The sequence below is a fragment of the Trichosurus vulpecula genome, chromosome 1 (assembly GCF_011100635.1).
Source record: "Trichosurus vulpecula isolate mTriVul1 chromosome 1, mTriVul1.pri, whole genome shotgun sequence".
NCBI lineage: Eukaryota > Metazoa > Chordata > Mammalia > Diprotodontia > Phalangeridae > Trichosurus > Trichosurus vulpecula.
The window spans coordinates 49,882,235-50,003,064 of record NC_050573.1 but is presented as its reverse complement, the minus strand read 5'-3'; the positions used below and the strand labels follow the sequence as shown (position 1 = coordinate 50,003,064).

Below are 120,830 nucleotides of genomic sequence, written 5' to 3'. Positions count from 1 at the left end.
GGTGTGTGTGTGTGTGTGTGTGTGTCTGTGGTTTCTGAAATCTGTTTTTCAGTAGTGTGTTACAGGAAGCTGGCTGGGAGGGTAACAGCCCCAGGGGCCTGGTTCCCCTAGAGCCCCCTAGGCCTGCTCCACCTTTAAGCCCCACCTTTACCACCTGCCCCAAACCTGGCCGCAGGGGAGAGAAGCAAATTTCGGCCTTTACTATGTCCAAAGAGATAGAAAGCGGAGGCCACAGGATCTGAGTTGGCCAGGCTGCAGACTAAGAGCCCCACGTGGCTACAGGAAGAGAGAACTTGAAGGTCCCAGCAGAGAGAAAACAGGCCTGTGGAGCCCAGAGCTGCAGGGTGCAAGGCTGGGGAGGAGGGGGGCAGAGGGGGAGAAGGGAAGTGGGGGAGGGCAGTGCTTTTGAGGAAGGGGAGGGGAGATAGTGCCTTTGTCATTTGGAAAAGAGGAAGTTTGGCAGGGGTGGGTCAGCCCTGTGGTTAGGTACCTTTCTCCGAACCCAGACCAGAGATGAAACCCTGCATCCCTGCTCTGCAGAGTGTAGGAGGGCAGGACTCACTCCATGGACCCCTTGCGATTTTTGTCAGTAGCAGAAAGACCTCTCAATGCAAGGTAAGTTGACTCCGGGGATACCAAATCTAGAGAATTAACAGCTAGAGGGAGCAGTTATCTGGGCGAGACAGACAGGGTGGGGGATGTCTTGGTGTAGGACAGATACGTGGGGACTGAAGGCTGTGCTCTCCAAGGCGGTGCAGAAAGAGAGTGGATATTGTGGGGTCTCTGGGGAGAAGAGAGACATAGGAAGGATCTTTATAGGTCGTCTCTCCCATTTGATTGGGAGCTTCTTGAGGGCTGGGGTTGTCTTTTGCCTTTCTTTGTATCCCCCGTAGTTAGGCCAGTGCCTGGCACATAGTAGGTGCTTAATAAATGTTTATTGACTGACTCTGTGGTCTTTAGAGAGGGCAGACCTGGAGGCATCTCTGGGGAAGGATAGACATGGGAACTGAGACTCTGGGGAAGGAGTGGCATGTGGGCACTGGCTTTTGTCTATGGCATGTGTGCTAAGAGGTCTAACTTGTCCCTAGGATTTTGGGAGGTAAATGATCCAAGCCCGACCCTGAGGTTGATCCTTTGAGGCCCATCAAGGAGAGAAGTTGTGGTTCCCAACTACTATTTGTGACCAAGGGGACTGCAGGGATGAGAAAAGGAAAGGGGGTAGGTTGGGGATGGGTCATGCTGGCTGGGGCCAGCTGGGGCCCAGGGACCAGAGGGAGGAAGTAGATTGTGGGTTCATTTCTGACATCCACCAGTACCACTGGTGGGGGACATGATACAGCTTCTGGGTCTCAGTAGAAACCTTCCATTCTGCACCATGATCGTCTATCCCAGGCTGATGTGCCTGCCTGTCCTTTTCGGCAGCCCAAGCTTGCAGAGGGCCTCCTGACTCAATTTTGACACAACTCTGAGCAAAGGTAGCTGAATACAGGCTCAGGAGAAAGAACAGCTGTGTGTGTAGGGGGTGGGGATGGGGTAGAATCTCTGGAGCACCCAGCCTCAGGAAGCCTCCCCTGCTCCCAAAAGAGCAATGTATTTTGTTCAAAACTGCCATTCCTTTGCTACCTGTGTGTCCTCCAGCTAGTCAATTAATCCCTTTGGTCTTCGGTTCTTTCTTGAGTTCTTCCTCTGCTTATTGGATCTTTGGTTTCTTCCTCTATGTCACTTAGGTGGCTCAGAGGATAGGCAAATGGTGGGCCTGGATAGTTAAGAAGATTTGAGTTCAAATCCAGCTCAGACACTTACTAGCTGTGGATCCTTGGACAAGTCACTTAACCTCTATTTACCTCAGTTTCCTCCAAGCTAAAATGGGGATGATAATAATAGCACCCACCTCCCAGGATTGTTGTGAGGATCCAATGAGGTGTTATTTGTAAAGCACTTAATACGATGTCTGGCACATAGTAAGTCCCCTATAACTATTGTATCATTATTATTATTATTAGCACAGTGTCTGGCACATTGTTGCTGTTGTTCAGTCCTCTTCCAGTTGTGTCCAACTGTTTGTGACTCCATTTGGAGTTTTAAGCTTTTAATAAATATTTACTTCTCTTTTTCCCTCCCTTCCTCCTTTTTTTCTCTCCCTCTTCTGCCCCTCCCTCTCCTTCCTTCCTTTTTTCCTTCCTCCTTCCCCTCAAAAGTAAGCAGCACTCTGAAAGCTACCAGAGGTTCAAGGAACTCTGTGAGTCAGCATCTATTCAAAACCACAACTCATGTATGTGTATACATATGAACCCCCATCTATGTTTCTCTTTTACCAGACAAACCAGAGAACACACATCCAGAGCAAAAGGCATGTAGCTTAACAGCATAGCAAGATAAATGACAAAGAAAATCCCCCCATACACAGAGGGGCACATTATCCCACCACTAGAGAAGGAACATACATGGCCAGAGAACCCATATGGAAGAGGACACCCTCAAAGCCAAGGCAACTCATGCTCTTTGGGTTTCTTTCCTGGTGGAACCCCTCACCACTTCCAAAACTGCTACTTTCTTTGCTGTGCTGAAAGCTGCAGGTGTCTTCTGCCATGCAGTTTCTGTCCTGCACTGCCATTTGTTTATTCTTTGCCGAGATGCCATCTGCTGGATCTCCACTGACCTGTTCATGCAACGGCATAGAGCACCCAACTTCTTGCAGTAAGAAAGACCCAAGTTCAAATCTGGCCTCGGCCACTTACTAGCTGTATGGTTTAGGACAAGTCCCTTGACCTCTACCTGCTTCAGTTTCCTTATTTGTAAAATGAGCTAGAGAAGGAAATGGCAAACCACCCCAGTATCTTTGCCAAGAAAACCCCAACTGGAATCATGAAGAGTTGGGCACAATTGAAACGACTGAACTTTCTTCTTCCCTCTCCCCACCCCTTCTCTCAACCCCTTTCCCTCCTACTTTCCTATCAGCTAAGATAGATTTCTGTAGCCAACTGCATATGTATATAGATTTTTACCTCTTTGAACCCATTCAAATGAAAATGAGGTTCAAGTATTACATTACATACTCCCCACCACTGTCCCCTCCATTATTTTCTTCCTTGTTTGCCCCATTGATGTTACATCATTTTCCCTGTTCTTCCTCTTCCTTCACTCCTCTCAGTGCATTTTACTTCCCCACCTTTCCATTCTTCTTTCAAGATCATCCAAATATGACAGAATCACCAGATTCTCTATATAATTCAACTACCTCTAAGACCCCTAGAACACTAGAGGTTTTATCACCCATAGTGGTGATAAAATTCTGAGAGGTTGCACGTATTATTTCCCCATATAAAAATGGAATTTAACCTTTTTATTGTTAATTTTAACACTTATGATTTCTCACTCATGTTTACCTTTTTATGCTTCTTTTGAGTCCTGTGTTTAAATGTCAAATTTTCTATTCAACTTTGGTCTTTTCTTTTTTTATTTTAATTTTTATTATTTAATATTTTTAGTTTTCAACATTGATTTCCACAAGATTTTGAGTTAGAAATTTTCTACCCATTTCTTCCCCGCCCCAAGATGGCATATATTCTGATTGCCCCTTTCCCCAGTCTGCCCTCCCTTCTGTTACCCCACTCCCCCCCCATTATCCCCTTTCCCCTTATTTTCTTGTAGGGCAAGATAAATTTCTATACCCCGTTGTCTATATATCTTTCTTCCCAGTTGCATGTAAAAACAATTTGTTTTGAGCATTTATTTTTAGAACTTTGAGTTCCAAATTCGCTCCCTTCTTCCCTCCTCACCCAGCCTCCTTGAAAAGGCAAGCAATTCAACATAGGCCACACATGTATCATTATGCAAAACAATTCCATAGTAGTCATCTTGTGAAAGACTGACCATATTTCCCTCCATCCTATCCTGTCCCCCTTTATTCAATATTCTCCCTTGACCCGATCCCTTTTCAAAAATGTTTGCTTTTCACTACCTCCTCCCCAAATCTGCCCTCCCTTCTATCATCCCCCCTCTTATCCCCTTCCCCCTACTTTCCTGTAGGGTAAGATACCCAATTGAGTGTATATGTTATTTCCTCCTTAAGTCAAATCCAATGAGAGCAAGATTCACTCATTCCCTTTCACATGCCCCCTCTTCCCTTCCAATAGAACTGCTTTTCTTGCCACTTTTATGTGAGATAATTTACCCCATTCTGTCTCTCCCTTTCTCCTCCCAATATATTCTTCTCTCATCCCTTAATTTTATTTTATTTTTTAGATATCATCCCTTCATATTCAACTCACCCTGTGCCCTCTGTATATTCCCTTCAACTACCCTAATACTGAGAAAGGTTTCATGAGTTACAAATATCATCTTTCCATGTAGGAATGTAAACAAAACAGTTCTACTTTAGTGAGTCCCTTATGATTTCTCTTTCCTGTTTACCTTTTCATGCTTCTCTTGATTCTTGTATCTGAAAGTCAAATTTTCAATTCAGCTCTGGTCTTTTCATCGAGAAAGCTTGAAGTCCTCTATTTTATTGAAAATCCATATTTTGCCCTGGAGGATTATACTCAGTTTTGCTGGGCAGGTGAGTCTTGGTTTTAATCCTAGTTCCTTCAACCTCTGGAATATCATATTCCAAGCCCTTCGATCCCTTAATGTAGAAACTGCTAGATCTTGTGTTATCTTGATTGTGTTTCCACAGTACTCTAATTGTTCCTTTCTGGCTGCTAGCAGTATTTTCTCCTTGATCTGGGAGCTCTGGAATTTGGCAACAATATTCCTAGGAGTTTTCTTTTGGGGATCTTTTTCAGGAGGCGATCAGTGGATTCTTTCAATTTCTATTTTACCCTCTGGTTCTAGAATATCAGGGCAGTTCTCCTTGATAATTTCTTGAAAGATGATATCTAGGCTCTTTTTTTGATCATGGCTTTCAGGTAGTCCAATAATTTTTAAAGTATCTCTCCTGGATCTCTTCTCCAGGTCAGTGGTTTTTCCAATGAGATAGTTCACATTATCTTCCATTTTTTCATTCTTTTGGTTCTGTTTTATAATTTCTTGATTTCTCATAAAGTCACTAGCATCCACTTGCTCCATTCTAATTTTTAAGGTAGTATTTTCTTCAGTGGTCTTTTGGACCTCCTTTTCCATTTGGCTAATTCTGCCGTTTAAGATAATTCTCATTGGCTTTTTGGATCTCTTTTGCCATTTGGGTTAGTCTATTTTTTAAGGTGTTATTTTCTTCAGTATTTTTTGGGTCTCCTTTAGCAAGTCATTGACTTGTTTTTCATGATTTTTTTTTGCATCACTCTCATTTCTCATCCCAATTTTTTCTCTACTTCTCTTACTTGCTTTTCTAAATCCTTTTTGAGCTCTTCCATAGCCTGAGACCAATTCATATTTTTATTGGAGGCTTTTGATGTAGGATCTTTGGCTTTGTTGACTTCTGGCTGCATGTTTTGGTCTTCTTTGTCACCAAAGTAAGATTCTGTAGTCTGAGTCTGAGTCCTTTTATGCTGCTTGCTCATGTTCCCAGTCAACTACTTGACCCTTGAGCTTTTGGTCTTGGTATGACGGCATTCAGAGTGGAGAGTGCTTTGTCCCAAGCTTCAGGGGCCTTGCGCTGTGGTTTTCAGAGCTACTTCTATTCTGAGGTGGTATGATACTTCTCTCCTGGCCTGTGCTCTGGTCTGTGAGTGCAAGCACTCCTTTCTGCCATGTAGCTACCAGGAAAACTCCCTCTCCATAATCACCACAAGTGCTGCCACACCAGCACTCCTCCTCCCCCAAGAACCACTAACCAGGACCATGACCCAGATCCAAGCAGGGCAAAGCAAGAGAACCCTGCCTCTGCACCAGCAAAGCATTCCCTGTACTCCCACTCTGATCCACTGCTTGATTCCTCCCACCTTGTGGGCCAAGGACTCCAGAAGCAGCTGATGCTGGAGCTCTAGAAGCAGCCACAGGAGCTTCCTGCTGCTGCTATTGTGCCACCCCTGGGACTGGGGCTGGACCGTGCACTTCTCTCACCCAGATTCAGTGGCTTTCCCACTGATCTTCTCCATGGTCCTTGGTGTTTGTGGGTTGAGAAGTCTGATAACTGCTACAGCTCAGTGATTCAGGGCCATAAGGCCTGCTCTGCCTGATCTCCTCCACCCTGGTCTATCCTGGCATGGCCCATGCTGGGCTGCTCTCTGCTCCCAGTACATTGCAATAGACCCTTCCCAGCAACCATCCAGGCCATCCTCAGCTAGAGACCTGCTTCCCTCTGTTATTTTGTGGGTTCTGCAGCTCTAGAATTTGTTCAGAGCCATTTTTACAGGTTTTTGGAGATATTTGGGGGAGAGCTTAAGTGAGTCCCATCTTGGCTCTGCCCCGAAACTCTGGTATTTCATAAGGAATTCTCAAAAATCCTTTATTTCATTAACTATCCATTCCCCTTCCCCGTAAGATTATACTTTGTTTTGTTGGACAGGTTATTCTTAGTTGTAATGCTAGATCAGGGGTGGTTTGTTCTGTGAAGTTTGGATTCAGTCAAAGGGCTGCACTTGAGGACCTAGAGGGCTACATGTGGCCTCAAGGCTGCAGGTTACCCACCCCTGTCCTAGATCCTTTGCCTTCTGGAATATCATATTCTAAGTCAGGGCTGTCCAACCTTAGGTTATCTTAGGGCCACATTAAAATAAAATAATTATTTGAGGGCCGCACCCAGAATAAAAAATACAGTACACTAATAGAAAGTGGGGTAACACGCATCATCAATACGACAGGCAAAAGCAAAAGCAAACACAAAACCACAAAGCAACAACACAACAGTATAAAGGTAGGTGCACACTGACTAGTCGGCATCATACAGGTGGAATGCATCGCACAGATGGATTGTAAATTTCATGGGATATATTCCATCCATGGTACTGCTTAAGAACACCAAAGAATATAAACATCAAAGAGATTGTTTATTAGTGATGGAATTAAAAAATCTACTATGCATTCCATGCAAATTATTATTTTATTTTTTCAATCATGAAAATTAAAACCTACAGGCAGGCCGCATAAAATTTCACTGCAGGTGCATGCAGCCCACCAGCCATACTTTGGACAGTCCTGTTCTAAGTCCTCTGTTGCATTAGAATAAATCTTATTTGATTGTGGCTATGGTTCCATGGTACTTGAAGTCTTTCTGTCTGGCTACTTGCAGTATTTTCTCCTTAACTTGAGAGTTCTGGATTTTGGCTACAATATTTCTGGGAGTTTTCATTTTGAAGTTTCTTTTAGGAGGTGACTGGTGAATTCTTTCAGTTTCCAATTTATCCTCATATTCTGAGAAATCTGGGTAGTTTTCCTTTATAATTTCTTGAAATATATAATGTTTAGGCTCTTTTTTTAATTCATGCCTTTCATGTAGTTCAATGATTCTTAAAATTGTCTTTCTTCATTCAGATAATTTTCCTATCAGATATTTCTATATCAGATATTTCTGATATCCTATCAGATATTTCATATTTTCTTCTATTTTTTTCAGACTTTTGACTTTGTTTTATTATTTCTTGATGTCCCATGGAATCATTAACTTCCATTTAGCCCATTCTAATTTTCAAGGAATTCTTTTTTTTTTTTTACTTTAAGCCTAATTTTCTTCTTTTCTTTTTTTAAATTTATTTTTAGTTTTCAACATTCATTTCCACAAGATTTTGAGTTAGAAATTTTCTCCCCATCTCTACCCTCCCCCCACCCCAAGATGGCATGTATTGTGATTGCCCCTTTCCCCAGTCTGCCCTCCCTTCTGTTAACCCACTTCCCCCATCCCCTTACCCCTTACTTTCTTGTGGGGCAAGATAGATTTCTATACCCCATTGTCTATATATCTTATTTTCCAGTTGCATGTAAAAACTATGTTTTTTTTAACATTTGTTTTAAGAACTTTGAGTTCCAAATTCTCTCCCTTCTTCTCTCCCCACTCACCCTCCTTGAGAAGGCAAGCAATTCTATATAGGTAATACATGTATCATTATACAAAATACTTCCATAATAGTCATGTTATGAAGGACTAACTATATTTCCCTCCATCCTATCCTGTCCCCCTTTATTCAGTTTTGGGAGTTATTTTCTTCAGTAAGATTTTGTACCTCTTTTACCAAGCTATTAATACTCTTTTCGTAAATTTCTGGCATAACTTTTATTTCTTTTCCCACTTTTCCTCTATTGCTCTAATTTGTTTTTTAAAATCTTTTTTGCTTGTTTTTTAACCTCTTTCTTTAGCTGTTCTAGGAATTCTTGTTAAGCTTATGTCTAATCTGCATTGTTCTTTGAGGCTTTGCTTGTAGATGTTTTCAAGTCATCATTTTCTTCTATCTGTATGTCCTGAGCTTCTCTCTCACCACAGTATTTTTTTATGGTCAGATGCTTTTCTTTTGTTTGTTTGCTTATTCTTCTAGCCTACTTCTTGACTTTGGACTTTATGTTAGTGCTAGGCTCTGCTCACTTCTGGGGGTGGGGTAGGGGATGTCTGGCCTGATATGTCCTTCTGCTGCTTTCACAGCTCAGTCTGGAGGCCTGTTAAGTTTTTATGCTTCCAACGTTATATGATCTGAGGAGAGGTCTGTTCACTGCCTTCCTAGACTGAGCTCTGCAAGTTTCTGACTCAAGTTTAGGTTTGTTGGCTTGCATATAGTTGCATTTCAGTGGATCACTGCCGGACTACATTGCTGTAATCCACTGGGTGGTTTTGCAGGTTCTGGGGGAGTCCTGCATATCTCAAGACAAGGGTTTCCCATGTGCCTTGTGGTTAGAGAGTCCAGTGACTCAGATCCCAAGGAATTGGGGCTCCTACTCAAAATGGACTTGTTTTATATGAGGATGCTTGCCAGCTGTTTTGAGTGTTGCTGTACCCAACATCCTAGCCCCCAGGGTTTTTGCTTCCCAAATCCGTGGGTAGACTCCTCAAGGGTCCTACAAAGGAAACTAGGCAAAGAAATTGTTATTCTAGTCCCTCCCCTCAATCCCCAAGAAGTGAAGTTGGCCATCAGCGAATGTTACAACCCCAAAGAGATCTGTTAGCATTTCCTCTCTACCACATGCAATCAAGACAGACAACATACAATTGGAGCCAGAAATACTGGAGCTGTTAGACCAAGGACTAGCAGCCATCAGAAGTCCATCCCTGAGACACTAGGGTCAAAGCCTCTATTAGGAAAAAATAACCACCTTCTGACTAAGGAGAAGGTTGAGACCTGTGAGAAGAAAAGGACCCACCAATAGATTATATTACCTAGCCCCTGCCCATAACTACCAGTGTACAGTATGCTGTTTCCCACTGGGTAAAGCCCCTGCATCTAGAAACCTATGATGAGGTCCACCACATGACCCATCCTGAGATGCAGGCCCTTCTCAAGGACTTCCAACAACAGTCCAATGAGAAAGCTGCAGCCTAGCTCTATTACCTTTTCTCCTAACAGCGAGGGTCTCCAATTCACCTCAGTTAATGAATCACCTCTGTGCCAAGAGCTGGCAATCCTGCTTCATCAGTCTTCTGGAATTGTGATTCATCTTTTCATTGATAAGGACTCAAGTCTACAGCTTTGTCATTGTCTTCTTCTTCTCCTCCCCCTCCTCCTCTTCCTCCTCCTCCTTGTCCTTCTTCTCCTCCTCTTTAATGTCCCTTCCAGCTCAAGTGTTCTAGGTTCTTTATTCTAAGGGCCCCCTTATTGCTTTGATATTCTAGGCTCTAAATCTCTTCCCAACTGTGCCATTTTCTGTCCTAAGAGCTCTCCCAGCTTTGACATTCTGTGTTCTAAAGACCCTCCCAGCTCTGACATTCTCTGTTCTAAGGGCCCTCCTGACTCTGACATTGTATGTTCTGTGTTCCAACATCCTTCTCTTACCTGACTTTCGGTCTTCTAGTGCTATTTAAATTGTGGAACCTGTGCAGTAAGAAAGGAGAAAGAACATTGCATTTGGTATCAGGATAAGCTCCACCACTTGTTACCTATGTGGCTATGTGAGTGACTGATTCTGAGGCAAAAATTTTTCTTTTTTTTTTTCCATCATGAACCCCTTTGGCAGCCTGGTGAGGCCTATGGACCCCTTCGTAGACTCATGTTTTTAAATGCATAAAAATTAAATACATAGCATTGCAAGGAAAACCTGTTTATATCAAAATACAGTTATTAGAGTATATTTTTAAAAAATACAAATAAGTTCATGGGCCCCAGGTTAAGAGCTTCAGTTCCAAGGGCACTTTGAGCTCTGACATTCAATAGCCTGTGATCTCTCAACAATCTAAGTACTGATAATGAATCCCAGAGAGCATCCTCAGTGCAAATGGGATTTTCAGTGCCTTAATCCACCAGGGGATGGGACTAGTGGTGGAATGTGAGGCCTTCCTTTGGCACAACATGGGCAACCTCTTGTCCTCCCTCTTAGAGGATTGGCCCTTATCATAGGCCCTTGCCCAAATGGGTGGGCTTGAGCCACTTAGAGCTGGGGATGTGTTTGAGACTCTTCTACCACCAGATGGCAGCACTGAACCAAAATATGAGGTATGCCTCTTGGCCTGGGCAATGGTAAGACCCCAGGGGCAGTGAAGCAGCCCAGGCTTGTCGCTGTCTGTTGGGTCCTTAGAGATCGTTTACTCCAATCATTGGGTCCAGTTCCCCTTATTAGATAAATGGAGGCACTGAGAAGGAAATTGTTTAGCCCAAGGCCACCCAGAAGGTTAAAAGGGGTCTAAGCCTTGGCCTGCCTGTTCCCCCTTACCAACCCCCCTCAACCACCTGAGAATGAGGGAAGGATTTTTCTGGGCTCCATTCCCAGGGTGGGAGGTACTCCTGGCTCCCGCCCTCCCCCCAGCCCCTGTTTCTCAAGTCAGAAAACCAAGTGTGGGAAGCTGAGGCCCAGACAGTCCTAGGGAATCTGGGGCAGGGTTGATGGAGGGTCATCCTTTGAAGGTCACTGCTGGCAGATCAGGGAACTCTGAGTAGCCCAGGGCCCAGGGCCAGCTGGGGCCCCAGGGTAGCTCAGGTAGGAGCACTCCCTCCCCCAGCATCTATCTGCCTCTGGCTTTGGCTCCCATCAGCTGATCCAGGCGGGCTGAGCAGGCGGGTGGCGTCTCCACCCCCCTGCCCCCCTCTTGGCAGCCCCTGTTCCAGGGCTGCAGCCCGAGCTAGAGCAGGCACTGTCTACCGGGTCCTTCCAGCTTCTGCAGGCAGAAGTTGCTCTTAGCCTGGCCCCATCCCAGTCCCCAGGGGGAATCCTGATGGCGGACTCTGTGCTCAATCACTCCTGGCCCTCTTTCTCAAAGCTGTGGATGAAGAGATGGAACTTCAAGAGAGGTACGGATTAGAGGAGGGGAGCCTTGTGCTTGGGGCATGGAGGAACATTCGCACCCCCGTCTGCTCTTGTATAGAAGCCAGCCTAGGAACCACGGATGGTAGTGAGCATCGATTTGCTTGAATCGTCTCCTCTTGGTCAGTGGGAGCATTGGGTTCCTAGGTCTCTGGAGACTTTGAGAAAGAAGAGCCTGGAATAGGCTAAGACCATTTGCCAAAGCCAAGAAGGCTTTGTAGGCTTCCTAGGTCCTTGTGTCCTCTCTGGGCCCCAGCTGAAGGGATGGACTTGGGTGGGAGCTGGGAACAGAAGGAATGGCCCAGAGAAGATCATCACTGCTATGGATGTGTGGCCTTATACCCAGTTTCTGGAGTCAATTGTCTTCTATGCTGTAGTCTGAGGACCTCATCCACTCTCCTAAGCTCTAGGCTGAGCCCCTCTCTTTGGGACTAATTCAGGCCTGTATCCACTTGTGGCTGAGGTTGCAGCAGACTCACTCATGAAAGAGGGCAGCGGAAAGAGGACTGGATTTAAGTCAGAGGACCAGAATTCAAGTTCAGATCTTTGCTCAAACTGCTTGTGGCTTCCTTGACCAAGTCACCTCTCTGGGTCTCATGTTCCTCTGGCTAACCCCTTTCTTCCTTCAGAGACAGTCTTTTCTGGGTTTCTTTTCAAGAGGTGACAGATACTTTCTAGAATTATTTCTAGGGTCTGGGCCTGGGCCTGGGCCTAAGTCAGTTGGGTAAGTCGCTGCAGTGGGGAAAGGGAGTATAGTGGAGAGAGTATCAGACAGATCTGAGTTCTAGTGTGACTTACGGCGTGACCTTGGGTAGATCATTGTTTCTCATATGTAAAGTAAAGGTACTGGGCTAGAAGACTTCTTAGAATTCATAAGATCATAGGTTTTGGAGCTTGAAAGGACTCTGGGAATGATTTAACTCAGCCTCCCCTATCTCTGACATCCTGTCTATGGTTCTAGACACCCTCAGTCTTCAGGCACAGGACTCACACCCCTCCCTATCCCCACCCCCACCCGCACCATTGCTCATCAGGGTAGGCCCTGAGCTTTCACAATGTATGCTCTGAACCCACCCCCTGGGACTAACTTTTGGTCTCAGATTTGTCTAAGACTTTCTCTGTAGCACAGAGGAAATGCTTTGTGGGTCCCCCTGAAAAAACACACTGACAGTATATTTAAGTCAGCAGGGGGAAAATGAGGCACTTCTTTGGAGATGCCCATGGTGTCCTGGATCTAAGAGTTACATTATCAGGGAAGGGGGATGGGGAAAGGGAAAGGGATGAGCATTGATTAAGCACCTACTGTGTGCCAGGCATTGTGGGGATCAGTCAGCGCAAGAGGCAGCAGTCAGCAGAAAAGGAGATGGAGACAAGATGGAAAACAAAGTTTAGTTATAGCAGGAGTGTGAATGGTCATTGGGGATGGGATGGGATGGGAGGCAGTCAGAGTGGAGGCCATGGTTGGTGGGAAGGGGGATGGAACAGGACTGGGACAAGGTCAGTCAGAATAAGGGCGAACCATCAATGAGGAGGGGTTCAGGCCAGGCCAGAAAGGGGTCAGTTAGAGGTAGGTTAGGAAACCCAGGCTAAGGTAATACAGAAATAAACAGACCTTCCTGGCACATGTTTTCCCCCTTAGTAATGCATTCCTTCCCCCTGGAGCAGGTTGGTGACTAATGCTGAGTCCCCTCCCCCCCTCCCCTCCAGTTCCCGACAGCACCTTCTGTCAGGCCCCAAGCCTGGCACGTCTGGTCCCGTCAGACCGTGCTCCATTTACACCACCCATCCAGCCCAATGGCCTTGTATGAGAGTGAGAGGGGGGGCAGGGAAAGAGGAAGGAGCAGGGCCGATGTCACTCATGGGCTTCCCAATACCACTCGGCAGAGCCTAAATGGCCCCCTAATGTGCTTCATTCTTTCCGTTAAAGTTGTGATACCTGTTCACAAGCAGGTCTCTGGGGAGCTCTCACGAAGACACTCAGAGGGCAGAACTGGGGCTGGAGACACATGCAGGTGTCTCAGAGAGGAAGAATGAGCGTGACTTTGGGCCAATCCCTTTGGGCCTCAGTTTCCCTTTCTGTAGAATGAAAAAGGCAGATTAAATAAAATTCTGTAAAATGAAAAAGTCAGTCTGTGAGCCCTCTGCTTCCAGTTCTGGCAGCAAGAGGGATGGATGCAAGCCATCCTAGGGGCTTTATAGTTGCCTAAGGGAACACTCAACGCAGACTGGCCCTTTGTCTCAGGGCTGCCCCATCCTTTGTCCTTAGTCCAAGGGAAGGACAAGCCAGGAATGGGGAAAAGGAAACAAGGGCTTGGGTCCTTTAGGAAACTGTGATTCCTACTGCTTCCTCTTCCAGACTTGATGAGCAGCCATGGGGGCAGAGGGTGACTGTAGCCACCGTGGTCAGAATGGAGCTAGGGACTGGAATTGGGTAAAGGCTAGAAATAACGTTTGGTGACAGATGGTGATAGAGTTGGGGTTAGGAATGAGATAGGTTTGGGGACCTGGAGAAAGGGATAAGGGTGGGCTTAGGAATGGAGACCAGAGACAGGATCAGAGAGCTAGAAGTGACCTTAGAGGCTATCAAGTTCAACCTCCTCAATTTACGGATGAGGAAACTGAGGCAAACAAGGTTAAATGATTTGTCTTGGGTCACACAGCCAGTAAGTGTCTGAGGCAGGATTTGAATTCAGGTCTTCTTAACTCTAAGCCCATCAGCACTTTATCCACTGGGCCACCTAGCTCCTTTCTGGGGAGTTTTGGGGTATGGGAATGGTGATTGGGCTGAAACTTCAATAGGGTTAGGAATGGAGATGGAGATTAGGTTGGAGATTGAGAGATTAGGGTTAGAATGAGGGGATTAGACTGGGAATGGGGGGGCAGGGAGAATCAGAATATCATAGATTTTATTGGAACAGACCTTAGAAGGCATAGAATACCATCTCTTCACTTTACAGATGAGGAAACTGAGGCATAAAAAGGTTAAGTGACTTGTCCAGGGTCACACATATAGTAAATCCTTGAAGTAAGATTTGAATCCAGATCTTCCTGAATCCAAGTCTGGTACCCTAGCTATTCCATCAGGCTGACTAGAATGAAGTAGAGATACGGAGGAGGGCTTAGGAATTAGAATGAATCTGATAGGGATGGAGTTGGGAGGTTGAGGCAAGGTTAAGAATGGAAATGGGGACTGCATTGGAGACACGGAGATGAGGTTTGGGTTGGGGGTAGAGGTGATGGGGCAAGTGGTGGTGAGGATGGGCATAGATCAGGAATAGGAATCAAGTATATACCTAGCCCAGCTCTCCCTTTGTTCCATAGTCCCTTTATTCTGTGTCTGATGCTGAAGAGGAATTGGGAAGCCTTGACAATCCCCTGGAATGCATCAATTTCAAATATGCATGCCCTTCCTCTCAAGTTGGGGTTGGGGCTCAGCCTAGGACCAGGGAAAAAGATGGAAGCTTCCTGATATTAGGAATATATAACCTGGCACCCTTTTCTCAATAATACTGTGTTCTAACCATTGAACTAACCTGGATTGAGTTAGCAGAGGACTGCTTTAATGAATAGGTAATGCTTTGTGGTATTCACAGTCTGCTTTCTAAAGGACTCAGCTATTTCCTTCTGGTCCTAAGCACATTTCTAGCCTCCCTGGTGTGCTCAGCCAGCCCTTTTCTCTAAGGGGAAGGCAAAGATGATGAGTGAGCCCTAATCACTGATGGGGTTCTGGTGTCTGCCGAAAGGAGTGCCCCCATGGGTGGCAGATGAGAGCAATGGTTCATTGTTTCTATGGCCTATCCTCCCTGCAGCCTATCCCCGCCCCACCCCCCAGGCCTATCCTAGATTGTGGATTTAAAGAACCTCCCCCTCCAGGCTGGGGAACAGTTGTGCTAACAATACCCATTTATGGTTTCCAGCTGCAAGGGTGCTCGGGGAGGTTAGGGTGAAGGCAGCATCTGTGGGGTGGCAGGGCTCCCTGGACTTTGGGAGAGGATGGTGGGGTGAAGACATGGCTTCACAAAGGAGGCAGAGGACATGAGGGATATCTCTGTGAAGCTGAGGAAGCAAAGTGGGGAAAAACTCGGAGTCTGTTTTGGGGACGATGAGGTAGGGACCAAAGTTAACTGGGTATCCAACTGTATTGTTTTTTTTTCTCTCCAGCCTCCCCCCCAATCCCATGTTCCCACTCACTCAAATCTGGAACAATCTACTCCCCAGGGTTCTTAGCTTTAATAGCTCCCACTGAGGCTAACTTGAAGCACCCCTTTCCCCTCCATTTGAGTTCAGGGAACAGCTAAGAAAGATCGCTGTCTCCCACCCCACAATGGCTTTCAGGGCCTGGCTCAGAGAAGGGGTTCTAATGGGAGATGTAATACCTAGCCGGCCTTAGCCCCCACACTAGATTTCAGAAGTAACCTTTAGGGCGGAAAGCACTGTGTGCTGGGAGGCCAGAGACCTGGGTTCAAATACTGTCAATTCATCTGCAAAATGGAGATGCTAATCCTGGCCCAGCCTACTTCCTACTTTCTACTTGGGGAGGATTAAGTAAGGAAACATCTGTAAAGCAAATTGTAAACTCTTTAGAGCTGCTTTACATTGCTGGCACTGATAACGATGTTATCTGGGAAGGGGCCAGCTGAAGAGGGGAGGCAGCAGCCCCTGCTGGAGGCTTTGCCCAGCCCTTCAGAGCTGGCTGGACTCAGGGTTCTGGGGCACCATATATGGGGGTTAGGTTAGGACTGATGGTGAAATCCCAAAGGGTAAGTTCTGTATCCCTCTGTGGGACTTTCTGGGCTGGACTGGCCAGGGACAGTGGCCTCTCTCCATGGTCCTGCCCTGGGGACATCCTGGCTCCTCCGTTTCCTTAACTGCTGAGTCCAGTCTCAAACTCTCTCCCCTGCCTGTTTCTTTTTTTCCTTTCTTTCTTAAGAAAGTTTCTTTCTTTCTATTTTTCCTCTCCATCCCCAAAGCTCACCCTTTGTCTCTCTTCTCTCATTTTCCTTCTCTCTCTCTCTTCTCCCTCCCTCCCATCCCACTTTGTCTTTTTCTTTGCCCCCCCTCTCCTGCCTCAGAATATCTTCACTAGGTCCAGAAAACTAACAGACTCTGCTCCTGCTCCCCAACACCAGAGGTTTAAGACCATGGGTTTAAACTGGATTGTAGTCCCCATCCCGGCTCCTTGACCTCCATGACCGCAGGATGCTGTGGATTCAAGGCGTGGGAGAACCCTGTATCTGGTAAAAGCCTGTGAAAGAGTGCCCCAGAGCAAAAAAAAACAAAAACAAAAACAAAACTTTATTGGGAACCTGGGATCACTCTCAACTGCAGTTTTCTCTAAGTCTCTAATTGGCTCACACTTCCCTAGAATGAACATTTTGGTGCTGTTTGGGACCACAACAAATTTGTTATCTAATCTCAGCTGGGACCTTCTTATCCTTTTATTCCTTCCTGATTAGGTTCCCAGGTATTTCAGACCTCTTCTCCCACCCTCTCTCCTCCCCAACTCCCTCTCAGAAGAGGATCTCCCCTACTACTTTGTTGCAAGCACCCTCCTCTCTCCAATTCTACACCTGAAATCCCATCAACATCAACTCGTCTCACTCTCTCCTCTTTTGTTGTAGTCTTTAAGATGTGATCCTTTTCCTTAGCAAGGCTGACCTTTCTACATCTTCCCTTGATCTCATCCCTTTCCACCCCCTCCAGCAGCTTGCCTCTTCAATGGATCCCTGTCTCTAATATTCAACCTCTCCCTATCCACTGATTGTTTTCCTGTAACCTAATAAGCTTTAAAAAATCGTCACTTGACCCTACCACCTGAAGCTATCACGCGATAGCTTTCACAATCTAACTTCTAGAAAAACTCTTATTTCCACTTTCTCACTTCCCACTCACTGACTCTCTAGACTTTGAAATATACCACAAGCCTTCTCACCCTGAAACATCCCTCTACCTTTGCCTCCAATTGCTAAGTTCCTCCCAGATCCTCCATTTTGAAGAAATTCCCAGGCCAGCCACACTCACTCCTTCATTGCTCTCCTGAATCTCTGGACTTCTCCACCTAGCAGTCCCTTGGGTGTCTTCTCCACCCCACCCTTTTCCAGTTCCTTTTTATGTTAAAATGAGAATTTATGTTAGAATTCCATTAGAATAGAAGCTGCTCAAGGGCAAGGACTGTCTTTCTTTTAGCTTATGTTTTCATTCTCAGTGCTTAGCACAGAGCCTGGCACCTAGTAAGTAGTTAATAAATGTTGACTTGATGTATTTGTTGACGTTGCTTTGCCTGGCACATAATAAGTTCTTAATAAATGTTTGTTGAAATTGTTTTCTCCAAAGTAACTAATGATATCTTTTAAAATTTATTTTTTACGTTTTTTTGCAAGCATGTATTATCTCTCTCAACCCTTCCCCCATTGAACAATAAAATGAAGAAGAGCAAAACCCTCATAACTAATATGCATAGTCCAGCAAAGTAAAGAGACATTGGCCATGACCAAAACTGTATGTCTCATTTTGCATTTTCAGTCCATCACCTCTCTAGCTGGAGGTGGGTAGCATTCTTTATCTCATGGTTATCATTATTTTGACCAGACCTCTAGAGTCGAGTCTTTTTCTTTTTAATGCTGCCAACAAATGATCTCTTTGCTACTAAAGCTAACAGTTGACCTCTTGGTAGGGTTTAATGCCACTGACTCTCCTCCTCCTGGATGCTCTCTCCTGCTGGTTCTTTTCCGACCTATCTCTCAGTTTCTTTTGAAATAACAGCACCCATGTTGCTACTCACTAACCATGAGCATACACAAGGTTCTCACCCCTTTTCTCATCTCTCTTTCTACACTCCCCATTGGTGATCGATCTCCCATGGCTACAAATTTCATCTCTATACAGATGACTCCCAAATCTACAGACCCAGTCTTCACACATATGTCTCCTGAGCTTTGGTCTTTCATGTCCAACTGCCTATTGAATGTCTCCACCTATAGGTACTGCAGGCATTTCAAGTTCAATGTATGCCCAAAATGTTGTTGTTCAGTCATTTCAGTCATGTCAGACTTTCCTCAATCCCACTTGAGGTTTCTCTGGCAAAGATACTGGATTTGTTTGCTGTTTCCTTCTCCATATCATTTTACAGATGAGGAAACTGAGGCAAACAGGGTGAAGTGACTTGCCCAGGGTCACACAACTAGTATCTGGTACCAGATTTGAACTCAGGTCTTCCTGACTCCAGGACTGGCAGTCTATCCACTGCACCACCTAGGTGCCCCTAGAATAGAACTCATTTTCTTTCCCTCACAAACCCAATCTTCACTATTTCTGTCTGTGGTCTGTGAGCTGAAATAGGGAGGTATGTGTGGGAACAGAAAGAAAAGACTGTGAGAAACACCAGTCAGCTCAACTGAGTAAACATTTTTAAAGAACTTAATGTATACTGGGCACTCGGAGATAAAGAAAGAGGTACCATAGTCCCTACTCTCAAGGAACTAAAGATTTGTTTTTTTCTTGGATAAGGGAAGACCCAGGAGAAGCTCAATGTAGAAGAAGGATCAGATATGTTCTTGGCTCCAGAGACACAGTCAAGAGAAGGGGTTGCAGAGTGGCAGACTTTATCTAGATTAAAAAAAGAAAAATTAGAACTTTCCAAAATCAGAATGGATCCTGTCTGGAGGTAGTGAGCTCCCCATCACTGAAGGTTTTGAGCAGAAATTGGATGACTTTTTGTTGTAGAGGAGATTTCTGCACTGTTATGGACTGGATTAGATAACTTCTGAAGTCCCATCCAACCCTGGGATTCTATGGTTCTGAGCTGATAATTGAATGGGAGTGGGAGAAAAGACAAAAAGAATGGAGGTGGTGGGAAATAATCAAGAGAGATTGTAGGTCATCAAGGAAGGAGGGCTTCCTGGAGGAGGTGGTGCCTGAGCTGATCTTTGAAGGGAAAAAAACAGGAAGAAGTGTGTTCTAGGTCTAGGGGACAATCTGTGTCAATGCCCAGAGGCAGAGGGAGGAGGCAGGAGGATGATTGATTCAGAACTGAAAAGATCATCTGACCAGAATTCTCCACACTCTGCAGCCTCTCTGGCTCCTTCCTCTGCTGACATCTCCTGCTTCTTTCTCTATCCACAGGCTCTGAGGGCAAGGCCTGCGACCCACCCTCAGATGGCAGTCCTCATTCCCTCCCGGTGTCCCTAAAAGCTGACAGCCATGCCCTATTCTCTGCCATGGCTGGGGAACAGGTAAGTGTCTGGGGAGGGTGCCCTGGGATGTTCAGACTTTAGGGTCTGAGGGGATAAGGAAAAGGGCATTGAAGGAATCTAGAAGAGTTGTGAGTCTCCAGATATCCAGGATTAGGCAGAAGCTCTGAATAATGGCAAGCGAGGAACTGGAGGAGCCAGGGAGTGGCAAGGCTGGAAAAGTGGCAAGGCCAGAAGAGTCAGAAAAAGATGTCTGGGGGGGTGGGGGAAAGGGCTTAGATTGCTCTAGTCACACTGGACTCTCTCTCTGACAGGGCTAACCCATAAACCCCTGGTGCTGACCAGCATTTGGCCTCCTCTGAACCTAGGCACTGCCCTAGGACTGATGCAGATCTTTGGCGCCAGGCCTTCAGGCAGGACAGAACTAGTAAAGCAATTCAATTTAACTCAACAAGAGTTTACCAAACACCTACTATGTGCCAAGCATCTTGCCAGTTACTGAGTATACAAAGACAATAGTTCTTACCCTCAAGGAGCTTGCATTGTACTGGACAATTGCAGCCTCCCAGTATTGGGGAGGACCTTAGAGACCATTGAGTCCAACTCCCCATTTTGCAAATGGCAGGCACAGAGGCCCAGAAAGAGACAGATGTACCTAGTCTAGTCACAGAGCAATCAATCGACAAGTATTAATTAAACTGTTATTTAATCAATCAAATATCAAAGGATACATTAGGTGCTTTATATATGTGCCAGGCACTGTGCTAAGTGCTGGGGATACAAAGAGAGGCAAAAGACAGTTCCTGCCCTCAAGGAGCTCCCAGTCTAATGGGGAGGCAACATGCAAACACCTATGTGCAAACAAGCTGTGTGTAAGATAAATCAGAGATAATCGATAGATGGAAGGCACTCCCATTAGGGGATGAAAGACTTCTTGCAGAAATTTTAGCTGAGACTTGAAGGAAGCCAGGAGGCAGAGATGAGGAGCAAGAGCATTTCAGGCAAGGGGACGGCTGGGGAAAATACCCAGAAATGGGAGATGGAGTGCTAGGTACTGTGCCAAGTCTGAGGGCACAAATGTCAACATGAGATAGCATCCGCCCTCAAGGAAACAAGCAGCTCCTCAAGCAAGTCAGTAGGAGGTCTGGGATTAGAACCCAGGTCTTCTGAGTTCCAGTATAGCACTTTGGGCTCTATTCTGTACCACAAACCCTTTGTCTGGGAAAGTTCGAGGCTGGGTGAGGTCAGAGAACTTGAGCACTGGGTGCTAGGCTGAGCACGGAGCACCGGATTCCGGTTCTGAGCTCCGGACTCTGGCCTGGGCTGAGATCTGGGCTCCAGGCTCTAGGATCAGCTCTGTAGTCTGTGGCTGATGTAGCCCAGACTGGAGGGTGGGAAGGAGCCTGAGTCTGTTTGCTGCCAAAGCTCTGCTGGCCTCCAGCAGAGGAGTTCACAATGTCCTGACATGTTTATGTTTCCAAGAAAATGAAAACCAGAGGAGTCGAGGGGATTCGGGAAACCAGGAAACTGCTTCAGCCTCTGGCAGCAAAAACAGCTTTGCGTGGATGCACAGACACCCAGACACAAACAGACACACAGACCTCCAAACCCACGCATTCAACAGTCAGAGCCTGTGCAAACGTAGGCATGTGCGCACATGGGCCCATATACACATGTAACTTACAATCCACATGTGTGTGAATATACACGCATTCCTGCATGTTCATGGTTATACAGATTCACATATACATATAAGTATGTACTTGCTCATATATCTGTCTTAATAGGTCATATTCGTCTGTCACTTAAAAGTCTGCAGTGTTGCACATATATACATGCCATATATATATGAATACACAAAAGTGCTATGTAACATTCGTACAGGGCGACTAGGTGGTGCAGTGGATAGAACGCCAGGCCTTGAGTTAAGAAGATCTGAGTTCAGATGTGACCTTAGATACTTACCTGCTGTGTGACCTTGCGCAAGTCATTTAACCATTTGTTTCAGTTTCCTCTTCTGTAAGGGGATCAATGACCTCCAAGGTTCCTTCCATTCTAAATCTATGATCCAAGGAGCCTGTGGAAGGTATTTATAATAATTATTTATGATCATAATGAATTATTATAACTAGCATTTATATAGAACTTGCATTTTCATGTGCAATCATCTTTTTTTTTTATTGTACTCTGTAATGGAATAGCTTGTTTAATTCCATAAATGAAAAGTAAAATAAACTTTAAAAATTTTTAGAAGAACTTTTAAGGTGTGCGCAGAGCTATGCATACATTTTAACCTCACAAATCTTGGAGGTAGGGGCTATTATCCCCATTTTATAGATAAAGAAAAAGTAGACAAAGCTACAAGACTTGCCCAGGGTCACACAGCAAGTAAGCATTTGAGGGTGGATATGAACTCGGGTCTTCCTGACTCCAGGCCAGGCACTCTGTCTACTATACCACTATCTAGCTGCCCACAGTGACTTGCTCAGTCTCAAACAGGTGGAAAGTGTCTGAGGTACGATTTGAACTCAGGTCTTCCATACTCCCAGTCCAGTGTTCACCAATGCCGTGGTTGCCTCTTGTGAAAGACACTCCCCTTTCAAACCCTAGAATCCAATGCTGCTCCCAGACCAAGGGACTAGGGTCTAGAATGGCTGGGGGAGCTGCCGCAGGCATTGGGGGGACAGGGGTGGTGCTGAGGCCTCAGCCAGATCTGTAACCAGTTTCTTCTCTTTCTCTGGCAGGAGGCTGGTTCTGTGCCAGAGTTGGAAGACACACACAGCAGCACTGAGGATCTTCTCTCAATAGACATGGCTCTCCAGGGCACAGAATACTACAGGGACCTGGGCTATGTTCCACCTGTGGAGATGACATCATGCATCCCTCCGGCCTCCTGGTCACAGGAGAAGCCATCAGGGGAACTTGTAGCCCCGCAGCTCCAGGAATCTGGCTACTTCCTTCAGAGCCCCAATGGCCTCAGTCCTGGGGACCGAGGAGCCGAGCCCTTTCCCATATTGGTCCATTCAATGACCACATCTCGGAGACACAGCTGGGAGAGGCCTCTGTCTCCCTTAGATATGGAAAGGAGGTCAGGCATCACCAGAGTGAGGTGGGGGTGGGAGGGGAATCTTGGGCACTGCCACCAGGGAGGGGAAGGGACTGAGAGCACCTTGACCAGATAATCCGACTCATTCATTTATTCTCCTTTGTTTCCCCTCTCCTGTTTCTCCTATTCCCTCTCTTCACAGGTTGTGGTTTGCCCTTCGCTCTCGAAGAGGACCATGAAATCAGGGTGGTGATGCCATGACTTGCAAGTGAATTGGATTTCAGTGTGGGAGGACTGTGCAAAGTCACCAACCTCACTTTCTCCTCTGCAGCCATCTGGGTCCAGTGGCAAGATACAGATCAGGAGGACTGGAGATGGCCCAGGACACAGTGGAGGACCTTGGCCTTTTTAAGCTAAGATCTTTCTGAATTCTCACTTTAACTGAGGCAACACCCATTTAGTGATTAGGGCTGTTTAAAAAGTGAGCTAAGAGATGGCCCCTTTAATAAAAAAAAAAAAAAGGTGGCTCTGGAGAAGAAAGTGAGGCTGGTGACTTGGCACAGCCCTCCCTCACTGAAATCCAATTCACTTGCAAGTCATGGCACCACCTCCCTGATGTCATGGTCCTCTTCCAGAAGGAAGGACAAACCACAACCTGTGAGTATTCTGAGCTGCCCACTGAGAACCAGTTCCAGTTGGGCGACTCCTCTCCTCTCTTCTCCTTTCTCTCTGTGTTCCCTGCCCACTCCAATTTCCTCTCCTCTCCTCTCCCCCATCTTCTCTCTTCTCCTCTCCTCTCCTCACATGGGATATCATGCCTTTACCTGAGGAACACTCTAGCAAGGGAAGGTAAATTTTGAAGGCTGAAATCTACCTAGACATCTTGGGGTTTGCTGGCTAAATTTCTTTCTTAAAGCCCATGCCTTAAACCGCATCTACTCTGGCTCTCATTGATTGGCCAACAAAGTATCCCTATCCAACACTACTTAATGATTGTTGTTTGGGCCTCACCAGAGTGAATCAAAAAGTAATTGTTATCTCTTTTGGCCAGAAACCCTGAGGTTCTTTCCCTCCCAGTTTGAGTTTCTTTTTTTATTAAAGGGGCCATCCCTTGGTTCATTTCTTGAACATACTTAATCACTGAATGGGTGTTGCCTCAGAAGACCTTAGCTTAAAAAGGCCCAGGTCTCCCACTGCATCCCATCTCCAGTCATCCTGGTCTGCTTTCCACTGAACCCAGATGGCTCCAGAGGAGGAAGTAAGGCTGGTGATTTTACACAGCCCTCCCTCACTGAAATCCAATTTACTTGGAAGTCGTGATGTCATGGTCCTCTTTGAGAACAAAGGGCAAACCGCAACACAATTTCCTCTCGCTCCTCATTTTTTTTCCTTCCTTTTCTTCTGTACTCTTCTCATCTACTATTTTCCCTTCTCTCCTCTCCCTCTTTCTTTCCTAGCCATGTTTTCTCTTAGTCTCCTTCCCTTCCCTCCCTTCCTTTCCCTTCCTTTACCCTCCTCCATTCCTTCCTCTTCTCTCTCTTCCCTTCCTTATCTTCCCCTCCCTCCCCTTCATCTCCTCATTTTTCTTCCTCTCCATCTCACTGTCTTGTGATGGGCTAAGGTCATCTCATGATGACCTTGCCTTGAAGCAGACTACCTACAGAGTGGGATAGAGGGAAGCCCAGACTTCATCCACTATGGACATGTTTTCTCTCTCACAACCTCCTCCTCATTCTCTTTAATTGTTCAGTCTCTCAAATCTGTGACTTGGTTGGGCCCTGGCCACATTCCTGACCCTAAACTTGGCCAAATATTCCCATGTGGGCCCAGAGATGCCAGTGTGTTTCTTTCTGGGATAAACTGTTCATTTCCTAAAGGGGAGTGAGTCCATGGGCCTTCTCCTCCCTTCTTCCCCCAACTCTTCCATCCCTGACAAACTGTAAACTTCTTCCTGCTTGCCCTCGACCTGGTTTGTGGTGCTTGCCACAGATACCAAAATCCCTAGTTAAAGCTCTGAGGTTGATGGCTGCGCAGATGCAGAGTAGGGAGGGTGTGCATGACCCATCACAATTCATTGCTTTCTCCCCACCAGACTCAGCCTTGACACCTCAGACCTGGGCAGTGACGAGGAGCGAAGTCTGCCCAGAACATTTGCCAGCCAGTCCTTGAATATGCCTGGAGGGGGCCTGCAGGCTTGGGCAGAGAGGACAGGTCACCGAGCAACCTTCAGGGGAAGAGCCTCACCTGAGCTGCCCTACCTGGCTGTGGAAGAGCCAAGGGATGACCCAATGAGATGGCAGGTAAGTGGGCATAGGATGCAACAAGTGAGTGGGCATACTCTGGATAGCCTTTCCCAGTTCTGGGCCAGAGATGAGCTGCAAAGTCAGAATGTGCTGCTTATTTCTGTCTGAGGCTAGACCCTGTGGTCAGTGATGCCTTGGTCTAGCCCAACCCTTCTCAAAAGTCTTCAGCAGCTCCCACTGCCTCAAGAATAAAATAACAAAACCTTCAGCATGGCATTCAAAGCCCTCTACAATATAGTTCCCATTTTTCTTCCTAGGCTTTTTTTTTCATTCTGTATTTAAATGAAACAAGCATTTCCGTAACATAGTAGAACCAGGCTAATTTCCCATTCTTTTTTTTTGGTGGGGGGTGGCTAGGCAATCAGGGTTAAGTGACTTGCCCAGGGTCACACAGCTAATAAGTGTCAATTGTCTGAGGCCAGATTTGAACTCTGACTCCAGGGCTGGTACTCTATCCACTGCATCACCTAGATGCCCCACCAACTACTTCTTTTTTCACAGCTCTAGATTCCAGCCAAGCTGACCTCCTCCCTATTCCCTTAAATTGGCATTCCATCTTCCATCTCCCGTAGACTACCCCCAATGCCAAGAAGTCCTTCCTCCTCCCCTCTTCCCTATAGAATCAGTAGCTGCCTTCTCAGCCCAACTCAAGTGCTGCCCCTTCCCTAGGAAGCCCAGCCCTAGCTCCCTCCCTCTTAGGACTCTGGCCTCAAATTACCACGTCCATATCATTCGTCCATGTCCTTGTCGTGTCATCACTCCAGTGGAATGGAATTTTCTTGAGGGCAGGGACTGTTAACATTTTTTCCTTATATTACCAACATGATGCCTCAAATAGAGTAATTAATTTATTATATTTCATATATTAATATAACATAAAAATTAATAAATGTTTGTTTCATTGAATTTGATGGAAGGAAAAGCCCTTTACAGCTTGATTTAAGATTCAAGAACACTTTTTTCTGATTCTCAGCATCTTTCTGCCCTGTGCTATCTGCCCCTATGGCTGCTACACTCCTGTAGAACCAGATTGAGAGACCCAGGGAGAATATCCTCCATTCCCAGGAAATGGGCTGCAGATGATCATTTAATTCTAACAACATTTGTTATAGTTAATTTAAAAAAAATATAGTGGAATGGATGGAGAGCTGAGCCTGGAGTCAGGAGTTCAAATCTGGCCTCAGACAATTATTAGCTGTGTGACCCTGGGCAAGGCACTTAACCTGTTTGCCTCAGTTTACTCCTCTGTAAAAGTGAAGATAATTATAGCTAGCACTCCTCTCACAGGGTTGTTTTAGGGATCCAATGAACTAAAATTTTGTAAAGCACTTTGCCAATCTTGAAACACCAAGTAAACATTAGCTATTAGTAGAACAGCTGTTATTCTCTAGAACTCTATCGATAGCATAAGCATTATTCCGTTGCACAGATGAGGAAAATGAGGCTCAAAAAGATTAGGTGATTTTCCCAAAGGCACACAGCTAGTAAATATCTGAGTCAGGACTTGAACCCAGGTCTTCTGGACTCCAAACCCAGGAGTCTTCCAACATTAACACATAATGATATAGAAAGAGCACTCACCTAGCAGCCCGATGACTTGGGTCCAAATCCTGGTTCTGCTATTTATAGCTATGAGGTAAAATGGACAGAGTAGGGGATTCCAAGTTAGGGACACCTGAGTTTAAACGCTCCTTTGGACCCTTAAAAGCTGTGTGACTCAGGGTAAGTCACCTAATCTTCCTCAGCCTCATTTTTCTCATCTATAAAATGGGCATGATAGTAACACCTATCTCCCAAGGTGTCAGGAGGATCAAACGATATAATACTTAATATATAATATAAACATGTGATTACTAATATGCAATAATTTACTATATAGATACTATCATATAAAGTGCTTTGCAAACCTTTAAGCCCATAATAAACACTGGTTGTTATTATTAATTATATTTTTATTATTCCTACCTGAGTGACTTTCAATAAGTCCCTTAGTCTTTCTGGGCTTGTTTCATTTTTCTTGACTGTAAGAAGAGAATGCTGAAGTAGAGGATTCCCAGGGTTCTCTCCAGCTCTAAATCCTACAAGTTCTAAACTTTATTTGCTGGACACACAGCAAGCACTAATAGAAATGCATTCAGTTGACCTAACTGAGACTGGAGAACTGTATTTCATACCCATGATCCTTCTAGCATTTGCCCAAAGTCCAATTTGAAAAAATGGAGACACTGGAGTCTGGTCTCTGACTGGTCCAGAGAAAAGATGATGATCTTCCCACTGTCCTTTGCCCTGCTCAGACCCCATCTGGCGTGTGTTTTCTATTTGTGAATTCTACATTGGATAAAGGACGTTGGCAAAGTGGAACACATTCAAGATGGTGGGGGGATTGGAGAACAAGCCAGAGAAGGATCCAGTGATTCATTTAGCCCAGTAGAGCAAAGGTTTAGGGTGGATGGGAGAGCTGTCTTCAAATATTTGAAGAGTTGTTGACTTCTTCCACTCCAGAGGGCTGAACTAGGTGCAGAAGTTTGGGAAGACATAAATTTAGATGTGATAAAAGGAAGAGTTTATAAACAATTCTAATCCAAAGTGGAATGAGCTGCTTCAGGCCTCTGTGCTCCCTTCCAGCTCAGAGATTCTGTGGACAGAGGTTAAAAAAAAAAGAAGAAGACCAAAGAAAGATCTTGGGGGTCATTCACACTTGGAGAGTAGGAAGGAGGAAGCAAACCTTGGTTAGCGGAGCCAAAAGTGGTTAGAGTGTGAGGAGGAGAACCAGGAAAAGAGTAGTGTCATGGAAACATTCCCTTGGAGGAGAGAAAAACCGGTGTCAAAAGTTGCAAAGTTGTCATGGAAGAGAAGGATTGAAAAGGGGACCTTAGACTTGGTCCCCAAGGGCAGAATTTGAAGCAATCCCCACAAGGAGCATTTATTATGGCTGCCCCTTTAACTTCTGGTTTACTGGCTAGATTTTTTTCTCAAAAACCAAGCCTTAAACTCAATTTGCTCTGGAGCTCATAGATTGCACAACAGGTCCCTGCCCTCCTAACACAGAGTGAATGTAAATATTAAATAGTAGCTGTTTCTCTTTTGGGCAGGAACCCTGAGGGTCTTCCCCACCCAGTTTGATTTTTTTTTTTTGAGTTTTGATTAAAGGGGCCATCCCTTGATGAACTTCTTAAAGAGGCCTATTCACTGAATGGGTGATACTTCACTCAAAATGAGAACCTGAAAAGCCTGAAAGGGCCAGGGTCTCTTAATGCATCCTGGGCCATCTCCAGTCGTCCTGCTGAATATCAGGTCACTGGACCCAGATGGCTCTGGAGGAGAAAGTGAGGTTGATGACCTTGCACAGCCCTCCCTCACTCAAATCAAAGTCATCTACAAATAAGGTCATGGACCTACTACTGCAACAATAGACATGCCACAAACAAAGACAAAAGCCAGACAGTACCTGCCCTCAAGGAACTTACATTCTAATGAAGGAGACAATACTGTCATCATTGTTTGTCATTGTTCTCAGAGGGGACCCTGACAACTGGGTAGTGATGCCATGACATACAAGTAAGTTGGATTTAAGTGAGGGAGGGCTGTGCAAGGTCACCAGCCTCCCTTTCTCCTCCTGAACCATCTGGGTCCAGTGGCTGATATAGACCAGGAACACTAGAAATGGCCCCATTAGGGTTGTATACAAATTCATCCAAGCCTGGAGGGACAGAGAATCCTCTCTTGAAGGTGGTCATATTTGAGCTAAATCTTGAAGGAAGCCAGGGATTCCATAAGGCAGAGATGAGGAAGGAGGGCATTCCAGGTGTGGGGGATAGCCAGTGCAGAGGTACAGAGAGGGAAGATGTGTGAGGGATAGTAAGATGGCCAACCTGGCAGAAACACAGAATGTCTAGAGGAGAGTAAGGTGTAATAAGACTGGAAAGGTAGAAGGGGGCCAGTCTGTGAAGGGCTTTAAATTCCCAGACAGAAGTTTATATTTGATCCTAGAAGTAATAGGGAACCATTGGAATTTATTTAGGAAAATCACTTTGATATTTGGAGGTTGGATTGGCGTGAGGAGAGATTTGTGACAGGGAGACCAAATAGGAGACTTTTGAAATAGTCCAGGTGAGAGGTGATAAGGGCCTTAACTGAGGTGGTGGGTGACATAGTGGAAAGAAAGGAATGGAGGTGAGAAGGGTTGTGTAGATAAAAATGGCAAAAGGCAATTGATTAGATCTATAGGGTGAGTGGAAGTGGGGCTTCAGAGATGACTCCCTCTCCTCTCCCTCTCACCCTCCTCTCCCTGAGGCTTTGATCTTGTGTGATTGGAAAGATGGTGGTACCCTTTCCAGAAATAAGGAAGTTCAGAAAAGAGGTGGGCTGGTGGGAGAGGAAGAAATGAATTTTGGACATGTTGAGTTTCAGTATTGGATTGCTGTTCTAAATATACAATATGATGTGAAACTGGAGGTCAGGAAAGAGACTGGGGTTGGATATATAAATATGAGAGTCATCTGCATAGAGAGGATTATTGAATCCTGGGAGCTGATGAAATCACCCAGGTGATAGAGTATGAAGAGGAAAGAGGGTGGAGAACAAAGCCCTGAGAAGTACCCACAATTAGGGGATGCAGCATGGTAGCAAATCTTGCAAGGGGTGAAATGAATGGTCAGACAGATATAAGGAAAACTCAAAAGAAATCAGTGATGCAAAACCCAGAAAGGAGAGGATTACCAAGAGCAGAGGGGGGTAGACAGAGTTCAGGGCTTTAAAGGAGTCAAGAAGGTTGAGGACTGGGAAGAGGCCACTAGATTTGGCAATGAAGAGATCACCGGTCATTTTGTAAAGAGCCATTTCAGTTGAAGGGTGAAGTCGGAAGCCGGGTTGTAGTGAGAGGTGAGAAAGTGGAGGCAGATGCCGAGAGGCAGATTTTGACTCCATGTAAGGAAAATCTTCCTAATAATTAGAGCTGCCCCAAAGCAGCCTGGGCTGCCTCCAAAGGGATCACTGGAGGTCTTCAGGCAGAGGAGGGATGGCCATTTGTCAATGAGGTTGTAGGAGGGATTCTTCTTTAGTTCTGGGTTGGACTAGTTGGCCTCCAAATTCCCTTCCAACTGTGAGATTCTGTGATTCCTGCAGGGGCTAAGAGTTGTTGAATTAAGGGCCTCTGATTTCTTCATCTCCCTCCCCTGGAATGTTTCCTCAGATCCCCCTTTCATTGCGTTTATTCTCCCAGACTACCAATGATCAAGGGAATGAATCTTTGGGCAAAATCACCGTGCCATGATTCCACCAACCGTTGTCTTCCAAACAGTGCTAGGCTAGGAACTCCAGGAGACTTTACATGTCCCCTAGTTCCATAGTGCACAGTTTTTGCCCCTGACCTGTAATTTGGCTGGTGTAGGTAACTTCCAGTGAGGAAATTCCCTCTACCAGATCAGTACCATACAACACCCCCCCTCATTTATAGTCTTGGAGGCGCACTGGGCACTGGATGGGGATGGCTTGCCTACATCACACAGCCAGTATGAGTCATGAACTCAGGGCTTCTTACTCATAGACTGGTTCTCTATGCACTAAACCACACTGCCTCTCTGTATGTAGAAGGTGCTTATCAAATGTTTATTAATAATTGTAATAACTCCCAAGAATCACGGAATTTCGTAATTGGAAGAGACATGAAAACCAAGTTGTAGGGGCGGGCTTTTTTTTCAATACAATTATGTTAAATACATACATCTTATACTCCTAATTCAAGGGGGCTGGCCAGTCAGGATGCTGGTGTTGGGGTTGGGTATAAAAAGCCTCTCTGGGCCTACCCCTTCAGCAGACTCTGGGTCAGGCTGGGTCCTCTTCCCCACAAGGTCTCTCCAATTAGGCTTCAGCCATGGAACGTCATTGAGATGTTGTGAATGCCCCCATCTTTTCTAGATCATAGCCCAAGAATGAGTTAGAAAGACTTCTTGGGAAGCATGGAACTGTGCTCTATCAGCTACATCTTTGGGGCCTGGGACATTGCCCCAAGGATACCTGACAGCTTCTCCAAGTACCCTGGCCCAGCTATGGAACCCTGAGCAAGTATCTCCTTCTCATCTCTGGGTCAGTTTCCTGCTTGGTAACAGGAAGAGTTTGGGCTGGGTGCTCTCTAAGATGCTTCTCCCTCTTGGAAGGCTTTTTCCATCCTGAGATTGTTTTTTCAGTCCCTGATTCTCCTCACTGAGATATCTAATCCCTGCAGGAATTCAACAGTTCTTGGAAGAGGCTCAGGTCAAGGTCTGTTCCCCAAACTGGTGATATGGTTTCTCCCTCAAGAATCACTCAGAACCTGGAGGTTTCCATTCCAGCTGCCCAAGGTTTGTTTTGCACTATTGGGGGAGGTGGGGTATCTCTCAGGGGACATTGTCTGCAACATGGCTTTGACTCAGGCTTCCTTCTCTCTACCCACCAATCTGTAAACTGTCCCTTTCCCATGGGCAGGACCGGAGAGGGGGAGCCCAAGGGACTTCCTGTTTGACAGAGGATGAGTGTAAGGGCCCAAGGTTTGGTCCACTTGGTAACTCCAGCTCCTGCTTCATCATTTAAAAAAAAATATTATCTACCTAAGGAGAATATATGAGGATTTAGCCAGACCTACCTCAGTTGGAGACTCCTCAGCTCTTTCAGGGAAAACAGACCGCCTGGGGGAAGGGCATCCCAGATGTTCGGGTTTGAAGCAGTATGTGACTGGGTAAAAATCCCATTCAGGTACTCCTGATCAGATCCAGGGTCCGACTATCCAGGGACCAGGTGAAGGGGCTGAGGGCTTGTTCACAGAGGGAGAAGGGACATACAGAAAGATTTCCTCTTCTTCTACTGCCTCTCCATCTCCCAGTACCCCAGGGACATCCACTGCTTCTCCTGTACTGTGTGTGGCTGCCTCTGAGCACCTCTAATCACGTTTAAGTCATAAGCCTGTGATTCTGCTGTCTCTCTTTTTCCCCTTTTCTAGCTTTCTTTATCTACATTTGTCCCTCTCAGTCTCCCTGTATTTCCCTGTCTCTTTCTGCATGTGTATCTCTCATTCTGTCTGTCCCTTTGTGTTTGTGTATGTCTATGTATCTCTGCCTGGTTTTTTTCTCTGTGCAGATGGCTCGCTCTCTCTCTCTCTCTCTCTCTCTCTCTCTCCCTCCCTCCCTCCCTTCCTCCCTCCCTCCCTCCCCCCCCACTTCCTTTTCTGTATTGTTTCTTTGGGGGGTGGGTGGGTTCTCTTTCTTTGTGGGTATAACCTACAGCCCAATACCCCAAGCTTTCCATGGACTGGACTCCACCTTGGAGACAGCTCCAAATTCTCATTCTCTTTGCTTCATTTTGTCCCCACCCAGAGTTCCCTTTGGAAAATATTAGAATGTACCCTAAAAACAGTTCACCTCTAGGTGTCCACAGATTCAGGTCTCGGGCCTCCTACAAATACTCAGAGTAGCAATGCTTATGTCAGGTATAAAACAACCCAAGTTCGATCTCCACCAAAAAATGAAGAAAATATATAGAGGAATCATAGCAGCGCATAGTCAGTCTTCCTCCCTCTCTGATGAGTCCTACCTTTTCCTGAAGTCCCAAATCCTCCAGACTCCAGTATTGTACTTCAGATTCCCCTGGGGTTGCTAGAGAGGAAATTCTCTGACATTCAGCAGCAAGGAGGGACAAGGGATTGAGTCGAGACGACCTAAGTGGGAGTCCCACCTTGGATCGTTATTAGTGATGGATGACCCTAAGCAAATCACTTAGTTTCTTTTAGCCTTAGTATTCTTATCTATAAAATGGGGATAAATAACAGCACCTGTCTCCCCGGGTTCCTGTGAGGATCAAATTAGATAATATTTATAAAAAGCTTTTCAAACCTTAAAGTCCTATATAAATGCGAACTGTTTTCATTATTATTTCAAGGAAGTCTCCCTTTCACCCCAGAGGCTTATAGAGTTATCTAGACTTATGGAAACTTGAACTCTCCCAGAAGGGGGGAAAAAACCCCCAAACCTTTGGAATCCCTAGAGAAGCAAGCCACTTTCCCATTGAACTTGTACCGTTCAGACAATTCATAGTAACAGAGGGCAGACTTATTATAATAATAGCCAGCATGTAGGTGGCACCTTGAGATTTGCAAAGCTCTTTATAAATATTATCTTGTTTTCACCCTTACAACAACCCTGGGAGGTAGGTGCTGTTATTATAGTCATTTTACAGACGAGGAAACCGAGGCCAGCCGAGGTTAGATGACTGGCCCAGGATCACTCAGCTCTTAGGCGTTTGAGGCCAGATTTGAACTTGGGTCTTCCTGACTATAGGGCAGATGTTCTAGCCACTTTACCACCTTGCTGCCACATCTTTTGCTGTCCCGTGTTATGGCCCCCCTGCTGCTCTACTCTCTTGAAAGGGTCAAGTGCCCAATCCTTCCCTCCCCAAGAGGTTGGCACAGCTCAGGAACCCCATTTCTTCCACCAAAAAAGTTGAATCCCAAATTCTAAAACTTGGAATTATTTAAGAGAGAACTTGGAGTTGGTGGTGTTGACCTCAAACTACCCCCTTCTCTTTCTAGAGGACTGGATTCTGGAGCTTTAAAACTTGGGTGGCCATTGAAGCAACCTGGAGTCTGGTGCTATCCAGTAAAAATACTCTTCTCTCCCTCAAAGGCTAGATTCTAGGATCATACTGCCCAGAAAATCTGCCTCCATTCAAGAAGCTGCAGTTAAGGAGTTCCCAGGGTACTCCTCTTCCTAGCTGTGGCCTCCCTCTAAAATGCTAACTGGGAATGTAGAGTCTAGAACTCTATTCTTAGGGCAGATCTCATGATGATATTATATTCATGGGTCCCAGAAGGAAGCAGCTCCTCCTAGGACCCAGGTCAGCTCTGTAGCAGTAATAACTCCTCCAAAAGGAGAAACAAAGGAAAAGACCAAATCTTTGATGGGGAAACTCCCTTTTTACAGACCAGTAACAAAGGTACAACTCCTCCCATAATGAACCAAGCCAACCAGCTCATCCTTGATCACAGATCTATCTTCCATGAGTTTCTTTGAAGCTAAGGGGTTTGTCCAAATCCTCCCTAGGAGATAGGGACCTGTGATTTCACTGGGCTTAGGGAACTCCTTCTCCTAATGCAGGTAATTACAATTTATAGTCTTAGAAAGCTGTTGGGGCATTGAGAAATTAAGTGACTTGCCCAGGGTTACATAGCCCATCAGAGGTGAGAGGTGAGGTGTCAGAGGTGAGACTTGAACCTAGGTCCAAGGATGGCTTAATTTCAGGGAGATCCATGAACTGGAATGGAAAAAAATACATCTTTATTTCCAGATAACTGGTTTCTCTTGTAATCCTGTGTATTTTTATTTTGTGCATTTAAAAACATGATTCTGCAAAGGGGTGGGGGTGCATAGGCTTCACCAGATTGTCCAAGGAGTCCATGACAAAAAAGGTAAGAACTCCTGCTGCATAGGAAGGTTACAGGGAAAATCCCAAACAAAGGCTCCCCACCGTTATCAGGTTGATTAGGGAACTCCCCACATTCACCTATTCTAGCTCTCTTTGTCTCACGCCACCGTAGCTCATTTTGGGTCCCTTCCTTTTTCTCTGTCATTCCATCTATCTCTGGCTGCGTCTGCCTCTCCTGTGCACCTTCCCTTCCTGTGGGTTCTCTGCTTCTTTCCCACATACCTCTGTTTCTCTCTTTTTTCTATTTGCTCTCATGTTTCATCTTTTCTCTTGGCTGGGGCCCTATGGACCTTCACTTACTTTCCCCCATCCTGTGACAAAAGGGGTTAAGCAGGTGGTCAGGCCACAAACAGCCATGGGGCCAGAAACATTCAGTATTGGTATCACACAGGGCAGGGAGTGGGTGAGGACTAGATCTTGGGAGCTTGGAACCTATTTCTTTGTGTTTTGTGTTCATTTTGTGTTCTATTCTAGGTATCGAACCCCCTATGCTGGAAAGAGCAGAAAAAGACCACGTGTCCCCTGATCATGTGTGAGTACCCCTGATTTTAAATAGTCCAGAGAAAAGGGGAGAAGAAGGTACCTGAGGGTTGAGCCGTGTGTTCTGCCTGCCCAAGTGACAAGATGAGTTTGGGTGGGGAGAAAGGATGGGGCAGCAGGTAAACCACTTATTGAGCAGTAGCTCTTCGTAGCTAATCTTCCATTTTCTAATATGGTCTTTGGTCATGGGCAAGACCCTTCCCCTGTCTGTTCAGTCAGTCAACAAACAGCTTTGGTTTGTTTAATCTCCCATCAAGTAAGGGCAGCACATGTGATCATCCCTATAACCTCTTCCAGCTCTGATATACCGTGTACCATGAATCCTTTACCTTCTCCCTGTCACTCCACTTTTTTTTTTAAAGCAGTCAAATATGGTGCTAATATCTAAACTAGGAAGAGCCAAAGCAGAAAAAGAAAACTACAGGCCAATTTCTCTAATGAATATTGATGCAAAAATTTTAAGCAAACAGACACCTAGGAGGCCCAGTCAGACACCAGGGCAGTCCTAATGAAATTTCCAACCTGGCCCCTGAGACTTTAGGCCCTAAGAACATAGGAGGCAGAGACCACAAGCAGGGACACAAAGACATAGACATATCCAGGGATCCAGACACACTTTCCTCACACATGGTTCTCTAGCTCCCATCTGCGTGCCTTTGCACAAGCTGTCCCCCATGCCTAGAATGCCTTCCCTAGTTTCCTTCAAAGCTCAACTCAAAGACTTTCTTGACATCTCCATCCTTTCTCCCAGCTACTAGTGCTACACCCCCTCACCTTTTATTTATTTACAAATGCCTTATATTTAGGGAAGCTAGGTGATGAAGTGGATAAAGCACTGGGCTTGGAATCAGGAAGGCTCATCTTCATGAGTTCAAATCTGGCCTCAGACATTTACTAGCTGGGTGACCCTGAGCAAGTCACTTAACCCTGTTTGCCTCAGTTTCCTTATCTGTAAAATGAGCTGGAGAAGGAAATGGCAAACCGCTCCAGTATCTTTGCCAAAAAACAAAAACAAAAATGGGTCGTGGAGAGTCAGACACTACTGAAATGACTCAACAACAACCTTGTATTTATTTTGCACACATTCTTATGTTCATATAAGAACATTTGCATATACTCTTATGTTCCTATTCCTCTAACAAAGTGTAAGTTCTCTGAGGGCAGGGACCGTTTCATTTTTTAATTTGTACCTCCAGCACGAAGTCCAATGGTTGGCACATAATAGGTGCTTAATACATACTTGATTGATTGATATACAAACACACAAAAGCTCAGATTGACCAAAGTACATAGATTCAGATATCCCAAGTCACAGGTATCACTTTAAAAAAGTATGCTTTATGTTAACATTCACTTAAAAAATTTTTGAGTTCCAGATTCTCTCCCTCCCTCCAGCCCCTCTCCCACCCATTGAAAAGGCAAGCAGAGGCAGCTAGGTGGCCCGGTGGATAGAGCACCAGCCCTGAAATCAGGAAGACCTGAGTTCAAGTCTGGCCTCAGACACTTACTAGCTGTGTGACCCTGGGCAAGTCACTTAATCCAATTTAAAAAAAAATAAAACACAAGCAATATGATATCAATTATACACATGAAGTCATGCAAAATCTATTCCCACATTATCCATATGGGGCATCACTTGGGATAAACCCGTGTGTCATTCTCTCTGTGTCTTGCTCTAGCTTGATTGTCCAGCAAGTCCTCCACGAGCTCAAGCAGTATCACGGGTGAGTATGTCAGTATTCTTAAGGCCCCCGGACCTCAGGCTAGTGCCCTGCTAGGCTACTCCAGGGAGAAGATGACCCAGAATTTGGACGTGACCTGACCCTAGTTCATGCTCAGGACTTTTTTTTTTTTTGCTTTCTGAGCTATGGTTAGCAGAATGTAATGGAAAGGATGCTGAGACTTGGGAGCCAAGAGACTTGGGGTCAAGTCTCAGCTTCTCAGCTCAAGTGCTAGTTCTGTGTGTGTGTGTGTGTGTGTGTGTGTGTGTGTGTGTGTATTTGTCTGTGTGTGTCTGAGTGTGTCTGTGTGTGTCTGCGTGTGTGTGTATGTGTGTATCTGTGTGTGTGTGTGTGTGTGTGTGTGTGTGTATCTGTCTGTGTGTGTGCCCTTGGGCAGGTCCCTCCCCCTCTCTGGGCCTCAGTTTCTCCATCTGCAAAATGAAGGGATTGGGTTGGGTGATTCCAAGGCCCCTCCCAGCTTTAACATCCTGTGACTTCCATCTCCGAGTCACAACATAGGATCCTCTAGTTAGGGTTCAGAGGGGCCTGACATCAGCTCAGCACATCTTCTCTGGTGCCCACCTAAGATCTCCAGGGGCACAGACCGGGCTGGTCTTCTCACCGCTTGCCATGGCACACGCCCCGTGCTTTTGCTCATGCCCCACTAGCCGCCCCACTTGGGATCTCCTCCTCACTCCTCTCTACCTCTCCAGATCTGCCCATCCTTCACAGTGTGGCTCAGCTCTCTAGTCTCACCTCCTCCATGAAGCCCTCCCAGGTTATTCCCTCCTCAGCAGTTGTCTTCCTAATACCTACTGATACCAGCTGTTCAGAACTTACTCACATAGGGCCCCATAATGCTATTCGGGTTTTGTCTCATCGCATCAGACTAGACTTGCAAGAGTCACGAGGGCAGGGACTGGCTGTTGACATCTCTGGATCCCCTGTAAGCCCCTGGCACCTAGTGCGTGCCCAGTCAGTATTTGCGAATGAGCGTTATTGGGTTCTAAACCCAGCTCTGAGCCTGTCTCAGTGTGTGATCCTGGGCAAGTCACTTCCCTTCTCTGGGCCTCAGTTTTTCTATCTGCAAAATGGGAATGACCTCAACAGTCCCTTCCAGTTCTAAATCACTGTAACCCTATATAAAACAATTGGAGAATATTTGTAATGTATGATCAGAAGTTAAGCTCTTTGGGGCAGAATCAGTGTTGGCCGGATTTCAGAGAAGGGGGAGATTGCTCTCTGCAGGCTGAAGTCACCTGGTCATATGGAAAGGCCTTGTAGGGAATGTGGATTTAGAGCTGGAAAGGACCTTAGACATCATCTTGCCCAACCCCCTCATTTTACAGTTGAAGAAACTGAGGTGAAAGGCAATGGCCAGGATCACGCATGTAGTAAGCAAGCACCAGGGCTGAAATCTGAACCTAGATCCTTCAACTCTGAATCCAGTATTCTTTCTATGGCTCTAGAATATCAAAGCCAGAATTCAGTTCTATTCAAAGATTTTTTTTTCTTTTTTGAAAAATTCATTTTTATTGACGTCTTTTGTTTTTCCCTATCTCCATAATTTCCGCAGTACTCTCCTTCTCCCCCATAGAGTCATCCCATATAACAAATACTGTTTTTAAAGAGAAAAAGAAAGAGGAAAGAAAATCAACATAACTGATCAGTGCATCAAGAAAAGTCCAAAAAGTTGTACAATGTACAACCTTTGTGGACTTCTCTCCACTGCTAAAGGGTGGGTAACGGTGCCTTCTCCTATCTCTACTTTTGAATCATGCTTGTTCATTATGGATTTTTAAAAATTTAATATTTTTTCCCAATTACACTTAAAACAATTGTTTAACATGCATTTTACAAAAACTGAGTTCCAAATTCTCTCCCTTTCTCCCTCCCCACTCCACCCCCATTGAGAAGGTGAGCAATTTGATATAGTTTATACATATGTAGTCATGCAAAACATTTTCACATGTTAGTTCATTATAGTTTTATAACATTCACTTTTAAATTTTTTGTGCGATTCTTTCCATTTCCATTTCAGTATGTATTTATTAAGTGCCACCTCTATACCCAGGCTCTGTGCTAGGTACTTGGGCTACAGAGATGCCTTCTATAAGCTCAATTCCCTTACAAGAGTAAGCCTGGCTCCAAGGGAAAGTATACTGGGGACCAAGAAGAGATCCAGACAAAGGGCTCTGGGAACATTTGAGGAGAGAAAAAGATCTTCTTTAGCTGGCAGGAATCAGGGAACGCTTCATGGAGGACGTGGGTACCTGAGCTGGGCCTTGAAGGAAGAGGATGCCCTCTTGGGCAGGCAGAGATGAGGATGGAGTCCACAGCATGCATGGAACACAGCCTGAATGAATGCATGGGGTCTGGAGAAGGCATGAAGAGGCAGAGACTGCCCAGAAGTGTCATATGACTTTCTTGGAATTCAAGGCTAAAGAATTTAGAGCCCATCTAGGCTCCCTGGTACTAGGAAGGAGGAGAGAGGAAGAAGTGATAGGCCTTGAAGAATGAGTGGGTTCTGTTTAGGGGAGTGTCCCAGTCATGGGATCCTAACATACAGAACCACAGGGGACCTTAAAGGTCACCTGGTCCAACCCGGTCAGTTTTACATCTGAGGAAATAGAGGCCCAGAAAGGCTAAACGACTTTCCTTAAAATCACATAGGTAGTATGTAGCAGAGCTGAGATTTGAACTCAGGTTTTCTGGCTACAAGTTCAATGCTAGCTTTACTTTTCCTGATGGAGAGAGCGGTTGTTGGCAGTCCAGATGCTATATCAGAGGCTTGGCAAGGCAAGGCAATAAGCATTTATTAAATGCTTACTGTATGCCAGGCACTGAGCTAAGTGCTAGAGATAGAAATAGAAGCAAAAAGATAGTCCCTGCCCTCAAGGAGCTGACATTCTAGTGGGAGAAAACACACAAAAGGAAGCTGACAAGAGGGGGAAGGTACCTCCATGAGGGGACAGTATCAAAGTCCAGAAAGTTAGAAGTAGAAGGTTGGTCAGCCTGGGCTCCTTCCCAAAATGGCATCTCCTGGGAGAAATTCTCCAATGGGAGAAAGGGACTGGATGGTCCAGGGTAAGAGGGCTTCAGGGGCACAGGAGGTCCCAGGCACTGAAGGAAGCTCCAGGGTGAAAGGTAGCTGGGGCATGGTCCTGAGGGACCATGGGACCAAGTCCTGAGATTCAGAAGTAGAGTCAGGAGGGTAAGGAAGGGCCTAGGCAGGGCGTCTCCAAGTGGGGAAGTAGAGGAGGTGTCAGGCAGCTCAGGCCTGGACAAATCGCTTCACACACCTGGAAAGATGTGGGCATCCCACCTGCTGGATATCTGGAAGAGAGGACAGGTGAGGGAGTTGGTGTTTGAGCAGATACATGCAGCAGATGGAGAGAGATGCCGACCAGGGCAATGTTGCCCAGACCTGGTTAGAATCTAAGGCTTTCCTTCAAAGGTGCTAAGCTGGGCTGTTCTATTTGACCTGCACAGGGCGAAGCAAAGGGCTCACTTAGGGGATGACCCCGGGGATTCCCAGCAGAACTTAACTTGGTTTGAGTTCCTGTCCAGTGAGTGAGTATGTGAGGGGGTGGGGGGAGATCTGGCATCAACCGAGCACCCAGCTTGGGAAGGAATCCCAGGATGAGGCCAGTGCTAATGGCTGTAGCTCACAGCTGGCTTTGCAGCATGGGGGGTCTGGGGGAGAATGTTCTTGGGAATGAGCCTGGTATCACAAGAAGTTCTAACCAAGGACATGGGAAGTGGGAGGTGAGACACCCACCAGCTGTTCTAATGGGCTTTGGGGAGAGCCCGCAGGCCCCAGTCCCAGCAGCTGGAAGTAGAGGAACTGACCCAGCCAGGGATCTGATAGACAGGACCAACCCAATTCTCCTGGCTTGAGCCTCCTGGGCTTTTCTGATCCCCTGACCTGGACTCTGCTGGGGATCCTGATTCAGGAAGGAAGATGATGGGAAGAGTGAAAAGAACGAAAAGGGAACCAAGGTGAAGCGAAGACTGAGCTCCCTGAGAAGCCGAGTGACTGGCTGCCGGCAGAAGGACAAGGTAAGGACGGAGAGCCTGGCTCTATCACCCAGCTGGAACTGGGTATCAGTCGGCAGTATGCTGGCCCGAACTGGGCATGAGCTGTCCAGGTTCTGATGGGAGCTGGCCAGTATCAGGGGACCAGAGAGGAGCTGCCCAGGTCCTCACACACCCATGCCCCTTAGGTAGCCCCCAGCTCAATCCCCACCCTCTCCATAAAGCACCCCAAGGGTCTACTAGGGCCTCTGTGGGTATTTTCTTCCCTCAGGGTCCTATTTTCTGCAAGGCTATTCTCAATATAATCAAATACAAAGAGCTCTGGATCTAGAGTCCAGGGACCTGGATTCAAATTCTGACTCTGCCCAACTCTGTGTCCTTGGAGAAGCCACGCCCTCTCTGGTCTTCAGTTTCCTCATGTATAAAATGAAAGTGTTGTAATGGCCTCTCAAGTGCGCTCTGATCTGCAATCCACAAAACTGTGATATACACTTGACACAGAGGGCTCTTTCCATAAATGGTGAACCCAGTCTTCCTGACTCTAGACCCAGTGTTCTATCTGCTGCACCATCAGCTCCCCTGGTCGTCTCATCTGTAAAAAGAAGGCAGCTCAGTTCTAAAACTATGCTCCTCTGACCAGGTCTAAGACCTTCCTTCCTTCCTTCCTCAGGGTAAGAATAAAGAACAACAGAAAGAGATAGAGCCGAGGGAAAAGTGGAAAAGCATAAATGGTCACCAGTTAGTGCCAGGGACTTTCTCCAGCTGCATCAACTGCTCCCTGTGTGGCAAACCCCTGCTCAGTCGGAATGGGCTGCAATGCTTGAGTGAGTACCCCTGGCTGCTGGCCTTTCAAGGGACTGGCTTCTTGCTTGGTGCCTTCCCCTGCCTGGCTCCCCAAGCTCATCTCCTCTCTCCCCAACCCTGCCTGGCTGTCCTTCCACACCACTCCCTATCTCTTCCCCACTTGACTGTCTTCCCACATTGCACCCTACCCCTTCCTCACCCAGCTGTCCTTCTAGACTGTTCCCTATCTCTTCCCCACCTGACTGTCCTCCCACATTGCACCCTACCCCTTCCCAGCCTGGCTGCCCTTCTAGATTGCCCTCTGTCACTCACCTGTCTGGCTGTGCTTTTCCCACCTGTCTGATTCCCTCTCTACCCCTGGGGCCACCATTTTCTACCATTGCCTGGCTTCTCTAGCTCACTATTCTTCTCCCATTCCAACCAGTTCCCTCTTGCTAGCTCTGTTAGCCTGGGCACATTCTCTCTATATTCCCTAAAAGACTGACTTCTTGAGCCTCAAATGTCAGGGGCAGGGATTTAGTGGGAAAAGGCTGGATTCAGAGTTAGAGGCCTGGGTTTGAATCCCAGATCAGCCCCTTGCTCTCTTTGTAACCCTGAACAGTTAGGTGGCGCCATAGTGCATAGAGTGTTGGGCCTGGAATCAGGAAGACTCCATCTTCCTGAGTTCAAATCCAGCTTCAGACACTTACTCGCTAGGTGTCCCTGGATAAGTCACTCAATCCTGTTTGCCTCGGTTTCCTCATCTGTAAAATAAGCTGGAGAAAGAAGTGGCAAATCACTCCAATATCTTTACCAAGACAACCCCAAACGGGGTCACGAAGACTCAGACACAACTGAAAAATGACCAAAGACCATACGTGGATCAGTAGTCCAAATACAGTACTTTGTGAGCTCTGACTGGGCTGGAGTAGGGTGGGGAGAGGTCATAATCAGATCTTCTGCCCTGTGGCATTCATTTGGCCAGGAATAAATGCTGAGGAAAGAAGGAAGAAAACAAGCACTTATCAGATGCCTGCTGTGTGCCAGGCACCATGCTATACACTTTACAAATATTCCCTCATTTGATCCTCACAACAACCCTGGGAAGTAAGTATTATTTATTACTATTGTCGTTTTATAGATGAGGAAACTGAGGCAAATAGAGGTTAAGTGACTTCCCTGCTGAGAAGGAAACATGCTTTTCTGACCAGTACAAAATACCTGCCATTTTCTTGGTGGCCGCTCTGAGACATCGATTTTTCTCTCTTCTTAGTGGGAAAGTCTTCAAATCTAATTGCTACTACATTAGAGGGAATAGATTGTTCTCTCAGGGACCAAAATGGGAGGCAGGTGAAGCATTCAACTTTGAACCAGAGATTTGGGGAAGGAGGATAAGGAAGCAGGTACTTCTACTTTTCTATCAATTAACATATAAACATTTATTCCTATGTGCCAGGCACTGTGCTAAATGCTAAGATACAAAAAGAAGCAAAAGTCCTTGCCCTCAAGGAGCCTACAATCTAAATAGGGAGACAACATGCAAACAAATATATACAAAGCAAGCTATAGATGGAAAAAATAGGAAATTATAATTAGGGAATAATGTAAATGACAATAAATAAATAATAATTGGGGAAGGCCCTAGAATTAAGAGGGGTTTGGGGGAAGGCTTCCAGTAAAAGAAGGGATTTTAGCTGGGACTTTAAGGAAATTAGGGAGATCAGTGGATGAAGCAGAAGAGGGTGCATCCCAGGCACGCATATTGAATAAGCACTTAGAACTCCTTAAAGTTTGCAGAATACTTTATAAAAGTTATTTACTTTGATTCTCACAACAACTCTGGGAGGTAGGAAGTATTATTATCCACATTTTATAGGTGAGGAAACTGAGGCAGACAGAAGTTAAGGGACTTGCCCAGGGTCACACAGCTAGAGTGTATCTGAAGTGGGATTTGCACTCAGGTCTTCTTGGCTCCAGGTCTTGTGCTTTATCCACGGAGTGGCCATTCACTACTTCGGTGACCAATCTTAAACAAATTCCATAACCTCCCGGAGGCACAGTCTTTCCTTGGGTAAAACATGAGGGTTGGATTAGCTGGCCTCTGAGGGTCCATCTGAGATCCCTACTAGCTCTGTCATTTTAGGGCTGAAATACTCTGTAGTCAGGGCTGTGACTAGGAATTTGAGGATTTAGGGCAAATTTGGTGGAGGGGTGAGGAGGAGAGTACACAGGTATACTTGGGAAAGTTTTCCCCTACGGGTGGAGCTAAGTGCTGTGGCCTCTTGGGGACATGAAGGGTGTGATGCCACAGGAGCTCCCTGAAGCATGACTCTTGGGTAAGTCCCAGGCTGACCCGAGGCTCCCAGACCAGGGATGATGGGACCTTAGAGGGCCCAGACCTCTCATCCTCAGTCAGGTCAGGGACTTGCCCATGGAAGGAGGCTCATGTCCCTCCCTCCCCGTCCTGTCTGACAGTCTAAACACCCTTCCTGGCTGCCCAGGGCTGAATGTACAGTCCATCAGGTGATGCCCCGAGTGATGCCGAGTTACTTGGATAAGCTGGTTGAGGTTCAAAGGGAAGCCGTTTTCTGGTGCTAATGGAAAACATCCCCAGCTTTGGAGAGCCCAAGGCAGTTTCTGTTCTACCAGAACACTAGGCTCACTTGGGCGATACAAACAATATCTCTTGTCATTTTGATTCAGTGTTTCTGGCTCTGGAGGTTTATGGGAACTGAGGTGAAATTCTTGGAGGGTGGCTCTGTGTGTGTGTGTGTGTGTGTGTGTGTGTGTGTGTGTGTGTGTGTGTGTGTGTGTGTATAGAGGGAGGAGGCTATGAGAGAGGTAGGGAAAAAGGGAAATAGATCTGGTTATGAGATGGAAGGAACGCCCTACAGTTTTTAGCTCAGAAGACCCATCACGGAAGCCTGAGAGACGAAGCTTATACAGCTGGTTATTTAACCTGTTTGGGGGTTTTTCTACCCAGAGAGACAGTGCGGTGTACTGGACAGAGCTTTGGACTTGGGGTTAGGAATACCTGAATTCAGATCCCGTCTGTTACTTGTTAACTAACTATGTAACCCTGATATAGTCACTCAGTGCATCTTCGCCTTGCTCTCCTCCTGGTTCTCTCTTGGCTTCCTCTAGGGTCCACTCCCCTACCGCTGTCTCGGATCAGCCTTCTTCTAGCCCCTCCCATGCTGGGCCCTGCCCTAGGTGCAGTACTTAAATTAAGTCCTTTACATAAACAAGCTGCTCCTATTTACATAAAGGCATTAGATGAATCCCAGGGGCCCAGGTGGTGGTATTATCACGGGCTCTCAGCTCTGCGTGTCATGGAGAGTGAACAACATTATTCCTTAAACAGGCTTGTTGGAGGAGAGAGGAGCCTCCTGTCTTAGATCAAACATATTCACTTTCTGGATGGGCGGTGACTTTACCAGGCTGTATTTAACACAGACAGACAGACAAAAGTTGCCTACCAGTGAGAGAGAACAGGGTGTAGCTGATAGTGTTGCACTGTGAGTCTGGAAGATCTGGGTTCAAATGGGGCCTTAGACACTGTGTGACCCTGGACAAGTCACTTGACCTTTCTCTGCCTCAGTTTCCTTATCTGTAAATTAGGGGTAATAATAGCATTTACCTCCCAGGAGGATGGGAGGAAGAAAGAAAGGAAATAAGCATTTATGTAGCACCTACTATGTGCCAGACACTGCACTAAGAATCTTTCTCATTCTTTCTTTCCTTCTTTCTCTTTCTTCCATCCTTTCCTTTGTAATTGCAAATTTTTATCTGATTTGATTCGCACAACAACCCTTGGAAGCAGGTGCTGTTATTACCCCATTTTCCATTTGAAGAAACTGAGGCAGGCAGAGGTTAAATGACTGGCCTGAGGTCACACAGCTAGTACATACCTTAGGTCACATTTAAATTCAGGTCCTCCTGACTCCAGGCTTCAAGCTCTATCTTTTATGCTAGAGTCCATGAACTTATTTTAATATTTTGAACTTGTTTTAACATTTAATATTTCAACGTAATTGATTTTCTTTGTAATTCTATGGTTTTCTTTGATACATTTAACAACATGGTTCAGAGAAGGGGTCCATCTGTAAGGCAGACAGTCATTGGACTGACTGGCAAAGGGGTCCTGGATTTGATGATGTCTAAAGTCACCTCTGACTCTAAATTGATGCTCCTGTGGCCTCTGAGGCTCCTTCTGACTCTGAGACAGCAGGGATCCAAAGAAATCAGAAGCTGAATGGATACATCTAAAAAGAACGCACACATACAAAATAACTTGAGATTGGTCTAGAACTTTCTGAAATTCAAAGTTTGTGTCATCTTTCTGAAAGAGAAGGAAGCTGCCTGGAAAAATCAAAAGGAAGGCTTTGGCAGCTTGCCTGGCACGGCAGTGATAAACAAGACAGGAATTCCAGCTAGAATGAGAGGGAAGGCCTCCAGGAAAGGAGAGGAGAAAACCTACAGAAGGTCCTGGACAGATTCCCCAGGAAAGCCACGAGAATTCAGGCTGGACAGTCAGTCCTGAAAAGGGAGCTGTCCTCAAGGCAGGCCCATTTCCCATTCTAGCTCTGTGAAGGCGGCCAGCTCCATGCTTGGCCAGCTCCTTCTCTGCTTTCCTTTTCAATCATCCTCTTCTTTTCCTTCTGGGCTTCCTCAGAACTTGGCTCGGCTCTGCCTCTAGGTGGACTTTCTTGGCAGGCAGGTGACTGGTTTTGTCCTACTTATGAACCATTTTTTTTTCTTGAGCAGCTGGTCCAAGAGAATCAATCAGTGGTTCAGCTTTAAGACGTAGGATGTCCCCTTCTCTGGGAAAGCCCTTCTCATGCCCAATGGCTGGAGAAGTATCATAGGACCACAGCTCTAGACTTGGAAGGGACCTCAGAGCCCATCTAGACCAGATGAGAAAACTGAGGCCCAGGAAGGTCACAGGACCAGAAACCTAGAGCTGGAGGGGACCTCAGAGGTCATCTGGACCTGGATCAGTTCCCTGCAATTGTCTTGGATTTGTCAGTGCTGTCAATAGGCCTGAGACAACATTCTCTCTTCACACACACACACACACACACACACACACACACACACATCTATGTTGTATTTTATTTAACAAAGAATTGCCTGGAGCAGCTGCAAGCCTGTTTCAACTTCTTGTGTCAATAGGTGGCAGGCACAGCTCTATGTGAAACTATACCAGCCTGGTTGGTTTTATTATTGTTGCCCAGGATTGGCAAGGGGTGAAGGGAGAAAGCATAAGGAGATAGGGGACAGAGGGGAAGGAGAGGAGAAATGGGAGAAAGGAGGGAAAGGGGAAAGAGAAGAGAGGGAGAATTGGGGAGATGGGAGAAAGAAGAGAGAAGGGAGAGAAGAGAGGGAGAAGGGAAAGAAGGGAAGGGAAATGGGAGAGAGGGGAGAGGAGAGAAGAGAGGGAGAGGAGAAAGAAGGGAGGGGAAAAGGGAGAGAGGAGGGAAAGGGGAAAGAGAAGAGAGGAGAGGGAGAAATGGGGAGAGGGGGGAAAGAAGAGAGAAGGAAGAGAAGAGAGGGAGAAGGGAAAGAAGGGAAGGGAAATGGGAGAGAGGGGAGAATAGAGGGAGAGGAGAAAGAAGGGAGGAGAAAAAGGAGATAGGGGAGAGAAAGACAGGAAGCGGAGAAAGGAGGGAGAGAGAGGAAAGAGAAAATAGGAGAGACAAGTGGAGAGATGTTCCCACTCTCGTATATAACTGTGGTCCAGGACCTAGTCAGAACTGTCAGTTTTTGTAAGCTACAAGGAAAAAGCCTTCATTCAATTCAATAAATATGAGAACTTGGGCAAAGTCACTTAACCTCCTTATGGGTTCAAACAATAGCGTAGTGACAAGATAGCTTCTGAGGTCCCTTCTAGTGCTAAATCTAGGCAACTAGGTGGCACAGTGGAGAGAATACTCAACTTGTTGGAGTCAGGAGGTCCTGTGTTTGGTTCCTGCCTCAGATACTTACTAGCTGTGTGACCCCCGGCAAGTCATTTAAACTCTGGCTCAGTTTCTCCATCTGTAAAATGGGGATAATAGTAGCACTTCCCTCCCAAGGTTGTTGTGAGAATCAAATAAAATAATACATGCAAAGGGCATTTTGCAAACCTTAAAGTGCTATATAAATGCTAACTATTATGACCCTAAGAATATTTCTTAAACATCTGCTATGTGTAAGTGCTATGCTATCTTGGGGACACAAAAACAATGGTGAAGGAATCCTTGTCCCTGAGGAGCTTCCATCCTACTGGGCCAAACAACATGTACACATATAATCAACCAATCAACAGGCATTGATTAGGTATAATTCAATACCTACTATGTGTCAGGCACTGTGCCAGGCTGAGGATACTAAGATAAAATTGAAAGACTTCCTGCCCTCAAAAACTTAACATTTTGCTGGGGTAAACAACATCAGTAAAGAGGAAGTATATTTCAGTCAACAAGCATGTATTAAGCGCCTACTGTGTGCTAAACACCAGGAATACCAATACAAAAATGAAATTCTGCCTACCCTTATGGAGCTTACATTCTGTATGGGCAAAGTATTTTCAAGAGGGTGAAAGGTCCTAACAACTCTAGGAATCAGGAAAGGCCTTGCAAAGCAGATATGGCTTGAGCAGTGCTTTCAGGAAGCTAGGCAGAGAGGAAAAAGATGGGGAGAATCAGGGTGGGGGCATTCAGACATGTGTACAAAGACACATGGGGTGGAGATGCATAGAGATGCATGGAGTTGCACCGTACCTAGGGGACAGCCAGCAGGCCAGTTTGACTGGAATTGAGAGGGTAGGGAGGGGAATAGTATGAAATAAGACTGGAAAAGCCAGATTATACGCAGTCTTATGTGTCTGATAGCTCCAGGGCACAGGGCAGGGGAATGTCCCTTGCAGAGTTAGCCTTCCTGCTCAGTTGGCCTTTAGGAGAAAAGGCAGCCAGATATTGGCTTAGAATAGGGTTGGGTTTTGTTGGCTTGTTTGTTTGTTTAACTTCTTTGGGTAGTGGATGCTTTTGGCAGTCTTGTGAATATGAAATACATAGGATTACAAGGAAAACCAACTATATTGAAATATATTTACAAAAATAAGTTTGTGGGCCCCATTTAAAAATTCTTGTCTTGGAGAATTCTATTACCTCTTACTAGATATAAGTCAGAGGGTTGCTGCCATTTTTCATAAAAAAAAAATAAAGCAAGTTAATGGCTGTGATACTCTGGTCCACAAGCTTGAACCCTAATTTTGTGACTAAGGAAGTTGTTTCCTCTTTGGGGGGGGGGCCTCGGTTTCCCCAGAATCACAGATTTTGAGATGGAAAGGATCTCAATGGCCATAGCCCATCTGTGAAAGACCTCCTTACTGTAAAACATACCCAATAAGTGGTCTTTCGGCCTCTGCTTCTTTTTAACATGGAAAATACTTGAGGACTCATTATATCCCCTGAGTCTTCTCCAGGCTAAAAATTCCCAATTCCTTCAGAAGAGCCTCATATCACACGGACTCAAGGCCATTCCCCATTCTTGTTGCCCTCCTGTGACCCCTCTTTAGCTTATCTACCTCCTTCTCAAATTGTATGCACAGAAATGAACACGAAACTCTTGCTGAGGTCTGATGAGAGCCTGGAAACTATGCCTCCCGATGCAGCCCAAGACTGAATGGTTTGTTTGCTCATGTTGAGCTTGCAGCCCACTGAGACCCCTTGATCTTTTTCAGAACAACCATGATCTAACCATATCTCTCCAATCTTATATTGTGAAGCTGATTTTTGTAACCAGTTGTCTCTATTGAACATCATTTTATTAGGTTCAACTCAGTGTTCTAGCCCATCAGTATCCTCTTGGATTCTGACTATCTTCCACTATATTAGCTCTCCCTTCCCAACTCTGAGTCATCTGCAAATTTGACTAGCATAACATCTATGTCTCTATCTAAGTCAGTGATAAAAAAAATATTAAAAAGAACCAATCCCTGGGGCACTCCACTGGAGACCCTTTGTCCTGTTGACATTGGACCACTAACAACCACTCTGAGTTTGGCCGTTTGGTCAACTCTGGCTCCATCTAATTATCATCTAGTCTGTATCTCTATCTCTCCATTTTCTCCACAAGAATAGTATGAGATATCTAATCAAAAACTTTGCTGCAAATCTAGGTAAGCTATTACAAGGATCTAAAAGCTTTCCTTTCATCTACTATCTTAAAAATTACATCATAAAAAAGGAAACGAGGTTAATCTTAGCTGACCTTTACTTGCATCTACCATGGTGGCTCTTTGTAATCACTGCTTCCCTTTCTAGACCTTTTGCAATCATATCTTTAATGATCAATTCTAGAATTTTCTTAGAAACTGAAGTCAAATTTAAAGATTTTGTTCTTTCCCTTTTTTTTTTTTTTTGCATATTGGTACATTTGCCCTTCTCCAGTTTTGTGGTTTCTCTCCCATTTTCCATGATCTTTCAGATGTCACCGACAGTGGCCCAGCAATCACATCTGCCCATTTCAGAGCCCAAGGTTGGAGTTCATCTGGGCTAGGTTCATCAAGGGCATTTCAATGTTCTCTTATTACTGCCCTACTCACCTGGGACATCAACTCCCTGTTAGTCATTTTCCAGTACAAAGGTCATTTATGCTCCTTGGGAAGAAAACAGAAATGCAGTAAGAGCTGAATAGCTCTGCATTCTCTCTGGTGAGAGTTATCATCCTCGTGTTCCTTCTTTGATCTTCTGTCCCTTCATTTTCTCTCCTTTCGTCTTCTATAAAGTGAGGAGTTTGAACTGGATGCTTCAATTCCACTTAAAGAAAGTTTTAAGGACTGCTCTTTGCATAGCCCTGCACTTAGGGCCAGAGGTAATAATTACCACTGACATTTATGGCGAAATTGGTGAAAAGTACCTTACACTTACTATTTCATCTGAGTCCCATTCTACAGGAAATTGAGCACCCTACAAGTTAAGCCATTTACCCATGGTCACAAAGGCAGCATTTGAATCCAGTTCTTCCTGATCCCAGGTCCATCACTCTCTTTACTACACTAGGTCAGTATGAAACAAACACACGACTCACAAGACCCCCACGACTGGACTGAGTATAAGATGGGGGAGGCATAGTTGGATGGTGGTCTTTCTGAAACACATCTGAAGATGTCAGTAGACCCATGTGCTGAATAGGAGTGCCACAGTAGGAGATGACCCCTCTGAAATCTGACGTCGTCCTGGGCTGTGATAAGAGAGGAATGACTTCCAGGTTCAAGGAGGTGATCAGCCTGGCGTTTTGCGCCCGAGTCAGAGCACATCTGAAATACTGTGTTTAGTTCCAAGTGTTGGAGGGAGGCAAGCAGGACAGTAAAGGGTCCTGAGTCCCTGTTCTGTAAATACCAATTGAGGAAGTGGAAAGGTTCAGTCTGGAGAGGAGAGTACTCAGGGGAGATGATGACATCTGTGAATTATCTGAAGGGCTTTCATATAGAGGAGGTGTTCAATTTGTCCTGTTTGGCCCCAGAGGGGAGTTTCAAAAAGACTGATTTAGGATTGATGTCAGGGGGAAAACCTTAACCAGTATTGTTGTTGTGTAGTCGTTTTAATCATTCCTGACTCTTTGTGACTCCGTTTGGGGTTTTCTTGGCAAAGATACTAGAGTGGTTTGCCATTTCCTTCTCCAGCTCATTTTACAGATGAGGAAAATGAGGCAAACTGGATGAAGTGACCTGACTGGGGTCGTACAACTAATAAGTGCCTGAGGCTAGATTTGAACTCAGGTCTTCCTGACTCTAGGCCTGCTCTATCCACTATACCACCTACCTGCACTGTTTGTAAAGGAATGGAGTTGCCTGGGGACATAGTGGCCTTCCTTCCTGTGTCATTAGCAATGAACTTCCCTTCTTCCTAAATCTTTTCCTCTCCCATTCCTTCTGTCTTCTGTTACTAAAACTTGGCTCCCCTCTGATGACACATCCTCCCTGGCCACCTTTTCCAATACTGGCTGCACCTTTGCTCATTTCCCTGGACTCACTGGCAAGGCAGGGGAGTTGGAATATTCTTTGCTCCCCACTGCCACTTTAGGGAACTTAGGCATACACACTGATTCTCCTTCAAACACCCTAACCATTCAATTCCTCAGCCTACTCATTTCCCATGACCATCTCCGCCATTAGATTGTGAGCTCCTTGAGGGAAGAGAATGTTGTTTGCCTTTTTGTATCTCCAGCACTTATCACAGTGCCTGACACACAATAGGCACTTGCTTAACAAATGTCTATTGATTGATTGATTGATTGACCTCAGCTACACATAAAGAGGGGCGACTAGGTAGTGGAGTGGATAGAACACTGGGTTTGGAATCAGGAAGAATCATCTTCATGAGTTCGAATTTGACATTTGCTAGCTGTGTGACCCTGGGCAAGTTGCTTCACCCTGTTTGCCTCAGTTTCCTCATCTGTAAAAAATGAGCTGGAGAAGGAAATGACACATCACCCTGGTGTCTTTGCCAAGAAAACCCCCAAAATGGGGTCACAAAGAACCAGACACAAACAAAATGATTGAACAACACATACACAAAGATTGTCATATTCTTGATCTTGCCATCACCCACAAATGCACCACCTTCACATTCAAGAATTCTGAAATCCCCTTATCTGACCATAATCTATTGACTTTCTACCTCTTCCTCTGCTTTCCCTTACCAAAGCCTATTCTTCATTCACACCATGACCTTCAATCCCTCAACTTTTCAGTTCTCTCCCAAACCATCTCTCTTGTGCTAGCCCATTCTCTTCTCTTTTTCCCATCCTGACCCTTTGGTGATCCAATTCAACTCTATACTGTCTTCTCCTAAGTCCTTAGCCCACTTATCATATTTCTGGTTGAGCCCTGCCAAGCCTCAGCCTTGAGAATCAAGTGAGGGATTTTTGAGGGTAGAGGGAAACATGGGCATATTTGTAGGAGTAGAGAAGCAGATTGAAAATAAGTGATAGAATGGGCATGACAGAGGGGGCAATCTATTGGAGGGATGGGATTCAGCATTGGGAAGGCCTGGATTCAAATCTTGCCTTAGTTACTAGCTATCATCCTATATCTCTTCTGCCCTTTGCAGCTAAACCCCTTGTGAAGGCCGTCTACAATAGGTGCTTCCACTTTCCCTCTTCTTACGCTCTTCTTAACACTTTATAACTTGGCTTCCAGCCTTATCATTCCACTGAAACTGCTCCCTCCAAAGTTACCAATGATTTCTTTATTGCCAATTCTAATGACTTTTTCTCAATCTTTATTCTTCTTGACCTCCCTCCACAGCTTTTGATACTGTGGATCACTCTCTCTTCCTTGATACTTTGTTCTCCCTAGGTTTTTTGGGATACCACTTTCTCTCCTGGTTCTCCTCCTACCCATCAGATCACTCCTTCTCAGTCCTCTTTGCTGGATCCTCATAGAGATCTAACCACAGGTGTCTCACAGTGCTCTCTCCTGGGTCCTTTTCTCTTCTCGCTCTACACTGGTGATCTTTTGGTGATCCCTTGGTGATCTCATCAGCTCCCATGTATTCAATTATAATCTCTATGCTGATCATTCTAAAATCTATTTATTGAGTCCTAACCTCTCTGCTGATCTCCAGATTTGCATCTCCAATTGTCTTTCAGGCATCTTGAATTGGATGTCCAGTAGACATATGGAACATGTCCAAAATGGAACCCATTATCTTTCCCCCTAAACCTGCCCCACCATCCTTCCAGTCCCCCAGGTTCACAACCTAGGAGTCATCCTGGATTTTTCACTATCCCTCTCTTCCCCTCCCCCGGCCATCTATTGCCAAGACCTGTCAATCTCACCTTTGCAACATCTCTTGGGTATGTCCCCTTCTCTCCTCTGACACCGCCATCCCTCTAGTTCAGACCCTCATCACCTTACACCTGGACTCTTGCAATAGCCTGCTGGTGGGTCTGCCTGCCTGAAGCCTCTCCCTACTCCAGTCATCAGACACCAAAGTGATTTTCCTAAAATGCAGGTCTGACCATGTCACCCTACTACTCAAAAAACTCCAACGACTCCCTGTTACCTCCAAGATCAAATAAAAAATCCTCTGCTTGGCATTCAAAACCCTACATAACCTGGCCCCTCCTCCCTTTTCAGTCTTCTTGTACTTTACTCCCTGCCAGTGCACTGGCTTACTGGTGGTTCCATGAACAAGACTGATCTCTCAGCTCTGGGCATTTCCACTGGCTGTCCCCCATGTCTGGAATGCTCTCCCTCTTCTCTAATTACTGACTTCCCTGTCTTCCTTTAAATCCCACCTAAAATCTCACCTTTCACAGGAAGCCTTTCCCAACTCCTCTTAATTCTAGTGCCTTCTCTCTGTTAATTATTTCCTATCTATCCTGTCTAGAGCTTGTTTGTACATATTTGTTTGCTTGTGGTCTCCCCCATCGGACTGTAAGCTCCTTGAGAGAGGGGACTGTCTTTTTCCTCTTTTGGTATCCCCAGTGCTTGGCACATAGTAGGTGCTTAATATTTATTGACTGACTGACTGCCCAGTCTGTTGTGCCACCATTAGTTCATCAGACATAGATCTTCATCTCAAATTCTTTACCTTGCATTTACTCACTTGTCTACACATATCTTCCTCAGTTTCCACATGGGATCACAGATAAAGAGTTGGTAGGAATTTTAGAGGTCATCTAGTTTTTACATTCTGTAGGTGAAGAAACTGAGCCCAGAGGACCAAAGGAACTTGTTAACTGTTATGCAGCTAGTGAGGGTTGAGGTTTGAACCCAGGTGCTCCAACTCCAAAGCTAGAACTCTTTCTACCACAAAACACTTCCTCATTTTCTTCTCTGTTGAAATGGGGACACTGATCTCTAAGGTGCCCCCCAGCTCTGATACTCTGTGATCCAATTCTAATCAATCCAACAAATATGCTCTGTGCTAAGCTTTCAGCTTACCAAGATGGAAAACTGGGAGGATACCACATACATATGCACAGGTGAGTAAATACCAGATAAACGCCAGATAATTTGACACGGGGATCTATGGCTTGTGATCTTCTCTTGGCGGCAGACATTTCGACATTTCTCTCCCGTAGAACCCTGCCTGGGGGCTGGGGGCTGGGAGCTGGCATTGTGCCTGGTACTACGTTAATGGCTGGTGGCAGCAGCTCCTCCCTCTGACCTTCTAGCAAAGACATTTCAGCCCAGTTTATTGTCATCTGCCACAGACCGAAAATTCATCAGATGGCAAGTTAAACTTAATATATAATTAGTCACACATAATGCCCCAAAGGATAATTCCCACAGATGTGCAGCCACCCTTACTGACATTCTTGTCTGGCACCTCATACATATCATTAACGAAGAGCCCAAGGCCCTGCTCCACCGCTGGGGGCATGGTGAGGCATTAATGAGTTAATGAATGAAAAAGCATCTATTAAGGCTTAATTATGTGCTGAGGACTAAAGAGAGCACCAATAGAAAAGTGAGTCAGTCCCTGCTCTCAAGTTCACATTCTAAGAAGACCATACATATAGGAGGCTTTGGCTACAGGGCAGATGAATTGTGTAGATAGATGTTTCTGTACCATGAGGGAGCCATGATTCAATCTCATCTCTGTGGCTATTCCTTCCAGCTCTGCTGACCACAACCCCTTCATGCCTCCTTGTCCTAGGAGATTCTGGTTCTTTCTTTTATGTAAACCTGGCACAGAGGAGCCCACCCAGGCACTTGAAGCTCTCCTTGTTCTTTCATAATTTCAGGGACACCAGGGAAACACTTGGGGATGTCCACCTACGATCCCTCACTCTTGGCAAATGACCAGCCCACCTTGTTTTGCGTACTGAGCCTGGAGTTAAGAAGACCCACTTTTCTGAGTTCAAATCCCACCTCAGACACTTACTAGCTGGGTGACCATGGGCAAGTCACTTAACTTTGTCTCAGTTTCCTCATCTGTAAAATGAGCTGGAGAAGGAAATGGCAAACCGTTCCAGTGTCTTTGCCAAGAAAACCCCAAATGGGATCAGGAAGAGTCATACATGACTGAAAACGACCAAACAGTGAAAAAAGCTGAATCAAAAGCAATCCATTCCAAAGAGACTACAACTTTGATTCTAGGTCACGTAACAGCCAGAGCACTTGAGGTAAAGGAGAGCTGGTTTCAAATCCTGCCTGACTCACTACTACTGCTACTACTACTACTACCACCACCACCACCACTACCACTACCATTGCCACTACTACTACCACCACTGCCACTGCCATCCTCCATCACCACCACCAGTACTACTACTTCAAAGTTTGCAAAGGGCTTTACACATATTACTTCATTTTATCCTCACAATAACCCTGGGAGGAGGAAACTGAGGTTAAGTGACATGCCCAAATGACACAGCTAGCAAATGTCTGAGGTGGGATTTGGACTCTGTTCTCCCTTACCCCAAGTGATCTATCCACTGTACCAGCCTACAAAGTTGTAGGTGACCCAAGGGACAATGTAAAGATTTATGCCAGTAGGATACAGAATATATATGACTTGTACATGGAATGTGATATAAAAGAGGTCAGCAGGGGCATTTATGACCAGAAAACTAGTTGCATTGGTCACTTGCCAAGAGTAAAGGATGACAGATGGACAGCCCAAGCGATTCCCTAATAAATTAACCAATAAACATCTACTAAATGCCTACTATGAACCAGGCACTGTGCTAAGCTCTGGGATACAAAAAGAGGCAAAAGACAGCTCCTGCCTTCAAGTAGATCACAGTCTAATGGGTATCTCTGGTGTCCATGAAATTGTGAAGGAACAAGAGGCAAAGCTTTCAGTGGATTTTTTTTCAGGTAGGTTTCTCAATGACAGGTTTTGAATGTTGGCTTCAGCAAGGAGACAGTGTTAGCTCCCTGAATTAGTTTCTGGGGTCTTCATTCAGAAGACTTAAACATCTCCAAAATACAGAGATTGTTGGAATCTGGTTCTTTAATTCATTTCCCATTTTTCAGCCAACAGTTTAAGTACATTGGCTTGGAACTGTTCTGTTTACTTGGAGTGTGATTTTCTCATTTTGATCTTCTAGTTTGTTTTTTTGACCTTTGCTCCAATTAGTCAGTAGTTTGACTGAAAAAAGAGAACTAAGGCTGAAATTACTCAGGTGTTAGTAACCAATTATTTCCTTGTTTATTAAGGTATAATTTCTTTTCTTTCCCAATCTGACTCACTTCCTGAAGGAAGGATTCCATTAATATCCAATAGAGTATAAAATCCGTTTTGACTTTTTAAAATTCTTCTTCACTTGACCCATTCCTACGTTTCCAATCTTTTCCCATCTTGCTTTGCTTGTTCCTTGAAATAGAAAATCTTCATTGAGCATTTTCTCTCCATCTCCATGCAAGAAGCCATTCTAGATCCCCCTTAATGCTAATGCTTTCCCTTAATCGATCATCTCAATTTTTCCTGTATCTATATTTGTTGTACATAGTTGTTGGCATAATCTCCCCTCCCTTACCCCATGAGATTAATTGAGAACATTTTATTTAGATTGTCAGCTCATTTGAAACAGTTTTTTTTTTGGCCTCTATTTGTATCCTTAGAATTCAGTACAGTTCCAGGTACATGCTAAGCACTTAATAAATGCCTGTTGATTGACTAATAACAGTAGAGCTTAAAGTAAAATTTTTCTACAAAAAAATAGAGCTCTAAGGGTTTGCAAAATACTTTACTTATAGCATCTCATTTGAGCTTCACACCTCCGGGCTCAAATCTTTCCACCCCCTCTCTTCTAGGGCCATTTTCTGGGTAGCCTTCCTGCATCAGAATGGATGCGCCTTGAAGGCAAGGACTGTCTCCCTGAATTGTATCTGCTCAGCTCCTCCTTGGGCCAAGTTATCCTCCAAAGTTATGGTTTCCTGGTGTTGGAGTCTTCTTGGTGACCCCATGGACTTTAGCACTCCCAACACCTCTCCTGGGGTTTTCTTGGCAAAGATGCTAGAGTGATCTTCTATGTCCTTCTCCAGTGGATGTGAGCAAACAGATGTCAAGTGACCTGCCTAAGGTCATACAGCCATGTAGATGACGCCGGTCCATAGTTAGCCCTTAATAGATGCTTTATTTGTCTTTACTGATTGAGGAAATTGAGGCCCAGAGGGATTAAGTGACTCGGCCAGGATCACGCAGCCAGCAAACTCTTGGGGTAGGACTGGAACTCAGGTCCAGAGCTCTGGTGATTTACAAAGGAGTCGAGGTACATAATCTTCTTCGAGGCAGGCGCTGCCCATTTTATGGGTGAAAAGATTCAGTAGGGCGCGCATGCTCCCGCCTCTGGCTGAGCCTCAGTTCTCTCGGCGGTGCGGAGGTGAGGCGCGCGCGGGGGCGTCTGGGAGACCTGGTTGGGGTCCCTTCCTCCCCGCTCTTCTAACCTCCCGCATAGCCCCTCCCCTCGGAGAAGCCGCCTTGGAGCCCTCTGACCCTGGGCCACACAGTGGCGCGAGCCTCCCTCCCCTGCCCCGGGGCGCTGGGACTTTCAGTATCACGTGGGTCTGGGCCCCGCCCCACCGCGGGCCGGGCGCCTGCGCAGAGCGCGCGGTCCGGCATCCCCTTCCGGCTCCGAGCCCGTCGCCCCTCGGTATCCCGGGTTCGGCGGCAGCTGAGGCGGTAGGGGTGCTCGTGGACGCGCCGGCAGCGAGGCCTGGTGAGTCCTTCTGGGGGGTGGCGGCGGCTGCGGCCGGGAGCCTCATGGGACGAGGGGGCCCCGGGGGAGGTTGCTGCCGAGGGCTCGGGGGATGTCGGGGGCTGGGGGTGCTGGGGGGCTGGGGCGCAGGCTTAGGAAGGTGGGGGCCTAGGGGTGCAGAGGGCTCGGGGGTGGGGACGCTTCGGCCCAGAGCCTGGGGCTGCAGAGGGGCTGGAGGGCAGGGGGCTGCAAAGTACAGAGGGCCGGGGCGGGGGGCGGGGACCAGGGGTACAGAGGGACTGAGGCCTAGATTTAGGAGGGTAGGGGGCTGGAGTGTTCAGAGGGCTAGGCCATGGGATTTCAGGGAGCCCAGATGCAGGGGCTTTGGGGGTACAGAGAGGCTTGGACTCTGGGAGCGCGGGGGCTTTGGGGGTACAGAGAGGCTCGGACCCTGGGGGTGCGGGGGCTTTGGGGGTACAGAGAGGCTCGGACCATGGGGGTGCGGGGGCTTTGGGGGTACAGAGAGACTCGGACCATGGGGGTGCAGGCAGGCTCAGACCCTAGGGGTGCAGGGGCTTTGGGGGTACAGAGAAGCTGGGATGCCGGAGGTGCACAGTGGCTGAGGGCCCAGCCCATGCGGACAGGGAGTTGGGGGGCTACGGAGGGCCTAGTGCCCTGGACAGTGCAGAGGGGCTGGGCCCCAGGCTTAGGAAAGCGGGGGGCTGGGAGTCGGAGCTGAGGCCACTGACAAGGTTGGGGCTTTGGGCAAGATTCTAGACTCAGGTGAGGGCTGAGGAACATTCTTGGGGGTTAGCGATCTGGAGGTGAGACCACAGGGATTCAGAGATGGAGAGTGGGAAGGCTGGTTGGAGGGATCGGGGATGTTGAGGGGGCTGCAGTAAGGGAGAGGCTTTGAAGAGTCAGTCAGTAAACACTTATTAAGCTGGGGGTGCAAAGGAAGGCAGAAGACTGAGTCTAATGAGGAAATGACAACCAAGCAAATATATACAGGCATCATGTACACCGGATAAGGAGATAATTGGCGCATTTAGGGTTAGGGCAGGCAGGTGAGATTGTAGTCAGGACTTGAAAGAAGCCAGGAGGCAGAGATGAGGAGGAGGAATATTCCAGGTATGTAGAGTCTGGAGATGTAGTAGTTGTATTCGTGAAGGGGCTTGGAGGTAGGACTGGGCTAGAAGGTTTGAGAGAGACTGGGACTAAGAGCAAAAGTGGGGGGGGGGGTCAGGGATGTAGATAGGAAGAGATAAGGAAGAGGTCCTGCCCCTGGGATGTTCAGGGGGCTTTAAGCACGGAAAAGAAAGGGGGAAATATCTGCCTGGGGATGGGGTGAGAATTCTGGCTGGGGAGGCTGGGGCTTGGGCCCCTGAGAAGGATCAGTGATTGGAAGGCTGAAGGCGCTGGGTTGGAAGTTTTGAGGAGTTTAGGATTCCTCAGGTTGTAGAATAAGGAAGGGGGTGGGTGGGGCCTCAGCTGAGAAAGGAAGGGTGAAAAGATTGGGGAGGAGTTCCGTGGGAGAATGTGGATCCGTCATTCTAGAAGTATTTATTAAGCACCTACTGAGCGTGTGACACTGATAAAAAGGAAACTATCCTTACCCTCGGAGAGCTTAGATTGTATCTGGAAAAACAGCTTGTATACCCACAAGTAAAGGCAAATTATCTGGGTGGGGAGAGATCTGGCCCCTCCTCGGAGGCTGCCCGGGAGCACTGCTGGGAAGGGATCTGGGGGTGCTGAGAGGTGGAGGTGAGAGAGGGCAGGGCCTTCCTACCCCAGGGGTCCCTGGGCCCAGAACCTGGCTGACCTGCCCCAGGTTTCACAGAGTGGGCATGACCAGAAGCTTGACTCAGTAGAGTACAGTTTCCACTGTACTGATGAGCTTTTGGTGAATGAAAAAATGCCTCAAGATCAGAACCTCTCATTTAGATGTTTTGTTTAAAAAGTAGGGAGGAATAGTTAATATTGTCTGTAAAATATTGGAATTGATTAGAAGATTTGCACCTAGAAAAGCCAGTGGCTGAAAGAATATGAGGGAGAAAGGTAAGGGTAAATGGGCAGTAGGATGGTTTATTCCCCCCTCCTTTAAATGTTGGTGGGGAGGTTTAACAGTCTTAATGTTGATAGTCTCTGTCCTTCTGCTTGAAGGTACAGTATTTCAGAAGGTATTGCATGTGTATTACTGCTCCTGCTCCCATTACTTTGGCCACAGCAGTGGGAGCTGCCCACTCTGTCCTTTTCTTTCCTCCTCCACATACTGAGCTGGCTCTTCACAGGCCGTTTGTCCTGTGTCAGCACCACCTGTTTGGGACCCCAATACGTTTTGATGTACTTTGTGGAGACAGCTCCCCTAATGCTGAGTGTGGGGCAATGCTGGTTGGCCCTGGTTTTGAGGAAACCAGGCATGGTTTAGGATCAATCTGCAGCTTTGACAAGTTAGCTTGTATTAGGAAGAACTAGCTGTAATTAAAATAAACAAAAACCCAACTCAATCAGGAGAAACTTGGAAAATTTCAAAGCAAATTCCTATGCCAGGGAGGAGGTTGAAGCAAATGACCTTTAAAGTACCCTCTAGTTATTAAGAATCTTGGATTCTAAGGACTTGATTTTTTTTTTAAAGTTCAAGATGTGTGTGTAATCATAATACATAATATAATGTATAATATAATGAGATATATATATATATATAAATATAATTGAAAGTTGCACTGGTATTTCCAAGAATATATTTGGTTCCAAGATGACAAAATCCAGTGCTTTGTTCCCAGATCTGTCTGTTCTTAACAGAAAAAATGCCGGCTCCTAAGGCATACAGTGGAGGTCTAAGAAATAATGACAGACTTAGATAAGATCCTTCCACATACTGTAGAGTGAACAAAGAGAGAATGTTCAGTCTTGACTAAAGGATTTCTGAATATGTATTAGTTAGTATAATGGGACTTTGACAGAATCTTTGAATTTCTCAACTAGGGTTTCCCCCAATCCTAAGGTTAGACAATTTAGTGTCAACATCAAGACTTGAACCTAGGACTCCTGACTCCCAGGTCAGTGCCCTTTCTGCTGTATTCTACGTTCTTATCTAAGGTCCTCTAAGAGGTCCTCTATTCTAGTACCTTCATTTTAAATTAAAGGAAACAGGACCAGAGAGGTTAAAAATGATTTGTTCTGAGGCTGTGCAAGTAGTAAAAAACAGAACCGGAGTGTGAAGGGATAATTGTATAGTCAAATAAAGCAAATCCATACATTGGCCATCTCTGAAAGTGTACACTTAATTCTGTACCTCAGAGTCAGGAAGCCCTGAGTTCAAATTTTGCCTCAGTTACTAGCTCTGTGACCCTGGGCAGGTTGTCAGAGTCCTCCTACCTTTTCAGCGCTTTTATGCTTTACTCTCTGCCTTGGATTCTTCTACCCATGGCTCCCGGCCCCTCCAGAATCTCTTGGTTCTGGACATTTTCTTGGGCTTTCCCCTGTGCCTGGAATCCTCTCTCTTTTCATCTGCGTCTCCTGGCTTCTTTGGTTTCCTTCAGGTCTGAGCTAAAATCCTACCTTCTACAGGAAGCCTTTCCCAACCACTCTTAGTTCTAGCGCCTTCCCTCTCTTAGTTCCTTCCTATTTATCTCGTATGTAGCTTGTCCGAACACAATTTATTGGCTTGTTGCCTTATTAGACTGTAAGATCCCCTGAGAGCAGGGACTGTCTTTTTGCTCTTTTGTATCCCCAGAGCTTTGCATAGTATCTAGCACATAGTGTACACTTAATAAATATTACGGACTCACTTAACTCTGTGCCTCAGTTTCCTTATCTGAGATGGTTGGACACCACTAACATGCTTTTCCATCTTTAATATCTATGATTCTGTGACCTTTCTGCCAGAAGATGGCTATCAAGTCCTTTGAAGTCATGATTTTGCACTACAGTAATCAGAGTTCTCAGATCTTTTGCACTTTTATGACCTTTATGTAAATTGTTTTCCTGGTTCTATTTTGTTCTGTACCATCCGAATTCTATATGTCATTTCTTAAGGTATGATAAAATAAAATTACATTTATATTCACAGTTTATTGAGCTGTTGACCAAATCAGTGGGTACTCATTTTGTTTCTAGTTCTTGTCTGCAGCAGAAATGCTACCATAAACATTTTTGTATATGTGGACTTTTTCCCTCTGTCTTGGGCCTCCTGGGAGTGGTGTTCCCAAGTGGAAGGGCATTTCCACTTAAGTGACTGGTTAGTTTGGGTCTGTGGCTCTGGAGTCCAAGTGCCTGGATTCAGATCTTGGCTCCACTCCCTACTGCCTTCCAAATTGTTAATCCAAAACGGCTGGACAAGTCCACCAACCAGGGACAGGAGTGGATCTGTCTGTCTTCCTATCACCCATCCAGCCTTTGGCTTTTCACTTCTTGGGAGTCAATGGGCATGAGCCAGTTGCTCCTCCTCTCCCGCTTCTTGCCTCTTGCCTCTGCTTCCTTTCTTCTTTTCCTGGCTGTGTTCTCCCCATATGTTCTCCTGAAGAGCTTTACTGAGATTGAGGCTCTGGACTAGAGTGCACTGACTGCATCATTTGGAGGTTAACTTATAAATACATCCAACCCATTTTTCCTCAGCCCCTGTGTGCATAACCCAGAGGCTTGATGGCATCTTTCATACCTATCCTGCCCCCTTTTTGTGATTGGGCATGACGGATTTGGTGCTTTTCAAGGCTTACTTAGATGTGATTGTACAGATAATAGTGTGTGTTTCGTTGGCGAGCAGTAGACTGTTAACTGACATTGTAGTAGGCAGGTACTTTTCTGTAGCGCTTCAGAGTTTACACTGTGCCTATGAACAGCCATTTGAGGAGGCAGGACAAGCATCATCCCGTTTTACAGATGAGGATGCTAAGGAGTTGACTTGCCCAAGGACACTTAAGTAAATACACAAGTACGTCTGTTTTTAGGGTATATTATTCCTATTTGGCAGGAAATTGATACCCAGAGAAGTCCAATGATTTGCTCGAGGCCATACCACCAGTATGAGTCAGAGCCTAGATTTGACCCCATTTCTGTCCTGACTCCAAGTCTAGCACTTTTCCCATGACCAGTTCGGGAACTTGGGGGAATGGCCAGAGTGCTGCATCCAGAGCCAGGAAAACCTGGGTCTGACTTGTCCTAGGAATTCTTATTTGCTGTGTGTCCATGGGCAAATCACACCAACTTCCTTTGACTTTGCTTCTGTGAATCTATTTGTATGACCATCTCTTCCATTTGTAAGGTCCTTATTTCCGTATGTACAGTTGTGGGTTTTTTCCTTTTTGTTTCCTTGTTAGTCATATAAGCTTCTGCCCAGGAAGCCCACCTCAGGGAGATGGCATGTACATTTCTTTGGGCATAAATGCTGGTATCATTTTCTTTCCTGTTAGAAGCAGCGATTCTAGTTATGACAGAGTCAACAGTTGTTGGGACAAGAGCCATCAGACAGCATGTTACACCGGGCTGGAATGTTCACCTGTCACATGGCTGGCATGCCCTTGGTGCTGATGCATAGCTACCACTTCATTCTGTCTGTGCTTTGGGGATCTCTCCATTTTCTTGGTTTGCAGTGCAGTCTTTGCAACTTCCAGATTTATGAATTTGACAGATATTTTGATTTGTGTCTTAAGTAATGAAAAATGGGAGAGGCAATGTTATTTAATTTCAAAAGATCAAATGAGATAATGGATATAAAGCCCTTTGCAAATCTTAAAGTACTATATAAATGTGAGTTATGATTAAGAGAAGGGGCAGCCAGGTGGTGCAGTAGATAGAGTGCGTGGCCTGGAGTCAGGGAGACTCATCTTCCTGAGTTCACATCTGGCCCCAGACACTTACCAGCTGTATGACCCTGGCCAAGTCACTTAATCCTGTTTGCCTCAGTCTCCTTCTCTGTAAAATGAGCTGCAGAAGGAAATTGCAAACTCCAGTATTTTTGCCCGTGGAGTCATGAAGAGTCAGGCATGACTGAAATCACTGAACAACAACATAATTGTGAGAATGTCAGCTTTGCTACGTTGTTATGAAAACTGTGCTATTTCTTGGAATTGGTAAGGAGCAGCTGTATTGGATTGAAACCCATTTTTCCATTTACAGAACAATTTGGTGGCAGTTCTAGGCCTGCCAGGTGCAGTATGGTAGGTAAAAGCCAGCTATCCCTGCACATGAGAAATTTTGGTGAAGTAGCTGAGAGGCTGAGAGAAGGAGCCAAGCCTGGTCTTTCCTCCTGGTTCTCCCACTCGCTCCATGACATGGAGCCAGTTATCTCACTTTCTTTCCCTGTCAGTCTAAATAGGGTTTAAATCTATGTCTCTTAAGGCTCCTGAATAAAGTTCTATGTATGGCAGCTCCAGTAAGACAGACCTCTTTGCATTTTGTACAGTCACATAGAAATATAAAACTTGAAACTTGTTGGGGCCAGGTTTTGCTCATAGGATAGGAAACGTTAGACTCCCAGGACTCAGTTTAAAGCCAGAAATAACCTTAGAGGTTATCTAGGCCAGGGTCAGATCATCTTTTAAGGGTGACGAGCCATGTTCTGTAATATTCTTAAAATTCAACTTTTTGCAAAGCCCCCTTATGCATATTTTTGTGGACATGATTTCCTTGTGTTGGTACTTCCACATGGTAAAGATTGCAACACCTCTGAACTTTCCCCATCCTGTTTTATTCTTGTCTGTGTCTTTCCATAAGATCATTGAGCTACTTTGAAAGATCATAGACTGGAAGAGGTGACCTGAGACTCGAGAGGGTAAATATCTTTAATTTCCAAAAAACCCCAAGAATGGAATGTGTTTCTTGGTAAAATGTTAAAATGTATTACTAAAGGGAGGATTGGTAAAGTTGAAGGAAAGGAAGTAGTAGTGATCCCAAAGAGTCACCTTGACTTCATCAAGAACAGGTTGTGCCAGATGAACCTCATTTTCTTTCCTCACGGTTGCTAGATTAGTTGAATTAGAGAAATGCTATAGATATTGTTTACCAAAATTTTATCCAAGCATTTGATAGTGTCCTGCTGCTCTTGTGAAAAAGGTTGACTCAGGCTAGACAGTACAGCAAGCAGTATCCAGAAGAGGTTGAATGGCCAGATCCAAAGAGAAGGCATCAGATCACAACGCAGAACCAGAAGAAATTTTAGGTCACCAAGTCCATTGCCTCCCGGTGGCAGCTAGGGCAATCGGACCTAGACAGATTTGCCTAAGCGTCTTGAGTTCTGTGTCCTCTGACTGACTCTAAGCCAGTGATCCCATTGTCATCTTGGAAGGAGCTGTCAAAGACTGGGCTTGGTGCTGTAGCTTGGTTACAGGTGTACTCCCAAGTTTGTAAATGAGACAAAGCTGGGAAGGATGGTTGACAGACTAGATGACAGAGTTGGAATCCAAAAAGGTCTTGGCAGGTTTGAACATTCAGAAGGACCAAGCAGTTGGAATGTTGAGATCTTGCCACATGAGGATCAGCTGAAGCAGTTGGGGATGTTTGGCACAGAGAGAAGACTTAGAGGGATGGAACATAATGGCTGTTTTCAAGTGTTAGAAAGACTGCCACATGTGTTCTCTTTAGCCCCTGAAGTCAGAACTAGGAACAGTGGTTAGAAGTTGCAAAGATAGAGATTTATCCTACTTTGGGCTCACTGAGCTTATTGTCCACTTAAATCCCCAGGTCTTTTTTCAAACAAACCCATCCAGCCCTGCCTTTGGAGAGGATTTGGAGCAGGGCTAAATTATGGAGGGGCCTAGGGAGAATATAAACTTCATCATAGGAAATAGGGAACCATTGAAGGTATTTGAGTAGAAGAGTGATGTAAAAGTACTCTGTACTGCTGCCAGGTTAACCTTTGTTGGGTAGGTCTGAAGAGAGTTGATACTAGACTCTGGAGACATTCAAAAAAGGGAGATTTATAGTAACCTAGGTGTGGGGTGGTGATTTAGAGCCAAGATGTCAGACACTTGGCCCCAAAGCCAGCAACACTTGGGGAGTTGGGAGGAGCCAGATTAAAATGTAATTGGGAAATACTTAAAAATTCAATAAAACTTAGATATTACATTTTAAAATCAAGCCAATCATGCCCTACTGGGGTCCTCATGTATGGATTAGTGCCCCCTTTGCTATTAGAGTTTGAAGCCACTGGTGTAGAGTGATGGTAGAAGGGGGATAAATGGGAGAGACCTTTCTAAGGGCTAATTTCTCCCACTTTAATCCAGCCTCCACACTGATACTAAATTCATTTTAATTTTTCAATATTACTTTCATCACATTGTCTACATTGACTGCAACAATTTTCCAAATTAATTGGGCAGTGGAACACTTTTGAACTTGAAATGTTGATGGGACCAATAAGTACTATTTTCTTGATGGGAAGCCAGAGGTGGCAATAGATGATATCCATTGGATAGAAGTTGGGTTGGGAAAATGTTGGATTGAAATAGAGGAAGTAAAGTATTTTCATTTCACCAAATTGTGATGTAAACTAAATACTTTGGGTGCTTAACTTCATATTTAATATTTTAGGGCAGGGTTGTCAAAACCACTGAGAGCCAAATGTAGCCCTCTGACTTTTACACTTTAAATTAAAATAAAACATTTTATAATGTAAAAAATATTCCTAATTAGCCAGCAGTACAAAAAACATGGGTGGGGAGTTTCCTGACCCCGATTTTAGGGGGCCCCAAATGGCTAGCATCAAATTTCTCACCGAAGCCTAGTTTATAGTTACTTGAGTCTCTGTCTGATCTCCCCAGTTATAATTGTAAGGTCCTCCTGGGCAGCTTCTGGGCTAAATTTGTATTTTATCCCCAGCCTCAGATGAAGTCACCTTGGCTTTAGTAGGTGCTTTGTGAAAGTTGAATTGAGTTGCGTTTGCATCTTTCAGATGCATATTCTACCAAAGTAGGTGGGACAACCTGTGCCTCCCTGAGAAAGTCCAGATTCTTCCACCTGGCCCAGAAGGCCCCTACACACCAGCCCCAGCCTGTGCCCTAATTGCACTAATCTCTTTGTCCTAACCATTGTCTGAACTAATGTCTATCTACTTGGGTAACTTTTTATCATTTTTCTGCTCCCCTTCCCTTTCTTGCCTTGCCCTTCCATCCCTCCAGCCCTTCCATGAAGTCTTCTCTACACCACACCATCCTGTAGTGTCCTTTTCCTCCCCTGAGCTCAGGCTTTCTCTTTATCTTCCCACTGGAGAGTTAACCATGAAGAGTTTGTCCCATAAATTAGATAATGCTGCTGCCTAGTAGAAACAGTGCTGGATTTGGAATCTGGAGAAGCTGAGGTTCAAAACCTGCCTTTTCTTACCAGCTTTGTGACTCCAGGGAGATCATTTACCCTTCTGAACCTCAGTTTCTTCATCTGTAAAATGAGGGTGTTAATATCTGTAGTATCTCCTTCCCTGGGCCTTGTTAGGATCAAATGAGAATGTATGCAGAACAGTGTGTAAATGTTTTCTAGAACAGCTGGCTTATTTGTGGGTTTAGCCTACTTAAGTCCGGATTGAAATGACATGCCGTGGGCTACACATTGATTTTATCTTTTTGTGCTTTTGTCTTGTCTCTCTAGAGGTGGTTAGAATCTTGGACTACTTCTTTGTTTCCCCACAGCCCCTTGCCCTTTGCTCTGTACTTTAGTTCAGCAAATTATTTGTAGAATTGTGGAATTGAAGTTGTCAGAACAAAAGAAAATGGGCTTAATTTCCATCAAGAAAAATTTAGGCTGGATGCCAGTAACTTCTCAGTAATCGTGTATTTCTGTTGCCTAAGTCATAGTTAAGCTGATTCTTTACCTCTGAAGATTTTTTTTAAAATAGAATTGATGTTGATTTTTCTGGATTAATTTTGTTGTTGACCTGCTTCTGCCTTGTCATTGAACTATCTTTTCTAGTTCTGTAATTCTGTGACATTACAGCTGCCTTAGACCACAGATGAAGATATAAATGTTATTAAATATAAGGTTGTGGTATTAGAGTATTGGCAGGTTTCATGTCTGGAGAACCTTCAGCTTTTCTTTGGAAGGTGAGAACACTTAATTAAATAACCATATTGTTAAATTACATTAGTTAAACAGATGCTTTGATCGTTTGAAAGTAAGTCTTTGTTGAAGGGAGAATAGTTATTTGACTAGGATAGTGCTGTGCTTGTGAGAGCTGACATTGACTGTAAGCCGGCTGTTAGAAGCTGTAAGAGAATTTAAAGATGTATTCCAGATGTGCTATAATGTGAGCCGTGGAGATGAGGTGGAAGACTGTTAAAATATATTCAAACTTAAAGTAAAGGAATACTGGTGAATTTTGGAAGATTAGAGCCAGTATTGCTAGGAGCATTGGGAACTTGAGATGCCCCCAGACAAATTCTTGGTCTTGTTTTCTATGAACTGGCCACTTTAGAAGGCTGGGATTCCTTTGCATAGCTAACATACCCTTGGTTAAAGTTGTAAACTTTGTTTTTACTTACTGGAAATAACACTACTAACAGGCGTACTTTATTATTTACATTCTAGGCCTACCTGTGGAATGAGGACTAAAAGAACCAGGTTGCCCTGGCTAATGATCCCCATTAATAGAGTTCAGATTTGTTTGGAATACATCCCTCCTTCCCAGGAGGGAGCAGTCAGGGCTAATGGTCTTTAAAAGAACCAGAGTTATTTTATTTCCTATTGTACTGTGGTGTTTTGGAAAAATTAGTGTCGGTGAACTCTGTCCTTGGGCAGGATTTCAGACATGGCCTTCTGGTAGTAGGTCTTTGTTGATCTCACTGACCTTAATACTGTTTCAGGTTTCCTTTTACACAAATGCAGTGTCCTTGAATAATTTCCCTAATACATTGAGGACAAACAGGTTTTCCTCTGGCGTTGTGCATGTGTGTTTTCCTCTTCTAACTTGGTTTTTAACAATGTGCTTTTATTGTTGTAAGAGAAATTAGTTTCTGTTAGGTATTTTCCAGAAGATTTTTGTAGGTATGGAATGGCTATATCTATATAGAGATATCTCTATAGAGATTATTCTTTCCCAATAACCTTTTCACTTCAGGTAGGAAGGCTGCACAAGACTGATTACAGTTGAATTTGAATTAAGTCTTTTTCAGTAAAATCACTTTTCTTTTCTAGCTGCCATAATGCCCAATTCTTTATTTTCAATTATATTGATCCTGTAGTTGATGCAAATAGTCCAAAACATTATCTGGGTTCTTTTTTTTATTCTATACTTCTTATATAGATATAGACCCTGATGTTATAAACGGACATTTTGGTCCAGGGGCCTACCACTCAGAACACAAACTACAGATACTTCTCTACTTTCTACTGATCCATACTTTAAAATGATAACCAAGAGCTTTTTGCTGCCCTAGGAACTGTTGGGAGACTACTTGGAGGTAGAGAATCTATCCGTGGAAACAGAAGTAGAGGAAGCAGGAGCAGGTTCATCGAGCTTCCCTGGGTTACGGGATGCTCCTTTCTCTAAGTGCTTCTCTACATCGTTTCTCCTTGGTTATGCAGTTCAGAATTTTACCCATAAGAAGTTCTTTTGATTGAGGGCCCTTGAATGTGAATGATTCACTTGAAATGTTTTCCTCTTAACATTTAGTTCAGCTCACTTCTGGAGATTGAGAGTTTTGATTGTGATGGAAGGAATAAAATGAGAAGAAATAAAAAGTGATTTTGGAGTTTGGAACAGAATCTTTTACTCCCCCCAAGTATTCATGGTTACTCAGGTTTTAATAGAGTTGATATTTATGCCCAATCATATGGTTTTGTCTATGTTGGGGAAAACTTTGTTAGCTTTATTTCTTGACTAGAGAGGAAGAATTTGTTATAAAACTTTCCTGTTTGTGTGAATTCACCTTTTCATCTTAATTTTTTTTTTTTTTTTGGTAATGAAGCAATCTTAAATAAGTAATATAATACCGGTGACCTTTTTGGAAAACAGATTTGTGATCTTGCACAAGGGTCATTATTTTTATCATCTAGCAACCCTTGTATGTGAAGAATGATTTTGTACCTGATTCGTACTTTGGGGTCATGTTATATGACTAGCTGGCTTTGTCCCAAGAATGTTGTTCTTTGGGAGGCTCAACTGGTAACATTGCTTTATAAATCTTTATCTTTAGTCAATAAGATTGTGGAATTTGACTTAAAATTAGACTTTTCCTTTCTCTTTTAATTTAAAAAATACCATCATTTTCCTTTATGGACCGATATTATGGAATAATTTAGACTTTTTTAAAAATTTCAGACTGTGCAGTGAATGTTCATAAGAATTGTAAGAATTTACTGGCCGACTGCAGTAATAGCAATAAACTCAAGGTAGGTTTTAAACCCAGCTCTTCCCCCAAGAAAGTAATTGACAGAGATTCTCAATTTAAACATTGGCTGTAACTTAAACTACCAGAATAATACATGTGAATTAAGAATAGGGCTTCTTGCCTGCTTCCAACATTTTTCTTATCTTTAAAATTTAAAACATAATTTTCAGCATCTCAGTTGTAAGAGAGGTCATCCATACTTGCTCAGACCTCTCTCCACAAAATGGCTGAGAAATGGCCGTTCCAGCTCTGTTTGAAGACCCTTGTTGATAGAGAACAGTCCACTCACTCTACTTTGAGACACATCTGATGATTTGGGAATGTATGCTTAAATCCAGTCAAAATCCATTTTCTCTCCAACTCTTCCCCACGTGTCCTAGTTGTGGTCCTGATCTCTGAAGCCAGACAAGTTCAGTCCCTCTTCCTACAGGACATCAGAGCTGTCACATCTCTCCTTTAAGTTTCTTTTCTTCAGGTGAAATAGCCCTACTTCCTTCAACTGATCCTTCCAATTAGAGGACACAGTCTCCTATCCCCTTATCATTCTGCTTTCTCTCCTTTTCATTCAGTCTAGCTTGTCAGCTGCTCCCCTAAGATTGACTGAGAACAGATAGCAGGACTCTAGATGTGGTCTGACCAGAACAGCCTCGAATGTTAATGAATCCTAAGATTGTCATTGTATTGCACTGATGACACCAGGAGCTTGCAGCAAGATCACCATATCTTTTTCATGTGAAAAATCAGCTGATTATCTACTGTCTTAAGCTCATACAGCTGATTCTTTCCACTGCAGTGTGGAACTTGATGATTCTCTCAGATTGATTTGGCTCCTCATCCTACCCTGTCCAGATAGATGTTTGGGGATCTTGGTTTTGTCATCCAGTGTGTTAGTTAGACCTCAGATCTGAGGAGCATGCCATCTATGTCTTGATCCAAGGTGAAGAAGACAGGATCCCTGGGGCACTCCAGTAGCACCCTTCCTCTCAGTTAACATTAATTCATTAATGATTCCTTTTTCACCAGCATCTCTCAAGGATGATATTAGAATGAATGAGTAAAAATTTGCAAAGATATTTCAGTTCCTGTTCTAAAATAAAAGTCTTATGTGGAATAAAAGTATTTTATCACTCTTTCCACTAATAGTGTTTTATGCCATGAAGTAGGCCTATATTTTGTGTACCTGTTTTAAGGATGTTCACTCTTAAAAGGATTAGGTCCTGACATCAGGCATGGATAATTACTACTTTAGACTTGGACAGTAAATTCTCCATAATCACCAGAATGATGAGAGGTAGCTGTTAATTAAGCAGCATTCACTTGTACAAAGCAACACTTGGTGTTACTTTGGTGTGCAATTTTACAAGTACATATATTCTAATTTACTGAGAGTAAGGTTTTGTAACATCTTCTAAATTTTCTAAATTTAATTTTTAAAAATGTGATTTCCTGCTATGCACAAGACACTGTAGGGGATACAGGGCATCTTAAGACAGCCTCTGCTCTCAGACATTTAGTAGTAAAAGATTTTCAGCCAGGAAGGTTGAACTTAAAATAATTTTCTGGATAAACCCAAGTTAACTATAAAATTCAATTAATGAAAACCTCTATTCCGCAAGCATTTCTCTTGTCCTTCAAAGTTTATTTAATCGGTCAAAATTCTAACTTTCCTTTGGATTTAATTTTTTCAGGTCTTTATTTCCAAGCAATGGCTTCCTTCCATCCAACAAAGATTAGTTATATACCCTTCTCAGAGTACTTATGACTTCATTTGAGATGACTATCTGGATAGTCAAGATAAACCACTGATTCATGATCCTAAAAATAGTAAATGTTCTTTAAAATGAAGTACTTGGAAATTAATTTCGACTCTCTTTTACTTACTGAAGCAGCTCCATAGGAAGTAACAAACCTTGGGTTTGCCTTAAGTAGTGACCTTAGGTGTCTGGGCAAGAGTCAGGAGCCTTTGCTGATTCCCCATTATTGCTGAAAATATTATCAATGGTATCTTGACTAGTTGCTAGAAAATAAGTTATCCAGAACTCAAATACTGGTTGGAAAATGAAGAAGGAACTTTGGAAATTTGAAAACAAACTAGCTTGAAACTTTAATTTTATTGAAGTTGGAAAGAAGGCATTGAGAGCTTTGAACTTTTACATTTTAAGCTTCAAAAATGTTTGTAGAAAATGAAGGAGTGACAGTACCCTTATTTAATAGAATGCAATGCAAAATTTGTGCCCAAAGTAATTTTTATTGTTACTTGTGTTCTTTTTTTCCCCTACCAGAAAGATTTCCAGCACAAACCTCCAGGATCTTCACAAAATTTGACACAAAGTTCAGCCCAGAGTCTTTATCAAGGTTTGTTCTTAAATACAATTTCTCCATTTTAAAAGGTGTATGTTAGATTTGACTTTAAAAATTTCAGTTGTGTTTGAGAAGGGCAGTATTTCTGGTTTATAAGCAAGGCACCATTTTCTTCTCAAGTAGCAAGGATAAAGAATGGCTGGGGGTTTTGTCTTTACTTTTTCATTTGGATATTTTTTTCTCTCTTTTAAGCCTTGCTGTGTAACATCAAAATGAGGTAGTGAAGAGATATCGATGTTTTGGCTTCTCATTGATTGCATCTATTCTCAGACCTTGGAAGAGACTAGAACTGCGAATTGTAAACTTCTTTTTACATCATTTTCCTGATTGTCTATTTAAAACTTAGCTGGGTTTTGCTAGAAGGCTCCAGAGATGACAGATATTCTAGGTCTGAAAGAAAAATCTTCCTTGAAATGAAGAATGATTAGGAGGGATTAAAAATTTGTACAAAACGAAAGCGGGCCTGTTCTTTCTGAAGTGGCTTCTTGCTTCCACGTCCAGGATGCTCCTGCTTTCAGAGGCTGTGCTCTGATAGACTTTTGGGAGCTTTTTTAATGAGACAGGTGCAGTGGAGGAATTTTTGCCACAAATGAACACCTCTACTGTTGAGAAGCAGTAAGAATCTGCACATTTAGTATGTAAAATGCTTTCTTCAGAATTAGTATTTTGCAAAGCTAACATGTGAAGGATTTATTTAGGCTATGTATGGCAAACTATTTAAAATTTATCAAGATAGTTGTTTTCATATTTCTGCTTTCTCTAATACTACCTTTAAGTACGGGTTAGTGACACCAGTAAAGCTTATTAATGTCTTGTCTTTTTGCACATGGGCCTCTTAAGATTTAACACGTAAGACAAGATTCTTTATATAAAGAATTCGTTATAGATTGTCTTCAACTGGATAAAATCAGGCTCCTTGTTAGAGTACCATTGCATTTGTTTGGGGCTAGGTAAGGTCCTGAGCTGAGGTTATGACATAGCACTTGTGCTATAATTGTCTAATATGCTCACTTGAGAGCTTTTTAATAAGCAAGGAAACTGAGGTAACACCAGGGCACTTGTGGTGAGTGAGACACGGCTGCTGCTATTACCCAGAACCGTCTCATCACTTTTCTCTTAAGGCAAACAACTTCTTCCATTTTCACTGTTCTTCGCTTCTTATTTTAGTATCTGTCCCTTCCCTAAGTCTCCCATGAAACAGCTCTGTGGTACGCAGTCTCGACTGTGATAGGCTGACAGCAATCAATAGGAAATCTCAGCGGTGTGTAGACAGTGCTAATTAAACTCCAAAGATGGCCTTTGTGTTAGGGAAGATACTGCTGGGCAGTCATGATGTACTTCACCTTGTGGCTAGTAGAGCAAAGCCCTAAGAAATTGCTGACTTCTGGCTCTTTGGATTTTTGTTTCAGGGAAACATCATCTTATTCCGAATATTTGTTCTTATTATTTCTCTTAGAGTCAAAGGCACAGTGACCTAGCCTTTACAAATTGAATTTTGTCATCTTTTAGGTGTGGAATGGCAGCTTCTCTAAGCAACTGCTTGGTGCTGTTATCTTCAGCTTTAGTTGGCTAAAAACACTCCAAGGTGACTTTTGGTGGTCCAGCTTAGAGCCCAGGTTGGCATTCTGCTGCAGAGCATGCCCTGTTCTCTCTCTATAGGATAATTATTTCTACGTCACTGAAAATATTTGCCTATTACTGATAGCTTTCATTTTAAAAGTCGAAGTTGTTTTGGCAGTAGAATAGCCCAGATGAAAACATTTATTCAGGTCACATTGAAGGACTTTGACTGACCAGCTTCTCTAGGAAATAAATGTTTGAAAGAGATGTGGTGCATTTCTAGCCGAATATGTTGAAGCCTTCCTAAAAGAAAATTTTTTGTGCATTTTTACAAGCATCTTTTCAGGTATCATAAATTATCTGTTATGTGCATTTTATTTACAAAAGTAATAGCTTATGTTTATATCTCTTAAAGTTTATGTAGCACTTTCCCAACTGTAACCGTGTGAGGCAGCACATTTTTGTTAAGCACCTACTATGTGCCAGGCATTGGGCACATTGGGATATAAAGCAAGGCACAAGGACTTGCTCTCAAGGACCTTACAACCTCGTACAGGTATTATTATAGATGAGGATATGGAAGCTCAGAAAGGTTTAAGTTGTTTGCCTATGATCATGTAGTAGGGAAATGTTAGAGGCAAAATTCTAAGTCAGGTCTCCCAAGTACCAGGCCTTGTGTTTTTTTTCCACTATACCACAGTACTTTTCATATAACTATCCTCTCCTAATAATTGATATTTGTACTAATAATCTTTAAAAAAAATTTTTTGGGGGGGAAACAATCTTGGGGTTAAGTGACTTGCCCAGGGTCACACAGCTAGTGTCTGAGGCTGGATTTGAACTCAGGTCTTCCTGACTCTAGGGCTGGTGCTCTAACCATCAGGCCACCTAGCTGCCCATTGAATTAATAATCTTGAGGCCCAAGAAGATCTCGAAATGCCATCTTAATTACAATAGGCAGATTTAATTATGTTCAATTTTAGGTTTAATGAAGTGTATTCTCACTCATTAGAGATATAATAATCCATGTATGGTAATTTTTTACTAACTAGAGTATTTGGTTAAATGAAAATCCAGTCAACAGATATTTATTGGTTGCTTTTTCTGGGCATAGAACAAGTTCAAAAGCCATTTATTCAACACCTCTGATGGACAAAGATACAGAGGTAAAAATGAATAAATTTTTTTTGTTTTTGCCCTCGGGGAGTTTATACTATACTGCAAGACTAAGACATGAATACAAATAAGTAAACGCAAGAAAATGTGGGGAGGAAGTGAGCAGGAAGACCTGGGGAAGTAAGAGAAGGCGTCATGAAGGGGCGGCAGGACAGGCTGGGCAGGCGCATGGCAGTGGGAGCTGGAATGCCAAGGGTGAAGAGCCATGAGGCGCTGTTGGCCATGGGTGAAGGAGAGTCAGGTGATGGTAGGCTCAATGAATTCCAGACTGAGGAGTTTGTATTTTATAGTAAGAGTTGATAAGGAAACAACTGAAGGTTTTTTAGCAGGTAGAGAGAGGAGTTTGAATCTTTACTGTGCTTATGATCTCTGATCAAATATGAACTCCTCAAGGCCAGATATTGTTGCTTTTGTGCTTTCATGTCCTCAGTACCTGCCTGACACAGTCCTTGGCACATGGAGGGAATTTAATAAGTGCTGAGTGATTGGCTGTGTGACATCATTTAACCCCTCTGGGCTGCTATCTGTAAAATGAAAGGCATTGGATTAGATTTCTGAAGAGTCCCTTCTAGCTTTAAATTTGTGATCCTTCAAACCTCCTCAACTTTCTAAAGTTGCATGATTGGTCCTATCTCTAGCTGCCTTATTTCCAATATTGAATCCAAATTTAATGAGATTGATGCCTCTGTAAGAGGAAAAAGCTTGGACTCAGTTGAGGTGCCTACCTTGAGTCACATCCCACCTCTGTCGCTCACTTTTTTGTTGTGGGACCATGAGCGAGGGGCCTAACCTCACTTGTCAAATAGATAATACCAATAGTACTTAACTCATGGGGCTGGTAGACTCAGAGGAGACCTCCTGTATGTAGACTGATGATATGAGTTACTGTTTTGACCCTCACTCTGTTATTGTTTTAAGCCATGATAAAGAATTCCTGGGTTAGGTATAACATCACTTCACCTGAATCCTAGACTTTACATGCCAATAACATTTACAAACTCATTCATTCTTTATCACTTCCCTATCAGAAATTTTATGATTGAAATGCCCTGTATCTTTATCTCTGTGTAAAGAAGGTACAGCTATGGTCACTTTTAAATGTCAGTCCATATTAAGCCTGCCCTGGAGTCTGAATTCTAATTCCAGTTCTGAAATGGAGAGTCTTAAGTATAGACTGTCTGACTCTTCACTTTCTGGGCTTGTTTCATGCTAAAAGTACCAGTTTGTAGATAGACTGCTGAGAAATAATGCATTTGCTACTTTCCCTTCTGCTGACCTGTAGGTGGATTTTCCAGCTCAAGGCAGACAGCCCCCTAAAGCCAGCCACTGGACAGATTTATTTTAGTCCTTATAATGTTTGTCTCCTCGTATGGAGTGCAGTTCTGAAATGCCTTTTTTTGTGGTAAGAATCAAATTGGTCCTCAGCCTTTCTCAGTCAGGCTTGGCTTGGAATTGGTCTTTTGACTGAGAGGAAAATTTAGTATAATGATGTTTTTCCATTCCGAGAAATGCATTATTTTCTAGTAGAAAATACAGGGATAAATATATCACTTGAATCTATAAATTAATGAGCAAATGGAAGGAACTCTTAATATGTATTGCATATTGAATGAGTATATAGCCTTAGTATCAAAAAAATCTGATATTCAAGTTCTGTTCATGGTATTTGACCACGATATAGCCAAGTACTATACTTTGCCATCCCTTCAGGTTAACAAAAATCATCCTAACTCCATTTAATTAAGCCTTAGGTATGAATGTCAAGTCACTGTTGTGCTGATGTAATGTAATTTACATCAGAGGGAAAAGTGATTTCTTTTCTATCTGTTTATTCACATTGGATGTAAAATGATACTTGCTTTTTATCACCTGTGAACAGTGATGGGCTCTGGTGTTTTATAAACGGAGAAAATACTTTGTAGTTTCCACACTAAATGGGCACAGTAGGGACCAATTTCCTGCCCTTCCAACCTGCTGATTTAGCCAATACAGTAAGTTAAGTGGCTTTACATTTCTAGAAGGATCACACGGTACTATAAAGCCAGAGCTTCTCTGATCTTCACGGGTGCTCGGTTGGAGGGATCCAGGTGTCAACATGGGCAATGCAAACTCCAAAAGCGGCAGCCGAAACAGCTCCATCCCGGGTCATCCGGAGCTATCTTTTTATGGCTCTTTTTCCAGGAAATGGAATGAGAATGTCTTTTTGGATAATGAACTCTTAACATCCAAGATCTTGTCAACCCTTCGGCCACATTCTGAAAGGGGCTTAAAAACTGGAAATCTTCAATGTCCTGCTCGTTTTCTGAGTACCAATTCTGTGTTTGCATCCGTAGCAGCCTCTTTGAAAGAGCAGCCTCGTAGCACCCTCTTGGGATCTAATGGCACCCCAGTTCTGCCTAGGAATGTCGGAATGACTATCTCGACCAGGGCAAGTCTTCAGGCGGCAATGAACACGGCTGGAACTCTGAATAGATTTGGGTAAGTTGGCTTTCTTCATAGAGCATCTTGATTTCCATATCTCTATTTCAGTGTGATTAATTAAGCATGTTTCATGTCACTAAATTTAAAATGTTCTGTAAAAAGATGATCCTGGACTTAGAAAACTGCTGGCTGCCTTTTCTTTGGTTAATGAAACCCTAAGTAACATTTGGCTTTTAACTCCCTGGCTTGTTCATTGTACTTCTAAAAGCTGTTAGGATTCTGTGTTTTCTTGCTGTATTTCTTTTTCCTATTCATTATGCGAATGCTTATCTTTTTATCATGGTCCTTTGATTCAGATTTAGACGTTTGCTGGGGTTGTTTAAATTTGTGTCCACAGGGTAAGAGGTCTGTTATTCCACTCTTTACTTCAAGGAGACCTAAAGGTGTGGGGCTACTGCTAGATTGGTCTGGCAGATTAGAGTGAGCTCCAAAGGATCACCAACAACCTACCCTCAAGACTTAGTTTTTTTCCTATTTGTTGTAATGAAATAAGTCTTGGTGATTCAAATTGATGGACGAATTTGAGTGTTCCTAATTTATCCCTATAACAAAGAGAAAGTGTATGTGTAGGTTATACATAAAGTAGCCAAATCTCTCTGATTAGCTACTAATCTAACTGGCCAGATGAGAATTGTATTTTTTTTTTCCTGTTTAGACCAGGTACAGGAGAGATGGATGAAGGTGATTCTGGATTTTCAAAATTTAAGCCGGCGACAGATGATTCTCTTTCACTTGCATCATCAACTGCTGAATCTATTTTCGTAGAAGGTATAAAAGTCCTTTTACTATTTTGAAGATGTCAAATAATTTCTTTGCAGCAAATGCTATTGCTAGTATGTTAAAAGGCATAAAGGAGGGTGAACTAGAGTAGGACGTGGCATCTAACAAGTCAGAATACTTTTGTGCTTTTTAATTAGATTCCTACTCTGCCTCGCTAAGAAGTGAGATAGAAGCTGATGCCCAGGAATTTGAGGCTGAGTCCTGGAGTCTTTCTGTAGAACTACCATATGCAAAGAAACAAAAAAAGGAAGTACTGAAAAGGCAAGACGTCATCTATGGTAAGAAATGTTGTGTTCCATTTGATCATTAGCAGTACCCTCCAGTTATTCATTTTTCCAGATGTTGGGAAAGGACTAATTTTTAGCAAAGTCTCGGTCTTGGTGTTATGCCATTTCCTCCAGGCCCTCTCTGGGGCCAGAAGTGTTGAACCAGGTGTTGTCCCAGCTCTGCCCCTTTCTTACTCTGTCACCTCAGTAAGTTCACTTAAGCTCTGTTTCCTGAGCTGCTACCTCTCTAAATATAAGTTGGTAGTAGTGTTGTTTGGTTTGGACCTGTGATTTCATTGATGTAGGACTTTCCTGGCACTAAAACTCCCTCCACTGATGCAGATGAACAACTCCTTGGTAACTTGGTGGCTTAGGAAGGTGCCTGGAGCCTGAAAGGTCGAATAGCTATAGATGTAGATGTAGATATCTATCTACATACCCCAGAGGCAGGATTCAAACCCAGGTCTTTCTTCCTCCAAGGCTAGCCTCCTACCTCCACATTGCCACTCTAAAAACATTATTCTTGCTATTCGTTTGCTTTCTGCACCTTAAAGTGGAGTCAGTCGGCACTTGTCAGAGCACAGTGCTCTCTCCAGAGTAGCCATTTAAGAAATGTTCGATGAATTGAAGAATCAGTTTTGTTTTCACAGAAAGCCAGCCAGCTCATTATTTCTGATTGAACTCCAGGCCTAGGGAGGTGTACAGTCACTTAGGGTCTTGATTGTTGACTTATACCGTGAGCTGTCACTGTTTTTGTAAGGAGTCCCTGTCTGTGTCCTTGTCAGTGTTCTAGGGGGAGCTGTATTTTGGTGGAGACTTAATGTGGCTATGACTGATTATGTTGTTCGTGATCCTTTGCAGACAGTTTTTATAAGAATAATGTCACGGTGCTTAAATTTCTTGCAAACATTTACCATTGTTTCAAATGGAGGAAATGAGATCCTCTTTAGGACCTCATAAGAATATTGTTTTTACTGACTCGTTGGCTCATAGAAGCATGTGTTTCTTCCTCAGATGTGGGAGATAAGATCCCTGTAATATGGCTGGTAAGACAATTGGGACAAAGAGGGGCAACTGTGTTAGTAATCTTACTTGTCAGATTCTTTGCTGTTTTCAAGTATGTTGTTTATGTCTCCTGTGGCCATTAGTTATGTGGTCCGGCAGATTAGAACGGGCTAAATTGGTGTACAGTTATGACTGTGAAGTTATTAATATCAGCAAGGGCAGGCCTGGCCACTGTCCCCAAGCATTTTGTCATCTTTGGTTTACTTTCAAAGGCTGTGGCAGTCTGCACTTGTTTATCACCCCCCCAACCCTGAGTTAACCTAAATAAGTGAGAGATGACCTGTTCCCAGGACTCAGGACATTCCAAATCTTGTTATTCTGTGGGTTGAGAGAATTACTATCTTCTTTTTAAAAATCTTTGCCCATTCTTCAAGGCACAGCCAGCCACCTCCATTAATCATTCCGTGACTGCCCCAGCCCACCAATATCTACCTTTCCTCTTCTCTATTTCCTGTCCCTGCCATGCATTTTATCATTTAGCAAATTTGCACTGTTAATACATAGATAAAAATTAATTCTCCATGTATGTTACAAGTATCTCACCCATCCATCACCTGGCTATTTCTTTTAAGGTACTCCAAAAATTGATTTTTCCCAATTTAAAAATTATTGCCATCTTTAGGTTTTGTATCACCATCATTTCTTCCCTGCCCAGCAAGCCATCCCTCATGACAAGAAATCTTTTTTTAAAAAGCAGACTAGCAAAACTAACCAAGACTGTAGGTCTGATAGTTTATATGCTCTTCCATACCCATAGCTCCCTCTTCTACAAGCAAAGGAGAGAGTTGTGTTTTCTGTTTTTTCTTTCGAGCCATACTTAGTCATTGAAATTACAGGGTTCCATTTTGGCTTTTTGTTCTTTCTGTTTGCATAGTTGTTCTATATATTGTTTTTCTGGTTTTGCTTGCTTTAGTCGGTTATCTGTTTAGATGAGTCTCCTTAGAGCACACTAATATTCCATTACGTTCTTGCACCACAGTAAGCATTTGTCTTTTCCCATTCTTTGCTACCACAGAAAAAAGTTGACGATAAATATTTTGGTACTTACAAGACCTTTATTTGACCTCTTGGGGGGAGATAGATGTCTCTTAGTGGGATCTGTGGGTCAGAGGTTATGTACTTTTTCTTCATCTTTTTCACACAAGTCCAAATTGCTTTTCAGGTTGATTTACCAATTCACAATTCTATCAAAACTAGCTGTACCTGTCTTCTGTGCTTCTCCACTCTTCTCAATAAAAATGTGTTTGGCAGTAAGCTTCTTAATTACTTTTTCTGAGTTCTAAAAGTAATATCATTACTATTATTATTGTTGTGGAATAGCCTAGTTGTATAGCTCTCTCAATTGGTCGCTTCAAAAAACATAACAACCGCAGCCAGCTTTCTCCATGTTGTGTTTGCTTGTGGAGTCAGTCCATGCACCAAGGACCCATAAAATCCCAAGGGGAAAATGCTTGAACTTGAAATATGTATAGCAGCGTAGGCTTTCCCCCAGAAACAATGGTGTGTCTTTAAAAATATGCTTGTTCAAGGAACTGATATCCAACTTTTTAGAGAAAATACCACAGCTGCCATGTTCAGTCAGCTTTATATGACTTATGTCCTAAACAGGATGCAGTTTTCTAAAGCACATTGTGAATTACTTGAACAGGACAATGGAATGATTAATGAATTATATCTAATGTCATGAAACCTGGGTCGTAAGAGACCTCAGGTCACCTCATGCCTAAATGCGATCTTCCCCTTTTATGATGGCTTCAACTTCCTTTGGAAGACCTCTGGTGATTCAGAACTCACTGTCTTCTGAGGCGTCTCATCCCACTTATGTAAGCTCTAAGTGTCAGAAAATTGTTTCCTTTTCCACATCCCGCACTTTATACAATTGTCATTTACATTGCTGCTGTTGTTTGTCTCTAAAAATAAATGTAAGATTTTACCTTTCTCACTTTCGAATTTTCCTCTGTAGATTCAGAGCTTTTTAGCCTGTTAAGATCTTTTAGAATCTAGATTTTTATTTAGCATGTTAGTTATTCTTCCCAGCTTTGTAGTTATCCAAAAATATGATGAACATATTCTCTCTTCCTCTATTCAGTTCATTGATTAAAAAGGTTGAAGAGTAAAGGGCCAAGGACAGATCCAGAAGGGACTCAGCTTGAGACTGACCACAGTCCTGTCACCAGTCTTTGAGTGGTGTTAATCAGTTTGACTCCATATTCCCTTAATCACACTGGTAGCTTGCTGCAATCCAGGTCGAGTGTGTGTGGCATTCTCCTGATCACTATACCAGTCCAGTAGCCCTGTCCCAAAATCAAGGATAAAGAAATTTTGTTAGTTTGCCATCCCCTGTTATGTCCAAGCTGGCTCTTATTGGTCACTGTTGGCCTTTCTAAATGCTCACAAACTATCTCCTTAATAATACACTCTCAGACTTTGATGGGAATAGAAGTAATTAGAAAGCCATGAGACTGGGTCTTTTCTCCCTCTTGCCCTCCCTCCCTCTCCCTGCCCCTACCTCCACCTGGCAGGCACTCGTGCTCAAATGACTGCCGTACGTCACTGTTGATATCTTGCCCCAAACACTTTTGGAACTCCTCTTTTGAAATCACCTTTGGGGCCAGTCTACCAACTACACAGAGAGAAACCGGTCTATTGTAAGGACTGGAAAGATACTTTAGATGCCTGGCTTTCTTCTAGATGAAGAAAGTGAGTCCCTGGGAGGTGAAACCTCTTGTTTGGGTCCATGCAGGGACTGGCAGAAAGCTAGGACTTGAACCCAAGTCTTTGGCCTCTGGATCTATTTTCCACCATCTCACACTCAATCACAAACTGTTCTCTCTCACTCTGCTCTTCTGTCTACACCAAGCTCCCCCTCCCTCAGACTTAGGCAGCAGTAGATTTGCTGGAATCTCTGTAAATACTTCCCGTGATGTTTGTTAAGTGTTATTCAGTGTGATCCGCGGCAAAGATCCTTCCCACGCTTATTAGGATCCATCGAGGTAATTCATATATATGAAGCGCTTTGAAAATCTGAAAATTAGATCATTTTAAGCAGTGATTAGAATCACGAACAGACATTTTTTAAACACCCAGCTGTATGTGAGGCCCTGTGCTTAGCTGGGAATAGGAAAACAAAAGGAACTTATGTTACATTGGAAGGATAACAGCCTGGGCATAAATAAGTAAATTTTGTTGTTGGTCAGTCACTTCAATCGTGTCTGACTTTTCCTAACCCCATTTGGCGTTTTCTGGGCAAAGATATTGGAGTGGTTTGCCATTTCCTTCTCCAGCTTATTTTATAGATGAGGAAACAGAGGTAAACACGGTTAAGTGATTGCCCAGGATCACACAGCTAGTAAGGGTCTCCAGGCTTGGCGCTCTATCCACTGTGCTACCTAGCTGCCCAGATAAATAAATACAAGATAATTAAGGAGGAAAAACACTATAACTATTGGGGTTTACTGCCTTCTTTAAGGAGGTGGTACCAGAGCTGTGCCTTGAAGAAAGAGAGGGATTCTGAAAGGTGGAGACTGGAAGAAGTAAATTAGGGTGTGGCAGGTCAGCCTGGGCAAGGGAGTAGGGGCTGGAGATGGACCGGGTGTGTGAAGAGAAGGATTGTGATTCTGCTGCAGCTGCTTCTTAGTGTTGGCACTTTGTATCTCCTCCAGAGTTAATGCAGACAGAAATGCATCACGTCCGAACCCTCAAGATAATGTTGAAAGTCTATTCCAAAGCACTGAAGGAAGAGATGCAGTTCAGTAGCAGAGTCATCAACCGCATCTTCCCGTGTGTGGATGACTTGCTGGAGATGCATGGGCAGTTCTTGTACCGCTTAAAGGAGCGGCGCAGAGAATCTTTGGCTGAAGGGAGCGATCAGAATTATGTGATCCAGAAAATTGGAGACCTCTTGGTACAACAGGTGGGAACTAAAATAATTTGGGAAAATCAGTGTGTGGTAGGTGTTCCGTTGTCTTCGATCAGTAGAATGGCTTGTGGTCTGGGACCCTAGAGAACTAGAACGTGGGGCCTGTCTTGGTATTAGGCTTCTGGGAGGATCCGTTCCCAGGTGGCATATGTGCTTTGGGTCACTTCTAAAATGACAAGCAGAAGTTCCTGAGGAGAGTAGCAAATCTCTCTCTTGATCCCGGAGTTCTTTTTGAATCAATTTGTAAACTAAGTGTCATTTTGTACTCTTAAGAAGAAGAATGTTTATTGTAGCAGTCCTTGTTTCTGTTTCTGCTTTTCTCACGTTTCTGGATCACTTCAGCTTATAGGCTATCAATTTATTGTTTTCTTCTGCAGCCTATTAAAGCCTTTTGTTGTGAGGCTGAGCACTGCCTCCAAGGCTTCTCTTTAATTTTTAGAGGAGAAACTGAAATTGTAAGTAAATTAGGCAGTCTGTTTGAAGCTTGATGAAATGGATTCAGATAGACTCTAGTGGTTGCAACAGGCTCCCCATGATTTGTTTCTGTCTCTTATATTAGTTTTCAGGTGAAAATGGGGAAAGAATGAAAGAAAAATATGGTATCTTTTGTTCTGGTCACAACGAAGCTGTCAGTCACTACAAGGAACTGCTCCAGCAAAACAAGAAATTCCAAAACATGATAAAGGTAAAAAGAAGTAAGAGCCTTGTGGCTGTAAGTTTTGAGAACTTGGCCCCCTCCTATGTTCCCTGATGCTTTTATTCATGAGTAGGAGAGTCATAAATGCTTTGCAAGAGTATTTATTTTTAAAAGTACAACAATCTAGTTTGCTCCAGAAGAAACTAAACTGAACAGGAAGGGAAGGGAGAGGGCGCCTGGAGGGCATGTACCAATATAATGAATGAGCGGTGCTATGCGCCTCCTCATGCTGGAGAACCAGAAAAATGTCCAAGAGAAATGTTTTGACCAAATAAAAAAAGCAAATATGCAACATTGTTACTGGGGTTGGCTAGGCCTGGCAGGTCAAGGCCACATTCTTGGTTATTTTCTGAAAAAATGACTTTGGAGTCCTGTCAGGTTTTTTTTTTTTTAGACATATAATTCCATAGCTTTGGAAGCATAAAAGGATAATTGACATATTGCTCTGGAGAATAAAACTTCTTTCTCTCCCCCTCCCAGTGACAAGGAAGGGCTGGCTTCCAACCAGGCTTGATGCATAAACCTTTGTCCTCTCTGGGCGGTGCACCTTCCCTTTTTCTCCCTCAGATTTTACAAGTTGAAAATCATGTTCCCAAAAGCACGGGCAGCCTGATGCCCTGTAACACAAATGTCCGAAGTCCAGGTGTTTCTGATCAGAAAATGGAGACCTAGAAAGCAGATTCACATGTTAATGGGTCTGAGTAGAGAACTGGTTTTTGGTTGCTCAAGAGTTAACGTGTGTAAGCTTTGGCTTTTTCTTTCCATAGAAAATTGGCAACTTCTCCATTGTGAGACGGCTTGGCGTTCAGGAATGCATTCTCCTCGTCACTCAGCGCATTACCAAATACCCTGTGCTGGTGGAGCGCATTATTCAGAATACTGAAGGTACCAGATTTTCTAAACCTCTCTCTGTGGTCATCATTGTATGCTGTGGATCATTTAACTTTTGTTCCACATATTGTCTTCCTAATAGGCTCCAAATATGATCCTCTTTCTGCCTTTGATTAGCATACTAGGTAAACTCCCAACAGGTTTTTTCCTGGCCTTGACCCATGAAGGGTATTTTGGGGTCACTTCACCTGCATTTGTTTTGATGCACTAAAAACGAGAACTCTGCGTTGGCACAAATAGTAGTTCTTTGTTTCAGGGAGCCCTCTAACGTGTTTAATTTTGGTGAAGGATCCTTGGGTTGCTGTACTGGCAGTGCACAGCTCAGGGCGAGACCATCATTTGTTGTGTTTGTTGTGCTTTTGAAAAAAATGAACTAACTCTGCTGTCCATGGTAGCTGGTACTGAAGATTATGAAGACTTGAACCAGGCCCTTGTCCTAATAAAAGACATCATCACACAAGTGGATGCCAAAGTGAACGAATGTGAGAAGGGGCAGCGTCTCAAAGAGATTGTTGGCAAGATGGACCTCAAGTCGTCTGGCAAGCTCAAAAATGGGCTGACCTTCCGGAAGGAGGATATGCTCCACAGGCAGCTCCACTTCAGTGGAATGCTATGCTGGAAAACTGCATCAGGGCGTCTGAAAGGTAAACTTCTCAACAAGGAGGTAGTGGGTGTCACTTTGGTTTGCCAGATACATGTGTGACCAGCCATGCACCTAGTATAAAGTAGGGTCCATCAGTAAGCATTTTTGTTAAGTGCTTACTATGTGCCAGGCACTATGTTGAGCACTGGGGGTACAAAGAAAGGCATCTAGGTGGTTTATTGTTTATGGTTCTTAAAGATGATGATAAGTTAACTGTACAAATCATTTCCTGATTTGTTGGCCTGTTTGACTGGGGAAACATTTAAGCTAGTTCAGTGTGTTCAGCTCTTTTGTAAGTGCTTCATGGGCTCTCTTCCATGAAAACAACATTATTTTGAGTGACTCTTGGTTTGCAGTCAAGGAAATAAACATCGACCCATGTCATGTCAACCCCATGACACCTTTTTGCTCACAAAAAATCACAGCAATAAGCAAGGCTGCCTTTAAGAAAGAAGCTGTCACTCTTCAGATTTCCATTGCAGGCCCAGCTTCAAACCAGCTCCTTTGCTTCCCATGCCAACAGTTTGATGTCCCGGCATTCTTGGTGTTACTGTCGCTAAGCTACATGGAGCACGTTACATTACTGTGCAAAAATGTTCCTTGTCAAATTTGTACAAGAATGTAGGGGGGCCATTTTCCACATCTAGGGTTATAGTAGGCCTTTTCTTTGCTTCAAGATATGCCTTCAGAGAGGGACTCTATAACTTGCTCATTGGCTTATTGATGGGTTTGCTTGTGGTTGAAATGGGAAAGCAGCACATTTCCTTTTTCTCTAATGCAAAGATGAGGGAAGGCCAGGAACTTCCACTCACACCAAGGAGCTTCTTGGATGCCAGAGAACAAAATTACTGTACTTAAAAAGTCTGTCCCCAAACTGCATGTGACCCTAGAGATCATCACATTCAATCCCCTCACTTTGCAAATGAAGAAACTGAGTCCCAAAATGGTGAAGTGACTTGCCTGAGGTGGTGTGGTTAATAAGTGGCTGCCCTCTGACTCCTTCTCAGTGTCTATTTACAGCATTTCATGTTCTTTTTCTGCTTTCTTGATAGATGTTCTTGCTGTCCTGTTGACTGATGTACTTTTGCTGCTACAAGAAAAGGACCAAAAATATGTCTTTGCATCTGTGGTATGTACCTTGTGTACTCTCCTCCCTGTAGCTGATACTTAACCCAGCCCTTCATTGACTGTTCCTGAGGTCATGGCCCTCCTGAGGTTGCTCAGTTTTCATCTGTGCTGCTGCCTAGCTTGTAGAGAAACAAGAGTATCAAGGCATCGATGCTGGTCATTCTCTACTGATGGGAAATGAGAAAGCAATTTGGTGAGCTTGCCAGTGGGTTGGTCACAAGGCGAAGGACAGTCAATTGATGGGTACATGAAGGCAGGCAGAAATTTCCCTCTTCACACTAGAGATGCCTCGATGCTCTGTAGTGCAAACAAAGAACCCCCTGGATTTTTGGGCTCTTTTCCCATCCTGCCTCTGAGTGACACACCCAGGGTCCCACTGAAACCTGACTGTGTCTTTGGAACATAAGTTGTGATGCATGAGAGTCCAGGGGCGTTTTGTGGGTGAAGCTGGGTAGGCACTCCCACCATGGATTATTGGAGAATGCTGCCCACGATGGCATATGCTTGGTGACTTGTGAAGACAGCTGTGTTGGTGTACACAGGGAGAAATGGTGGCTTCACACAATGGAACCTCCTGGCTTCAAATTGTTCCTTACAACCACAAGCTGGATCCTCTTTTCTGGAGGAGGGGTTTCCAGCTTTTCTTCATTCTCTTGCATAATTGCAAACCTAAGGGTGGGGTTGGAATCCCAAATCCTCTACTGAAGTGATCCTCTGAACCTTTTTAAAAGTATAGGTTTGAGAAGGAAGCGAGAGGAGAGGCATAAATATTTGACTGGGGAATAGCAGTCAGCCCTAAGCTACAGTAACACACAAATCATTGGTGCCCTGAGCAGCAAGCCCTGAAGGGCTTTGCTTTAGAAGGGCAGAAGGAACAAGATTAGGAAGAAAGGATAAAGCTTGGCCATCTGGACAGATTGCTGGCCTGCTGAGTTTGTGCAGAGAAAAGCCTAGTGTGCTGTTGTGCACTAAGGAGGTCTTTTGTGGGAAAGTACAACTTTGTGCCTGCCTTTTGTGGTGGCTATGTTTGCATGGACTCACCAATAGCCCCAAGATAGGAAATGGAAGCCTGATGCTTATTGATGGACAATTTTAGGTCTGATGAAGCTCCTCTGATCTGTATTCAGGACAACACAAGGAGAAGGGCTGTTCTTAAAGCAAAGATCTTCACCAGTGATGGTAGCAAGGGGGCTTTATGCCTACACATGGACTCGTTGTTCCAGAGGCCATTTCCTTCAGGCTTGGCCCATTTCCCACCAATGCTAATGGACGAGATTAAAGACGAACTGCTTAATGTAGTGTTGTGTAGCAAATTGTATACTAAGGATGAGCATATACACACTGAGAAAACTGTTGCATTTGATTTTGAAGTGCATTTTTATTTTATTCTTAATAGTATTTTGCTTTTTCCCAATTACATATCAAGATAATTTTTAGCATTCATTTTTACAAGATTTTGAGTTCCAAGTTTTTCTCCCTCCCCTCTTCCAAAAATGGTAGGCAATTTGATATAGGTTATTCATGTGCTAGCATATAAAACCTATTTCCATATTAGTTACAGTTCTGAAAGAAGAAACAGATCAAAAGGGAAGAAAAACCATGAAAAAGAATTCAGAGTCATCAGTTCTTTATCTAGATGTGGATAGCCTTTTCCTTCGTGAGTCCTTTGGGCTTGTCTTGGATCATTGTGCTGCTGACAAGAGCCAAGTCATTCATTGCTTACTATCACACAGTGTTGCTGATACTGTGTACAGTGTTTTCCTGGTTCACTTCGTTTTACTTTATATCAGTTTGTATAAGTCTTTCCAAAATCTGCCTGTTCATCATTTCTTATTGCACAATAGTACTCCAATACATTCATATACCGTAGTTTGTTCAGCTGTTCCCTAATCGATGGGAGGCATCCCCCCAATTTTCAATGTTTTGCCACCATGAAAAGGGCTGCTATAAATATTTTCATATGTGTGGGTCCTTTTCCCTTTTTTATGATCTCTTTGGGACATAGACCTAGTAGTGATATTGCTGGATCAAAGGGTATGCACAGTTTGGTTGTCCTTTAGGCATAGTTCCAAATTGTTCTCCAGAATCATGGGTCAGTTCACAACTCCACCAACAGTGCATTAGTGTCCCAATTTTCCCACATCCTCTCCAACATTTATCATTTTCCTTTTTTGTCATATTAGCCAATCTGATAGGTGTGAGGTATGGTACCTCAGAGTTGTTTTAATTTGCATTTCTCTCATCAAAAATGATTTAGCACACTTCTTCATATCCCTATAAATAGCTTTGATTTCTTCATCTGAAAACTGCCTGTTCATATCTTTCGACCATTTATCAACTGGTGAACGGCTAGTATTCTTATAAATTTGATTTAGTTCTCTATATATTTGAGCCATGAGGCCTTTATCAGAGATACTTGCTATATTTCTGCTTTCCTTTTAATCTTGGTTGCATTGGTTTTGTTTGTACAAAAGCTTTTTATTTTAATATAATCAAAATTATCTATTTTACATTTAGTAAAGAGTGTTTGGTCATTAATTCTTCCCTTCCCCATAGTTGCTCTTCTGATTTGCTTATAGTGTCACCTTTTATGTCTAAATCATGTACCCATTTAGTATACAGTGTGAAATGTTGGTCTTTACCTAGTTTGTGTCCTTTTGTTTTCCAGTTTTCCCAGTTATTTTTGTCAGATTGTGAGTTCTTATCCCAAAGGCTGGGGTCTTTGGGTTTATCAAATACTAGGTTACTGTGGTCATTGGCTACTATGTCATGTGTACCTAATCTATTCCACTGATCTACCATTCTGTTTCTTAACCAGTACCAGATAGTTTTGATGATTGCTGCTTTATAATATAGTTTAAGATCTAGTGTTCGTAGGTTGCCTTCCTTTCTGTTGTTTTTTTTTTTCATTAATTCCCTTGATATCCTTGACCTTTTGTTCTTCCACATGAATTTTGTTATTTTCTTTAGCTCTATCAAATAATTTTTTGGTAGCTTTATAGGTATAGCACTGAATAAGTGAATTAGCTTAGGCAGAATTGTCTTTTTTATTATATTGGCTCAGCCTACCCATGAGCAATTGTTATTTTTCTGGTTGTTTAGATTTGACTTTATTTGTGTGAAAAGTGTTTTGTAATTGTGTTCATATAGTTCCAGTGTTTGTCTTGTCAGGTAAACTCTCAAGTATTTTATATTGTTTATAGTTATTTTAAATGGAATTTCTCTTCTATCTGTTGCTGCTGGGCTTTGTTGGTCATATGAAGATATGATGGTGATTTATGTGGGTTTATCTTATATACTGCAACTTTCCTAAAATTGTTAATTATTTCAGGTAATTTTTAGTTGATTCTCTGAGTAGTAGTTTTGTTTCCTTATTGCCTATTTTAATTCCTTTGATTTCTTTTTCTTCTCTTATTGCTATAGCTAATATTTCTAGTACTATATTGAATAATAATGGTGATAATGGGCATCCCTTCTAGCTTATCCGCATCACACATAATGCTTGCTGATAGCTTTAGATAGATATTGCTTATCATTTTAAGGAGCAGTCCCTTTATTCCTGTGCTCTCTATTGTTTTTAATAGGAGTGGGTGCTGTATTTTGTCCAAAGTTTTTTCAGCATCTATTGAGATATGATTTCTTTTGGTTTTGTTATTGATATGGTCAATTGTGTTGATAGTTCTGTATTCCTGGTATGAATCCCACCTGCTCATATTGTATGATCCTTGTGGTATATTTCTGTAATCACCTCACTAGTATTTAGTTCAAAATTTTTGCACTGATACTCATTAGAAATTGGTCTATAATTTTCTTTCTCTGTTTTAGCTCTTCTTGGTTTTGGGGTCAGCACCATATTTGTGTCTTAAAAGGAGTTTAGTAGGACTCTTTCACCTGTTTTTCCAAATAGTTTATATAGTATTGTAATTAGTTTTTTAAATGTTTGGTCAATTTGCTTGTGAACCTATCTGGCCCTGGGTTTTTTTGGTTTTTTTTTTTAGGGAATTCATTAATGGCTTGTTCATTTTCTTTTTCTGAGTTGGGGTTACTTAGGCATCCTATTTCCTGATCTGTTAATCTGGGTACTTTATATTTTTGTAAATATTCATCGATTTTGCTCAGATTGATTGTTTTAATTTCTTCGTTGGTGATTTCACCTTCGTTTTTTGGTAGGGGATGTTTAGTTTTCTTTTTTTTTTAATCAAATTAACCAATGCCTTATCAGTCTTCCTAGATTTGTCATTAAAAACCAGTTCCTAGATTTATTTATTAGCTCAATAGTTCGTTTTTTTTCTTCAGCCTTACCTTTCATTTTAAGGATTTCCAATTGGTGTTCAGTTGGTGGTTTTTAATTTGTTCTTTTTCTAGCTCCTGTTTTGTTGATGTAAGAATTTAGAAGAATAAATTTTCCCCTAAATACTGCTTTGACTGCATCCCATAAATTGGTATATTGTTGAAGTGCATTTTTTAAAATTTTACTCAGCAAATGAGACAAATGGTAAATTAACTAATGTTAATCTATAGGAGAAACCTGAAAATAAAATGAAGAAAGTTTCAGTGAGCTCAGGAGTTGCAGTACGTTTAGAATATGTATAGTTTGGTTACTTTACTAACAAAAGGAATTGACCCTTTTTGCAGTATTTTTATTTATTACATTTTTCCATTTCCTTCTGAGCATGGAGAGTGTACAGCCATCAGATATTGGTGCTGAAATCCTGCTTTAAGAGCTTTCTTGTTGGCAGCGTGTTAATTCAGGGGCCTGATTGTGGGGAGGGGGATTAGACCCACTATCTCACTGTAGAAAACAGTACACAGCATTCTGCCTTTAATCTGTGACCATGGTAACCAAGAACCAAGTGGATGCTGAAAGATCAGGAAAGCTTTCTTCAAGAAGATTTAATGAGCCCCAAATCCAGATGTAGTTACTGGAGCATACTGCAGGTCCAAGGCCCGTCTTTGTTTTTGATCCCTTTTGGAGAATGTTAATTTAGTTCAATAGAATTAGTTCCTGTTTGGTACTACTCTTCTGCATAGCACTGAAAGTCCTGGTTACTTGTGCAGATGGGGCGGTGGGGGCAGCTGGCAGCAGGTAGAGCTGGGTTTTGATTTTTTCTGATTAAGCTGGTGCCAATTACCTTTCTCAAAGATCTAAAGCCGTTCCCTACCTCAAGAATTGCATCAGCTTCCACCTATAGGCTATATAGTCTAGCTATGTAGTAAATTTCCTATGTGATAGGAACTCACCTTTCCCACACCATCCTATTTCTACTTTAATTTATATTTATCTAAAGTGATTCTTCCAATAGAGAGGCCCACCCCAACTCAGGGTAAAGGTTAGAGAGCTGGCCTCATGGTCAGTATTGCCTGGAGTCCCTGGGTAAGGCACATGACCTCCTCATGCCCTAGGCCACTCTCCAGGACTAGAACTCTGCTGAAGGGCTACCTTTGGAGGGGGGGAGGTACGCAGCTTTTCCTTACCTAGGACTTGCTGACATCCCAGGGCATCCTGGCTCTCTCAGACATTCTTTCTGGGCTTTAATCTTGGCTTTAACCACATCTCATCTTGAATATACCACCAGAGAAACAGATGAGAAAGGAAATGTGAGATTCAAGGTTGTGAGAAGGCAGTGACCACAGAGGCCATCTAGGCCACCCCACCTCATTTCTGAGGAGGACACTGAGGTCCAGAGAAGTTAAATTACTTGCTCAAGGTCACATAGCAGTTGTGGGAGGTAGTTTTTGAGGAAATATAATAAATTGGCTTTTGGTCATAGAATTGAGAGCTATAAGAGACTTCCCTTGCTGATAAGGAAGGAAAGTGAGAGAAGGATGAGTGATTTGCCTTGTGTTGTCATGCACATAGTAAGTATTAGAACTGGGTTTTGCCTGTCTCCTTTTGCTCTAAATTCTTGGTTTTCTTTATATCATGCTGCTTCTCCATTGAGGTTCAGTTTGTGATGCCAGAAAGAAGTTCATTTCCACAAACATTTATTAAATGCCTCCTTTGGGCAAGGCACACATTTCCTAGATTGCTGGGGATACCAAAAAAAATAAAACAAGTGTCTCAGCTCCTAGAGTTTCTCTTCTCTAGGGGGACTTGCAGGAGGGAGGAGGCAGAAAAAGCGGTGTGGGGTGGGGCACAGCAGTGGTGCTTGAGCTAGGAGGTAGAAGAGTCTATGAATGAGAGCCAATGACCAACTTTGTCTGTAGTGTGAAAAGTGAAGTAATAGGAAGTGAGCTTGGAAAGGTGGTAGTGTAGATCCTTATGGGTAAGGACTTGGAGCACCAGATGGAGGAGTTTATTCTGTGCTCGAGATAGTAGCATCTTCTGAAGATTTTTAAGTGGGGGAGTGGGATGGTGAGGTTTTTTTGACAGCAGGTGGAGGATGATTAGAGAGGGGGACACCCTTGAGGAGGCCACCCCAGTGACCCAGGTAAGGTGCCATGCAGAGCCTGAACCAAGGTAGGAACTGGATAAATAAGGAGAAGGAGGTGGGTGTAAGAAATGAAGTAAAATCGACCGGACTTGGCAGCCTATTAGAACTAGAGAGTGAGGGTGATTGAAGAGCTGAGGATTACTCTGAGGTTTTGAACCAGGGCAGATGGAAGATTCATGGTTCCTTCAACAGAAATAGGGCCCTCACTGCAACAAGGCATGTTTTTGTACTTCCCTAATCAATTCGCACCCCCCACCCCCACCCCTTCCCACCCTCTGAGCTGAGATATTTAGTTGAAAAATTGAGGCCATTCAACAGAGAATTTCTCTTTTTCGCCTTACATCACTCAGATACTTTCTACATTTCTTAATACTTGATTTTCAAAGGAAGAGATGGAAAGGGAAAGGGAAATAAGCCTTTATATAAGGGTTTACTATGTGCTATTATCCCCATTTTACACTTGAGGAAACTGAGGCAAGCAAGTTGAGTGACTTGTCCAGAGTCATATAGCAGCGTCTGAAGCCAAATTTGAACTCAGGTCTTCCTGACTTCAGGCCCAGTGTTCTATCCACTGGGCCCTTCTCCTTGCCAGAGCAAACCCCTCTACTTAAACTAGTGAACCCATTCCATTCCATCTTCTCCAGCCAATGCCTCCCCGGCGTAATTCTCACTCTCGACTTATCTTCAACTTCTCCTTTCTGCTGGCTGCTTCCCTGCTGCCTACAAACACATCCGTGTCTCCCCTGCCCTCAAAAAGCCTTCACTTGATCCATCCATCCATTCCTGCTAGCTGTTGACCTTTCTCTCTCCTTCCTTTGGTGGCTGATCTCCTTGAGAAAGCCCTACACAGGAGGCGCCTCCTCTTCCTTTCCCCTTATTCTCTTCTTAACTCCCAACCTCATCATTCCACTGAAGCTGCTTTCTGCAAAGTTACCAATGATCTCTTAATCATCAAATCCAATGGCCTTTTCTCAGTCCTCCTTCTTGAACTTCTGTCCATTGCTGTCAGTCATCTCCTTTATATTCTATGTTTTGTTAATTAAAAAGTTTATTGGAGAGAATAAAAATTGTCAGATTGCCTTGTCTCAATGAGGCCCAGTTGAGCATAGATAACAAATTTTTAGTGGACCCAATCAGTACAGCGGCAGGTTTTGAGTGGAATCAGGACAAGAGGGCAAGCAAAGGTTTGGAGAGTAAAGGCTAGCGTATAGTTGAATTGGTTAACCATTGAACTATCTACCAGTTACCAGCAATGTTTCTGATCAGTGCCTCCCTGAAAGGACCAGAAATGTATGAAATTTATACCTGTTCCAAAGAAGAGAGAAATTCATGGATGACCCAGATCCACAGAACTGTGGAAAGGTAAATAAGGACGTGGCCTATGTACTAAAGACTGGAAGCCGCGTTAAATGCTGTTTAAGTGGAGGAAGGCAGAGGAAGACAGCAGAAGTGACTAATGGGGAGGAGAATTTCAGCCTTGAGGTCACAGGGATTTTGGTAAGAGCTAACATGTTGCCATTTGTGCGGGTGGCTGAGGTGTACTAAGGATGCAGGTAGAGGAATGGGAGGGGAGGTTAGGCTTCTTATAAGGATATCGATAGGTGTATTGAAGTCTCTGAGTGTGAGGGCAAGAGTTGAGATGGAGAGAGACTGAGCCAGACGCTGAACTCCTTAAGAAAAGGAAAATAAACTGGAGATTGGTGAGGAATGGTGGCAAAGATCTGAACGGGGAATGGAAACAGAGGGAGGAGTGGCTGCTGAATTTTGCCAGCGGAGAGTGGGCCAGTGTCTGTAAGTGGGATTGAGGAGCAAAGAGTATGCCTACTTTTCCTTGTATCTTGCACAAAATAATAAGTAGGTATTGATAAAGTGTTCAGCTTATTAAACTTAGTAAACATTTGGTGAATTGAATTTTATCCGATGCTTCAAGATAGTCAGAGGGGATTGAGCAGAGGCCATTGGATTTGGAAGTTATGAGCACAGCTGCCTGATGGGAAGGCTCTGAGGACAAGCTGGTGCCGCAGCATTTGCTGTAGATGAGCTTTCGTAAAGACAACTTTTACCAAGATCAGCTATGAAGGAGCAAGGAGACAGATGCTGTGTTTGGATGACAGCATGACATGGCATTAGCTGGTGAAAACACCCATGTCTCCATGGCACAAAAAGCATTCATTGCTCTGCCATTGCCTTTTCTGCACCAAGCCTGCTGGCAACATTTTTGTCTGTATACTATTAGGTTTCTTTCTCTCAGGTTGAAAATGAATAGGAGCACCTTCTTTCCCCCTTTAAATAGGCTGCTGCTGCTGCTAATGAGCAGGAACATTCAGTTGTGAGAGAAAGTGATGGCAAAAAACCTACACCTCGCCCCCAAATCTGGTTTTGTTTTTCAGGACTCAAAGCCACCTGTTATTTCATTACAAAAGCTAATTGTGAGGGAGGTAGCAAATGAGGAGAAAGCAATGTTTCTGATCAGTGCCTCCCTGAAAGGACCAGAAATGTATGAAATTTATACCTGCTCTAAAGAAGAGAGAAATTCATGGATGACCCAGATCCGCAATGCTGTGGAAAGGTAAAGGAAAACTTGGGAAGGGCTTTCTTTCCCATTTGTGCACTTGTTCCCTTCAGAGTGAGTATTTTACCTTCATGGCCGAAAGAAAGTTAATTGTCTTTTAGTTCTTGTAGCACCACATAGATTGTTTCATTAAAAAGGCAGTGAGGAGCATTAGTTCTCTGCTCTCTTCCACACCTTTGTGAGGGGGCTGGCCTGGGGTGGGGGAGGATTCCCCTATCTGAGAGGAGCAGACAGCACTGTCCCCCATCAGTTTGAGAAGAGCAGAGCAGTCTGTGTTTGAGATGCTGAAAAGGCTCCCTATTTTTCCAACCAAGTTGTAGGGCCTGACAGTTGTAACAAAATTCCTTGTGCATTCATTGCTAGTTTTACCTACATAAATGTCCAGAGGCCTGGGCATCAGGTGGATTCCACGTTTCTGTATTCCAGTTGGAGTGTTCATGACAGCAGCAAGTTGTTTGCAAACTTGATTTCCCCTTTTCATCTCATTTGTCCCCTTGCCTTTTTTGTCTCCCCCACTACGCTTCCTGTCCAACTTTACTCAGGGGCCCTTTCAATCCTGTTTTGTACATCCTGGCTTTTAGCTAGCTCTGGGCAGGCAAACCTACTTTGTGCCCTAGAAAAACCTTGCTTCCTCAACTATTTTCTGAGTCCTATTCCTCTCTCTGGAATGCTTTTCCTTTTCTCTCTGCCAAACAGTTTCACCATTCTGTTGGAAACTCGACACTTCTAAGAAGGCTTCCTAAGCTAATCTTGTCCAGATTTTCTCATTCCAGCAATCCATCAGTGTTGCATATGGTTGAGGCTAGGTGTTAATAGCACCTAGCACAGAGCCTTCAAATAAATATTGACTAAATTTTCTTTCTGTTGTGTACTCTGTGCTTTCCCCTTCTTAAGTTCTAAGCTCTCTGATGTTGGAGGTTGTATATATGCTTTCCTTTTTAACTCCTATGCTCTGTGCAGATAGAGTCCTCCACAGATGTCTGCCAGTTTGTTTCTTCCAGCTTCTTCTGCCTCTTTCTAAGCCAGTGATGAACAGGTTTCACTTAATTAAAAAACTTCTTAGTACCTCTCTCTGTTAGATGCCTCAGAAGAGCAGTGTACCTTTTTAAGAAACCAGAGAATGGTCCAGAGAAAAGCACAAAGGCAGTGCTCAGTGGTGTCCCTCCCTTCTTCCCTCAGTTGCCCTGATGAGGAGGAAGAGCCGTTCAGTGAGGCTGAAGAAGATAGAAAAATGGCTGAAGCCCGAGCTGTAAAATTAAAAGAATTCCAAGGTAAAGGGGCTGGGAGCAAATTCTTTGTTCAGAGAGAGAGAGAGAGAGGGGTGTGTGTGTGTGTGTGTGTGTGTGTGTGTGTGTGTGTGTGAGAGAGAGAGAGAGAGAGAGAGAGAGAGAGAGAGAGAGAGAGAGAGAGTGTGAGTGGGAGTGGGAGGGGAGGGGAGGGCTCTCATCAATGTCCTGAGACGGGCTGGCAGCAGGAAGGCCAGGGTGGGAGAGTGGAGCAGGGAGGGGATAGACCACTAGGCATTACCTTGTTTTACCCTTGACCTAAGCTCTGTAGAAATCATTTGTGAATAAGTCATAGATTCATAAATTTAGAACTGGAAGACACCATAGAAGCCATTTAGTCCAGGCCCCTCATTTTATAGGTCACACAGGAAGTCAGTGGGAAAGCTCATTTTGAACCCAGATCCTCTGCCTCTAAATCCAGTGCTCTCTAGAGTTGCCAACAGCCTGTGCTTTGGTTTTAATCCAGCATGTGAGAAAAAGATGGGAACGGTTGTTGTCTTCTCTAAGGATCCTCATTGGGCAGGCTAGGAGAAAGGAAGAGGGTTGGATATCAGAAAGGACGAGTGGAGGTCAGCTGATAGCAGAGCAGGACTTTAGATTACTTTGTAGCACCAGATAAACCACCCTGACTAGGCCAATGTCCTTAGGCTATGAGTGGCCTCTCTAGAGCTGGGCTTCTGTTGTGAGCTAGGGAGCAGTCCTTGGTCTAAGTGGAAGGGCCGTGCTCTGTATCGTAATGCGGGGTCATCCCAGGGACCAGTCAGCAGAGTACATGAAGTTCATGTGTGGAATGTGGGGGAGGCTGCTGCACGTGGGCTGACGCCACAGCTCCTGGCTCCTGAATGCCTCACAGCTAGGACAGTGTTGATAATACAGGATGCTGGAAATAATCATTTCTGTTTCATTGTCATTTGAAGGGATTCTTGAGATTTTTGCATTCCTTGGGGACCCTTTGCCCTTTAGGGAGGTAGTGCAGTAGAAGTAGATAGAATGCCACACTGGGAGTCAGAAGGCCTGGGTTTGAATCCAGCTTCAGGTAATAATATTTGGCAAGGTTCTATATACAAGCTATTTGCATGTGAATGGTTCTCTCTGACCTAAATCACAAGTCGGCTCTTAGGCCTTCACCTTTAGCCTTCGAGTTCGGTCGTATGGTATTCTCAGAGATGGATCTTTGACTGGCCCATGATAACTCAGTTAATAGAACTGGGCAGCATCCTAAAGATTTTAAAAGAAGTGATGCTTTTTAAGGTCTAAGGTATTCCAGCCCAGTCTCATGATTGGGTCTGAAACATTCTCTTGTCAGGAAAAGCCATTCTAGCCTAGCTGACTTTAACGTTGGTACTTAGTCATTTTGTCCGCAAACACCAGCAGCACTGAGAGGTTTCTGTTGTCCAAGTCATAAATTAACATGGAAGAGACTTGACCCCCTTTTAATTGGACTCCTTTTTTTTTTTTTTTTTTTTTTAGAGCGTTTAAGCAAGAAAGATGAGCTGATTGCTCAAAGTCTCAGTGAGAAACAACAGATTTATTTGGAAATGTCGGAGATGAACAGCTTTGAAGATCTTCCTCCTGGCTCCCAGTCCAGGTTCTTTTTCCGAGGAGGGGAACCCTCAGAGATCCTGCAAGGTGATATGATTCTGAAGTCGGCAATATCTGAAGGTAGGTAGCAAAAGACCTTCCATATGGTGGCCAGGGACACACACGATGATTCTACTCATAATCATGAAGGTTCCTTAGAGTCATAGGATGAAGTGCTTGGCAGGGATTCATTGACCACCCAGTCCAACCTTTTCATTTTACAGAAGGTGAAACTGAGGTGCTGTCTCCTTGGTTATTCTGAATTCACATTTCAGAAAATGTAACCAAATCTGGTTGGCACTGTGTTAATGAAGTCACATCCCTGGATCAGATTTCATTGCGGACTGTTTTGTTTTGTCTTTTCCATGGCCATAGCCTGTCCCTCGGCCTGCCACCTCACCAAAGTGTACTCCTAAGGGCTGGACCAGAGAGTGTGGCTTGATTCAATGTGAATCTGTCAACACTGCTCTAAACACAGCTCAGTGTATGGACCTTAGTGGTAGTTAGTGGTCATCTTCAAAGGGAAACAAATTAGAGAGCCCACAGTGTGTCTAACCTTGTGTTTAGACATTGGTGTCTTGTTTGTTATGGCAGTACAATAAGGATGGGTTTTATCAGAAACCAGAACTCAAGTCCCTGTGTCCAAGGGGTGTGGTCTATGTTTCTGTCCTGGTGTCTGACCGCCTTATTATGTGGCGGCAGTAATTCCGTTTTCGCTCTTCTTTCTGTAGTTGAGAATATCCAGAACCTGATCTACAAGCAGCTGGGGAGCATCAGCTGTCGAAGTGAAGATGGCAGTGCTGGGGAGGATCTCCCATTACCCAGGAGAGCAGAGACCTTTGGAGGCTATGACAATAACACAAACCCAGATAAAAGTGAGCAGCCAGACACACTGGGCAGAGAGGGAGGGAGAACTTTCCTGCCTTTTCAAATGATAAAATGCGCCCCCTTTGAATACCGTCTGCCCCCCAAGTAATATCTTCAGGGACCCCATCTTGGTCTGGTCTCAGGTCATATGAGTAGCACAGTAGACATCAGATTTATCTTTTAGCCTAACTTGTTCTGCTGTTGTTCTCTGAGCTCTTTGCATGTGATGTTACACGGCTTCCTTGGAGATGCTGCAGATCAGGCCAAGCTCGGCCCCACATGCAGGCCCTGGAAAGACCTTTCCTTGTTCCTTTTCCTGTAGACTTTTCTAGAGCTACTTCCAAAAGGATACTCAAATCCATCTCAAATTGGCTTCTGCGCTCTGTCCTTCTTTGGCCAGTCTTGACAGGTCTCTTCTTAGTGTACATGCTATTGTCTTGAGTCACAGGAGCTTCAGCCCCTGCCCCCCTGTACAAGTAACCAATGGAAACTCAAAACTGAAAACTAAACCCACCCTCTTGGGTGTCAGAATGCTGCTTAACCACCGATTTTGCTCTGATTATTGGCAAGTTTGTTTCTAATTCCAAATGCTAGTCTTTCTGGTTCCAAAACTAAGTTTGGTCTATGTGACAACCTAATCAGACTGCTTGTCTGTTTTTAAGATGCTAGTTTTAAGAAAAAGGTCTGCAATAGTGATGCCTGGCTTAAAGACCGGAGAAATCCTTTTACCAGCTCAGACTCACAGCTTGGTGACCTTTCAGGAGATTCTGAAGAAGGATCACAGACAGTATGTTTTTCTTCATTTTAATTCTCTCTTTTAAAATTGAGTTCATAATGATGAAGCATACTATCCACCTCCGGAGAAAGAACTGATCTAGTTCGAATACAGACTGAAGCATGCTATTTTTCACTTCCGTTCCTTTTCTTTTATTTAAGTCTTCTTGTACATATTATGTAACTTGTACTAGTATGGAACTGTTTTATATGATTGCACATGGATAACTTATATCTGATTGCTTACCGTCCCTGGGGAGGGAAGGATAGAATTTGGAACTGAAAACTTTAAAAATAAACCAAAAAAACCACCAACAAATATTAAAAAAAAATTGTTTTTAACATGTAATTGGGGGGAAAATAAAATATATTAAAAAAATAAAATAAAAGTGGGGGAATGGGGAGCAAAGACTCCCCTCCCCCTCAAGACCAGAGCACCCCCTGCTGGGAGTGAAAGTACAAGCAGTAGTGGAAAGAGCATCCAGGGATGATGGCCAGGGATGGAAAGAGTGAACGAGGAAAAGCTTTAAGAGGAAAGCAAGCTTCTTAACTATGGAGCAGATACTCCAGAAAGCGCATTGGGGGAGAGGGGGGCTGAGAGGGACGAGAAGGGGAGGAGTGAGGAATGGCAACGGGAGGGGAAGGTTCAGAAACATTGGGATGAAGACAATAGCATGGGGTAGGAGAAAATTTAGTCTGCTCAGGGCCCTCCCTCCATGTCCATCTTGTGAAGCCTGGGAGGCCCCAGTGCTAGTATGACCTGGGGCCTAGGCCTTTCTGCATCTCAGGTTCTTTAGCAATTCAGTCCAGGACTTTTTCAATTACCCCATGCTTCTTAATTATAAACTTAAAAACTGCGATCACATATACCATTAACTGTGTAAAATAATATATGCTCTACTAAATATAATTACACATTACGCATGATGTTACATTTATTAACAGTGTGATTATATATTATTTTCTATGTAAGAAACTAACGTGTATCCTTCTGTGGTTCTCCTTTCAGACCGAGGTTACCCGAGTGGACTGGAACAACAGCGTGCCAGGCATAATGGAGCCTGAGGTACTCACCCAGAGCAAAGTCCTCTGGGTTTTCTCAGTCTTGCTGTATTGGCTTATTGCAGCCCAGAACTTCCTCACATGCTTCCCTTAAGGGCCAGCACCAATCCTTCCCAGTTCTGCAGCTGTTTCTTCACTGCCCAGGCTCTCCCCAGCCTTTTGTCTTCAGGCCCGAGTCCTAGTGAAGCTGCAGTCTCAGAGGTCACCACTGCCTCACTAACAAACCTAGTCAGTGTTATAGCCACCTTGTCTTTTCTAATGATGCTTCCCTACGTGGCTGCTTTTTGGTCAGGGTGCGCTTGGATCCTGGTCTTTATTTCTGAGCCACTGACATGAATATTCACATAAAAGCCTGTGCTTGGCCCTCTTCCTCTCATTATACCCTCTCCTTTAACAGATTTTTTAGTCTTAGAACTTTAACTTCCATCTCTGCGCCCATAACTTCTGTGCCTTTACTTCTCATCCTGATCTCTCTTCTGAACTCTACTGTTCATTTCCTCCCCTGACAGAGTTCAGAGCGATGAGGGCATTTTGGACATGGTCAGTGTGGGGATTTGTTTTGCTTCACTACGCTGTTGTTCAGTTGTTGCTCAGTCATGTCTGACTTCTTCGTGACCCCGTTTGGGGTTTTCTTGGCAGAGGTACTGGAATGGTTTGCCATTTCCTCCTCCAGCTCCTTTTATAGATGAAAGATACTAAGGCACACAGGGTGAAGTGACTTGCCCAGGGTCACACATCTAGTAAGTGTCTGAGGCCAGATTTGAACTCAGGAAGATGAATCTTCCTGACTCTAGGCCTGGTGCTCTATGTACTGCACCATGTTAGGCTGCCCCTTGCTTCACTGTTCATGTTTGTTATAAGGCTTTGGTCTTTTCTTCCTTTCTTTTTTCCTTTTTCTTTCTAAATGTACGATGGGAGAATGGGAAAGAAAAAATGAATGCTTGTTAATTTAAAAAAGAGATCTTTAAAAACTGCTTGTTAAGACCTCTCTACCAAGATGTCCTAAACCAAACTTAAACTTCTTCCTCCTGTCACTGTTTCTCTTTGGTGCATCTGTTCACTCAGTTTCCCGTTTTTGTAGCCATCTCTGCCTCTTGTATCTCACCTGAAGCCTGCCAGTTCCATTGCCATGGCATATTCTGCATCATCCCTCATCTGTACTTCCACTGCCACCACCCTAATTAGTGCAAGACCTCATTATCACCCGCCTGAGCTAATGCTTCCCACCTCCCCTTCCATCCTTTTCCCCTATTCCAGAAGTATCTCCATATTCCTCTATCTTACATCAGTCTTACAGTTCTGGCTGCAGTCAGCTCTACCCCATAGGCAAGGCTTTCCCTCATGTGGCCCTCACCATTCTGTCTTTCCAGCTTTAGTCTGTATCACTCTTCCCCACACCCAACTTGCCATTGAACTTGGACTTGAGTCTCACCTGAGAACACCCACTGTGCTCCCCCTGATCTGTGCCTCTAGTTTCTTGTACCTGGAATGCTTGCCTTCTTCCTTTTGCTGGTTGAATGCCTATCTTTCCTTTAAAGCCCAAGTCAGCTGCCACCTCTTTCATGAACCTTCCCTGATCCCTTTGTTCAGTAATGGCCTCACCATATCACCAAAGGCACTTAGACTGTCATGGGGCAGGGGGTGTCTTATCCCTCTGCTGGACTCTTAGCTCCATAAAGAGCTTTACTAAGCATCACTAACACCTAGCACAATGTCCTGTACACAGTAGGTACTTGATAAACGTTCATTGTTGTTTCCACTCCCCCACTTAAAAACAGATTCAAGCCAGTGACATTTTTCTTCTAAAAGCCTTTTCTTTTGTTCCTTTTTCTCCTCAGCTTATACAGAGAATACAGACACTATCTCAGTTGCTTCTCAGCCTTCAGGTAAAACACAGACATTTAAAAAATAAATTAACCGCTCACTGTTGTAGTCCAAGAGAGGACATAATTTTAAATCATTTTTTAATTTAATGGTGACAGAAACCCTGCCTTGTTGAACAGAGGTCCCCCTAGTCCGAAGTCTCCCTGACAGTGCTTTGTGCTGGGTCTTTCAGGCAGTGGTCACCCAACAGGACAGCTACATTGAAATGCAGAAGGCCATGATCCTGGACCGAGAAAAACAATACAGATTGCAGTCAACACGTGGAAACTTCTTGTTAGAACAGGAGAAACAACGGAACTTTGAGAAGCAGAGAGAAGAGCTGGCCAATGTACAGAAACTCCAGAACCAGCTTAAGCAGGAACAGCAGCGCTGGGAGCGAGAGCGTACCCGGCAGCAGAAAGAGCTGGAACACACAGAGGCCCGGCTGCGGGAGCGTGAGAATGAGTCCCAGCAGCTTCGGGAGCGACTGACCCAGGACAAAGAGGAGCTGGATCGGCAGCGGGAGGCCTATCAGCACGACCTGGAGAGGCTCCGTGAGTCCCAACGAGCTGTGGAGAAGGAAAAGGAGCGGATCGAACTTCTAAAAAAATGGAAGAAACAGAACACTCTGCCTGGCCCGATAACTGCTGAAGGGGCAGAGGTGAGGCGGCCATGTTCTTCTGGAGGGCTTGGTTTTGAGAAGACTTGGGAAAGAGGTAGTTCTTTGTATCAGCCGTTGGCTGAAAATTTAGCTTTTTCTCACCGGAACTAGTTTGATAGGGGGAAGTATTAAAACTGAATCTGTTGGGAAATCCTAAAGGGACAAGTGCAGAGTCCTCTATGTAGACTTAAAAAGGCCAAGTGCATAAGTTCAGGATGGAGAGACATCGTTGACACATGGAGCTTTTGCTCGAGGGTAGTTTTTTAATCCTTACCTTGTCTTCCTGTATATCAGCCAGTCCTCCCAGCTTTTTGTCATACATATGTGATGTGATTTTATTAAAGTCCATAAAAGTGTTATTCTTGGGCCACCCCACTGGAAAGAACCTTCCAGCAGACTCTCTGGGCCTCGCCTTCAGCCATTTCTAAATCCATCAACTTGTGTTATCATTTGCTTTCCTAAATATCTGGGAGGACTAGAGCTGCACCATGCCCTTACTTTATCAGTTTAGTAACCGTGGAAAAGAAGGAAATAAGCTTAGTCTGCTCTGAGTGGAGCTCCATGACTGCCAGGAAGCCAGGTTGCCTGCCCACCTTTTTTTCTTCACATGAGCAGAGCTAGCTTGATGGGGATCTGCCAGACTGCTTCTTTGTGACCACACTTTCCTTTTCTAGATGTACATTAACCATCAAATTAATGTGCTCTAGAATTTTGTCATTTGGTAGAGATGTTGGTGGATTCATTTGATAAAGTCCCTTCTAACTCCAGAATCAGTATGATTCTGTGACTGAAAATGGCTCAGGAAAGAAGTCCCAAGAATTTAAGAGACTCAGAAAATGAATCACAGAGTCTTGAACTTTGTTAGAATAAAACAATTGAAGTGAACCAGGGTATAACCTGAATGTCCTGAAAAACCCTAATTACTTACTGCTCAAATTTTTGAGTGTCTAGACTCTGGAGGACACTGAAGGATACAAGTCCTGGTCCCTGCCCATCATCAGGGAAGTGTGGGCTCTGCCTTGAGGCAGGGTTTCCTGATGTGCTTAAACAGAAAAGTGCTTGAGGAAACGCTGGGCAGGGAGCAGGACTGGCATTGCTGGCAGAACCAGCAGAGTCAGAGCTCAACACGGTTTTTTCTTCTAGGGCCACACTCTGAGTGCCTCCTCTAGTTTCAATGGCGAAGGCCTCGAGGGGTCTGTGCAGCTGGCCAAGTCCTTAGGGAGGACCAGCACCCTATTGTCCACCTCTGATTACCCGGAGCGTCCAGAGGTGGCTCGTCGAGACAGTACGACGGCAGAGGGCCGCCTGGTGAAGAGCGATGTTCCTATCCAGCTCCTGAGTGCCACCAACCAGATCCAGAAGCAAGCTGCCGTCCAACAGCAGATCCCCACCAAGTTGGCTGTGCTCACCAAGGAAAAGGGAGGGAAAAGCAAAGCTTCCCAGCGGTCTGACAGCTCCAGTTAGTGTTTCCATTGGTACCCTCTGTCCTTTGGGTGCTCCCAGAGAACCCTTTGGACAATCCAGGCAGCCTTAGGCTGGGTCGGGCTTCCCTGTTGGTGACCCCACTGATGACTAGTGCCCAGTGCCCTTTTCCCACACTGGACCTGAGAGTCCTGGTACAGGCCACTTTCCTGGGGCAGAGGAGAAGCCAGTCACCCCTGGGCAGAGAAGCAGCTGGGAGAGGAGTTTAAAGTCAGTGCTACTGTTGTATACAGTTAATTGGGAGTCTTGATCAGTAGCAAACTGAAACAAGCTTATTCTTTGAAAAGAAAGTAGACCCTGTTGAACCTGGTGACCCTCCTGAGGTCACCCATTTAGAGACATCCCTTTTCTGTTTTGGTCACTAAGAAGGAGGTGAACAGATTGTAAGAGGAGAGATGCCTCAGATGAGATACTCCAAGTCTTGGGGCGGAGGCCAGGCTGGAGGTCAGCACAGTTGCAGAAATAGAAGCACAAGCTATATTTGCCACTGAGAAGACAATTTAAGGCTGTGATCTCTTGCCGGTGAAAGCCACAAAGCTGGCCACTTTCTGAAAGCATCTTCTTAAAATCCTTCTTAGTTGTGTTCCAGATGTGTGGTCTTGGGGAGCCTTGCACTGTGGCCCACAGAGAGAGTGACGCCTGTCAGCTGCCGGGGTGTGGTTTGGTTGAGTAGTTGTGGTCAGGCAGCTGTAGCCTTTTACTGCATGGTTCCCCCAAATAGGCCTGGCTTTAGTTCTGGCAAAGGACAGAAAACTGCTCACAAATGAAAAAGAACAGAACGCTGGGAGCCTCAGATTGTACTTAATTTCCCTAGATCCAGAAGCCAGGTAGCTCTTTGGCTTAGGTGCAGGAGCTGAGAGATGAGACACAATGAGGAGGAAGCCCTGGTCTCCTTGCCTTGTTCGCACATCACCCTCCCCGGTTCCTAAGACTTTTGTCTCCTTGTTTGAGATTTTCATAAGGTAAATTGTTTGCGAGAAGGAAAGTGAGAGCAGGGATTCTACCCCAAATGGATCAGGTGTACAAAGACTAAAGCATCCCCCTGTGCTGGTTCTAGCACAAAATTCTTCAGTGATTAGCGATAGACTGGGGAGTCTCTACATGCTATTCTTTGTCTTAATTGCATGTGAATTTGAGCTGGAGACTTAGATTCAAGACAGGCTTCCAAGATGAGTGAGTCTTGGCTTTGCATGGTGGTATACAAAGACATCCATGGGGATAGGCAGACGTGTGCAAGCACATCTCCCCTGTCTCCTTGTGTGTCAGCAGAGATGGAGGAAATGAAAGCCCCTGTCGTTTTCCGTTGGCATCTAAAAGGTTCCTATCTAGACACTGGCAGGCAAGCCTTCATAGATCCCCAGACTTGGGGGGCGGGGAGGGTGGGGGTTGCATGCAGAGTCCCTAGAAATCCCTCTCCTTTTTTTCAGCCTCCTTTGACCTAAAGCAGCAGCTGATGCTCAACAAGTTTATGGGCAAAGAAGAAAACACTATAAAAACCCGCCAGTCCCCGAGTCCTGTTCTGACCAGCCAGAATATTATTGTACATCAGGGTAAGGCCTTGGGCAGGGAGGGGCTGAGCGGCTAATGGATGTTTTGTGGGGAGTCTTCCAGAAGGAGACTTGATGGTTGACCTGGGATCGCCTGGATCTTGTGTTTTTCAGAGTCCTGTATCCCAGTGGACATTGCACCCTTGGAGATCTCTCCTCTCAGCCCAGTAAATGCGTTCAGGCCAAACAGTACTCCCATGCTCTCCCCCCCAGCCCACCCACCCACGCGGCTCACCTCTGACGACGACACCAGCAGGGAAGATGTGATCTTTTTCTAAACCGCTGTAGTGTAAGGTGCACCTGGCGCCATCCTCTTGGAGGGGATCTCCATGAGACTCCAGGGCAACAGAGACACCCAGTGCTGACTGGCATCTCCCATCTTCTGCTTCAGATGAAGCCAGGTTTTCTTTCATACAGTCAGTGTTCACGTGGGAGCTCCAGAGGGGTCATTGTGATGGCGTTGGCATGTGCTTTTCTCTTTTTCAGGCATAACCACTATGGACTTGAACATGGCCTAGGTATATCAATTCCAAATCTATTGATATGTTGCCATCCACCATAATATTGCTCTTTCTGATGAATTTGCAATGATTCTTTGGTTAAGTTTTTAATCTCTTTTTTAGAAAAAGTTTTAATTGGAAGTTGAACCATAAATGAAATAAGGAGCTGTTCTAAATAATAGGATCCCATTTGGGTAAGAAAGAAATCTATTTTAAATCTGTTTTTACAGAGCTGTGGCCAGTAGTTGCAATTTCAGAAAGCAGTTAGGTGACAAGCCACCCATTTTAGGGTCCTGGGATTCTTGGCCCTATGCATGAGCAGGAAGGTGGACCTAGAGTATAGGAGTGTATCGAGGTCTTAAAACTATGAACTTGGTTTCAAGGCCCCAGAGGCCAGCTTAGGGAACATATCCGTTGTGGGGGTGGTAATCCTCGAAGCCTGCCTTCTTGGCTGTCCCTGTTTGGCAGGCCGTCAGTACTGTCCATCTTCAGAAAAGGCGCCTTAAGCTCATCTACACTTCAGAGGCTTTGCTGGGTGTGGTACAGATTCCCAAAGCAAATCATATGTTGGTTCATAGTGAACCCAAGATTGGGATATTTTCCTGATCATTGATGAAGATGCTAAATCTAAAAAATTTTAGCAAGGTTGAGAGTGCAATAGGTTACTGTCTTGTAGAATGCTTTGTCTTCTAGATTGTTACAGTGGGTGCCCTGCTAGCAGAGGCCTCATCCCACAGGCAGGATGGTGAGCTGCTGGTATCTCCACCGATCAACAGCTGGCTGGAGGGCAGCAGCTTAACAGGAACGAAGGGTACGTGGGCCCACGTAACAAAATGGAGTTTCTGTTGGCAAACTGTTGGATTATTACTTTGAAATCTCCTCATTCTGGAATTAATATAGTGAAGAAAATGAACTCGACTGTCCAGGCAGCATTGCGAGGTGATGACAGCTTGTTGCCTGGTTCAGTGTTTAGGCCCAGGCCTGGGGGCTTGCAGCCCTGCTGATTATCACAGACCCTACTGGAGAGAAACAGCATTTCTCTAAAGCAGATGAGTACTTTGGGGTTTACCTAAGGTGGCCAGAGCTTGATGTTGAATGTGGATAGCAGAAGCTGCAGGCCCCACAGGGTTGCACGGAGCCTTCAGGTATCATTTCCACACAGCAGTCTGGGAAAACTCCATGTTTTCAGGCCACAAAGCTGCTTAGTGACAGCAACCTGTTCTCCTTTGTGTACTCCGCTCTCTCCCATCACCCCCACGAAAGCAGAGTAGATAGGTTATACACTGGGCTGGTTGCCCTCAGGAAATGACCAAGCTGCTTCTGAAATGGGCCCAGAAGCATTTTTTTAAAAAAGTATTCGTCTTAGAATGTCATCATGGAAATGGAGTGTTTAGTAACTGCTGAACAAAGTGGTGGCGAGCAAAGAAGCATTTTGTGCTGATTTTCAGATCTGTTAGTTTAGGTATTTGGAATAAAATACGTGTCTCTGTCCAGAAAAGGGGACAGCAGATTATTTGAAGTTTCCCATAGAATCATCTGCAGTAGTCAGGTCCCAGAAAAAAGCAGGGTTGGTGAATACAAAAGAGATTCTCTTAGAAAAGGGATTTGCTGGTGTAAAGTTTCCCCCCTTTCTCCCCTCCATATGAGGGTAGTTGCATAGTTTTAGAACTAGAAGTCATCTAGGCCAATAATTTCACCAACGAGGAAACTGAGGCCAACACCGGGAGTAAGTAGCAGAGTAGATTTGAACCCAGGTTCTCTGACTCTAAATCTGGCTCGAAGCAGTGTCACAGAAATGAAACTTTGTCTATGGTTCTATCGGACACTTGGGGAAAACATACCCTTAAAATCATAATGCTGGGGAGGTGTCTAGACATCATTTCCATCTGCTTCGATCTACAACCTTGTCGCAGTTTTGGCCCAAACTCTGGACTTGCAGACTCTGCTGGGCTGGTGGTTGGGGGATTTGGACTGTAACCCAAGCAAGATACCCAGAGAAGGATCCCTAGTAATTCCTTGTAATTGTCAACCTACGATAAAAGCTTTAGGCCTAATTGCAGGAGTTTAATTCATCAGAGGAGGGATTGTGCTGGGAGCCAGTGGAGAGGTGTGTCCATGAAGTCTGTGAGCTGCTCAGCTGCCCGGTGCAGGGCATGGAGAATTGCAGGGAAATCTATCCCCAAACATGTATATATGGGTTCTAAAATGTATTTGTCAATGGAGCCTGGAAGAAATCTTTCAGTTCTTTACATCAAAATCAGACTCAAAAGTTGTTGCAAAGCCAGGCAGGCAAGATAGTAGGAAATGAAGAAGGAGCCCCCTGTCCCTCTTGCCTAGAGCTCTGTAAAGAACCAGCATGGGGCTCCTTCTAGTGCAGCCTCGTCTAGCCTGTCCAGGGAGCATGTGGGGTCCTTGGCCTGCTTACCACAGCTGGGGCACAGCCAGTTGACTTTCTTTTTGTGATCTTGGGAGCAGCAACCCACAAGTTTAGGTCCTTGGGATTCTGCACAACACCCGAGAAAGGTGGGCCTGAGCTCTTGGTCAGAAGAAAGGGTGCCAGCCTTGAGATAGCTTGTCTTTCCTAGAGAGTCCTGCACTGAGCTCTGGAGGGTGTCTGCCACCACAGCCCTGGAATCAGACAGAGGCCTTTCTTTTTTCTTTTTCCACATGTTCCCAGTTGTTTTGTGGCCATGTTTTCCCCCCATAAAGATTGATGGTTCTCATGTTTTGGCTGCGTTCATCAGATGGCTGCGTTCACCAGAGTGCTGCATTGTGTTATGGGGTGTTCCCCAGAGCAGACCCCCAAGTTTCACCTGGGAGGTCAGGGCAGGCAAGTGTGCCAGATTTTGCTGAAACCTTTTCCACATGAATTTGTAGAAGGGACCAAAAGCAGAAACCACCTTCCTTCTTACCTCCCCTCTAGTAAGGGGAACCTCCTTTCTGACACTTGGAACACTGTTTTGCTGTCTACCCAGAAATGAGTTCCTAAGATGTCGGATCTTGTCTCTACCCAATCTCTTCTCTCCCCCACCCCCACGGCCATCCTCTCCTTCTTGAAGAAAGGGTTGTACAATCATGAGATATCATTAATTTAAATTCCTGTTAATGGTTGCAGGTCCCCCTGGACAAGTAACATTCTGAGAGAAAAGTTGTGGTTTTTACCGTTTCATAAACCTTTTTCATCAGCAGTTCTCATTGCCCTTTGAAATATATGTACTACACATTAAATTTCATTTGTGCCATGTTTATAATCAGTGTTTTCTATTTTTGTACTGAAGTATTGGAGCACTTTAGAAAAGTTTACTTTAAATTTGTTTGATCTTGGAAGGAAATCTTCTTGTCCATAATTCTGTTGCTGTGCTCACGTAATAGTCCTTACTGAGCTGTGATAGAGTTTGACACTGTTTAGTCTTAGGTCCAGTCCAGTGACTTTGTGATCTAGTGATCTCGTGAATAATCAGGGGATTTCAAGCCAACCATGTGGTATAGGAAAAGACGGGGGTCTCCGTGGGTTGGGGAGCTTCCTCAGTTCTGCTGGAAGGCAAGGTTGTAAATAGTTCTATCCCCATCACTTCCTGTTAGTATCTAATTTTATTTGTAAAGTTGATGGTTCGTGCACTTCGTTAATTGTACTGTGATCTTAGTTCACCCCTGGTTTGTTGTTTTTGTTTTTACAATGATTGTGCTGGCTCTTGACTGCACGATTTCAGAACAGCCTTGGAACCCAAGTACTGATTTCCAGCAATAAAAAAATTTTCCTAAAACAAGCCTTGTGTCTCAAGTTGAAATGTGTCTGACCATCAGATTCGTGTTGCTTTGAAAGACTGGCTTTGCTAAGGAGCAGTTGGTCCTGTGTGGTGTCTCAGCTGGACCTAGCTGGGTGCAGCTGTGCCAGCACACTCCCGGGGTGCTGGGTGAGGCTGCACCCCCTCCCCATGGGTGGTAGGGGATGGGATGCGTCTATGGTCAGTGTAAGCAAGAACCTTTCCTTTGGGAAGATATCTTAAGGTAATGAGAAAGCTGGAATGTTGCACCTTGGGCTTTGAACAAGTCAGTCTCTTTCTTGGCTTTTTTTTTATTTAATTTTTAATTTTTCTCTTTTTTAGTGAACAAAAAGCTTTTTCTCTCACACACCTCAAGGGGGTAAAAAAACAAAGCTTACAACAAGCGGGCAAAACAAATTCCCACCTTGGGTCCCGTTCTCTGGGTCCATGTTGTGTCAGGGTGGGCAGCAGCAGTAGTTCTCTGGTCATGGTGTTCATCAGAGTTCTTAAGTCTTTCAAAGTTGTAATTCGTTACACTGTTGTTCTTGTCTCAATATCTGTTAGAATCAAATATTTATTGAGCAGCTCTCATTGGGTCCTGTATGGGGCTACAAAGAACCCCAAGATGTGGCCCCTACCTTCGTGGAGTTCATTGTCCAGCGCACACGTGAACCTTTAAATTATATACTTGGATATTTACTTCAATAGACCCCTGACCTTGGGTGTTGGGACCTCACCACCTACCCACACCTCTTTTTCTGTGTAGTTCGAATCTGTGTCCTTCCATACGCTCTTCAAAGAGGCTCCGTCTTCCCAATGCAGTGCATTGGAAGTCTCCCTGGGCCTCACAGTAAATATTCCACGAGTGCCATTGATATTCAGTCCCGATTTAATCCTTTCTAATGGTGTTCCTGCCACTTTGATGGGAAGATTTTGTCTCAGATTTGGTTAAATTCAATAAAAATGGGTAAAACGCCTACTGCCCTGTGATAATAAAAGCTGATGTTTATGTTTCACAAACTGCTTGACGTTCATTGACGTCCACGCAGCACCTCTGTGGGAGCAGGTGTTTGAGCATTATTCTCCCATTTTTTAACCCAGATCTTTTAATTCCAAATCCAGCATTCTTTCTGATACTCCAAGCCTCTTGGCATTGAGGGAGAGAGAAAATAAGGCATGGGTCCCTGTCCTCAACTACGGGAATGTCACACACAGCATTGGATAGTATGTTGTTAAAATGAGTAATTTGTTTCGGGATGGCCAATAAATTGTGAAGAAGTGTCTGTACAGAAGCCAGCACAGCACCTCTGATGGGGAGGATGGGTTGGGGAATGTATTTCTGTTGCCTAGGGCTTTGTGAATACTCCTCCCGTAGAGGGTCAGTGTTAGGTTTTATGTCTTAGCCAGATGTTAATGACCTGTGAGGGAAGGTGTCATTCCTGTGTCTCTGGATAGACAGGCTAGTAATGGTCCTTTCAGGTGGGTAGTTAAATTGTTACCAGAAAGCAACCCCAAAAAGGCTGCTCCCTAACACTGAAAGAACCACCAGTCCAGGGCTATGACAGATTCTTAGGGTGATTCAAGCTGAGTGCCATAAAAGAAGCTTGTGTGAGCCAGAGGACCAGTCTCCTGGGGGTAGATTATTTGTTCTAGGCCTGGAACAAAGCACAGAATAAAATTGGGAGTTACTGCCTGCTGAACACTTTGGTGTTTCTGGAAGCATCCAGAACCCACCAAATGGGACAGAGCCCTCTGGAAAGAATCCTGGACTGGAGGGAGTCAGAAGAGCAGAGCATTTGGGGACTGTGTTTGAGATGTAGGTTTAGCTAAGCCATGGTTCCTGCCGTCATGGAGTTTATAACACAAAGCACAGCCTCACTTTCTATCCTGTAAGATGCGGGTGATAGTAGGCATATGTGTAAATGTCAGCTGGTAATGGAGGAAAGTCATCTAGGAGCACCTGGCCCCCCTGCATGGGCAGCAGTGGGCCAGTACCTGCAGGTATCATCATGGGACTGTGTGCCCAGACCACATTGCTCTCTGCTCTGAAGAGCCTCCACTCAGAAACCAGGAGCTCACTAGCTCATTTGCGGGCTAATAAGAGGAAAGATGTGCTGCTTTCAGCAGCATTTTCTCCCTTAATAAAAGCTGGTGTTTCTGGAACACTTTAAGGTTGACAAAGCGTCTTACGCACATTCGTTCACGCCTCACAACTCTGGTATGGTAGGTGCTGTGGCCATCCCCATTTCTACAGGTGTTATAACAGGCTCAGAGAGGTTACATAATTGTCCCAAGGAGCCACAGCTATCAAGTGTGTGAGGTGAGATTCAAACCCAGGACCAGGTCTCCTATTCCCTAAGCCACTAGGAGTTACTGGCAGTACAATTCTGAATTTGGCAAATTCTATCACTTGATGTCCTTTCATAACAGAAGTGGTAGTGGGTTGTTTGAAGCACATTTAGTTTCTAAATTGGCATTGTGCACACACAGATATAGCTGAGATAGTTAATCAGTCAGACCCAACTCTGGTGCCAGCTTGACGGGGTTTGCTGAATGATCTTGGGCGAGTCAGTGCATGTGTCAAGAGGAAAAGAGTATTAAAGTCCTAGGGATTTTATGATTAAACCTTGGAGAAGTCCTAGTTAGGGTCTCTGATTCCACAGCCAGTTCAGTGGGTCCACCTGGGATTCTATCCTCTACAGTCATGATGTTGCCTCAAAGAGCAAAACTGAACTTTATTTTTTCCTAACCTTGGGTTGCTGAAAAGCAGGCCTAAAGGAACATAAAGAGACATGACAGCGCTCTCTTCTCTCAGGACTTGGTTTTATTAAGGCAACTCTGGAATTGATTTTTAAAAAAACACAAAGTTTACCCACAGACTAAAAACAGAAATATTTGTAAACTTTAAATAAATGATTCGGTTAATAGTTTTTTAAATAAAGGATGCAGTTAATAATTATAAGTTAATACAGACCAGAATAAAAACTCCATAAAAGTCAAGAAAATATTAAAGTAAGGAATGAAACAAGACAGAAAAATGTCAGGGAAGACTTTTTTTTTCTTTCGGGATGGCTGCAGTTATTAAGCCTTATACTACCAAAAAAGGGATGTCTTCTTCAAATGCCTGATCTTGGAAAGCTACACACACATTCTAAAGATGCCTCTCCTGCAGATCTCTTTGGGAACTGCCTCCAGCTAATTTTCCAGTCACTTGAAGTTAGCTGTCATTTCACAGTCCCACCTCATTTTGGACCTAAAACAGGATTCTTTGACGTGGTCATTCACCAGGTTCACCAGGAGGCTTGATACTAGCTAAAATTCTTCACTTCCCCAAATCCACTGACACGGACAAAGATGTGTCACAACTAACGAAGCAGATTTCAAAGAGGACGAGATTTGCCCCAGAGCGCGGAAAGGCTGTCATCAGTGATGGCAATGGGAGCAGCACCTCCATTTGGGAAGGGAGGTTAAAAAGTCAGCCTCCCCACCTTCCCTATGATCACACTTCATCCTTAACTTGGAGTGAGCAATCAATGACAATGCCGACCATCTCCCAGGGGCTGCGCTCCCTGAAACGGGGCCTGAACTGTGGTCTCTAGCCCCTTCTTCATTCACCCGCTAACTGGGCTCATTGCATCCGTCTCAAATCTACATAACCAACATAAGTCAATAGTTTCACTTGTTAGGTGGCAGGCCCACGTCCATTCTGTGATCCCAGAGCCACATACATCACAGATACCACCCTCCCGACTGCCAGGCAGAACTGGTGCTGACGGGACATTCCAAAGTAGACAGCATTTGGCTGCTGAAGAGGATCCTCTGTAGCAAGAACACGAGAGGCGACGCCCAGGCCTCCTGTTAAGAACAAAGAAAGGCATCATGTAGTTAATGGCGGCATAGTGATAGAAGCGGGGGAGAAGGAACCAACATAACCTTATGCAGTTAGAGCTGACATGTAAAACAAATTCCAATTAGAATTACGAGAGGACTGGGCTTCCTCCTTTCAGTATGTGTAGGCGGATGTTTTCAACTCAAAAAGTATTTATTAGGTGCATAGCACTGAAGATAGACAGAAAATACCTGGCAAGATGCTTTCATGTTTTTCAAAGGAAAATTAAAATGAATTGCCCTTGGCCCTGAGAAGATCAAGTCCCATCCTGCTCTGACACAAAATAATTCATCTCTGTATGATCCCCTGGAAGCACGCTAAGTTTCTCTAATGCAATTCATGGCTCATTAAGAAGTCATTAAGAAGTTCTGTCTGGGCCATAAGTAGGTTTAAGGGCAGTGTAGGCGAGCTACTGAGCTGTGAAAAAGCCACAAAGTCCCACGGCTGCACATGAGGGGCTCGTCCAAGAAAAACACCTTAGGCCACACTGGCATTGGACAAGCTCTGGTTCTCACTGGCTGAAGCACACTGAATCTCTGCTTCCGTTTGCACTGCCTGATCCTGGAGGTATTAACTGAGGTTTACTGAGGTTTCCATAATGAGACAGGTTTTGTCTACCCTGAATCTGAAGATCCACACAATATGAGCAGATAAATTTGTTTGAGAGGAAAGCCACTTAAGCATGTATAGTTTACAAAGTGGCCCAAGTTCCTGATGACATTTAATCTCAAACCACACTTTAAAAATCCGTAGCTAAGGAGATCTAAATATAGTTCAGGAGACTTAAGTGAAAGCAAAACCACAGCAGGAACTGAGAAAGCAGCAATTCAGTGAAAGCCCGGCTGTATAAAGAGCCCACGTCACCACCTTGGTCCTCTGTCTTGTCGTTACAGGCCTGTGATTGTGTTTGGCAAACAAGGGGGAGCTCTAGCGGAGGCTTAACTAGCAAAGACTGGTATTTACCTTTCTCATTTCCCTCCCCGACAAGGGAGATCTTCAAACAGACAGATACTTCCAGGTGCTGACAAATGCCGTGGGGATGAGGGAATAAGGCACGGTTGTGACGCTGCTCCAGCTGTCTGAGGAAGGGTCATAGCAATCGAGGGTTTTGCAGCGCTGAGTTCCACAGTAGCCCCCTACCACAAAGAGTCTATTTCCACAGGTGACCGCTCGGCAGCTGATCCTTCTGGCTGTCACATCCCCAAACTTAGACCACTGGAAGGTGTCACTGTGGAAGCGGTAGGCAGAGCTGGCTGAGAACTCTGTGTCACCCCCAATCACAATCACCTGGCTGTCCAGCACTGCAGCTGCAGTGTATCTCCAAGCTTGGGGACAGGTGGTGGGCGCGGTCCAGCGGTTCTGACAGGGATCGAAGCACTGCACTTTGGGTAGATGAATCTGGTTAACACTGGTGCCACCAAAAACAAAAAGCTTCTTCTTTGCCCCAACCACAGCAGCATTGCTTACCCCTTCCCGGAGTGGAGCCACCAAAGTCCATTTGTTAGTCTGCGGGTCGTAATGTTCAACCTGTTTAAGCGAGACAGAGGGGGAGGCCGGAAAGGAGCCATTCACAGCTGTGTGGCCCCCAACTACATACAGAGAGTGAGCCAACTCAGCCGAACCGTGGCCAAACCTGGCCACTAGCATCGGGGCAGCTTTGGCCCATTCATCGTGAAGTGTGTCGTAGACCCACACATCCTTGGAGGCGCTGTTTTCAGAACCCCGGCCACCAGTGACATAGACTTTACAGCCAATGGCACACGCGCTGCATTCTTTCCGGGGACTAGGAATATCTGTCCTGGGGATGATGTCGCTAGTTCTCTGGTCGAGTGTATAAATCTTGTCACACATGAATGTCTGACCCCCAAGCAGCAGGAGAGCCTGGCTGACCTTCCTGGGCCGGGCGCAGAAGCCCGTCACTAGCCCGTCATTCTGCAGGAGCCTCATTTTGCAGCGCACGGCATCTGCCACAATCTCCCCTCCTAGCTTGTGGTTCATTACGACCTCTTCCAGAGCCACCTGGTTTTTGAGGTAAGCCTCAGGCAGAAGTGCCAGGCGCACAGAACGCAAAAGCTCGGGCAAGTCGTCATGCCGGGCAGACAGTTCATACTTGATCCACCCAATGACTGCTTCATAGACCAGGCTTTCCTCCTCCACTTCCAAGTCTTCACTCTGCACAAGCTCCAGCAGTCTCCCTTTGGGGAGTTTCAGGAAGTCTTCAGACTTGTACAAAGAAACGAAGTTGGCCAAAGCCATCCTCCAGGACAGCTCAAACAGCCGGTCACAGTTAAAGGTATCAGACAGGGCCAGCATACTGAGACAGTTGGTCGGATGCAGATTCTTCTCCAAGAAGGCTGCAGCTGCATCCCGGATGTCGTGGAACTGCAGCATGTCCCCGGCCTCCAGCAGAGACTCGGCGTTCTCTTCATTGATAAGCACCCTGGCTGAGTAGGCATAGTCAAGCAACAACTCCAGGACTTCTGGATGCAGCCTGTCCCCGAAGTCCACGTGGCCCTCTCTGCTCTCCTTCAGGCCCCCTCCAAACATGGCCTCAAAGTAGTAGCTGCAAGAAGCCAGCACGGCTCGGTGGCAGTGGAAAACCCCACTCCCAGCCTTGAGTACCACATCAGTGAAGAGGCACTTTTGGCGCAGCAAGTTCAGATGGGTCAGGAGGCTGTCTGCGTGGCCTGGCTTGTGGAAGATCTGTATGTTCATGGAGCCAGAGCTGGATCGAGACTTTCTACTCTCATGGCTGGTGACCGACATTGTTCCCTGCGCTCTAAAAGAAAAAAGACGAAGAGCAGAACAAGAGTTAGGCCCCAAAAGGTCAGGAGCCTCTTCTCTCATCCACAAAGTATTTTCTGACTGTTTCCCCAAACAATCAGAGGACCCCATTCTGAATCCCAACCCCACTACCACATAGTAGGTACTTAATAAATATTTGTTGACTGACTGACTATATGACCTCCAGCTAGTCTCTTTCTCTCTCTGATCCTGTTTCTTCATCTATAAAATGAAAGGGTTGGACCAGATGATAACAGATAACATTTATGTAACACTTTTAGAGTGCCTTCTACATATACAAACGCCTTTGATCCTCCCAACAACCCTGGGAGGTAAGTGCCATAATTATTCCCATTTTACAGAGGAGCAAAGTTGGCAGAGGTCCCACAGCTACAATGTCTGGCCTCCCGGACTCCAAGTTACTGTTATCTCCACTCATCCAAGTGCCTGGGTGGACCTCTTATGGGCGGCTTCCCATTCTATAAGTCTTATAAGAATGCTTTTCCTCCAGACCTAGGAACATCCTGAATAACAGAAGGAGGCCCAGGAGGGAAAGCCAAAGAGTGCATTTCATGTACCTGGGCGCAGCTGAAGCCCGCCTCGGGGGCCCAGGCCCAGGAACGGTAAAGATAAGGGAAGTCAAACAAACCACAGCCAGGAAAGGTGGGTTCAGCCAAGCTTCAGGTAATAATTAACTCCCTCTTCAGAGGAGGAAGTCTTTGAAGTAGAGGCCCAGCCCTTCCCTAGACTTAAAAGGACAGGAAACCAACCCGGCCTGCCCCACAGAATGCAAAGCTGGGGAAGCAGAACCGGGTTCCCAAGCTAACTTTTTAATCTGTCTTCCTCCTGTTCCCACTCCACCCCTGCACCTCTCCCTTCCCCAAGGTTCAAGGGGCCTCCTTCCAGCCTGTAAGGACAAGGCCCCAAGTTTAGCTGGGTCCTCCCCTTCTTACAGGGAAGTGATGGCCAAGAGGACCCCCATCCTACCCCGGACTAATTAGACTCCCTTCCTTCTCATCAACTCCCTCAGACCGACCCCCCCTTGCTGCCACAGATGCACAGCTCGTGAGATCCTGCTTCTGCCTAGGCACCTCCCTCCTGATAGTCCCTGCCCAGCTCCCCCTCCTGCCACATGCCCCCAAACACAGTCCAACCCCATCACGTGGACCCTCCTGCTAGACCCCCCCCCATCCTCAGACACCCCTCTGGCCACTCCCACACACGAACCCTCGGTCGGCCCTCCCGTTAGACCCCCCCCAGGATCCTCTCATCAACCCCCCCCCATAAGCTCTCAGCCAACCCTCTTGCTAGACCCTCTCCAATATCATCTTTTGGAGCCCCCCACAGACCCTCAGACACTCCTGCTAGACCCCCTCAATATCCTCGCTTAGAGCTCCCCAGACACCCCTCTGGCCACTCCTACACACGGACCCTCAGCGAGCCCTCCTGTTAGACCCTCGTCAACCACCCCATAAGCCCTCAGCCAATCCTGCTGCTAAACCCCCCAATACCCTCTTTTGGAGCCCCGCCACAGACCCTCAGACTCTCTGCCTGCTAGACGCCCCGCCCCCGACCCTCAAGCCGCTCCTAATAGACCCCCTCCCCAGCCACCCCTGTGGCCGGAAACTCCCCCAACAGACTCTCAGCCACCCCTTCTGCTAACCCCCATCCCAAATCCCCAGACCCCCCTCATGCTAGGACGCCCCAATCTTCTCAGACCTCCCCCAGACCCTCAGACAACCCCCTACCAGACCTCCCATCTACCCTCTCGTCAGACCCCGGATGTCTGAAGAGACGCGACTTGGGGCCAGACCCCCAGCCCCTCCCCATCTTTCCCTCCCCCTCTAAACATCTTCAGACACCCCGTTAGTCCCCCTCTCCCACAGGCCCCTCCAGCCCCTCCTCTCCCTCCTCCGGCTCCCCACCACGTGGTCCGGTCCGGCCCGGGTCTTCCCTCTCCCCGCCCGCGGGCCCGGCACTCACCAAGCTCCGCGCTTGCTCCGAAGTTTTCCTCAGGCCGACGACTCCCACTCCTCGGTCCCGGTCCCGGCCACGCCTCCTCCGAGGCTGTTCCGCCCCACCCCCACCCCCCTGCGGTAGGGACCAATGCCGGCGTGAGTCCTCCAGGTATTGGTTCCGCTCTCAGATTCACGTTGGCCAATCAAAGAACAGAAGCCCCCCAAGGTCCCGCCCCTTACGTCCTCAGCCTTGCACTAAAGAAACCAATCGCGGCCGGAGTGACCAATCCTGGAGCAGAGATACAGGAGCTAGTGCACCCATTGGCTCTAGATCCTCCCGCCGAGCGTCGCGAGATGTCGGCCGGCGCCGGGTCAGTCTTTGTGTCCTGGGGTCCCGGGAGCCGCTCCCTGCACCTGGGAGGGGCCGGGAGGTAGAGGGAGAAACTGAGGGCCGTCGCGGGGGTGTAACTTTCCCAAGGCCACGCAGGCTGT

At 44.6% G+C, this 120,830-nt stretch overlaps 2 protein-coding genes across 10 annotated transcripts; one reads left to right on the top strand and one right to left on the bottom strand.

The window, feature by feature from the left end:
- Positions 1-546: 546 nt before the first annotated feature.
- Positions 547-111,710, top strand: ARHGEF18 (Rho/Rac guanine nucleotide exchange factor 18). Of its 5 annotated transcripts, XM_036756198.1 has the most exons (31): positions 547-615; positions 19,435-19,544; positions 22,247-22,590; positions 24,641-24,848; positions 31,075-31,189; positions 34,776-34,833; positions 36,521-36,565; positions 40,055-40,135; positions 40,519-40,624; positions 41,271-41,424; positions 70,278-70,348; positions 72,630-72,702; positions 77,778-77,922; positions 78,581-78,693; positions 78,843-78,983; positions 83,699-83,949; positions 84,515-84,640; positions 85,420-85,537; positions 85,939-86,187; positions 87,239-87,315; positions 96,139-96,317; positions 97,500-97,591; positions 99,077-99,268; positions 99,919-100,062; positions 100,717-100,841; positions 101,838-101,894; positions 103,729-103,776; positions 103,947-104,414; positions 105,558-105,873; positions 107,324-107,446; positions 107,558-111,710. In XM_036756198.1, exons 1-31 carry the CDS (start codon positions 609-611, stop codon positions 107,719-107,721), a joined length of 4,500 nt encoding a protein of 1,499 aa, XP_036612093.1. In that variant the 5' UTR covers positions 547-608; the 3' UTR covers positions 107,722-111,710. The 5 variants fall into 5 exon arrangements, with proteins under 5 accessions (XP_036612093.1, XP_036612123.1, XP_036612100.1 ...); XM_036756228.1 differs by lacking the exons at positions 547-615; positions 19,435-19,544; positions 22,247-22,590; ... (4 more) ...; positions 40,055-40,135; positions 41,271-41,424 and having other exon boundaries at positions 40,556-40,624; XM_036756205.1 differs by lacking the exons at positions 547-615; positions 19,435-19,544; positions 22,247-22,590; ... (5 more) ...; positions 40,519-40,624; positions 41,271-41,424 and adding an exon at positions 54,309-54,364.
- Positions 111,711-114,511: 2,801 nt separating this feature from the next.
- On the bottom strand, positions 114,512-120,449 carry LOC118834907 (ectoderm-neural cortex protein 1-like). Of its 5 annotated transcripts, none has more exons than XM_036742343.1 (3): positions 120,364-120,449; positions 116,560-118,375; positions 114,512-115,562 (listed from the first exon to the last, which is right to left on the bottom strand). In XM_036742343.1, exon 2 carries the CDS (start codon positions 118,360-118,362, stop codon positions 116,593-116,595), a length of 1,770 nt encoding a protein of 589 aa, XP_036598238.1. In that variant the 5' UTR covers positions 118,363-118,375; positions 120,364-120,449; the 3' UTR covers positions 114,512-115,562; positions 116,560-116,592. The 5 variants fall into 5 exon arrangements, with proteins under 5 accessions (XP_036598238.1, XP_036598241.1, XP_036598239.1 ...); XM_036742346.1 differs by lacking the exon at positions 120,364-120,449 and adding an exon at positions 120,306-120,347; XM_036742344.1 differs by lacking the exon at positions 120,364-120,449 and adding an exon at positions 118,959-119,188.
- Between the last annotated feature and the right edge of the window lie 381 nt (positions 120,450-120,830).

Excerpts from the sequence above, each read along its gene's own strand:
- LOC118834907 (XM_036742342.1), bottom strand. The coding sequence starts at position 118,491 with ATGGGGTCCTCTGATTGTTTGGGGAAACAGTCAGAAAATACTTTGTGG.
- ARHGEF18 (XM_036756198.1), top strand. Across the intron at positions 40,625-41,270 it reads GCTGCCGGCAGAAGGACAAG|GGTAAGAATAAAGAACAACA; the intron begins GTAAGGACGGAG and ends TTCCTTCCTCAG. Across the intron at positions 87,316-96,138 it reads AATATGTCTTTGCATCTGTG|GACTCAAAGCCACCTGTTAT; the intron begins GTATGTACCTTG and ends TTTGTTTTTCAG.